The sequence below is a fragment of the Parambassis ranga genome, chromosome 20, assembly GCF_900634625.1.
Source record: "Parambassis ranga chromosome 20, fParRan2.1, whole genome shotgun sequence".
NCBI classification, from domain to species: Eukaryota; Metazoa; Chordata; class Actinopteri; family Ambassidae; genus Parambassis; species Parambassis ranga.
The window spans coordinates 15,209-159,054 of NC_041040.1; the positions used below are offsets into that span (position 1 = coordinate 15,209).

The 143,846-nt window shown below is 42.9% G+C and overlaps 7 protein-coding genes across 21 annotated transcripts; 2 read left to right on the forward strand and 5 right to left on the reverse strand.

The window, feature by feature from the left end:
* Positions 1–20,428: 20,428 nt before the first annotated feature.
* bco1 (beta-carotene oxygenase 1) lies at positions 20,429–25,501 on the reverse strand. The gene is made up of 11 exons (XM_028433093.1): positions 25,364–25,501; positions 25,161–25,289; positions 24,954–25,083; positions 24,524–24,671; positions 24,295–24,445; positions 23,139–23,359; positions 22,790–23,047; positions 22,594–22,699; positions 22,415–22,509; positions 21,041–21,152; positions 20,429–20,925 (listed from the first exon to the last, which is right to left on the reverse strand). Exons 1-11 carry the CDS (start codon positions 25,425–25,427, stop codon positions 20,771–20,773), a joined length of 1,569 nt encoding a protein of 522 aa, XP_028288894.1. The 5' UTR covers positions 25,428–25,501; the 3' UTR covers positions 20,429–20,770.
* A 1,755-nt stretch (positions 25,502–27,256) lies between these two features.
* Positions 27,257–41,570, reverse strand: LOC114452982 (transmembrane protein 56-B-like). 3 transcript variants are annotated; one of them, XM_028432565.1, is made up of 7 exons: positions 41,213–41,570; positions 38,090–38,259; positions 36,486–36,575; positions 35,699–35,757; positions 35,495–35,589; positions 31,373–31,446; positions 27,257–30,494 (listed from the first exon to the last, which is right to left on the reverse strand). In XM_028432565.1, the coding sequence occupies exons 2-7, from the start codon at positions 38,242–38,244 to the stop codon at positions 30,176–30,178; spliced, it is 792 nt and encodes a 263-aa protein (XP_028288366.1). In that variant the 5' UTR covers positions 38,245–38,259; positions 41,213–41,570; the 3' UTR covers positions 27,257–30,175. The 3 variants fall into 3 exon arrangements, with proteins under 3 accessions (XP_028288366.1, XP_028288365.1, XP_028288367.1); XM_028432564.1 differs by lacking the exon at positions 41,213–41,570 and adding an exon at positions 40,768–41,065; XM_028432566.1 differs by lacking the exon at positions 41,213–41,570 and adding an exon at positions 40,120–40,751.
* Positions 41,571–44,205: 2,635 nt separating this feature from the next.
* Positions 44,206–75,781, reverse strand: LOC114453055 (pleckstrin homology-like domain family B member 2). Its single transcript, XM_028432699.1, is given in 25 exon segments — positions 44,206–45,680; positions 45,777–45,807; positions 45,809–45,860; positions 45,957–46,176; positions 46,497–46,643; positions 46,755–46,845; positions 48,864–49,014; positions 50,043–50,142; positions 50,285–50,428; positions 51,008–51,160; positions 51,637–51,711; positions 51,799–51,909; positions 52,101–52,256; positions 53,107–53,235; positions 54,290–54,427; positions 54,550–54,711; positions 55,337–55,714; positions 57,913–59,136; positions 59,423–59,607; positions 61,463–61,582; positions 67,417–67,500; positions 67,584–67,682; positions 68,712–68,835; positions 69,896–69,952; positions 75,472–75,781. Coding segments are annotated over 25 exon segments (4,305 nt in total). The 5' UTR covers positions 75,505–75,781; the 3' UTR covers positions 44,206–45,539.
* A 5,229-nt stretch (positions 75,782–81,010) lies between these two features.
* Positions 81,011–85,018, reverse strand: plcxd2 (phosphatidylinositol-specific phospholipase C, X domain containing 2). Its single transcript, XM_028432700.1, has 8 exons — positions 84,916–85,018; positions 84,691–84,827; positions 84,466–84,585; positions 84,127–84,180; positions 83,887–84,042; positions 82,658–82,768; positions 82,291–82,421; positions 81,011–81,170 (listed from the first exon to the last, which is right to left on the reverse strand). The coding sequence occupies exons 1-8, from the start codon at positions 85,016–85,018 to the stop codon at positions 81,011–81,013; spliced, it is 972 nt and encodes a 323-aa protein (XP_028288501.1).
* A 161-nt stretch (positions 85,019–85,179) lies between these two features.
* Positions 85,180–96,861, forward strand: mak (male germ cell-associated kinase). 6 transcript variants are annotated; one of them, XM_028433459.1, is made up of 16 exons: positions 85,180–85,298; positions 87,815–88,154; positions 89,135–89,189; positions 89,351–89,472; positions 89,981–90,060; positions 91,271–91,403; positions 91,507–91,678; positions 91,965–92,132; positions 92,746–92,994; positions 93,092–93,300; positions 93,394–93,533; positions 93,666–93,812; positions 94,867–94,953; positions 95,541–95,660; positions 95,845–95,946; positions 96,145–96,861. In XM_028433459.1, the coding sequence occupies exons 2-16, from the start codon at positions 88,051–88,053 to the stop codon at positions 96,303–96,305; spliced, it is 2,049 nt and encodes a 682-aa protein (XP_028289260.1). In that variant the 5' UTR covers positions 85,180–85,298; positions 87,815–88,050; the 3' UTR covers positions 96,306–96,861. The 6 variants fall into 6 exon arrangements, with proteins under 6 accessions (XP_028289260.1, XP_028289259.1, XP_028289261.1 ...); XM_028433458.1 differs by lacking the exon at positions 85,180–85,298 and adding an exon at positions 86,261–86,394; XM_028433460.1 differs by lacking the exon at positions 85,180–85,298 and adding an exon at positions 86,261–86,394 and having other exon boundaries at positions 95,884–95,946.
* A 47-nt stretch (positions 96,862–96,908) lies between these two features.
* tmem14ca (transmembrane protein 14Ca) lies at positions 96,909–98,790 on the reverse strand. Of its 5 annotated transcripts, none has more exons than XM_028433468.1 (5): positions 98,728–98,790; positions 98,162–98,246; positions 97,889–97,990; positions 97,612–97,699; positions 96,909–97,071 (listed from the first exon to the last, which is right to left on the reverse strand). In XM_028433468.1, the coding sequence occupies exons 2-5, from the start codon at positions 98,235–98,237 to the stop codon at positions 97,014–97,016; spliced, it is 324 nt and encodes a 107-aa protein (XP_028289269.1). In that variant the 5' UTR covers positions 98,238–98,246; positions 98,728–98,790; the 3' UTR covers positions 96,909–97,013. The 5 variants fall into 5 exon arrangements, with proteins under 5 accessions (XP_028289269.1, XP_028289267.1, XP_028289268.1 ...); XM_028433466.1 differs by having other exon boundaries at positions 98,723–98,788; XM_028433467.1 differs by having other exon boundaries at positions 98,720–98,785.
* Positions 98,791–102,952: 4,162 nt separating this feature from the next.
* tfap2a (transcription factor AP-2 alpha) lies at positions 102,953–114,449 on the forward strand. Of its 4 annotated transcripts, XM_028433395.1 has the most exons (8): positions 104,223–104,299; positions 104,717–105,157; positions 105,637–106,056; positions 107,100–107,151; positions 108,644–108,869; positions 109,610–109,728; positions 111,565–111,706; positions 112,748–114,449. In XM_028433395.1, the coding sequence occupies exons 2-8, from the start codon at positions 105,131–105,133 to the stop codon at positions 113,034–113,036; spliced, it is 1,275 nt and encodes a 424-aa protein (XP_028289196.1). In that variant the 5' UTR covers positions 104,223–104,299; positions 104,717–105,130; the 3' UTR covers positions 113,037–114,449. The 4 variants fall into 4 exon arrangements, with proteins under 4 accessions (XP_028289194.1, XP_028289193.1, XP_028289196.1 ...); XM_028433393.1 differs by lacking the exons at positions 104,223–104,299; positions 104,717–105,157 and adding an exon at positions 102,953–103,128; XM_028433392.1 differs by lacking the exon at positions 104,717–105,157 and having other exon boundaries at positions 103,799–104,299.
* Positions 114,450–143,846: the final 29,397 nt, after the last annotated feature.

Consider the following 143,846-nt stretch of genomic DNA (forward strand, 5'->3'; position numbering starts at 1 on the left):
AGTTTCCTCTTACTTGCACGTGCTTGTCTGCGCGGTAACTCATCCTCATCACTGGAAGATTCTGGTTGGACATCCACAGACATGTTAGGAAGGAACTTCCTGCTCCTTTTACGAGCCGTTTCTGAATCCTCAGAGGGAAGTGTTGGTGAACTGTATCCCTCACTTTCCAAGACAGGCTCATTGAAATGCACTTTTTGCTCTGAAATTACGCCGGCTTTCACGACAGCTCGGACAACAATCGCTGCAGAAACATGAGCCCACGCGTCCAAAGTCCATTCACATAACTGGCGTAACTCACCTGCGCTGCCTCCCGGTAAAGCTGTGCTCGCTCTCTGACATCCATCTCTGCCACGCCGCTCGCAGCTTGGCTTTAAACGCCCCGTTTACTCCGATATCCAGCGGTTGAAGCTCTTTGGTTAACCCTCCCGGGATGACAGGGAGCTCCGAGTTCGTCTGCTTCACCTGTTGTTTTTACTCCAGCGGTGAGATGGTCGCGCATGCAATCACAGATCAGCAGCGAGGGTGAAAGGTGGAAAAAAACCACCCGGTCTCTTCACGTAAACATCCCTGAGCCGCTCGTCCTCCTCCTCCAGCCAGCCCTGATGTGCGATCGGACCCTGGCATCTCAGCTTTAAGACAGACTGTTACCCAGGAAACTGCTCCGCGTCCTCCGCAAGCCGCTCACGTCTCTATCAGCAGCGATTCAGCAAAAACCGGCTGGATATCAGTGAGGAGAGCCGGTGCAGCCTCTCTCTCTCTCTCTCTCTCTCCACGGTGGCAGCGACAGAGAAACAGCGCGTGTGCGTTTCTATGGGCAGAGCGGTGGCTGCTGCTGAATGCCTGTTGTGATTCCAGCTTCCTCTGTACACTTTATTATTATTATTTTTTTAAATGACTTTTTTTTATTATTTTATTGCATTTCAATACTAACCATGACTTCAAAGATGAAATAACTCTCTGTAAAGAATTACACATTTAGACAAATAATGCTCACCAAACTCTTTATTAACCACTTGAACATTAGCCAATTTATGAATAAAAAAAAAAATCTTTCAAATCTTTTTCAAGGCCCCAAAATTTTATACAAATAAAAAAAATCCTAAAAAGGACTACTTTGAAAACAAATCTGCTGAAAAAAAACAAAAAAATCTTCATGGAAATAATTTTAGCTTTGGTATAAAAATAAATATTCCTTTTCTTTTCAAGGCCCCAAAATTTTATACAAATAAAAAAAATCCTTTACTAAAAAGGACTACTTTAAAAATAAATCTGCTGAAAAAGTTTCTGAAAACAATAAAATCTTAATAAAAATAATTTCAGCTTTCGTATAAAAATAAATATTCCTTTTCTTTTCAAGGCCCACAACGGTTTATACAAATAAAAAAAAATCCTTTACCAAAGGACTACTTTGAAAATAAATCTGCTGAAAAGGTTTCTGAAAAAAATACAATATTCATAAAAATACATTTCAGCTTTGGTATAAAAATAAATATTCCTTTTCTTTTCAAGGCCCGCAACGGTTTATACAAATAAAAAAAAATCCTTTACCAAAGGACTACTTTGAACATAAATCGGCTGAAAAAAAACATAAAATCTTCATGAAAATAATTTTAGCTTTGGTAGAAAAATAAATATTCCTTTTCTTTTCAAGGCCCGCAACGGTTTATACAAATAAAAAAAAATCCTTTACTAAAAAGGACTACTTTGAAAACAAATCTGCTGAAAAAGTTTCTGAAAAAAAAAATAAAATCTTCAGAGCAGAACATTGACAGAGCGCCGGTTCCGCCGCGGCTGGACTCGGGCCGCCGAGACCTTTCCGTAGGCGCCTCCGGCGAGGCTCTACGCCCGGAGACGGGCGAGCCGCTCAGCCAGGGCCCAGGGTGTCGGTCTCTATGCCTCCACGTGCCTTCGGCCCCTCTTCTCGGGGGCCGCGACCCGGAGGACGGCTCTGCGGGTCCGGGCCCGACGTATGTCGCGGAGCTCTCCGAGAGCTTTCCGACGCAGCCGGCCCCGTCCCCCTGGCCCGTTGCGTTCCCGAGCTATGGCCGTGCAAACTCCAAAGGTCAGGAGGTCACCATTGAAAATGAGCGGAAGGTTACGGACCTGGGTTTCGGCGGCCTGCTCGGCCGCACGACGCGCTAGAGACCTGGGACCGCTCCCTGCCGAAAGCGGGCGTCCCCGCGACGGACCGAGCCGATTTTCGGGCTCGCGGCCCCTCGGGAAGGGCCCCGAAAAGGGCCCGGGATTCTCTGCGGTAGGCTGAATGGAAGTAGATGTGAAAGTGTAATATACTGGCAAGGGTTCGCACTCCGCAGCTATTCAATGATAATTTTCCCAGACTTTGAACGCAGATTTCTCCGGGACGGTGCGGCGCAGGCGGACCGTTCCGGGACGGCCCCGCTCGGCGCGGCGCCGCGCGCCGGACGGCCCGCCCCGCTCGTCCGTAGCGCCTTCCCCTGCGGAGTTCGGCCCAGGAGAGAGCCACGTGTCTGGGGCCGACGCGTCGCGACAGGCCCCTCCGAGCCCTTTCCGTACGCGTCCGCGCCACGCGTCTGCGACCTTCCTTTGCCGAGATACGGCGCTTAACGAGGTGAAGGTTTTCGGACTTCGGCGGCCCGTGCCTCCGGAAGGCGAGGGCCCAGAGCGCCGGTTCCGCCGCGGCTGGACTCGGGCCGCCGAGACCTTTCCGTAGGCGCCTCCGGCGAGGCTCTACGCCCGGAGACGGGCGAGCCGCTCAGCCAGGGCCCAGGGTGTCGGTCTCTATGCCTCCACGTGCCTTCGGCCCCTCTTCTCGGGGGCCGCGACCCGGAGGACGGCTCTGCGGGTCCGGGCCCGACGTATGTCGCGGAGCTCTCCGAGAGCTTTCCGACGCAGCCGGCCCCGTCCCCCTGGCCCGTTGCGTTCCCGAGCTATGGCCGTGCAAACTCCAAAGGTCAGGAGGTCACCATTGAAAATGAGCGGAAGGTTACGGACCTGGGTTTCGGCGGCCTGCTCGGCCGCACGACGCGCTAGAGACCTGGGACCGCTCCCTGCCGAAAGCGGGCGTCCCCGCGACGGACCGAGCCGATTTTCGGGCTCGCGGCCCCTCGGGAAGGGCCCCGAAAAGGGCCCGGGATTCTCTGCGGTAGGCTGAATGGAAGTAGATGTGAAAGTGTAATATACTGGCAAGGGTTCGCACTCCGCAGCTATTCAATGATAATTTTCCCAGACTTTGAACGCAGATTTCTCCGGGACGGTGCGGCGCAGGCGGACCGTTCCGGGACGGCCCCGCTCGGCGCGGCGCCGCGCGCCGGACGGCCCGCCCCGCTCGTCCGTAGCGCCTTCCCCTGCGGAGTTCGGCCCAGGAGAGAGCCACGTGTCTGGGGCCGACGCGTCGCGACAGGCCCCTCCGAGCCCTTTCCGTACGCGTCCGCGCCACGCGTCTGCGACCTTCCTTTGCCGAGATACGGCGCTTAACGAGGTGAAGGTTTTCGGACTTCGGCGGCCCGTGCCTCCGGAAGGCGAGGGCCCAGAGCGCCGGTTCCGCCGCGGCTGGACTCGGGCCGCCGAGACCTTTCCGTAGGCGCCTCCGGCGAGGCTCTACGCCCGGAGACGGGCGAGCCGCTCAGCCAGGGCCCAGGGTGTCGGTCTCTATGCCTCCACGTGCCTTCGGCCCCTCTTCTCGGGGGCCGCGACCCGGAGGACGGCTCTGCGGGTCCGGGCCCGACGTATGTCGCGGAGCTCTCCGAGAGCTTTCCGACGCAGCCGGCCCCGTCCCCCTGGCCCGTTGCGTTCCCGAGCTATGGCCGTGCAAACTCCAAAGGTCAGGAGGTCACCATTGAAAATGAGCGGAAGGTTACGGACCTGGGTTTCGGCGGCCTGCTCGGCCGCACGACGCGCTAGAGACCTGGGACCGCTCCCTGCCGAAAGCGGGCGTCCCCGCGACGGACCGAGCCGATTTTCGGGCTCGCGGCCCCTCGGGAAGGGCCCCGAAAAGGGCCCGGGATTCTCTGCGGTAGGCTGAATGGAAGTAGATGTGAAAGTGTAATATACTGGCAAGGGTTCGCACTCCGCAGCTATTCAATGATAATTTTCCCAGACTTTGAACGCAGATTTCTCCGGGACGGTGCGGCGCAGGCGGACCGTTCCGGGACGGCCCCGCTCGGCGCGGCGCCGCGCGCCGGACGGCCCGCCCCGCTCGTCCGTAGCGCCTTCCCCTGCGGAGTTCGGCCCAGGAGAGAGCCACGTGTCTGGGGCCGACGCGTCGCGACAGGCCCCTCCGAGCCCTTTCCGTACGCGTCCGCGCCACGCGTCTGCGACCTTCCTTTGCCGAGATACGGCGCTTAACGAGGTGAAGGTTTTCGGACTTCGGCGGCCGTGTCCTCCGGAAGGCGAGGGCCCAGAGCGCCGGTTCCGCCGCGGCTGGACTCGGGCCGCCGAGACCTTTCCGTAGGCGCCTCCGGCGAGGCTCTACGCCCGGGGACGGGCGAGCCGCTCAGCCAGGGCCCAGGGTGTCGGTCTCTATGCCTCCACGTGCCTTCGGCCCCTCTTCTCGGGGGCCGCGACCCGGAGGACGGCTCTGCGGGTCCGGGCCCGACGTATGTCGCGGAGCTCTCCGAGAGCTTTCCGACGCAGCCGGCCCCGTCCCCCTGGCCCGTTGCGTTCCCGAGCTATGGCCGTGCAAACTCCAAAGGTCAGGAGGTCACCATTGAAAATGAGCGGAAGGTACGGACCTGGGTTTCGGCGGCCTGCTCGGCCGCACGACGCGCTAGAGACCTGGGACCGCTCCCTGCCGAAAGCGGGCGTCCCCGCGACGGACCGAGCCGATTTTCGGGCTCGCGGCCCCCTCGTGAAGGGCCCCGAAAAGGGCCCGGGATTCTCTGCGGTAGGCTGAAATGGAAGTAGATGTGAAAGTGTAATATACTGGCAAGGGTTCGCACTCCGCAGCTATTCAATGATAATTTTCCCAGACTTTGAACGCAGATTTCTCCGGGACGGTGCGGCGCAGGCGGACCGTTCCGGGACGGCCCCGCTCGGCGCGGCGCCGCGCGCCGGACGGCCCGCCCCGCTCGTCCGTAGCGCCTTCCCCTGCGGAGTTCGGCCCAGGAGAGAGCCACGTGTCTGGGGCAGCCCGAGGACGGCTCTGCGGGTCGGGACCCTTTTTCTTTTTAAGACTGCACTGAAGGAGTGTGTGTTACCACCCACAGACACACTCACAGACACACACACTGATTGTTTTTTCAAACCCCAGACCACAAACCCTATGGTAACCCCAAACACCAACCACTCATGTTTAATGATGTTTGTCACGCTGTGTATTTTTCTTTTTAAGACTGCACTGAAGGAGTGTGTGTTACCACCCGCGGACACACTCACAAAGACACACACTGATTGTTTTTTTTCTTCCATGTTGTGTGTTGTTACACTTTTAAATGACAACTTCCTGTATATATCTCCGGAACGCAAAGTCGCACAGACTTGAGACCCACGCCGAATGAAAGCCCGTCCTGACAAACGGGGGGGCAGGTCTTGATCCCGAGGCTCTAGCTCGTACGGTTCGGGAGATCCGAGCGGTCAAAGGATTTGCATAGCGCAAAATGGAGGTGTCCGATTTAAGACGCTTTACTCCATAGCTCGCCAACCGTACGTCCTAAAGCAACGGAGATGCGACCCACCCTCCATAAATCGGCCACGGGCTTTCCATCGGCGCCATCCGCAAGTCTGTGCGACCTTCCGTTCCGGAGATACCGAATAAAAATTGTAATAATAATGACACATTATAAAGTCTATATCTCCGGGACGAAAAGTCGCACGAACTCGCCGATGGCAGCGTTGGAAAGCCCGACCACGAATTGTGGGGGGTAGGTCGCGAGATATCCAAGTTTAAGTACCTTATTTTTCTTTATTATTATTATTATTACGATTGTTAACATTTTCAATTCAGCTCTTCCGGTTTTATTTTGAAACACTTCCGGCGGCACCGGAAGTACTGCGCAACGGTGTTGCTGCGAGTTTTAGCGGCTGAAAGCTGCTAAACCCGGCATTTTGTAGCAGCTTTCAACCGCCACGCGCCCCCTGGCGGCTTCACGCTAGTAATGCAGTCAACTGAAAATGCAGTAAACTGAAAATAAATGCATAAATAGGTTTTTCTGTGTCTTGTTTGGACAGAAAGCCCTTGATCCTAGCCATGTTTTTTCAGGTGGTAATAGGCAGACTTAGTAATGGCAGCAGACTGCGCTTCCTGAGGAAGCTGAGCTCCAACCATTGCACTACTACAGGCATATTTGCATGATATTTGGGGCGTATGGACTCACTCTCAGGAAGATTTTACAGTGTTTCTGGAGACCCTCAGTGCGGCCGGCCTTTTTCGCCCCCGGTGACCCCGGCGGCGCCTTGGGGTGGTTCCCCGGGGCGCGGCTAAAACACCTCGCAGCAGACACTTGTGGGCTTGGGGAGGCTCCCCTGTCGATGCTGGCGGTTTTTCGGCCAAAATCGCACTCGGTTTGGCTTTAAAACGACTTTGTACGCTTACTTGCAACGTTTGAATGAAAATAGACCTATACTTGCAACTACTTACCAAAAACCCTAACTCTATTACTGAGTAACTTGGAAGAGTACTGAGTAACTTAAAATATGACCTTTGACCTGGCCGCATTATATGGGAATAGATCTGAAAGCCGAACTTTACTAACTAACCCTAACTCTATTACTGAGTAACTTGGAAGATTACACTGAGTTCTAGGATTACTTCTGCATTCAGTTTGGTGGAGCTTGACTCCCCCAAGTGGCCATTTTGAGTTAGGGCACTTCAAGATTGAATCTGGAATTTGATGACGTCACATCCAGGTTCGTGGTCGGTTTCTACATCTATTTACATTGGGCACAATCTTGAATTATGAAGTTTGATGGTCCACATAGACAATGAATGGGTTTCCCATAACCCTAACCCTAACCCTAACCCTAACCCTAACCCTAACCCTAACCCTAACCCTACCTAACCCTAACCCTAACCCTAACCCTAACCCTAACCCTAACCCCTAACCCTAACCCTAACCCTAACCCTAACCCTAACCCTAACCCTAACCCTAACCCTAACCCTAACCTGTAGTAACTATATTTATAAAGGGATGTGATTAGTGGGTTGTTATAACACAAATAGCTTGTAAGAATGGACAAAATTCATATTTAGGGGTTAGAAACTGAAAAGACGATTGACATTTAAAATAGACGATTGACATTGTTAAAAGACGAACGGGTAGTATAAAAGGGGCAAAACACAGAAGGGAGCTCATTTTGAGCTTGGCTCTTGTAGGAGACGCATCTCTGCAGCTATTATCCAGCCATAGCTAGTTATTTAGTGTGCCTAGACCTGATGAACACCTGTTGAGGTCGAAACGTTGTCTTTTTTTCCTGGCACACCTTCCTTAGTTATTTATTTGATTAAACACAAATAATTTGTTAACTATAAAAAACATTTTTTCCTTTCCTCTTTTTTGGAAAGTGCTTTTTGTTCGTTTCTTTATTATAAAATAAAAAAATATATATTTTCTTTGGACGATAAACTAAAAAAGGCCCCACGCCATGGATGGCTGGGCCACTGTGCGGTATGGCCGGAGGCGCCAACGCACACAAAATTATTTCACTGGGGATGGGTACAGGGGCCCAGGGGCATGGATGGACCAAGCACGTCCCTTTTCCTCCAGGAGAAGGTTTCAGTTCCCTCCCCCTAACCCTAACAATGCAGTGATTCCATCCATTCCCAGGGAGTTTGCACATACTCACAGTAAGAACAAAGGGTTGTCAACCAGTCCCCCTCCGGCAGTTTCATAGTCGTTAGCCAGTCGTTAGACACACCTGGCCCAGTCAGCCAGAACATCACAGGTAAGTATGGAAACATTTAGTGCTATTGTTTTTTCAGTTTTTATGTTTTTACCCAGACCCACCCACATAGGTCTGTAACCACATATAAACCATGTTTCCCCACCAAACAGTTAGAACTGATGAAGCTGCTTGGATGAGCAGCGAAACGTCTTCTAGAAAACTCTACAAGTCCAGACGCCTTGCTTCAATCTTCTCTACGTATGATGACCTAGATGACTGAGAATCTCCATCAACATATATAAATAAATAAATAATTTTTTTGTTTTTTTTTCTTTTTTTCTAAAAAAGACAGTTTTTGTCAAATATGGATGGAGAGTGGACCACAGTCTCCTACCGCAGGAGGCGTGGCCGCCCTCAACCACCACGGTGGGACCTGGGGGGACGGACTCGTCCAAGGATGGACAATGCATGTCCTCCCTTTGAGGGTCGACGAACCTGTTTCCCCAAACCTAACCCTAACTGAAAACTGCACACTTCTTCAAAATCTTTATGACTCATCACATGAGCTTCTAAGACCTTTGGACATTTATTAAACAACTACCTAACCTCACAAACTATTTGTGAATGGGAAATATTTAGCAACACAACACACTGACACTGACAAACCATGACCTGAGGGTCAGCTGCTGTGTCCTGACACTGGCTGTCGAGCTTCTGTTATCATCACACACAGGGCCTGTGGCATAAACACAACAACGACACATTAACTGTGGGACTTCAGGACGACATTTCTACTCAGTTACACAACATACTCAAACCGCACATACCTGCATCACTGCTGATTCACTCTACACTTCATTCAGCTGGATCATCTTCTGCTCCAGGACCTACACAAAAAACACATTCAACTCATTTCCACTATTTTAATATTGCTATTTAAATACTGCTAACAGTGTCAGCTACCTCAAAGCACGTCTAACAGCAACAGTAACATTACAGCAGCTCAGCTATGCTAAAACATGTCCTGTGCTGAGGCCACGTCAGCCTCTACACACTATGTTTAAGGCTGCCTGAAGCTGTACTGCTGCTTTGGTCCGGTCTGTCTGAGGCAGACCATCACACTGATTCAACTATCTAAGTAACTATCTAAGTAACTAACTAACAAGAAGACATTTATACTCAGTTCAAAGGGAAGCAGGCAGAATTAGACCAGCAGGGGGCAGTATGAGAGAAGAAAGATGCATTAAAAGACTCAGACTTGGACACACTGGGTTAAACAAACACTGAAACGAACAGGTAAACATACATCAGGGCTCTGGAGGATTGTACTGAAGAAGAAACAGTCCCTCATGTGTTCTGCATATGTCCAGCACACACAACAGAAAGAAACAAGTTCCAGAGGGAGGAAGCTAAGGAAAGCAGCATGAATGAATTCAGATACCATCTATTCTAAAAGGGAAACCTTGGAGATATTTGCTAAGTTATCTAAACAGGCTTAGTTTTTAGGATTTAGCTGTTTTGTTTCGCTCTCTCCACTCAGGCCCACACTGCAGTATAGTATGGGTGGTAATGCACCGGGGTAGGATGCCACTTGCCAATAAACTAGAAGAAGAAGAAGAAGACAACAACATAAACGGCGAGCAAACTGGGTAGAAGTCCGGCCGCAGCTCAGGTCAAGATAAATACCTAATTTGCAAGTTAGCACCGTAATGTAATGGCGGATAGTTTATAATGACTGAAGTGTTGTCACTCGGCTAGTTAGCTGTGCAGAGAGTTAGCTTCTGTGTTTGGTGACTTGTATCGCGGGACACCGGGGACAACAATCTGGCCTGCTTGGACTGCACAGTACATATTGAGGAGGACAGGAGCCTCAATGTGGAAGTGTACAGGAAACCCACACACACGGACCAGTACCTGTTGTTTGATTCACACCACCCACTGGAACACAAACTGGGAGTCATCAGGACCCTGCAGCACAGAGCACAAACTGTACCCACCAGCTCAGAGGGGAAGAAGAAGGAGCAACACCACATCAGGAAGGCCCTGCAGACCTGTGGCTACCCCAAGTGGGCACTCATCAAAGCCACAAAAACAAGACCCCCCAACAACAAGAAGAAGGACGACACCAGGCGGAGGAAGAACATCTCCATTCCATATGTGTCAGGAGTATCAGAGAAACTCCGCAGGATCTTCAACAACCATCACATCCCGGTCCATTTCAAACCTATGACAACACTGAGACAGAGACTGGTTCACCTGAAGGATCAGACTCCCAGGGAGAAACACAGCAATGTGATATATGCAGTCCAGTGCAGTGAGGAATGCTCTGATCTGTACATTGGAGAAACTAAACAACCACTCCACAGAAGAATGGCTCAGCACAAGACTCAGCTGTTCACCTCCACCTCAAAGACAAAGGACACTCCTTTGAGGACAACAATGTCCACATTTTAGACAGGGAGGAAAGGTGGTTTGAAAGAGGAGTCAGGAAGCATCTATGTGAAGCTGGAAGAACCTTCCCTTAACAGAGGCAGTGGCTTCAGACATCATCTTTCTACCACATACAATGCAGTGATTCCATCCATTCCCAGGAAGTTTGCACAGACACACAGCAAGTGTTTGTTTATTTAAATTTTACCCAGACCCACCCACTGAGGTCTGCAACCACATATAAACCATGTTTCCCACCACCAGTCAGAACTGATGAAGCTGCTTGGATGAGCAGAGAAACGTCTTCAAGAAAACTCTACTCTGCTCTACGTATGATGACCTGGATGACTGAGAATCTTCATCAACATGATTATAATATGAAAATTAAAAACTACATATGTTCAACCTTTAAGGATCTACACCCCATCACAGGACACCAGCATGGTCATCACATGAGCAGACGACACAACAGTGGTGGGGTTGATTAGGAATGGTGACGAGTCTGCACACAGAGAGGAGCTGCAGGCGCTCACAGACAGGAGCAGCGAGAACAACCTCACTCTAAACATAAGAAAAAATCTGATAGGAGCTGTGTCACTGACATGCAGTGAGTGCATCTTCACAGACTCATGTAATAATGCAACAATAGCTTGATGTGTTGAAATGAAACATTTACAAAGCTGATTATTATGCATGTGATTATTAACCCATTGGTTGTATAGAATTATACAGTCATCAGCAGTGTTCAGTTTCAATTGAAAAGCTGGAAGCTTTGGACCTGAGGCTCCACAAAGAATGATATTCCATATGCTTCTTAGTTGTTTGTGTTTTACGGATAAAGGCTGAGCCAAAAGTCCAGATGCATCATTTTATATTCAAAACATTTGAGTTCCCTACCTGTTACCCCAGAAACCATCGCATCATTTCAAACTGGGGTTCCAGTTTAAAAATGTGACTTGGGGCATCTAATTATTATTATTATGATTACCATTATTATAGGACAGAAGGGGGTCTGGGGGTGGTCCCCCAGAAGGTTTTTCATTTACTAGAAGCCATTTCCTGCATACTGGTGGATTTTAACAGGTTGTTAAACACCTGTGTTACATACAGAAGTAAACGCTTATTTTCCCATTCTGGAATCAGATCTACTAATTCCAGCCTGTAACCCTTCTCCTCATGTCCATCGCAGATATGGCAAACAACAGATCATCAGCCAAATAAAACCATCTACTGTACCTTTAAGTAGACAACTGCTTCCTCCCAGCGTTTTCTTTAAGTTGAGTCTAACCATCAATGTACCGTCACAGAGAGCTCCACCGTCTCTACAGTCCCTGGGTTTACACTTCATCTGGTCTCTGTATCACAAAGTCATTGCACTGCCTCCCGATTCATTTTCACATTGATTTTAAAATTCTCTTATTTGTTTTTAAATCCCTTCATGCCTGACATGCTCCAGCTCTACTGCCCTGCTCGCTGTCTCAGGTCAGCTGACCAGTCTCTCTTGGTCGTCCCAAAAACCCAGAGAAAACTCAGGGGGAACCGTTCCTTCTCTGTCGCGGCTCCTAAACTGTGGAACGAATTGCCTTTGCACCGTAGACAGATGGATTCTTTTATGGCTTTTAAGTCATCACTTAAAACACATCTTTTTACTCTGGCTTTTAACTCTGAGTTGTTGACTTTTATTTGTTTTATTGCTCTTACACCTGACTGGTGTTTTTATTGTACTGTTGTATATTCCTGTGCTTTATCAAATTTAGACTTTATATTATTTCATTTTATTTTATTAGTAATTTATTCTACACTTGATAGGCTGTGTACAGCTCTTTGGCTGACCTTTGTTGTTTTTAAAAGTGCTCTATAAATAAAGATGGATTGGATCACGCAGAGTGGAGTTCGCCCCAATACACACACACACACACACACACACACACACACACACACACACACACACGGCATGCTCGTAAATGTGCACGACTCTCTCTCTCCCTCTGTTGGTACTCACCACGAATCTGACTTCATGAAGAACTCTGTTGCTAAGATGTTAGCCTCCTCTGCAGCTGTGTTTTTGTTCTTCCTCTCTGATGACAATATAACAATATATCAAAAATAAATACGAACGATGAAACATAAACATAAAGTCATATCTGCCCGCATCCTTTGCATAGACAGCCTGCTAGCAGACCCACCGACAGCTCGCCAGTAACATGCTAGCGGCCGCACCCCACTCCAGCTGCCACCAATAAAACAAACATTACTGGCATCACGTACTATTCAGACCCGCCAGATACCAAACTACGTACTTAACAAAAATACAACAGAGTAAAGGCGGTTTTAGCAGGCTTCATAAACCAACGAAAATCACTGGAGCACACAACCCAGCTTACCTTCAAGGTAGAACAGCGACACTGAACGTGAGCAGGCGCTTGTTCAGGAGGGTTGCGCCCAAACTACGGTGTCCCGGGGGGCTCACTAAGTCTGGGTAAACTGTTACACGGCTGCCACCTAGTGGCCAAAATAAATACCTGTCTTACATATATATGTAGAGTATATATAGTGTGTGTGTGTATGAGAGGAAACTGTTAAATAGCTGCATTTCTTTTCTTTTATCTTGTTAATGAGGAGCTTCTGCAGCTTCTGATGAAAGCAGAGCTGATGAAGCTGCTTGGAGCAGAGCAGCAAAACCTCTTCAAGGAGCTCCAACAAGTCCAGCTGCCCTGCTCCAAAAATGACCTGGATGAAGCTCCATCAACGTGGAGCTGCATGGCTGCAAAGAGAAGGGAACAGGTGCAGAGCTCCACCAGCTTTGGTGTTATATTGCCACCTAGTGGAGTAGATATGAATAATTAACTACTCTGTTATTGGTACATGAATAAATATAATATAGAAGCCTGCACACATGCACCAGAAGTGATTGATGTAACATCTTAATGAGCAAAAATTAACATGAATTAATACATGTGTAAATCTCATTTTGTTATCAATTAAAATTAGAGGTTACAGTTGAGAACCTGCATGTAAAGCAACATTAATGATTAATTAACAGTAAAACTAACCATTTTTTATCCCTGATTAACATAATCAATCAAATCAAATGATCAAAGCCAAGCAAATCATTTATTTCAAGCAATACATTTGTCTGTTTATGTTCAATAAATCCAACTCTATTCAGTTTACCATAAAATACCCCACAGATTTGAGACTCTGACACTGACATGTAAATGTTATCCATCCATTAATCAGTGTATCTACTACTTGGGAATGTACTTGGACCACAAACTGGACTTGGACACTGTTAGATAAAATAAGGTCAAGTAAACAAGGTCAAGTCAAGTTTTTTAATTTTATTTATAAAGCACATTTGAAAAAACAACTTTCATTGAACAAAGTGCTGTAGACAGGAGTCAGTCATGTATTAAAAAATTAAATTTATTAAAAGTAAAATAATAAAAGTACAGTAAACAAGATAAAACATGCATAAAAGTGGTAAAAGCCAAGGTGAACAATGTAAACTAAATGTGAGGCTATAAACTGACATGACAGACACACAATGACCAGAACAGAACATGAGTGGTGGTTGTTGGGGAAAAAAAACAGGTTAAATTCAGAGACTTAGGTCTACTTCAGTATCTTCTGTGTGTCTTCTTTTTCTTCTTTCGTCCTGTCTGTCTTTCGCCTGTCTCCTTTCCACAATTATCCCCAATCTTCGGGTTGCCCAGGCTGTATTGGTCCTGGTGGTCTACACTCTCGTTGTAGTCCCAGCTGTGCTGGTAGTCTGCGTATTCCTGGTCGCTTAGGTTGTCCGGGTCTAGGGTGCCCTGCTCGTGTATGCGGAACAGCCAGTCCAATCTCTTATCTGGTGTCTCTGCAACACGTTCTCTTTTTGGAGGTTCCTGTAATTTTACCCATTTTGGCAGAAAGATGTCTACCAGCTGTTCGGGGTCCAACGGTCTGTACTTGTCCCTGCTCTTGGACAGCTGGTTGCAGGGATCCTTGCTCTCAGCAATCAGGTCGCTGCCATGTTGCTTGAGCTCCTCTGGTTCTTTTGCTTCCTGCTCACATTTCAGCTGATCTTGTAAGGAGGACCTGTCCTCTGACAGTTGGCTGATCTTACTGTCCTTCTCCTGGACGGTCTTGTTGGCCTTCTGTAGGTCACTCCTCAGAGTGCAGACCTCGTTGGCCAGCTCCTCACACTTGGAAGAACACTGGGCATGTTCTTCGGCAGCCTTTCTGAGGTTTTCATTTTCTTTTCTGAGCTGGTCACACTTTACCCTTAACTCTAGAGCCTCTTTTTGCTGAAGAGTCAGAGACTGCTGTAAACTTTTCTGCGTTTGCTCAAATTCCAGCTCTCCCTCCTCCAACTGTCTGAACTTGGCCTTGCTCTTGGCCAGTTCGTTGCAGACATGATTGTTTTCAGCAAACAGGTCAGTGATGACATTCTCCTTACTAACCAGCTCTGATTGAATTTCACTGTTACGTTTCTCGAGCTCATCAAGGTGTTTCTCAGTGCTTTCTCTTGATTCCTGCTCACGTTTCAGCTGATCTTGTAAGGAGGACCTGTCCTCTGACAGTTGGCTGATCTTACTGTCCTTCTCCTGGATGGTCTTTTTGGCCTTCTCTAGGTCACTTCTCAGAGTGCAGAGCTCGTTGGCCAGCTCCTCACACTTGAAAGAACACAGGACATGTTCTTCGGCAGCCTTTCTGAGATTTTCATTTTCGTTTGTGAGGACGGTCCCGTTGGCCTTTTCCAGTCCAGTGATCAAGCCGTCTGATTTCACAATAAACTGCTTCACCGTTTGTCCTTTCTTCTCGCGCTTCTCACGTTCTTTGCGCTCTTTCTTCTCGTGCTTCTCATGTTCTTGGCGCTCTTTCTTCTCGCGCTTCTCTCGTTCTTTGCGCTCTTTCTTCTCGTGCTTCTCTCGTTCTTGGCGCTCTTTCTTCTCGTGCTTCTCTCGTTCTTGGCGCTCTTTCTTCTCGCGCTTCTCTTCTTGTTTTCTGCCTGAAGGCATCAGTTTGGACATCCATCCATCCATCTTCTGTTAACCCGCTTGTCCTGCAGTGGAGGGTCACGGGGGGCTGGAGCCTAGCCTAGCTAGCTTTGGGTGAGAGGCGGGGTATACCCTGTGAGGACACGACACACCCTGGATGGGAAACATTGGAGATGCATTAGGAAGGGGACAGAGACAGTTGAATGGCTGAAATCGGTCAATGTATGCTGAAGATACGCTGCGCCAAAAAACTACACACCAAGCAGTTGTTCAGAGGGTGCAACCCCCATTAAAATACATGGGATCTGCCCTGAGAGGAGTAACAGGAGGCTGACACACCCCTCTCTCCAACATTAATTAGGCTTAATTAGGCAGGCAGAGCGGTTACCATGGTGACAAGCTGACACACAGAGGCATACAAAGCTCTGAATTGCTATGATTCTCCAGCAAAGCAAAGCAAGCATGTTTCAGCTGCAGCAATCAAACTTGCATTTTCTTCAGGAAATGCACTCTTCTAGTTTTTTGAAAAAAACTTGAGGTTGACCCGGAATGTCCTCTGTGAGATGAACATTTTGATAGCTGAATGGCTGAAATCGGTCAATGTATGCTGAAGATACGCTGCTGTAAAAGGCTCCTGAAGGAAATGCAAGTTTGATTGCAGAAGCTGAAGCATTGCTTTGAAAGCTTATCTGAATGATTGCTTTGAACTCTAAAAGTATGAAAAAACACATCTAAATGCATATGAATAGAAGCTGGATGGCAGAACAAGGGCTGAATTCCTCTGAACACAAGCTGAAGCAGTCATAAAAGCAGCCGAATTAACCTGAACAGCAGCTGGATAATTGCTTTGAACAGCAGGTGAATTGTCTGATCTTGGAATAATAGCTGAGGCTTAGGGAGACTAAACGATTTTGATGTGGGCATGTAGCAAACAGCTCCATAGCGATGAATATGGCAGATATCATGTGTAATGATTGATAAAGAAGTAGCCGTAATACTAGTGATACTATACAGCTGAAGGATGATCAATATGACACATATAATGCTTAAAGTCTGATAAAGACTACAAATATGGCTGCTTTGTATGCTTCTTGACAGCCTGTCACCATGGTAACCGCTCTGCCTGCCTAATTAGGCAGCGAGTTAGAAAATAGGTTTGCTCTGGTCCAGTCACTTCACCATGAATGAGCAAAAAGACCGGCACTCTCCCCGAACAGCTGGCTCTACAGGCAAAACAGTTTGGTTTAACGTCACCAGGAGCTCTACCGTCTCTACAGTCCCTGGGTTTACACTTCTCTGGTCTCTCTATCACGCGGAATGGAGTTCGCCCTTACACACTTACACACACACACGGCATGTGCATAAATGCGCACAACTCTCTCTTTAAATAAACATGGAGAAGTTGCACTTATCACTCACTACTGTTGGTACTCACCACGAATCTGACTGTATGAAGAAATGTGTAAAAGATGTTAGCCTCCTCTGCAGCTGTGTTTCGTTCTTCCTCTCTGATCCTTCTCTTCTCCGAGTTTAGTCCAGTAATCAGTTTGATTATTTTCCTTTGCACTTTAGGCAGGTTCGTTTCCACGAACTCTCCAAAATCTCCTGCTGTGTCTCTCCTTGAAACTGTCCACCAACACCTTTATTGCACAAAGGTGTACCTTTATATAACTTTGGTATGCCTTTGATCTCTGAGTCATCAAAGGTACCCCTGTCAGCCTGTCACCACGGTAACAGCCCTGCCTGCCTGTATCCATGGCAACCTGAATGTTTCTCAACCGCCCCTAACTGCAGCTCTCTCTGTCCCCCTCCTAATGCATTTCTGATGTAAAAACACCCTCTAAACAACTGCTGCTTTTGTCCAAACCGAAGCCTTCAGACAAAAAGTATGGACACAGCCAGAATCACAAGATGTTGCTCTACAACACAGTATATGCGATGTGGACATGTAGCAAACAGCTCCATAGCAATGAATATGGCAGATATCATGCGTAACGATTGATAAAGAAGCAGCCAAATACTATACAGCTGAAGGATGATCAATATGACAGATATAATGCTTAAAGTCTGATAAAGACTACAAATATGGCTGCCAAATGCAGCCAAATGCCATATGGTTGCCAAATATGGTAACAGCTCTGCCTGCCTCATTAAGCTAAATTAATGTTATTTTTTTCAAAAGACTATAGTTTTTCAAATATTAAGCAGTTTCTGTGTCATTTTTAACACGGGAGTCTATGAGAGAGCCCTTCAACCAGGGTCATCTGCCAAATTTATCTCCTCCTACAAATTTCAAGCTTCACACGTATAGACTTAGCCTGCCTGTGTACGTCATCTCCCCAGTTGTGTTGTTTTAGTATTGGTTGTGTAGTGTTAGCTGTGTTTTTGCCATCGTTCGTTGTTTTCCACACAGGTGTTGGTGTGTTTATAGATGTCTTACTATAGACGTATATGTGATGTCACTCCGATGATCTCATCCATGATATGTTACTGTGAAATATGATTGTGCCTGTGCCTGCTCTAAGATGTGTGTGTGTATTCTGAGAAGCTGTGTCTGTTGGATAACAGAGGGTAAAAGACCGCAGGCTGGTTGGAGGCTCATGTTTCCAGAACCAGAACCTGAGCCTATAATGTTTGTAGCAGGTTAGTAGCTCTGCACTTGGTCCACATACACCTGGCCGTGGTCATCGTGGTGATAAGGCAGGTGATGGGGGTCTATGTAAGCTCCAACCTGGTCATTGTAGGCGTAGTTCAGCTCCCCCAGGTCATCGGTGGGGGCGTGGTCTCTGCCAGCCAGCAGATCGGTCCGTTTCAGAGCGCGGCCTTCTCCAAATGCACGGTACAGATACACCGCCATGACGAACAGCGCCACCTGCAGAGAGGCGGAAACACTCAGTGTGATGGAGCTAGAGTAACATAAGGTTACCATCCAGACTCACTGTATGAGACAGCGTCTAGTGGACACTGGAGGAAATGCAGTTTGTGCTGCTTGGTCTCAGTACCTACCTCAGTACCTCATCTACTAACAGATACAGAGCTGCGCTGATCTTCCTTCTTCTTCACCCTTAATAAATATTTATGTCATATAACCACAAACAGGCAGCCATGTTGATTCAAAACCATCCAATCAGAAGCAGACAGGAAGTGCTGACACGTCAAAGTGATCTGCTGGTGACTCAGTGAAGACACATAAAAACCCTCAGACTGTGACAAAGGTGTGTTTGCACCCTCTGCAGGCAGTGCAGTGTTACTACCTGCAGTAACTGCAGGGCGACGTCCATGGCGATGATGGTCAGGGAGTTCTCCTGCAGCCAATCACTGAACGTCTGACTGCAGCCCTGAAAACCACAAACCCAGCAGCATCATGGGTAAAACATCACATCACACCAGCGATATGAAACACAGCAGGTTTAGAGCCGCCGGCGCCCCCTCAGGAGCGAGCTCGTGCCGCTCCCTTGGCCAATCAGAGTGAGGTTCAGCAGCTCGGAGCACCAGGAAGAGTTGACGCTGCGCTGAAACGAGTGAAAGCAGGAACACGGAAGCACGTCTGGACTCGTCAGGTTCAGGCTCTGGATGTAGGTGTTGCTCAGCCAATCAGCAGCACCGGTTCTGCCACAGCAGCCGCCCTGTGAGTCAGTCACAGTGTCGGTGTGTGTTTTAGTGTGTGTCAGTGTGTGTGTGTGTCTGTGTGTGTGTCTGTGTGTGTGTGTGTCTGCGTGTGTCTGTGTGTGTGTGTGTCTGTGTGTGTGTGTGTGTGTCTGTGTGTGTCTGCGTGTGTCTGTGTCAGTGTGTGTGTATATGTGTGTCAGTGTGTGTGTGTCTGTGTGTCAGTGTGCCAGTGTCTGTGTAATAATAGCACAGGGTACCAGCAGGGGGCAGCACTAAGAAACAAAACTGGATTTTATTTCTCACAGTGTTCTTTCAAGAAACCCACCACACATCAGCCGAGGGACACAGGTAAAAAACAGCTGACTGAGCCCTGGATGTGGTCGCAGCATTTTCCCACGTGACCTGAATGCAGCATCAGACGTTACGCTGACTCACCGTCAGCAGTAGGAACCTGATCTCACAGGTCGCTGCCACGCTGACCGCCAACACCACCGATCACCAGCAGGCCCACGGACACCACCTGCAGCTCCTCTGCACACACAGAGACACAGAGACAGAGACACACACACAGAGACAGACAGACACACACACACAGTGTCATTGAGCTATGCTAACAGTTCCCCCTTGTTTACAGTCTTTGTGCTAAGCTAGGCTAAAGCAGCGTCCTCTTTGTAAATGTTGGGCTGATCCTTTAAAGCTGCAGAGGATGCAGTACATCCTCTGCTGGGCCTCTGCTGGGCCTTTTTGATGAGGGAGCTGATGGTGAGCTCCCACTTGAGGTCCTGGGTGATGGTGGTACCCAGGAAGCGGAAAGAGTCCACTGTGGAGATGGGGGTGTCTGTCAGGGTGAGGGGGGGTGATGGAGCTGGCACTTTCCGAAAGTCTACCGTCATCTCCACTGTCCTCTGGGCATTCAGCTCCAGGTTGTTGTCAGCACACCAGGACACCAGACGGTCCACCTCCATCCTGTAGGCAGACTCATCCCCGTCTGAGATGAGTCCAATGAGGGTGGTGTCGTCAGCAAACTTAATCAGCTTGACAGACTGGTGGCTGGAGGTGCAGCAGTTGGTGTACAGGGAGAAGAGCAGAGGGGAAAGTACACAGCCTTGGGGGGTACCGGTGCTGATGGTCCTTGTTTCCGAGACATTCGTCCCCAGCCTCACATGCTGTCTCCTGTCTGTCAGGAAGTCAGTGATCCACCGGCAGATGGAGTCTGGAACATGCAGCAGGGACAGCTTGTCTTGGAGGAAAGTACAGAAACAAAGAATCAAAGAAGAAGAGAAACAAAGAGCAAACCAAGTAAGAAAACAGTTCAAGAAAGAACACAGAAGACAAACAAGTAAAAGGACAGAAGGGCAAGAGAAAAGGTTCATTTGAAAGCAAGCAAGCTAAGAGACAAGACAGGTGGTGACAAAGGGACGAACCAAATTACTGGGATGGGGGGAGGGCTGGCCTGGGATGGTAGAGGAGAGTGCACTCCCCCGGGGGGGTCACCTGGTGGTCCCCCCTGGGTTTTCTTTTCTAACCCTAACTAAAATTGATTCACAATCAGTGTTGATCCTAACTGGACAGGATGATTTTACAGAAGAGTGAGTGACTCGGAGTTACATTGTGTTGTGTTCTCTTTATTTTTTGAGCAGTGCATTTTACACATAAAACAAAGCTTTCAATATGACTACTCACTCCTGTATTTTGTAGGAATTTAGAGTCTTAATTCTAGATTAATACATTAAATGTAAGAGTGAGAATACATTTCAGAATATTTTTTTTTAAAAAAAGGGTGAGTTACAAGCACAAGGAGCTACATTAAACAAATATATATATTTGTGGCTATATCTATAAGATTAGGTTTTACAGAGGTCTAGAACTGTGTGTTTTCTAATGATCCAACAGATCCACAGATTTTTGTGGAGGACAGAGCTGATTATTTACATATACACAACTGTTTACTGTCCCTCTGGGATAAAGAATCCATGCATGTCTTTGTAGATTTCACCATTCACGTGTGCTCGAGCGACTTCTTTGAACGTTCTGCCGTCGAGGATCAGGATGAAACCGGACTGGCCCGGGTTGGAGTTAATGACAGATATTAGCAGCAAACCTACAGATGGACAGAAAAATGATGACACATCTTAAAATATAACACACTGTACAGCACAGTCTAACAAATACAGATTAAACATGTGAGCCGTTATGTTTGTCCACCGTATTCTTACCGTCATCCTCCGACTCTCCCTTGGGTCGGGGGACAAACACCGGCTCCAGTGGCCAGCACTTTTCTTCACCCCAGTAAAGCATCTTCTTGGTTTCTGTGTCAAACTTTGCAACCTACAATAAATTAAAGGGATTCGTACAAATGACTTCATCATGCATATTACTAATCAGATAAACACTCATCATCACAATCAGCAGTTATTTACAGACATTCTAAATATACAACCAAGCATGAATAGCTTATCAGCGCCTGTGCAGTACTTTGTTCTGACAGCACAGAGATTATTACATTTCATTGCTGCACTTTTCCTGGTATTAGATTCACTGACTTTAATCAGAGCAACATTCAGTTATCATTACATAATCAATGTTCTTGGAGCTACATGTGCAGATGCCAATAGCTACTGGATTTAAAATAAAAATAACCTGGTTTTCATGCTATTGTTCAATAAATTACACACATTACATAAATTACGTGTTACAAACACGTGATTTGTAAAATATAATCAAGACTTAAAACATATTTTCTTCTCCTTTTATTCAAGTGAATGCTGCACATTTGAGTTCCTCACTGTTGCAATAAAAAAAAGGAAATGCGATAATTGACCATCCAGTAAGGTTTGCTTGCACTGCAAACTTCACCTCATGTAAATGTATGATTTTCTTCAGCTGCAGGGCCCATCTTCCTCAAAGGAAGCCCTCACAAAAACATAATCTGGACCTGTGACCTGCTGGCTCAGATTATTTTCATGATGTGGAAACTCTGGGCAAATGTTTCTGGGCCCTTACACACCACATTGGTCATAAACCCTTGAAGTAAAGCATAAAGTCTGGACTTCTGGACATTTGTGGTGGTGGTGGTGTACAAAAAAAAATTACAACAGCAGAACCTTTTTGTTGATACAAAGCAACATACTCCTGCTTTTACTGGAATTTTACCAGAGGGATTAATAAACACATCTAATTGTCCAAACTGAGATGTTTCCCTTTACTACTCTTTGTTTTTGTATCCTGCCTGGCCTTCATAACTCACTTCCTTTAAGGGTTTGTCTCCATTTTTCCTGGCTTCTTATGTTGTATAATTGTACCTAATGGAGTCATTGAGGAGCTCAGGGTTTTTTGATCCTAACTTCAGGTCCTCTAAAGGGTAATTATCATCATGACAAGCAACGCTGCCAGGAACATGATGTTTCCCCAAAAGCAGAGCATCTGAAGTGTTTGTTCAACATTCTGGTCTGCTTGGAGAACATGTTCTTTACTTGCAACTGCACAGTTATTATTATTACACCGTTGTGTTCTGCAAACCTTCCCTGGGATGTCTTAAAATCTTGTCACACACACGCATCTCATGTGCTGCTTGATAGAAACCTCCTCACCTGTTTTGACACTGCTGATTCCTCCACAATGTTCCCATAGACAAACTGGTGCCTCCTTCCATTCACGTCATAATTAATTCTGGGTAGTTCAAAACCTGATTGAGGAAAAACAAATCACAGTTTTTTTTTAAAAATGAGCAATTAATTCCAAAGATTTGCTGCAGTGGCATCAGTGTTACCTTCACAGAGCACCTCTGCCTGGCACATGAGTTTGCCTTCTTTCTCCTTCACAGCACTGGCGGTTGTGAACTTGAGTTTCACCAGGTCGTCTCCGATGGCAGCCCCCTGCAAAACCCAGAAAGAAAGTAAATTTACTTTATTTAATTTTTTTAATTTAAGGATGAAATGGGTTTTTTTCTTTTAAACTGCCCCCACCTTGTCTGGATGGACGGGGAGCACGTATCGTCTGTAACCCGGTTTGGAGTAGCGTTTGTCGTGTGACGCGGGCTCTTCCTTCAGCTTGTCTATGTAGAACATATCATACAGGCTGCTGTCGTTGTAGGCGATGACGTCGAAGATCACATGACCGTCGACCTCAAAGGCATTCACGTGATGGTACACCACTAATGATCCGGTGTAGTACTTTGTGTCAACCACTTTGCCTGTTTTTCTGTCTATCAGGTGGATCAGAGTCTATAAAACACACACACACACACACACACACACACTGTCTATTACACTGTACAAGCATGAAGAAAGACACACAACACACACGTTTCCTTACATTCTCCTCAGGGCAGAACTTCAGGCAGCTTGCCCAGTTCACCCCCCTCATGTAGGCGGTGGCCATCCTGAGGATGTCCAGCTTGAAAGGTTGCTCGACGAAGATGAAGTAGTTGTCCGTCATGCCGAAGCTGTGGTAGTAGCTTGGGGAAAGGAGGGAGCGGCAGGGAACTGCGCAGATCACATCAGCATTCTTCAGCGCAGGGACGTTCTTTCCTTTATCTGGAAAGTTTCAAAGAAATAAATGAATGCATAAATAAATAAATAAATAAATACATATAGGTAACATCCCTCTACTACATTATACATGGACTCATACATCACCCCACATTTGAACACAAAAAATGAGCTTTGGTGCACTTTATCATAGCACCATGATTGATGCAGGGAGGGACAAGGAGGAGTCAATGGCCCCTGAGCCCACACAGGAACAGATTTATCGATATCAGGGCTTAGTAACAAAACATGTGTCAGATGATCGAGGGCCCTATTAAGACCAATCACATATCATAACCTATGTGATTGGAGCGCCCCGGCCAGACATCAACAGCAGATAAAATGGGGCTATTGCAGAATTACCAGGGTTATCTGGCTGAGTGGCGCCATTCAGGTGTCAGAGGTCAGTACCAAGGTACCATGACCAAGGTCCTATTAAGACATATGACATAAGGTACCCCTAATTAAGGGGCCCTATAAGACACATAGTAATTACATACCACATGATATTAAATTGAGGGGCCCTATGAAGGTATATCACGTAACATAACCAGTGTTACTTGGCTTCAGGGCCCCATTAACATACCGCGATGGATGACATAGTGGGAATAGTAGCAAAGATATCGCCTTGGAAAACATAGCCATGCACAGGCTTGGGCATCAGGGGCCCCCTGAGCGCTTGGGCCTCTGGATATACAATGCCTCTTTATTCCGTGTCATAAAGATGCACTTACATAACACTGCCACGTAATACTGTGCAGCTCGAGACCATAGCAGCGAATGTGATAATTACTGACAATAATTACAGAAAAGATGAACAACAAGATTCTAGCTGAAGGTTAGAATTTGAACAAGGTGGCACGTTTCTCCGTTCTGTCCTCACATTTTCATAATATGTGAACATGTTAGCACAGAGGTGTCAGGACAAAGTTTATATGCACCTTTCTCTGAAGCAGCCGGGACTTTGAACAACGTGTATTTAGTCTTGCCCTTATCTGCTATTGAAGTTCCGATGTTGTATGCGTTGCCCTCCTTGTCGTAGTGTGGATGGGACGTAGCCAGGTTTATAGGCAGGAACTTCAGGTAGTCCACCTGTGTGCAGACAGTTCAACAAGGCATGAAACTCTGAAACATCACGTGTGTTAAAAAAAATGTGTGAGATGGAGTTACCTTGTCCTGAGTTTCCAGGGTCACAGGATCAATCTTGCGGATGTAGTTGGTTTCAGAAGTGGCAAAGTAGTCGTTACCGTATTTGATGAAATTGCTGGCACCGTTGTCTGTGAAGTCAGGCACAGTGTGGTTGAGGAAGGTGATGGCCCTGAAAGGTTTAAGAGGGGTTAGAAAGAGGCTGAGGATGGTGCATGGATGTGTGTGTGTGTGTGTGTGTGCTGGTTATTCTCATGATAAAAGTCCCATTCATCTGTTCTTTTTCTTCACTTTAAATCAAATATTAAATTAAAGTCCCATTCATCCCAGCAATTACAGTAATTGTGTATGGCAGATGATACAAAAAAATGAGAAAAGGGAAATTGTTGGATGAAATAAAAACAGGACCTTTCCACTGATCTGATTTGTTTTGAATAAAATGAAGAGTCCTCACTTGACGATGAAGTTCTTGCTCGGGTCTGGATAAGCCATGGTCCCCATTTCAGACACAACAATCCTGTCTGCAGCCATGTTTGCTTTGTAGGTGTCACTTCTGAGGAATCTGCTCCTGTGGGTCATTTCTCCTGTAAGAAAAGAAAAAACATTCTAGTTGTACTTTTACATTAAAAGGGTTTTAAAGGTAAAGAAGTGCAGGACGGACCGTCTTTAAAGGTGAAGCTGTTCATGATGGACATCCCGTCAAACCAGTGGTTGTAGCTGGTGTCCCCCACCGAGAAGATGCCAGGGCCATTACGCAGAAGAGTGCCTTGCAGCCAGCTGGGGATATTTCCTAATATAAAAAGAAAGAAAGAAACATTATTAAACTATGACCATTTAAAAAAAACACCTCACATTTAGACCTACCTTTGACTTCTGCCTTCACAGGCTCCGGCCTCTCCGTTGCATTCTTGCAGTATTGTGCGGACATGTTTGCTGACTGAGCAGAGGACAACACAAGGACCTGTCCATGTAAACTCTGCTGTGCAAACCACTTCCTTTAAAGCTCTGCTCTTACTTGTGGGAAGGTGGGAGGGGGGTGTTGGCAAAGTGCACATTATCTTATCTGACTGTGAGACTATCTCCGACCTGTTGGAGGATTTCAGAGAAATCTGAGTAGAAATAAAAACAGAGAGGACTTACCTGTTGAGTGTCACTTCAAATGATCCTGCTGTTACATAATATATTAAATAAATATATAAAATAATTTATAAAAAATAAAATAAATTACATAAGCCAGTTTATCTTTATTGCTTCCCTTCACATGGATTTTCTTTTTTAATTTATTACTAATAATTCAGTTTATTGAGTTCAGAGTGGTCATTCTCAGCCTAGATATTATTATAATACAGCACAGATCTAATCCTCTTTCTGATTGAACCTTCTCTTATCTTTGCTGTGCTTGGTTGTAACTTTGGATTATGGCCTTATGTCATTGAGACGCTGCTTTTCCTAGAATGCTGTATACGTTCAGGCTGAATGTTTTTTTCTTAATCATTTGGCAGCTAGAGGTGGGTGCAAAGTTCTTAAAAATGACTCGAGTTGTGTTTTCTTTTTCTTGTCATTGCTCTGTTACAGTCCTTGGGTGTTAAAGCATATGATACAGCATATGCAAGAAAAATCACCAAATAAAGCTGTTTGTTATGTTCACTGAGGAGAGAATTTAAAAAAATACACAGAAAGGATTATTTATAGCCTGTGTAGCATCATAGCAGTTTAAAGGGGAGCTAAACCAGTTATGCAATATCTAAAATACAAAATACTTGGTATTCAGGTGTGGTCAGTGTGTGTGTGTGTGTGTGTGTGTGTGTGTGTGTGTTAAATTGTCAACACATAGATAAGCAAGTGCGACTTCTTTAACACAGAAACCCTGTCAGGCAGTGTAGGCAGCTGTCCTGATAGGGATCTTGCACTTTGCCCACTGTGCCAGGAAGGCAAGGACAAGAACTACCCTTCAGAACTGACCCGATAAAAGTCCCCTAATACACAGAACAGAACTTTGAATAAGCAGCATTTAACTTTACATTAAATGTACACAAAAAAAGAAAAAAAAACCTGAAGCAGAAGGAGCTGTACTCAGCCAGCTCCAGAATTTATTGATTGTCTGTCCCTCTGAGACCTTTATATGTCCACCTTTGAATTTCCCCTTGGGGGATCAATAAAGTATGTATCTATCTATCCACCGCGTTCAGCAGCATCGTCTTCCCTGAAGGAGGATTTACAGTATTTACTTATGGTTGTCCTTCCATTACTGGTTAAGGATTTAAATAAAGTCACTTATACAGTTTCAAAGTAAATCTACAGATTAAAATGTGACACAGACCACACATGGAAAAGAAAGTAAAATATAATAAAATAGTAAAAGTAGAGAGTAGGAAAACTGGTACAAAAACAAAGTACTTGTATCAGAGTTAGTTTCACTAATGAGCCTCAAGACATCCCTTCACTTCAGTGGGGTCACATGACACTGACGGTGTGCAGTGTTGGGAAATGATAAACATAAGCTGAATGTGAAAACTGTGATAAAAGCCCGCAATAAGTTCGAAAATTCAAGCAAACGCCAATAAAAAGGCACAACGCTGACCTCTAGTGGCTCAAAATGTAAAACAAAACAATACAAAAACACGTCGTACTGCTTTTCCTTGCACAGATAATAAACTGGCATTTCACACGTTTAGGGTGTTTTTAAAATAAATATACACTTTTGAAAATTGACTTATTGACAGTAATAATTCCCACTAAATAAATAAGACACTCCACAGCAGTTAATTTGGTATTTATTGTCAAGAATAAATGGAAATGCAAATGACAAATATTTCCTCATGTCAGTACATTCATAGAATGTTACTAAACACTCCGCCTACTCATGTGTCTCCTCCTAACAACATTAAGAACAGAACCACCAGTTCAAGCACCAGGCTCTCCGTTACCATGGCACCAGCTTCTCCTGGATTAATAAATTAAAGACAATGGGTACACATAAGAATGTAAGATGTTCATAGGATTAATGTTTATTTGCACTGCCCAGATTCATGTTCAGATTTAATGTTCAAGTATTCTCTTACTGATTATTTCTGTGCTGGACATTATACTAAATATCTGCTGTGTGATGTTACCATCACTTCCCTATCATCATCATCATCATCATCATCGTCTGTGGATTACATGATGTGGCACAGTACAAGAATAACGTTTTAAGTAAACATTATGTACATGTACTAAGAAAACAAAGAACATAATTCGTCTTGCAGATGTAAGTATATGCTATTTTTTTTTGTTTACAGTGCAATCCTCATGCAATACCACATGCAGTTATAGAGAGTGCATGAAGAACACCATATCGACCATGCATGAGCTTGCACACAGAGCCTACCCTGATTCTACCAGAAAGTGTCCTGAAACCAACGCCTGCAAGTTCCATTTCCAGGACCAGGTTGTAGGATTTAGTGCCATCTAGTGGTGAGGTTGCAGACTGCAGCACACTGACTCTCACAAATCACTTTCTAAAAAATGTGTAGGAGGTTGTCACTCCATGTTTGGTCAGTCCATTCTGGGTTAACAGTAGAAAACAAAGCAGCACATTATGACGAAGGTGGAGTCACACTTTATCTGGATAGGATGGACTTATTCAAAATAATTTCATTATGTATCACATTCCTCTAAATCCTACAGCCTGGTCCTTTAATTCCACAACGCATCCTGTCTCTTTGTTTTGTTTTCTTTTTAAAAAAACAAAAAAAAACAAAAAACAAAATGTGACAGTGATATTGACCAGTGGGATGGATGACATCCACTAATCAATAATAATCAGTTGATTCAAACACTTGTAATGAGTCTTTTCATCCTGTGGCGAGTCACAGCAGTCAGAGATGGTAACATGAATAGAATCAATCTGAATCTGGTTGGCACGGCTACATTAAAAAAAAAAAAAGAAACTGATAACATTTAAAAAAAACAAACAAACAGGAAACAGCATTAACCCCTGGTAAACTGCACATATTAACCATGGAGTAGTAATTGCCTAAGCACTGGCACAAAACACAATTTTTAAAAAGCAAAACAAATGCACCAAAAGCAGCCAATTACCAAGCCATGTTACAAAAAAAAGAGAGAAGAAGAAGAAATCACATTAGACAGGCATCAATCATGGAAAACACACACACACACAAAACACTTTTTCAGTGACGTGAGGAGTCAGGTTTAACAAAAATATTCACTGTGCAATCATACGTTGTATTTAAAAAAAAGGCAACAAAATCAAATGCTGAGCATAGCAAGGCATAAACAATCCCTGTTTCAGTGTCACAAAAAACCTTCGACAGAAGCTTTTAAAAGATGCATCTACGACGAGTATTCAAGTACGTGGCTAAACCTGTTGGTGAGTTTTAATCCTTTAATGTTTGAGTGTTCATGCTGTGCGATGATTAAGGTGAAAACTTACGCCATGTTCTGTATATTCAAAAGGGAGAAACAACCCCTGTATCAATCGCATGAATAAATATGACCGAACAAAATGTTAAAAAACTATACAGCCGTTGCCATGTAAAACACTGATTATTGGCTTTCACAACAAAAATCTGCAGACACATCCCACTTTAACCATGTGTTGCTGTTCCTTACTACACACAGCAGCATGTACCTTCTACCAAAACATCACAAGTTTGTGCCAATTCAATAAATAGAACATGAAAAAAAACATAACCTGCATTCACATTAATGTTGGATTCATGTATGAATCAGGCTCCATGTCAGCACTCACCCCCCCCCCCCCCCCCCCACCGCACACGTTAAAACAAATAAATACAATGCAGACAAAACATTGTAAAAACAACATCCCTTTTCTTTACATTGCGTTATGCTTTTCACCCACTTTGTGTGCACAATTTAAATTTAAAATGTATATTTAATGTGACACAAGACATTCAGTTTCCCTTTAACCAACCCTACAAGGTTCTCCGTACTCCAATAAAAACTGTTAAAAGATTCTGTCTCTTTAAAACGTCTTTGCCTCAATTCCAGCAAGACAAAAAAAAGAAATGAAGCACATACAGGTGCACTGATGCCTGTTCAAACATAAATCATGCAAATGCAAACAAGACCCATGTGTAAAAGCTGGCTTTGTAAATAAAGGTCTTAAAGGTTGAGTGATAAAATTCATATTGACGTATCATCTGATTGTATCTCGGTCAAACTTAACAGGCATCTGACAATGATTCTATGGCACTGACCGTCAACGTGGAATCACTAAATGTTTCAGAGGTTTCCTCAAACCCTCGTTTCACCGTCATCATGTTTTACTCAGTGACTCATTAATACAAAAAAAAGAAAAGTCTTGTGTTGAGAACCTGTTAAGAACGGTAAACTTCTTTGACACTTTGTGGCTGGGCGGACGGTCCGTTCGTCCCGGGACGACCTCTTTTTTAGTGGTGAATTGTTCAAGAGAAACACAATTGGCCATGCACACAGAGTATTGCTAAGAGGTCGTTTCATGGCTTAGGGATGGCCAGACACATGGTCCATCGGTACATCTCAGTGCTGAAAATAATCTCCTGTATTACATTCGGTCCTGCTGCACTGCCAAGATCCAAACTGCTGCTGCTGCTCACCAGGACACCGACAAGAGTGTTTTGTCTCCGTCCGCGGCATCTCCTCTCGCCACAGACGCTGCTCTGGTTCCCTTTAATCCGTCTTTCCGTTCTCCTGAGGTGTGGCGGCTTTGCTGCGGCGTGCCGAGCGCAGCACCCTGTAGCAGCCGCGGGCGATCTTATGCATCCACATAACGTTCATGATGTCCAAGCAAATACTGGAGCAGATCCAGGCTACGCGGCCGCCCCACGGCACCAGGTAGAAGGCCTCGGTGCCATAGACCGCATACATGCGACTGTAGTAGACCGGCATGACCGCGATGCGGACCATGAAAAAGACTACTGCCATGGCAACGCCATTTGCCATGTTGGGCCGGGAGGACTTGGGATAACCTAGTACCTCAAAGAACCAGCTGAAACGAAAGACATTTTTCAGAAAGCTGTGTCGACCGGGACAAAGATACACTTTAGAAATGTTCACATATTGTCTAAGAACTGACAGGAAAGGACACCAGCAGCGGATCTTCAGGTGATTAAAGCCTCTGACATACAGTCCAGACCTTAAGTATTTCAACACATGGTCCAAAGCAAAGGTCGATTTAACTACATTACTATTTATCACGTTAGACATTTTTATTATGTTACAAATAACATAACAAAATGCTCCACACTATGACACTGATTCATTTTTTATTAGACACACGCTTTTTTATGCTTCACAGGCGCTTTACCTTTAAAGTCAGCTGGATTTAGAGATCACATGACCTTCGTTATTAGTAAGACTTAAAGCTATACATAGAATCTGCATCCAGCCAAAAGGCATGTTATCAGTTAGCGCACTTTCAGACTGTTTTTGAAAGTTTAAACAGTTTTCAAGGACGACTTCCCAGATGTTTCTGTGAATTGAGCCATCTGGTGACTCAGGGTTGGCTCAGAGCTGACTAAGAGCTGCCGTTTAGACTGTCATTTAATGCAAAAAAAAAAATTTCAGGTAGGTGGTTTGCCAAGAATAACACCAAAAGTGATCAGAATTTAGGGGCAATGTCCATGATCTCATCTGAATTTCACAAACAATTTAAAGTAAAGATAAGATTTGTCATTTTATGACCATTCTGCATCCCCTTACTACAACTGGAGAGCTTCAAGAACAAAAACATGTGCCAAAAAAAAAGCCAAAAGTGTCCAAATACATACGGTCTGGACTGTACAATCCTCCTCATAACCTGGGATCCAACCCTGGATTAAAAAAAAAAAGCCCTGAGAACGTGGCCATTAGTAAACAGGTACGTACCGCTGGTTGACACATGGTGTAGAAAACTCAGCAAGCAGACGGAAGTTAGCAAAATAAGGCAACATTCCTTGGCCCTGGATGAACGAGGTAAGAACAGGAAGACAACAAAACATGAAAGGGACAAAGACATGGAAATCATTGGGATCAGCGGGCATGAGGTGGATGCACCACCTGCTCCACACTGCATACACCACATGTTGTTAGGCAGTTCAAAGTCATTTACCACCGCCAACGTCAGGCCTAAAATTATTCAACACCCTCCCCAGATTTAGACCTATCAAACAGATCTAACAAAGAGGCCGCTCTCCTTCAGAGGACACCATCACTTCTTCAGAGGGAATTAGCCTGCCGGCTCTAATTCTCATTTATAAATCATTCTCTTCATTTACTGTGAAGAGAAAGTCGTTCTCTCTGTGAGACGATCATAAAAACCTGCTGAGGACAGACGAACTACTTTGATTATACGAACAGAGGTGGAATGAAGCCATTTGTTTAGAACAAGAAAAAAAAAGGGTCACATCGGTCGATAAAACCTTTTAAAGCATCATCCTCTGGAGTATCAGTCCAATTAGTCTTTAGATTTTTTTTGAGTTTGAGGTCTTGGGGAACTAAAATGTCAACTGAAGAGAAATAACAATGAATCATCCTCTGTGATGTAGAAATATCAGCATCAATCTGCCCGACGACTCGAAGCAAAAGCAGTGAAAAAAAAACAAAAAACACTTCGCTTCCAGTGAGGCAATTTACGCTTCTAAATACCACAGTTAATTTGTAACAACATCTGGTTCCTCTACCCAGAAACAGCATGCAGAAAATGACCACACAAATTAAGACATGAATAATTCATTAGTCACTATTTCATCCTGACAGCAGACTACTGTGATTTTCATTCACACACAAATAAATATAAGTATACACACACAAAGCAATTCATTGGAGTAACTTCTCAACAGCACATGACACATAAAACATACTGTACAACCATACAGACATTCAGCCAGCCAGTATTCTGAAGGAGCAGTCCAAAGCCATGCAGAGTAAAGAGCTGTTTAACTGCCAAACATGTCATCGTTTTACAAGATCAGGTCCTGAATTCCACTTCGTCTGCTCAAAAAATCTTAAAAGATACGTTCAGGAAAACCGAATCTTGTTGACTTAAACTAACCCTAACACTGCACCATTAGCCAAACAAATTTGAATTATGAGAGCATCAGTCAGAATGAGAGCTGTGAAATTATCATATATATATATATATATATATATAGATATGTAAATGCATTAGTCCAAGAATGCATAATTCAAAGTTATTTGGCTTGTTTTACAACATTAAAAAAATAAAATAAAATAAGAAGGACTTACCGTCAGAGCTGAAAAACTGAAACATACTTACAACATGATACAAACACAGTACGTCTGCATTGCAGTTTATCTACCATTTAGCATGAGCATGCTAATACCTCTAGGAACTGGTAAGTCCATACTGTGACTGGGCATCATATCTGCTCAGCACAACACAACAGCAATAACAGCAGACAAGACAGGAATATTAAAGTCCCCATCTAGATCAAGACCTGCTCTGGCTTTTATTAAAAAAAAAAAAAAGACACACAACCACTTTTTGGTAGTTTTTGCATGATGACACAACCCAACTTGATCTTGGTAGTTTTTGCATGTAGGGTTTGAAAAGGGGGGTTTTTTATGTTAAAAGTCAGCAAAAGACACACAGAGACAGACAGACAGATATATATATATTAGAAGGAAATTAAAAACTAAAGATGCTACGACGACTGGAAGCAAATATGAAGCAACACTTACAACACTGAGAAGAACGCATGCATTTAAAACTTTATTAAACTATATCCAACAGACACAAACGACAAGATTATGAGGCTATTATAAAAAAATAATAATAAAGAAATAAAATAAACACTGTTTTAACCATGGTGTTTGTGACTGATTGATCAGAATTTGGGCTGTATTTACCTAATTAAATTCTGGCTGTGTGCCTCTAATCTTATGTGCAGGTGGAGTTTATTCAACATGAACACTTCCACATAAACACACTTAAGACGTTGAAACTAATAAGACATCACATATGACATATCTGACTTGGTACAAAACTAAATAACATGACAATGACACCAGGGGGAAGCCAATTCCTTCTTTTTTTTATGTCCCTGTCACATCAACTGTAATACAGCCTTTCAGTTTTTCTACCACTAATGTGGAGCAGTCCACATGTGTTTCACATCTAGTCTGAGGAAACAGTCATGAGTGTCCAGTAACAGTATGGCCTACTTCACCTCGTTGACCTTTGACCTGACTGTTTTACATACAGGTGCTTGCTCTGTTTCTAATGACTGGGCTGGATTTACAGGCTGACTGTAAATCCAGCCCTGTCACTAAAATTAAAGGGGTAAGATGCAGGATTTACCCATACACTTTGAGCCTCTGAGTCTTAAACCTGCATTCTCTCTAGTGTCCAGCAGGGGGGCGACTTCATTAATTTAACGAAAAAAAAACACGGATAATATATAAAGATGGACAAAACCTCTGTGACGTTTCTTTAAGAAAAGTCTGTGGCAGCCATCTTGGCCCGATTCACTTATGGTTGAAAAAATGCAAAGAGGCAAAGAGGTGGAGCATGAGCGGTGGAGCTGAGGCTAGCAACGTCTTACGCCGCCCACTCAAACATGACATACATAACTTTAACTCAATACAGTAAAGACCAAAAATATTCATTGCACAAGGATGTAAACATGTCACATTTATTGTAGAGTTTGACACTTTAACATGCTGGTCTGTGGGGGTGGACTCACTTTCGGAAAAGCCCTCAAGTGGCCAATTAAGGAACTGCAGTTTTTTTTAAGTTTTCAGGTCAGATGAGATCACATAGAGGTGTATCAGGTGTTTATGGTCTCTCATCATCTCCTAATTTAGAGTAAAAGAATAAATGTCACTTAATCAGCCGCTCCCCTTCAGCTCCTCCCCATCGTCCAAATATGGTCACACAAAACTATGCTATGTCCATCTTTCAGATGACTATGTTTGCCGAAAGGTGTCAGAACAAAGCACACTGTATGTGTGGCTGTGGCTGAAGTGTTTTTAACTTAAATTGGTATAAAGGAAAATACCGACTTTTAAGAGCATTAACAACGGTATTTCTTTGGTGGTTTCAAACCTGACGAGTGCAGTCAACATGGCACTTGGAACAAAAAGCCCTGGCTATCCTTTTGACAGACTCCACTTAGAAAGGAGTGTATAGGAAAGAGAAGGCAGAACTAGGCTCTGGCACAAGCAAAACAGAGAGGCTTAAGGTACTGGAGATAGGCAGGCGAGTAAATAAGAAAGTTAATTGCTGTTTGTTGGCATGGCATGCTCGGTAACAAGAAAAAGAGCCCTGTCTGTGAAGGACGCTTCACAAGCTACCAGCATGCACACAGTGGTTAACAGTTCAGCATTCGGCTGTGCTAAGCTCAGAAGAAGTTTCAGCTTTACGTCACAACAACATTGAAGGGAGGGGCGGGTCAGTAAAACAAAAAGAAAAAGCACGAAAAAGTTTGTAACGGCAAAGGTGAGGAGGAAGGGGAGGGAAGGGGGGAGTCATCAGCCAGTACGATCACTGAGCATTCCATGCAAAAAATACCATAGTCATTCATTTTCTGTATTTATGCGACAGATCCTGGCGACCTAGAGGGTTCCAGATTGAACCAAGAGTGAACAGCGCGGTCCATAAATGCTGGATATGCTCAACTATCAACATCTATGTACAAGCTATATGCTAGCAATGCAGCAACACACAGTACATCCCCTCAAACACCTGCTTTTAGCTAAGCTAAGCTAACTACCACAGATAAAGCAGCACACGCCATTATTTACGCAATTGTCCAGCAAACATAGCAACAAATGCAGCAATAAAGAGCTGAAATGTACCATTAAAGAATCTGATGGCACTGATCCTTCCTGCTGTATATTCTAACTAACCTATAAGAGATCCATGGCTGCATGGCTGATGTCTACAGGAGTGAAAACACCCAGCTTAACAGGACATAGCTGTTCACCCTTGGTTGTCTCCTTCCCATCTTGCCTGCACGTTCTGCTATTGGACAATAGGGCACTCACCAGTACATAGTAGTAAGCATACAACGCTGCCAGATGGTGAACTACAAAAAACTTGTCGCCTATCGCCTTCCAATAGTAAAATATTAGCAGCAGATCTGAAAAAAAAAAACAGAGAGAGCACAGAGAGACAGAGAGAACATGCCATGAGCATCTTCATTCTTCAAATCTTAGGAATGTTCTACATGGGTAAATTGTTTCTCTTACCAGATATGAGGTAGCCTGTTGTGATGGCAACATTAGTCTTCACCAGTGTAGGGTCTCCCCTATTAAAAAACACACACTTGCTTTGAATTGGTGTTTTAAAGAAGGCTGGAAAGATGTAGTAGGTGCTGAAGCTTCACGACCTAACAGGGAGAATTAGTGAGGTCTCACCTGTGTTCCCACCACTGGTTTATCTCAGACATACCAATGCCTATGTTACAGTATGTAGGGGCGGCTGTGGGTGCCGGTTCGATCCCCAACCATTGCTGCACGCCAATGGGTCTCTGGGCAAGACACTTATTTTTACATTGGCCCGAGTGGTTGCATCAATGGTGTGTGTGTGTGTGTGTGAAAAGGTAAATGTTAAGGAGTGTAAAGTGTGTTGAGTACCTTTGAGTAGGTAGAAAAGTGCTGTATGAATACAGAGCATTTACCATGTTATTAACCAATGTGTGACTCCATTCACTCCACCACTAGTCAAGCTCTGTTTTATCATTTGCAGTAAAAAAAATAAGGGAAACATTTCACACTTAAAATCTTTGGAAGATAATTAAATGTTGCATGTAGCAAGCACCTTCATTCCTGCCAAAAATACATGCATGTCAGCCAAACGGAAAAAAAAAATCGCAGCAAGCAGATATTAGCAGGTCATCTGCCACAGAAACCCACCATGTTGGGCTGTCTGGGTTCTGCATGGACAATTTAAAGTCTGGCTTTAAACAGTCTGGCCATTCTGCTTCTCACTCTATAGGTTATAACAATAAAACAGAAGCTGCAGTATAACTCTTACCAGACTGGGTCTTCGTTGACGGCATCATCGAAGAACAAGATGTAGAGACAGAATATTCCCACCAACAGTGCGTGAAATGTCGACACTGTCCTGAAGTTAAAAACAAAAACAAAGCAGAGGTGATGATCTTTTACTCTCTGACCATGATGGAGACTAATACACGTCAGAGGTTTTTCCAACAAGGGCAGCATATATTTATCTTCATGAGAAGAGCGTGCTGTGAGGGGCTCGGTGGAGAGGAGAATTATTAGTACTCGACTGATAAGCCTGTCAGGGCTGCACACAGATTCAGACCAATTAGACTAAGAGATTAAACACTGCTGAAGGGTCAGGCACAGTGGCACACACATTCCCAGTCAGTCCTTCAAACAGCGAGACAGTCCAACAGTTCTCAGCAATCAGTCAGTAAGACAGGCTGACAGCAGCAGCAGCACTGACTGACTGCAGAATCTGTAGTCCTGGACCTCTCAGCGGGGATCCCTGCAGCCAGGATCCATCTCCACTAATCATTGATTTTCATTTGCTCATAAACCATGTGACTATTTCAATTTCAAAAGTGCTCTCATGAGTAATGAACTGAGTATGAGGGGAAAATGAAAATGAGAGCTGGATGAGGCCGGATCATTCCGAGCGACACTCCCCCCCTCCTCTTCCTCCCCCTCCTCCTCCTCCTCCTCCTCCTCACCCCTGCCGGACAGCCAGTGGCCTTTAAACTGCAGCTTTTCACACAGCAAGACATAAACAAGATAATTTCAATAACGCTGATCGTTCCAGGCAGTGACTGTGATGTTCCCATAACACGTTAGCAAATAAAATAGCAGCAACATTTGGTACAGTTAGATATGACAACTAACTCATATTGATTTTCTTGCTTTGTTTACTTATGAAGTCATTGCTTCAGCGGTCCCAACAGGGACCGCGTCTGCAGCGGGTTTTGTTTCGTCCTCAGAACGACCTCAAGTCCTACTGGGAGTGCCTCCAAGTGCCGTCTGTCCAGCTGGATTTGTGACATTACAACTTTACCCGGAGGTTTTAAAGTGGCCTGTGAATCAAACTGTGCTTTTCCTCGTACACATGAGTGGTTTGGTGGACCACATGCAGTAACTATAGTGACCACAATTAACCACAACGGCCCAGTCGCAGACAGACTGGAGCGACCGGGGCGACGCACTGCTGTGAGTTTGATGCAGAATCTGTGGAGAAGTTTAGCAAATACAATGAAATCCAGTGAGAGATTTAAGAGATTATTACACCTTTTATTCCTTAATAATGTCAGCAATGAAGCTGCTGCTATATCCAGCAGACTCCATTGTCAGTCACAGGTACTTGCTAAACTTTAAAATGCTGTTGTAACATTAGCAAACAGCAAAGATGAGCAAAACCAATCTGGTGTGTTTCTACCTCGGAGCAGTGACATGTAGAGCAAACACTGCAAACCGCACAGCACATCCCACGTGTGAGTCACACACTAGTGTCACAGGAAGTATGTGGGTTGAATGTCAGTGCATATCTGGGTCCCGGCAGTGTGACCAGCATCTAACGCCTGTTATGTGAAGTATGTAAATATTCAGACGTATCATGATCGTGAGTTGATGTCATGTCACCTTGAGTTCCATTCAACCTTCTGCTTATCAGTGAGGCCAAGGAAGCCTGGGCTGATGCGTATGGACATCCAGGGGCTGACTTTGTGGAAGAGCCACTGGAAGGTGAGGAAGCTGGTCACCGAGATGGTGAGGATAAGCTGGCTGAATGGGTCCATGTCCACCCAACCCAACTGAAACACACAGAGGAAAGAGGAGCTTAATGTTAGAAAAGGGAAATGTGTTTAATCACAGCAGTCATGAAACACAACTGATCTTTTTTTTTGGCTGTTTGATCGTTACCTTGACGACAACCACCGCATGTTAAAAAAAAAACACACACCTGGCAGAGCAGACCAGGTCAATCAATGACCACTCATCAAATCTGCTCCAAATCTGGTTTAACAGCAACACTATAAATGGTAAGTGTGGTGTGTACTCATATAGTGCTTCTCTACCTCCTCAAAAGGCGCTCATAGTGCTTCACACTACTTCACATTCTCTTCACATCAACTTGTAGCCGAGGCGGGGGATCGAACCGCCAACCTCATGGTTACCCCAGCTGTCTCCATACATTACTCATGATAACAGAACATATTAAGACAAGTGGTTTGTCACACACTGTGGTTTGACGTTCAACCTCTGGGACTGAGTCATGAAGTCCCATGTGGACGTGTCCCACAGCCTCTAGAGGAGCCAAGTTATTCCTCATAGACCTTCATGTTTCCAGCAGAAATAAACATGTTTACAGCCTGGTACAAATACTATTGATCTCCATATTGATATACGTTCTATTTTTTTAGGATTAGGACAACTGTAAAGTTTACATAACTCGCTCCTTTTAATTACATTGAGACTTAAAATATTGCATAGCTATGGGCTTTACGGCTTTGACTGACAGGCGGGTGATGATTCACATTGTGAGCTTCATGTTTCCACGACTGTCCACCCCCGCAACTCCATTCCTTTGCCTTCATTGGCGGACAAACATGGCGACCATCGGAGCCTCAGACAGGGGCTCAAAATGGTGATTTCATAAATGTATGGGTGACATCACAGTCAGCTTGTATCTACTGTATTCAGTCTTAACTTCAAACTTCATCAAAAACAATGGCCAAAGATTTCCCAACTTCTGAGCCGCTTGGATTTACAAATTATTTCAAATTCTCTCTCTCTCTCTCTCTCTCTCTCTCTCTCTCTCTCTCTCTCTCTCTCTCTCTATATATATATATATATATATATATATATATATATATATATATATATATATTTCTTTCTTTCATGCCTCTGTATGAAATCCAAGCTACAGATGGCCCCTGCAATGTGTGTGCATTCACACTTGGCCTGTACACAACAACACCTAAGCCAAATGTTCTGATAACTTCAGTTGGATCTTCTCTTTCCTGAATATATCCTCTTTCACTGTCAGGGCCTGTGAATGTCACTGAGTCACTGTCCGACACTCACAATCACCTCCACACACGCTGGGAAAGCAGGACATGTCTGGAGGCAAAATGCTGGTCTGCATGTAGGTCTCAAAAGTGCTGTGAAATAACAGGCTGCACAGACAATATGCACACAAACCACACAGCAGCTTTAAGGGTGATTTTCACCATGTGTCACAGCACTATGACAAATGACAAAGAAGCATTAACTGAGCTGACAACCAGCCGGATGGTCCCTCTCCTCTTTAAAATCCTTTTTCATATTTGTGCAATAATCCAGGTCAGAATCATGGGCCTGTATTTACATGGAACAGAGTCCTGCACTATGGCCTAAAGCCACCAGCACAAACCCAAAATCTATTTGTCTCGTCAATATTTGTGAGCATTCAGCCTAACACAGAACACACAGTGGGACTAGATCAACAGAACTTGTGTGCATGAGCGCAGATCTGACCATATCAATGTTTGGTAAGAAGAAGCCCAGTCAGTTAACTCTGGAGACATATTTACAGCTCCTGAGCAACAGACTCTGTCTCTCCCAGCAGGGTCAGGCACACAAAAGACACATTTCTCCATCCCTGGAGCTCCGGCCTTGGTGATTTTATATACCTTTGCCTTTGTTCCTGCGTTACACCAAAGAAACACTCAAGGACAAACTTCACCGTAGCCAAGAAAAAGTCACCGGGGGAATGAAAAGGCGATAGTTCCAGAGTCCTTCCCTTTATCCTGCTGTAATGCATTAACAGGCAACTGTACTTTCACATGGTAAGGTGGGAGACTTTTGAGACTTGTGGTTCCAGGGAGACATCTTCTGTCAATCCTACAAAGAGCAGAGGAGGAAGTGGAGGAGGGAGATTGTTTTACATGCACACATGCATGTTTGTGTCCTTGCAGGGGCCCGGTCGCCAAGGGCAAAATGGTTACAAAGGTCGGCACAAGATGACAGAAAGAAAACAGCTGAAGCCCTGCTGTTCTGCTGAACCTTTTACTTCTGGCTCACCTACTTCCTAAAGACACATGTCAACATGTGACTGGAGCCACCTCCCACTGACTGCACTGGGTTCAAGATATTCCTGAAAAAGGTGCTGGGAACTCTAATGGCCTATAATTTAGTGGCACCACGTGTTCACATGCCACAGAAGAATGTACAGGTAGGATCCACATTGACAGCGGTGTGAATGTGAACGTTAGACCCGCCTTAAAGATGGGCCTGGTCTAAATGTTCTGTGAAATGAAACGGATCTGTATTTCCCCCACCATGTGCCGGAGCATTCAGGCTTCTTCCTGGAAAGCTGGTTTGGCTGCTTTATATGTCTCTGAACGCGGATGGCTGGAGCTCCTTTTTTTTAAGAAACGAAAGCCTCCTCCACGAAAATAACTCAGGAATGTGCTTCCTGATGCTGAGCTGAATCAATCGCGACCGACACGAACAACCAAGATCCAGATCATGGATGCATTCCCGGGGAGAGGAACCATGATGGCCCCCGCAGACCTGTGTGGTACACACACTGGGGCTGGTTCACGCCGCATTGCCCGGACAGCTGCTGGCTGTGATGTGTGTACAAGGGAAATAACACAGTGGCCTGGTCGTGTCTCTGCGCACCAGCCAAACACACACACACACACACACACACACACACACACACACACACACACACACACACACACACACGGAACAAATGTATGAAATAAACCCTCTTACCGTATGACTTTCATTAAGATGACGGGCTCCTCGCTCTCTCAGCTGCTTATAGTTTCCAGGGTCACTGGCAGAACCGTGTGCTTTGAGGCGAAGCTGCAGCCATGTCGAGTCATTTTTGATAAACAAGACAGCCCGCCTCCTCCTCCTCCTCTTCCTCCTGCTGCTGCTTCTGCTGCTGCTTCTCCACACACGAGACCAACCTGTGGGGAACAAGGAGAAGAAGATGGAGCTCTGCTTCTGCTGTGTTTACCGAGAATCCCGGCCGACGACGCGAAACGTGCATAATTGCAGAGAGGCGCAGATCATGCAGCTCGACGCTCGATTACAGAAATGATGGGGGTGCGCTCTCGCTCTCTCTCTCTCTCTCTCTCTCTCTCTCCTATAGGGTTCGAATTACAGCTGAATTCTTAAAGATACACACACACACACACACACACATACATGCGTGCACATGTGCACTGTGGGTCTGCCTGTGAGTCTATTTATAGCCAGGGTTTGTGGAACTCATCCACATACTGCAGCCATGGCCCATCACTCTCAGTATACTGGATAAAGGTTTTAACCGAGACCACATAACTGAATAAATACTGATCCCAACAGCCAAGGTTACAGTCCAGCCATGCACACAAAGGACAGAAGGCAGATTAAATAACCTGTGGGAGCAGTATAGGCTATATTTACCCCCCCCCCCCCCCCCAAAAAAAAGAGTGATTTGTAGCTGTGCATTCTCATGGTTTCAGGTGTCATTGTTACATGCATGGTTCAACCAGGCTGGACCCTTTTGCTTCTGTCTCAGATTACCCAGATATCCTTGTTATTATGTCCCAACTGGAGAGCTGTTACTCTGACATCTGATTTTTTTTTTGCATACACCCACTAGGAAAAAAAAATTCTCATTCAAATATTGGCCTTAAAATGAAACATCGGTCAACAAGATGGAGTTTAAATGTTCACCGTTCCCCAGATGATGCATTAAAATGCATTAAAAAGGCACCAGCATGTTTGCATTAATGTCAATAATCAAAAGGAATCTTTTAGGATTATTCAGTGAATTCATTATAGGAAAAATATTTACTACAATAATATCACACTCTAGGCAAAAAGAATGTCAATGTGCTCACACTACCTGATGGGGCTGCAATTGAGCCTTTTTATGTTGCCTGTGAACGTAATTAAAATATGAAATATAATCTATGGCATGTTTAAATTTCAAAATAAAAGTGTAACACTGAAAAGTATGTTAAAAGTGGAGCTAGTACCGCAATTTTTAACAAGTCATATTAAGCCATGAAGGCTTAAAAGTAAAATTAATTTTTAAAAGGCTAGTCAAGGCCGACAGTGAGAGAGTAGGGAGAAACAGGAGAACTGTAACTGACTGTAGCATTCGTTTGAAATCCCACTGCCATCGGACCAACCAACACCCACTGCCATGATCAGGAGTATTTATAGACCTCTAACATTACATCGGTTTACATACTGGTGCACAAAATTTTCTTTGTTTTTTAAAGTTTACTTTCAGACTTCAGTCCGCTTTGCGCGTACCCACTGTAAAGATAATATGGCACAAAACTCACACGGTTAACATTTTTTTACAGACTTTTCTGTCTTTGGTGTTGCCTTCGCAATGCATCATGGGTAAGTGAAGCAAAGCAACTGTGACGCTCTGCGATGACGCAAGCGGGAGTTGAGAAATGAGGCCAATGCGGAAGTGCTTCAACACCGACGCTGACCGGCAGGGGGCTAGTTCTGAGTCCCATTCAAAAATCACCAATACCGCTCACGAAATACTCGGTGGACAAAATATATATCAAGCAATAATAATATTATCAGAAAGACATGAACATCTGTACATTTTTGACTAAAAAGGGGATCAATTATCAACACGGACAGTTAAGTTTACACCGATTCGCTGTGGTATCCGTTACACCGATGTCTGCGGTAAGAAACTGACGGGAAAGCTTGATTATGTTGGGAGCAGCTAAACTCTATAAACCAAGTCAGGTCACCAAACAGCAGCTGGTCTCTGTCACTAGGTGGCACCATAAGGTCTTTATTAATAGGCTTGTTTACTCACCAGTGTGTGCCCTCCGTCCAAATCTGATTCTGATGCTTGAGCTCACACACAGCTCACTGTGTGGATTGGAACATCTTTATCGATGTAAACACACTGTTGAGTTAATGAATCACTGTGTGTGGCAGATACATGAATCATCAGAATTGCCGGCTGTTGCTGTTCTTTGTTATTACAAACATCAGGCATCATTTACTGTCTGTAAACACTGTATGATCTGCCTGTTTAATGAAGCCACTTCACTGTCTAAACAAAGTGTTGAAACATTCCTGCTCACTTATTTCTCATGTCAGATGGACGGCAGCACACCTCCACCCCACCTGTTTGCAGTGTGTATACTCCATCACTCCAATATGTTAGATACCATATTAACAGTCACTTCACTTTTTAGCACCTCTTCTAAGCTCATTAGATCCTGGTGGCTTCTGTGTGGCTCCCACGACGCTGCCTAAGAAGCCTATGAAAGGTTTTTATATATTTAATGGGCACTGGTTAAAGCATTTTAGTGAAACATTAGAAAACGAGTCTATTTGCTATACAAACATAACTCTTTACCACAGTAGCCTTTTAGATAAGAGTACACAAACATACTATGAGAGAGCTATGTTGCAGTTTGTCTTGGTGAAATCAAGAGATAAACCAAAAATCAACATAAGATTAAACAGATACAAAGGTAAAGGACCAAGCGAATAGCACAGCAGCACATCTGAGTTCTTCTACTCTATATTACTTTATTTGTGGGTGTGAGTGTGTGTGTTTCACCTACTGGTTGGCTCCTCCGGCATATTGTAGCAGATGATCAACTCGTTCTTAAAAGATAAACTGACTACATATTATTAAAATAAGTGAGGCATGATGTGTCCACAAAGCACGGCCCAATCTCCATGTTACTATTCATGGATTAAGACTAAAATAAAATATATAAAATAAAATAATATCATTTTTATTATTTATATAGAAATTAAGAAATAGGATACATGCATTGGTAATGGCATAAATACAGTAGGATCAACTTGAAAAATAATTATATAAAAAAGCATGGAGATATAAACTCATGAACGCTTCGTCGTTGGTAAAAACACCCGTGTGCTGGGTGAGTCCTGTTCAAACAGACAACGTATCTATTATACTTCTGATGAAAAAAAGAAAAAGTCAAAGCAAGAACACCACATATACATTATTTCACATAAACATGTACTTTGGTCAAAAAAACGATGCAATGTTCTGTGTTATGAAGGAAAAAAGAAGCAGCTTTAGTGATCAATGAAACTATTAAACCTTAAATTAGTGGTGATAAATGCAAGCTAAAGTAGCACGTTAAGAAGTCACTTCTGATGACTGGTTTATACATGTACCAAACAAAAAGTTAAACTTTCCCCACACACAACCTCATTTCCACATGTGTGTGTTTTCTTACCACAGACATTTAGTGTACAGATACATGAAGGTCTCCAAAATAGATAATATGCATGATATGCACAATTCAGATTCTTCAGTTGATAATAGATAATAAATGTTTAACTTTTTAAAAACAAGCTACAACAAAGAAACACAATGTACAAAATATCACAATTTGTGCCTCATTAAAGGTAATTATTATTCACGCTTTATGTAGCTCCTTCCTAAAAATAAGTCACTTGATATTATGTTGGAATAGCCGAGTCTCCACTTTAAATTTTCCATTCATCATTCATCAATAACAGCTGAATATACAGGCTTGGGAGTATTGTGTATTCAACCTGTAAGAACAGCACCTTAGAGCTACATTAGAAGTCAACAGTAAATACATTTGAACAAACAGGCAGTTCACACATGATCATATGATGGATGTACACATTTAAGACCTGAGAATGCCACATAAAAAAACCTAACCAGGCATCATGTATTCCCAAACCTAATAAACTTTTTAATTAAACACTATAAATGTTTAGACTTTTTTGTAGGATTCACTTGGACATAATATAAAGATGAAGTTAGCTCACCATTGATTCTATTTACAAAAAATAATTTGCATAAACTGTGTCTAAAAAGAGCACTTCGATAAAGAAAGTTCTAAAAAGCTTGTAGAAAATTTGAGTTTCAAACAAAACAAGGCATCATAGCGTCTTTATAGATAGATCTCCTCTATCACTTCTCTTGGATTGAATCAGATTGAATAACGTTGCCAATCTGCAATATTAAAAAAATATATATTTTCTCTACCAAAGCCACAAAGAACTGCAGCATGTTGGCACTGGCAGGCCCAAACCCCCCCGACTACACCATGAACTGGGTGTATCCCTCTGCACCTGTGACGATCACATCCATCCAGATCCTCATGGCCTCAGGAGATGGAGCAACCATGTAATAGACCCTATCATGAGTCTTTACGCTGAAGGTCAGGGAGGGGTTTGGGCTCTAAGGAAGACAAGTGATGATCAAGGGTGGAAAAGTAATAAAGAATTTGTGCAGGGAAAAAGAAAAGTAGAAATAAAAAAGTATAGTATTTCATACCTTATGTGCATTCTTCAAGTGGTCGTAATACTTCTTCAATAGCTTGGAAGTAAATAACTCCCTTCATTTTGGCTTCATGCTTGTCTGCGGATGCAGACACATAATAATAAAATAAATAAACAAATAAATAGTACAAAATATTCATAAACACATGAACTGTTATTCCCCCCATTGTCTCACCTGCATAGTAGGAAAGCGTGCGCCTGTTGCGGTCAAACACAAACCAGCGTTTCTTCCAGGTTTTGATCTTGCCTCCCATCTTGATCAGGTAGCCCCGGCAGGTCTTTTCAGAGATGGACAAGTGGAAACACGTGTCTACGCTGTGGCCCGCTGACTCAATGTGAGCCCGCAGGTCAAAGTCATCCTTCCTCACAGGCAGGTACCGAGTAAGAGGACGGGACTTGACGGAACAGAGGAGAAAGGGTTCATTTGAAAAAGTGAAGAAATTGTAATGCAATGATATATTTATTATGCCAGTCGTGTTTATATAGTTCATGCACAAATCATGCAGATGTGTATCATATGTTATGAAACATTAAAGCGTATGATTCTTTCATCTGCAGCCAGCAGTTGATGGTCCATGGAAAAGAGCTAAAAATGACAGATGGAGCATATAATGAGGGCTGTCAGCTGGGGCATGATTGGAACCACAGAAAGAAGTGGAGTAAAATGTCTTTTTCTGTTGCCTGGAAGTCTTTTGCTGTTGTTTTTCTGTCTTACCTGTGCCCTCTGTTTTTCTCGTAGTTTCACCTCTCTGTCGATCAGTTTCTGCCGTCTGCTCGTCTCCTCCTGCAGCCTCTTCTCCAGCTCCTCCCTCCTTTTCTTCTCCTCTTCCAACGCTTGCTTTCGCATTTCCACCTCTCGCTCCTGAGAAACAATCATCACACACATATAAGAACAACTTAGATGCATATTTAGCTGTCTGCGTCATAAATAAAAAGTAAAAAATATCTATAATATGCATTTATCTCTAATGACCTTGTGTTCGAGGAGGCGGTTCTTCTCGGCCTGTGCCTCTCTCAGCAGGCGTTCCATCTCCTCCAGTTTGGCCACATTTGATGTGCTGGCACTGAGGACATACAACACACATCATAAAAAAAGAGGAAATACCCATTTATCTGTACACTGATCACACATCAAGCAGCATAATAACAGTATAAATATGAATTAAGTTTAATAAACTGGGTAAACCAGCAGCAAGCATCACATATTTGTGCCTTAAAAACAGAACTGTGTTTAGCAATCCAACCCAAAGGCTACACTCTCCTGAGAATACACTGTCTATGCATGTGTGTGTGTCTGTGTTCAAATCAAAAGAGGAAATCCATTAGGCAAAGAAGGCAGGATGTCAAGGCAATCTGAAGGACTGGACCATCTCTCTGTCTCTCTGTGGCTCTTTCATGCCTGGTCTGGTCTAGCTGAAAGTCTCCCAGACTGCAGATGGTCTACACATGACATGCATTCTTGACCGACATCAAGGGGAAGGGGTTTGTGTATACATCTGTCTGTGTGAAGGTTTGTCAAATTAAACACTTTTTTTCTTTCTTCAATATTTTTAAACTCATTTATTTCCAGCACATACTAGTTTAATCAAGATTGAATTTAAGGTTTTATGTTATGGGTCCACCACTAACAGAGGTGAGTCCCCACACATTTAATAACAGATTCATGTTACCACAACATAAGTAATACTAGAACACACACACACTTCCAAGTTTTGTCTTATCTGGAGCCAGAAGGAAATGGATACAACGTTGTTAAGAAGAATGGTACACATTAGACTCAAGTGTAAACAAATCAGGAATGGAGGCAGGGGGAGAATAGTAGAGCACCCCAAATAACAGAAGAGGGCAAAAAAGGATCAAAAGGGAGGGTTTGAAATGATGGAGGAGGAAAAAAGAAACAAGAGCAAGCACAGAAATGTCCTGTTCTACAGTTTTTGAACAGTCAGTTCCAGTTTCAAATCCACAATCCTCACTCCATACTGTGCCAACTAAATACCAGAAAACCTGCAACTGAAGTGTGAATGTGACACTTTAGAATAAGCATTTTGAGCTTTAAACTATCCAGTGCTAAATAAAAAAATAATACATTTGTCTATCCACTTGCCATTTTCTTACCTTAATCTCCGAGGGGCAATTGCACTCATAGTCATTGTAGACCAGTCCAGTTCGACTGTATGTGTTTATGTATCAAGATTTACAGTCCAAAAACACGACATATCACTGGCAAGATGAAAAATAAAAATCCAGGTCTATGTTAAAACGACTTTTTTGCCCAACACGGCTCTACATTCCATCACACGTCTCCCAATCCAATCCAACCTGGTACAACCTAATCCAGCTGGAGTCATACTGAGGATCACATATGCAGCCTGTTCCAGAAAACTTACAATGCAAAGAGGCCAATCTGCAAAAGGTTTCAAATCTGCTGAAATGAGACCATACCATTCAGAGAAACAAGAGCAGGGGAGACAAGAGATAGATGCAACCACTGTAAAAAAAAAGGGGGGAGAGGGAAAACCAGCACACATGGTTTTAGTCCAGACAGGGGGGCTGAACCCCCCAAATGTACCTCCACAGTCCCAGGCTGCGCTCCGCTCAGTCAGTCTAAACCTGAGGGGGTTGACTGTGAGTACACACACACACACACACACACACACACACACACACACACACACACACCTTCGTGTTTTCTGACTTTTGTAACCTGACCTCTAGAACACTAATCAAGAGTCCCCCTTAACTCAAATAACAAGCGCGGTTCTACACATCCTATTCTCCACAGAGAGATCATAAAAGGCGGGAAACCTCTCCACACACTTTTTACATTAACTCACTTTCTACTCTCTCTTTGTTACGAAACCCGCCTCCCAAAGGGAAAGTCAATGTTTCACATTAGGAACACAGGGACATTTTTGTGTTTTCCATTATTCTGCCTCTTGTGTGAGTGTTGAACATTTCTGACATTTTTCTCCTTTCTTTTCTCCATTCTAGTGATGCTCATTAAAAAAAAGTTAGTTTGCTCTTAAGAATCTCTCTAGCTTATTTTGCATACACATAAACAGCCCAAGCCAGCCACACTTACCTGGAGACATTGTCAGGTGAACAGGCAGAAATGCTGGTTTCAATGGAGTCGCTGCTGTCCACACTCATTGTGTCAAAGGCCTGGCTGTCACAGTACCCAAAAGTATCCAGATAGACGTTGGTCTGTGAAGCTGCTCTGGAGCTTGTCTGACCTAGATGTACAAACAAACACACAGAAAGAGAAAAAGAGCACAGGCCTTAGTGACAACAACAGTGACATCTTTGTATGCATGCACCCATATGTTGTACCTGTCTGTGTCACCTCATCTGGGACAGATGGCCCAGATGACTTCAAGTTTTGATCACAAAGCCCCGCCACTGTGATACGTGCCAGGAAAAATATATCCCAACTTTAATGGAGATTTCTGTGTACTTGTGCCCGAATAGTAGGACACACAAGCACACAAACAAAAACTTGTCTAAAAACAAATACCACTAATACGATGCAGACGAGTCCTGAAAGTGGTTAAAGTAGTCCAAAGATGTTGGGACAAAATCAGAAGAAGATGGAAAAGGGATGACAAACTGCTGTGCAGATACTTTGAAGAGAGACTAGCTCTGCCTCTGGGTACAGGAAGAAACACACACACACACAAAAAACTGATACCATCTGCCCCATGCAGCAGACCCACCCATCTGATGAGCCAGATTGAGGGACTTAAGGGACCGAGGGATCGTACAATTAGTGTTTAAGACATAGAAGATATAAGAAAAAAACACTACTTAGTCATTTGGATATACGTCTTGGAGGAGGGGAGTAAAAACTGGCCCATTAAACACATTAGACACATTAAACCTGCCATGCTCGAGGTGTCTGAATGTAGCAAACAATGATTCAGTGGTGTATAGCAGATTATCATAATGATTGGAGAATGGTTTGTTAAGAAGGAAGTGGACAGAGGAGAACACGGACATATCAAACACCCGACACTTGATGGAGCAGCCTTCCTCACTGACATTCCTCCACTATCTCCACAAACAGATAAACACATGAAAACCAGTGCAATTGGTCAAACCGCTAGGTGCACACCCACAAACAAAACTTGTAACAAGGAGACTGTATGTGTGTATTTTAAAGTAGTGTGTGTGTGTGTATGTGTGTGTAAGTGTTTGACTGTGAGACATAACAGAAAAAAAGTTTGTAAGTTATGCATTGTGCATCGTTTGTTTCTGTGTGTACCTTTATGCAGACGTCGAGAGTCAGTTTCCTTGTTGGATAAGGAGAGAATTCTTGGAAGAATGCTGCCACAGCTTGTACTCTGTACCAAGGGCTGATGGGACTATGAACGACCCAGAAAACACAGAAGCCGATTTTAACATATACGATAGCATATAATAAACAACACTGAATGTCAGAGCTAAGAACAAAATAAATAAAAAATTTTTATGACCAGTGTTAATTTGTCATCATTATGCATGTACCTTAGTAGGGAAACTGCGGCCAAGTGTTGCACTTGTAAACTGAGGGCTGATGGTGTGTGTGGTTTTCTTCCTGGGCAACGTATCACTGAGATGTGAACCACCGTCTCTCTCGAACCGCTTTCTCTCCTCTAGCATACGGAAATGCTATTTGAACACACACAAAGAGGTAAACAGTTATTCGCTCATTATTTAACGTAAACTTAATCACAACAAATAATGTATTTAATTTTAACTTTAAGCCTCTTGTATAGGAGTTTCTTTGGTGCCATCTGGTGGCACTTCACTTTTTTTATGCCGTACTACTGTGTATTTTCAACACATCAACAATTTAACCAAATGTGGATCTGCTTTCTAAATAGTGTGCTGTTATATATATCCATACACACACACACATTACCTGCCTGTGTCGCTGATGATGCTTTTTGACAGGAAGGGGAGGAGGAGGGGAGTCAGGGAGGGGGGAAGGGTCACGATATGTCACCATATTCTCTGGCCAATGCACAGAGGGTGTTTTAGGAAGAGGGCGGGAATTTAGATGAGAAGAGGAAGAAGCAGCAGAGGAATGACAGTTGGTAGCTGAGGAAGAATGACAGAGCTTTGAAAAAAAAGAAAAGAACAATGTCAGGATCTGACAGGGTGCAAAAGAGGGAGCAAAAGGGGGAAAATGTCTCACACAGCCACACATTTTGCACCATCCTACATCCTTTACTCCACTAAACACACCTCTTCTTCCGTTGGGTTAGGAGAGTCTTCATCAGGGGAGGGTTTTGCCTCGGACTCAGGGGAGGCTTTGATCAGAGTGGCAGCAGGGGCAGGTTTAGGGTACTGCCCAAGCTGTGAGTAAAGCTCATTGATTTCACTGACTGTGACATAGCCCTAGAAGGTATTGTGGAGAAATGGGGGAGAGAGAAGGGGTGAGGCAGAGCTTGAAGTGAGTCAGCCATATTAATATGTAAAAAAAAATAGTAAAATGATGCAGAATTTACTTACAAACTGTAGTGTCACACAAAAGACAATAGACATTCTTACAAGATCATGCCAGTATTAATATACAGTATGTGAGTACAAGCAGTGCAAAAAAAAACTTGTTTGCTTCCTGTATTTTGTCAACGAGAAGTCAAACAGGACAAAAAAGTGCAAGAAGGGTGGACGTAGGAGTAAAACAGAAAAGACAGAAGTACCTCAACGTTCTTGAGAAAAATAGAGGAAAGGAAGGACTGACACACATCAGCCAAAGAGGCTGAACCCTAGCAAGCACAGAAAGAAACCCCAACGATTATAATCATGAGGATTCTGCCCACTTTAGGGGTCTTGCTGCCGTTTACTTTCCAGCCACCTTTCAATCAACCTACCTCCCGTAGAGTAAAACTCCTGCCGCCCGTGAGGTCTGCATATTTTCTTTCCAATAAGGTAAGGCTTTCTTTCTCCTGGCAGACAGAATAGACGTTAACATAATTTTAAAAACCTTGTTGGAAACATTGTCAATCAAACATGGACAGCACATATTGTCGTACTCTTTGCAGCATTGATTCGAGGTTGTTCTTCTCCTTTAAGAAGCTCTCCTTTTCTCGCTGAGCCTGCTGGGTAATCTGTGCCGCCTGCTTCTTCAGAGTTAAAAGTCGCTCCTGAAGGAAGAGAAATAAAATAAAACATATTACAGGTCTTTTAAACAGAAATGTGATGCTGTACATAGGAAATGTCTTTTTAGGTAGAATAACAGCACAATGTATGACTCTGCTCTATCCACTTTTGCCCATTTTCGATGCAAAACCAACACGGATAAAAAAAAAAAAAAAAAAAAAAAAAAAACGGCTACCTTGCGAGTGACAGTGCTGCGCTGATAGTCGGCAATCTCCCGGAGAAGCTGCTGCATATGGGCCTCCTTCTCCTCATCCTGCCTACTCTCTCTCTCTAGCTGCTGGAACTCCAGGTCTTCAAAACGCTTAGTCTCCACTTCAAGCACCTCACAGTCCTGATACACAAAGGGGAGAAGGTAATGCACAGGTAAAAACAGGTGGGCAAACAAGAAACTCTTTTATCTGACAATTGCCCTTTGTGATTACACTTTCTTACTCAATATTTCCAAATGTTTTTGGTCCCTCTATAGTAAACTAAGACCAAAAGCGTGTGTAGAATTTAGTACCATCAAAGTTTGCGGGTTTCAGGCATGTAGCAGAACCTATGGTGGTCAAAATATATTGGTGTAATTTATCTTTACTCAGAGAGATGAAATAGTTTTGAAACAAACAGAAACAGGTGAGTATTTAAATAAATAAATAAAACACAACATCCCACAACAGACAAGCAAACCAGACCGAGAAATCAACAGTCATGCAGACACCAATGCATAACATGCCAAATTCCCAGACAATTCAAAAGTGCTGTCTCTTAAAGAAGTCAAATACCATTTTTGGTGTGAATCCTGAGATGCTATGCTCAAATGTCAGCCTAATTTCAAACAGGTCCTAAACTCTAAGCCTTAAAACATTTTATACACCTCTAAAAGCCCAAGATCTGTGATGACAAAAGGGGTGTGTGAACAAACCCGAAGGGTTAGATATTCAGGAAAGAGAACAGGAACCAGGTGAAGATCAAGGGTGGCCATAAGGGGGAAGTGTTAGCTCAGAAAATGGGTCAGTGTTCACATGCAACTCTACAAACATCATGTGTCTCCTTTTTATGAGTCAGCAGCAATGTCCACACCTGTGCACATATACTTTATGTTTAGAGTGTGAATACACATGTGTGTCTGAAAATACAAGCTTGTGTTTGGCCTGCATGGGTTTATAGGTTTGTGTGTGAGTGTGTGTGTGTTTACTGACCCTGGCTAGCTGCTCCTGGAGGGGCTCCTTGGTGGCTTCAGGGCAGCTGTCCAGCTGGGAGCGCTGCTCACACACAATCTGAGCCAACCTCTCTACTCTGCCCCTTTCTGCCTGCAGCAACTCACACGCCTGGCACACACATATGTGCATACACACATTTCCACACAAGGACATGTATGCCATGTACACATTTGTTTATGTGTACATATAAATACACACAGACACACACAGGACAGAGAGAGGATGGCAGCGTTAGTGGGGACTGAGGCAGCCACAGTTAGTTACTACGGCAACCTGGTCAGTAATGGTAGCCTGGAGGAAGGGGAGGAGGGGAAAACTGTGGGGAAGCACAGCAAAGGAGAACTGATTACAAGAATTGGGTAGAAATGAATACATGGAGGTGGTATATAAAATGTCATGTGCGTTTTTTTTTCTCCTGCCTTTTTTTTCTGTTTGAATGGAAATGAATGAGGTGAGTGTGTGAGAAGAATGTATGAAAGTGTTAACATTAATGATCTTTTTTATAATCACCACAACATACACAGGCAACCACAACGTACAGTCTGTTTTCAACACCCCTGTATTCAATCTCTCTTTCCCTGTCTCTGTCAATATCATGATGATATCATCAACACTGTCTAACAGCATGGAAATTTTAGAGTAAGGCCAGGACCCAGTCCAACAGAGGATAATATCACTGTGCCAAACTGAACCATGCACACACACACACAAATTCCATCCGTTTATCCACTTACATTTCCTAACCCGTCATTGATACTCTATGGGGGTATAAACGTAGAAAGACACACACACACAAGCAACCTGGAGAAGTGTGTGTAAGATGGGATCACTTGGTGACCGCCACACCCGAGGCAGCATTAGCAGATATATATTTGGACCAGAGACAGCATGAGAAGGATTAACACCTACCAGTTGGTCACATGACTCTTAAATGTATGAGAGTCTTGGAGTTGCCCATGTGTTTCCAATACACAAGAAGGGAAACGCCTGATGTTGGTAAAATTCTAGTGTATATGTTTGAAGATGGCTTTTAAAAATTTAAGACATCTTTCATTAGGTGGGTTGTTTCTCCCCTTTGACCATGACTACTAATATCACTTACCAGCTCCAAAAAAAGGAGACATTTAACCAATTTGCATACGTTGCATCATCAGGCACATACCTTATCCTTTTCCTGCTGGGATTTGGTCTCAAGTTCAGCCATCTTGTTGTGCAGTGCTTCCAAAGCATCTTTTTCCTGCTGGAGAGCAGCGACCTCTGACTCCTGCTCAGCATCAACCAGAGCCCGCTCTACCTCCACCTTTAAGAAATGGGCATTTTTTTAAGTTATTCTATACAAAATTCCATTGTTGCTTTGATCTTACATTTATCACATGAAATTAGCCGTTTAGCCAATTTATCTGTCCTGTCCTTTCTCCATACCTCTCGGGCAGATTCCTCTATCTGGTTGTCCAGCTCTTTGATCTTCTGCTCTACTTCCTCTATGTTATTCAGCACCTGGATCCTCTCTTCCTCCACACGCCGTACTTCCTCTTCTGAAGACATCATGTCAGGTCTACAGCGGCAAGCTGCATCATCTAGACTCTGTTAACATCATAATAATATGGTCACAAATAAGACTACTGTTCAGATGCAATGGCAACATGTGACCAATATTGGGAGGTTTATTGTAATAATATTATCACTGTAGTTTGTGAAAGGTTTCCTGCTAAATAATATTTGCCTGTGTAGTCCAAACAAAAGTGAGCAGCCACAGGCACGTATACACATACAAACACCAGCTGTCAATTCAAAATGGTAGCCTGCTCTAATCTAATCAATGGGCTGTAAATATCTACCATCTGTGTTGGATGTTTATGTCAATGCTATCCAAGTATTAGGAGGAGCAATCCTTGTCGCCCTTATGTTTTCTAGACGGAAAAGGACACATAAACACTTCCTACATTAATCCTAAATAATAATTTGAGATCTGACCAAAGTCAAAGGTGCTGCTTGAGCAGAGGTGAATATTCATCTATCACTGTAGTTGTTAGAGTTCACAGTGTGAATAACAGACAAGACTAGAGTAATAGTGTATTTCATACAGCCTTAAGTCAGAAGAAAACCTATTAGAGGTTATGACAGGGTTAACAATTGAAAGATGTGATTGCAACATGTGTATAGTTCTGTACTCTCTAATAAACATCTATATGTGTCTTTTGTCATGTACCTCATTTGTCCTCTGTGCTCGTGGAGATGGTGAGGGGGCGAAGCTTCGCACACTGACAGCAGGTGATTCTGCCCTGTTGTCTCGGTGACCACTGCTGCGCCTCCGTCGTACCTGTAGATCATCATCATAGTAACCGTTTTCCGATCCAGGGGAGGTTGTGTGACCATTCCCCACTGTTCCATTAATTGCCGAAGAGTCTGAAAAAACTGATGGCGTGTCATCATCATCGTCATTGAGCTGCAGCTTCTCAAGCTCCTGGTTGATCTTTCGAAGATCTGCAACAGCTGAAATGGGACTCATTGCTGCACCACCTCCATCCCTTTCCCCCCGGTCCAGCTCAGAACACAGTGACAAGATTGTCTCTAGCCGCTGACGCTCCTAGAAATGACCACACACAAACATGGTTATGAGTTACAATAGATGCACATGCAGCAGTGTCAAATCATTGTTATTGTCTTATTAATTCTGTGTGTAGCTGCTCAGAATAGTTATAAACACACAGTTCACTACTACAAAAGAGTCACAGCAGCTGAGGTACAGTGTCTTTCCATCATGAAGTCAAGCTTTCATTGCTTACATTACCTGAGGAAGCATCGTAGAAGTCAGGCCCTTAAGCTAAAATCTCCTCGTTTAATCCAAAACACTGAGCAATAAATAGATTTTCCAACATGTGATTTACATAATAATAAAAATATCATTTGCATATGTTAGAAAGCATACTGACTGACAATCCCATCTGTGGGAATCCCCTTCCCACAGATGTCCCTGCCAGAACACAGCTATGTGTGGGGAGCTACAGAGGCTGCAGAGGGTCAAAATGGCCCCTTTAGCCTCAGCAGTACCTTCTCTGGAAAGCGACACTTATAAGCCATACAGCAAGCTTGTATAAGTAATATTAGATACAGAGGGACCGAGGTGTGTGAGGAGGGAGTGAGCTAACGAAAGCGTGGACAGCTGTCAACTATGATCGGAAGAGAGCATGAGAAGGAGCCATGACACCAAAGACAGGAATGCGTCTGTGTGTAGAGCCACTACAGAAACAAGACACTTTCCAGGGAATTGTGCTCTAGGAAGGAATCTGAACAAGACTTAGTTATCTGGATGAAAGGCTTAAGAGAGAAATCCTACTTAGGAAAAACACAAAGCAGCACACACAATACAAAAACTGATAAATGTTGGAGCGTTTTATATATGTGTGTGTGGGTGCACACAAAAAAACATACACACTTTATAATATGTAAATAAACCAGGAGCAAAAACAAAACACGCCTGTGTCACTTTGTCACCTTGTTCTATTCTAATGGACACAAGCCTCTGCGGAGCCCTTTTAATAAACAGCTGTTGGCGACAGAGAGACAGACAGAAAGTGAGTAAGAGAGAAACACATTGAAAAAAACAGAAGACACAAGAGAGTAAAAAAGAAAAACAAGAGAGAAAAATTGACACGTAGTGGAAAGACAAACAGCAGAATTAAAATTATGCTTTGTTTGCATGTCCAGTGCTTTTTACTAACTGCATAGTAACTGGAATGTAAAACACATACACACACCCTAAGAAAACCCTGGCACACACACATACAACTACCAGCAGAGGGCATACAAAGTTAAGATAAACAGAGACGTGTTCCTGAGCTTGGGTCTTACACTGAAAAGTCTGCATACAATTCAACAAATATGATCATTTTAGCATCTGTTAATGCTAAAATGCATGAATATATTCATTCACTATATATTCAGAAATAAATAATTTTAAAATATTATTTTCAGAAATGAAGTCACTGTTTGAATAAGCTCAGCATAAAAAACTACAGAGTTCAATGTTCCGTTTCAGAGGTGTAAACTGGCTCTAATGGTAACATGAGTAGCAAGTCTATCTGAACTCAATTGAAGATATCTAGTAAATACCACTGTCAAGCTTATGGAAGCCAGCTTTATTTATACAGCATTCAGAAAACTATTTCTCACAGATAAACAGACACTTAGTATGGCTGTGTGAAAAGAGAGGCCTATAAAGACATAAGGATAGAGGGGTAATGACTCCGGTTGTCATTATATGCTGAGCATTTGTGTGTTTATCCACCTGCTGCACCATAACTCTATAATCTTCTTGGTTTCTCTAACCCATTTCTGACTGATGTGTTCTGTGGCTCCTCTGCAGCAGAAACCACACTGGGCGGACCTCTACATGACTGACATAAACATGCACCCACACACACAATCCAAGGATAGAGTTAAGAATAGTCCTGTTAGTATGGGCTAACTGCCATAAGCATCTGTAGAGTGGTAGACCTCATTCTGTGTGTGTGTTAACCTCCCTGGGAGAGTATGTGTGGAAGACCAAAGATTAGGTTACTACTCTGAAGCGAAGCATTCCTGCTCTTAGTCAATTTCTCGTGTGTTTGTGTTTATGTGCATGTCACATTCCTCAATAATTTGTAATCGATTAGATATGATTTACATCTGATTACACCAAAGGGTCATTTAATTTGACCACAAAGAATCTACCTTCAATAAAATATTGTCAGGAGAAAATACAGATGAACGCAGTGAAACAACATCCAAACAAAACAAACTCACCAGTCTTTCCACTTCCTGCTCTCGAAGTCTCTCTTCTTTTTGGCGTTGGTGGTAGTCTGTCAGTTCTTCCTTCCCACTCAGTGAGCTGATACTCCCCTTTCTTTCCCTGAAACCACCCGGTGGGGTCATCCCTGCCTTTCCAAAGGACTGTCTCCTCTCCCCAAAACCAATTCCAGGTTCCAGCCCTGCCTTCCCAAAAGAAGACCTCCTCTGTCCATGCCCAAGTCCTGTGGTACTGGTTAGTTCTAGGCCTACCCTTTGCCTGTCCCTCTCTCCCAACTCTATTCCAGGGGAGACTACATGACCAGACAACCTCTCTGGTTCTGCAGGGCTGGAGCTTGTGGAGTTGACAGAGCTCACGGAGCTACTGGAGGTCAGGCTGAGTTTTTTGGCAACACGAGGAGATGAGGAGCCCCCTGTCCGAGATGGGATTGTCACATCTGGTGGGGCAGTAGTAGGAGGGTCAGAGTTGGTGGTGGAGGGTGAGCTCTTAGGGCAGGAGAGGGAGATAGATACAACACCCTCACCCTGAGCTAAGGCCTGGCCTTGATTCCTGTTCACAACTTGCTGGTTAGAGTTACTTGCATTGTGGTTGAAGTCGGTGCTGGCATTCTGACCGTCATTGTAAAGGTCTTTGCTATATTTGTAACCCCCTGCAATATCAGACCGTCGTGGAGGAAGAGTTGACAAGGTCAGTCCGTTGCTATTGTCACGGGGTGATGGGCAGAGTCGTGGCAATGAGCGACTGTGCCCTCCTGCCACCATCCCACTCAGTGAGCCTGCTGAGTATTTCCTGGTTCGACTGCTGGATGACGTCTCTTGGTTCCCATAGCTACGGCGGCCGAGACGTGGGCTTGAGGGCATACTGACAGCACCCCCTGTCGTGGAGGTGCGAGTTGAGGAGGAGGAGGAGGGAGGAGGAGAGAGGAGGAAGCTATCACTACCAGCAACAGAATTGGAAGAGCCTCCACCATTCCACGTGGACAGTAGCGGGGAGGAGCCTTGGTTGTGCAGTCGCCTGCTATCGCTAAAATTGTCCTGGTGGCGGCCAGCAGAGGTACGGGAGGCCAGAGAGGAAGAGGGATCAGATCGTCGTCCGGGGGAAAGAGGTGGAGCAGATTTCAAAGACATAGGTGGACGATCTGAGCCATAGAAACGTCTGGCTTGTTCCTGATAGGCTGATGAAGATGTGGCAGGACTTGACACAGGTGTGGTGGGGGGAGACTAAGAGAAAAAAGTGAAAAAAATGTGTTTAGCTGTAGCAAATAATGTCACAAAAATGAAATATATATTTATAGTGAAGCTTTAGTAAACGAGTTATAAATTGTGTAGCCAATGAAAAAAGCAGTAGAGCCTTGGTTAATGATTAACCACGAATCATTAGCTATTGTGGGTAATAAGTAAACGTTGGTTAGCCCTGTTTAGCCTGAAACGCCCATGGAGCACAAGTCCTGTTAAAGTTGCTGTGGATACATAATAAAGCCTGAAGTGGAGCTGAATGAAGGCTGACCTGGGTCATGCTGAAGTAGGAGGGGTTAGCATTCCCATTGGCTCTCAGACTGTTTTCCAGGGCGATTTTCTTCCGTTGTAGGGTGTCCATCAAGTCCCGAAGCTCAGAGGCTGATCGCATGCCCCTAGCACTACTGGTGCCACCCACCACTGCATGGCTATAGTCACTGCTAAACTTCAGGTAATCTGAAGGTCAAAAAAAATGACATTAAAAAAAAACACATGTTAGAAAATTTTAACTGTTGTGGAAGCAGTGTAGATGTAAAGAGGATGATAAATCTTAACTTTTTTACTGTTTATTTAGTAAAAAAAAAAACACGAACAAAAGATCAGAAACAGGGAGAGAAGAATAAAAAGAGGGAGGGGCAATGATCATAAATAGAAAAAGAAGAAAGAGGGAGGTTGCATGTGTACCTGAAGCTGCAGCTATTCATAAATGAGGCTTTTGGCAGAACAAACCCAACCCAAACAATCCACAACTGGCATAGAATCCCCCCTACACACACACAGACACTGCATGCAAACACACACTCACACAAAACCCCTCCATTAGGTCCAAGATAAACAGTTCAACTTAAGTTCCGTTCCTCAGTATAGGATTTGGTAAATGAAAAAGACCACAAAATATTCTGGAATACCCTCAAGGGGCCCACCGCCCTTTCCAAAGCCTTTTATTTTGAGCAGCATCAGCAGTAAGGGGGTCTTTTTCCAAACCTCAACTGATTTTTCCCCCTATTTCCTTCTTGCTAAAACTAACTTAAAAATATCATCCAAAAACTGTGACTTACTTAAACCCTAATCCTTGCATCAGCAAAACTGATAGTGCTAGTTCTACTTGTGCAGAATTCCTAAAAGCTAGCAGTAAATATCCAGTCATGACACAAACAGGTGAAAATACTTAGGGTAGAGCAATATGTGAGAATCCTGCCCATTTTTCATCTCATCTGTGCTTTATGTGGAAAAGGAGCTATTACAATGTTCAAGCGTAGACCACCCAGTGTTTAACTGCCACACACACATACACTCGCTTTCCTCCAACAGACAACTGTGGCTCCACCTAAGAGAAATACAAATCTGTAGTTTCCATGGGTAGATATGCCAAGAGTGTGCAGACGTGTTTATGAATATTTCAATTCACTTCAGCTCAGTTAACTGATTTACAAAACACAAAACAAAAGCACCTTCAAATTCATACCATAAACCTGAATTTAAGCCTGTGTGAGAAAATGTCAAACCTTACATGAGGGGAGAAATGGGGCAGAAAATTAAAGACATCATAAGAACCCAAAAGGCGCACGAACACACACACACATGGTGTTTGTGTCCTTACATGGGCAGATTTATACTTGAGGGCTGGTGTGCATCAGCTTGCTTTTATCATGATCATCTGTTCAATCCCAAGCTATTCTTGCTCCATTAGGTGTAGCTGTTAGAGTGTAAGTCTTGGAACTCTGGAGGTTAACAGTAAAGATTATGGCTGCCTATACAGCAGGCAAATAGCAACTTTGTGTGGGGGTGTGTGAATGTGGGGCAGAAAGATGTTTTTAAATTTCAGTGAAGCTGAGCTGGGAGAGAGGAGAACATTCCTCCTGTCTAGGGGTTTAAAGAGCAAGAATTCCACTGAACGGGGAATACACACACACACATGCACCATGCGCACAGCCAGATCAATCACTAAGGAGACAGCAGAGTCCAGCTGCATCACCATGGCAAAGGAGAGGCACCAGATGAAAAAAAAAAAACATACCAATATGCTTTGGATTTTGAGTTCTAGCATGTGTGTGTGTGACAGTGAGTTGGTATGTTTAGGAAAGATATATGAGAGGGCTGAAAGACAGCCGTGCCCCCACCCTAACATTGTCGGAACACAGATGTGCATTTGATGCCCAAATAAAGGTAGCAGAGCAAAGACATAAATGGATGAGGAGATGGTGACGTGGCAACACAATGGGGAGAAAGAGAGGGGAAAAAAGCACAAGAATCAAGTATAGTTTAGGGTGAGGGCAGGGGTTTACACTTTCACTACAACCCATGTGTGTACCTGTGTTGTAGGCTAAAGCGGACACAGGGCTCTTTTGGGGAAGCATGCTTTTCATTCTGGTGGCCTCTTCAGGATGGTTGAATCGGAATAAATAGGATTTACCCAGACACAGGGAATAACCTGGAAAGACAACACAAAAAGACATAGTAAAAATGTGCTACGTATGACCAACAGAGGATGACATTTAATGACAATGAACAGGTCAAAACTACAATTTCACATAGTAGTCGAAACCTCATTTTAACACCCTGAAAACAACATATTGCAGTACAGAAATATACATACAGTGTATGGAGAGATCGTCAAAAGTACAACTTAGTATGAGCCTGTAATATTTATTCACAGTCAGACGCACACTCACACATGCTTGCACGCAGACCACAGTGTTTGCTCTGGCCATCAATTAGGCTAAGAGGGCCAGGTATTAAACAAGATGTCAGGGTCACAACCTCTGTAATACACACAGTCAGCCACAGCTGTCCAAATACTTCAGACGGCAACACAGAGAGACAGCAGTGCTGACACACATAGAGGAGGTCTTACCCAAATAATGGAAAAAAAGACAAAAAAAAACAACACACAAATGTGTATTTTAGTGAGATACAAAAAGGAAATGAGAGGTTTCATAAAATATGTTTTTTAAACCGTCATTAATGCAGAAACTTCGGTCGAGTCTTACAGCCTAACCCCCACAACGTTAGCATGTGTAAAAGACTAAAAAAGCACCTCATAATAGCTCTATTACAGTTACATCAGATTCCTTGGACCTGAAGTCAGACGCAGCCACTGAGGCAAAGAGGGGGATAACGAGAGGGCAAATGGAAAAAGACTGAATGGAAAAAAGTCAAAATAGTTTTTCTTGCTTTTTTCCTTTCTCTCATTCTCTTTTTTGCCTTTTTCTTTCCCAGCCTTACAGTATGTCCAATATCACATCAAGCTAAAAGCTGCACTATTAGCCTAATGTAAGATTATTGTTGACACATAAGAAGTCACATCTGTCTAGACGTTGCCTTAGAGTGCCTCAGGAGCAGATTTTTTTTTGCCTTCAAAGCTGTAATTCTCCGCACAGGGGGAACCTCATTGCAGTGGTGAGGTGGAGCGAACACACACACACACACACACACACACACACACAGCCATGAAAACAGTGTAAGAAATGTTTAGTCTACACAGCTGGACTGTGAACCTCTCAAATCCATACTTATGTAAACACAATCTTGCAGGTTTGGGCACAAACTGTAAGGAAGTGGCATCATGACAGAAAGATCAAAAGACTGGGAAAATAGGAGAGAAGCACACACACACACACACACACCACCATGTCAGCGAGTGTGCGTAAGATCTAATAATACGTATTGCCAGACATGACTAATTAAAGTGTATGTCTTCAAAATGTTGTGCATGCTCTTTGTATCTGGCATGTGTGGAAACATGTCTTGTAACAGTGTCTGTCTAATGAATCACAGCACCTTCCAGTATTTAGCACACACAAACACACACACACACTTAGCCAGCAGTCAACTCTTGTAAAAATCTAATTTCCTACCCTCAATGGCCTCACCATGTGCCACTTTTCAAGTGGAGAGTTAAGTGTGACAGCCTGATTTGTTCACAGCCCCCAACCTTCCACTCTTTCTAATTTCCTCTCAGCTCCTCAGCTAACAAATATCTACTAGCTAATCCTCTTCTGCTGCAACACACGCGAATGTGTGTCTATGTGACAAAGACAAATAATCGAAGATGAAGAAATTCTGAATGAGTTCTAAACATGCCCACCCACCTCTCCACACACAGACACTATCCACAACAAACACATTTAATCTCATTCACATGGGCACTTGTTTACCAGCAAATTATGTTTGCCTCCCATGTCAAAGCATGCACTCTCCAACACACACACACACACACACCCTAACCAACAACAACAAAACTTGAAATTAGTCTGTATATACATTTATAGGATAATTTAAAGTTTGCAATCTACAAAGTCCGACCTCAGAGTCTTTGAGGACACAGATGTAGGAGCTGTATCAAGTCTGGAGCCAATTTCTGTCCCTGTGTAGATCTACTCTCACCGCAGTGTTATGGGAGGGGAAACTTAATACTGTTTCTCTATTTAGTTAACATAAGTGGAGGAATCGCCAAATTGAGACCATTAGGCTAGAACGAAAAATAAACCAATTACAACATTCCATGTCAAACACACGACCAGATGAAGCTCAGTGACCTGACACTACCTGACATGCAAAGAAATCACACTAAAAATATTTCAATGTGTCATCACAAGCAATGCACCTCCAGTTGTAGCCAAAATGTTGTAGCTTACTTGAAAAAAAAGCGCTGTATTAATCCCTGACATCAATATAAACTAAAGTTATTCACTCATGAAATGATGCATGCACAGGTCCCAGTGGGAGTGTAAATTGACCACAAAACCACACATTAACCCTCTCTGTGGTGCATGGTTCCACAGGCTGGCCTTTCTCAAGGGAGTTGAGTTGTAGATTAGGTCAATCACACCGTTTCTCACACACTCACCACTCATACCAACTCAGTAGAGATCTTCTCTCTGCTTTATCTGAAATCTTTCTCACAAAGCATCAACACACCCAGCTTCCCTCGACAGAAGGATACAAGCCTGGGTTTAACCTTTTAAAAAAACCTCTAATCTGGCTTTAATCACAAATAAAAAGGTAAATACAAACATCAAGCTCATCAAAAAGACAGATGTCTTTTCATCTAGTGTAAAAAAAAGAAAAGGCCCACATGTGCCAGGGGGGCAGGCAGAAGAAAGCCTTGTGAAGACAATGAAGATCCGGGACAATGAAGCAGGTTTTGTTCTCAGGTGTCAGGTATCCTGAGTCTGCCTTCATGCAGAGTATGGGCTGCTTGTCTTTGTCATGTGCACTCACAGCAGTCTGCAAACTTACCTTCTGATTCAAAGCCCAAAGGCATGCCACACAAAGGGTGCAGGCAACACGCTACAACCAACAGGTTGTGATGGAAAGCTGACAGATGTGGCTGCACATAAGAAATGTAGCTTTCACTTTGAATTGACCTGAGCGGCAGCAGTGATTCATATACAATCCTCCTGTAACATGAGCAGCTTGACTGCGATTTACCATTTTAACTACTCATAATAAAAAAGAGAAATATGACTTTAGCCTGTTTTTACATTGCAGCCAATCAGAAAGTAGCCTATCCTGCATATTTAAGAGTTAAGCAAGACAATAAACAATATTGATTCCTGATAACACACAACTTTAGGACTGTGGACATTGATGGGTTTGGTTCAAAGAGTATGTGAAAGTAGAAAAAGACCTGAGTCTGGTTTGAAGGTCAGTCAGGAATCAGCCTATGCATCAGTGAACAAACCTATCAGACACACACACACACACACACACAGATGGAGCTGCACATACACACACACACACAGACGGAGCTGCACATACACACACACACACAGATGGAGCTGCATACACACACACACACACAGATCGAGCTGCACACACACACACACAGATCGAGCTGCACATACACACACACACACACACACACACACACAGATGGAGCTGCACACACACACACACACACAGATGGAGCTGCACATACACACACACACACAGATGGAGCTGCACACACGCACACACACAGATGGAGCTGCACATACACACACACACACACACACACACAGATGGAGCTGCACACACACACACACAGAGATGGAGCTGCACATACACACTCTCCAGGAAGCAGAGGACTTGATTGACAAGCCATTTGTTGTTCGTACTACAATATCTAAAAAAGTAATGATATAGTGTTAATGTTAGTGTAATTTCAAAGTTGTAGTATAAATGGGTGAAGTTCGGTAAAGAAGAAAAGAACAAAACAGATTTCTATGACTAAACATAGTGTTATTTTTTCAACAAAAAAAGAAGAAGAAATAAAACCGTTACAGACCTTTACAGTCCCATTCAGTGAGCACGAATCACGACAGCTAGTATCTTTCTTTAAACGTATGATAAATTATCATGACCCTTAAATGCACATATTCCTAAAAGAGTAAACTATAAACTGCTTATATAACTAACTACAGTGCTGTCGGGCTCTGTTGTTGTTTGCGTCCCTCCTGAGATGAATCCTCAGCCGTCTCCTCTCCGTGTGGAAGAAAGTTCACTGATTTACCGTCCATGAGCCGGAGTCTGGGACTGTACCATATTAGCGGTAAATAGGGGTGTTTGGTGCGCAGGAATAACAAGAGGAAACTATTTTAAAACAATCTATACCAGTAGAAATGTCATTATATTGAAAAATAAGACGATTAAATTATAAAAGAGAATACACACGTGTAAGTAATTTTAAAAAACACATGCGAATAAACCGCCTAACACGCCGGCACCCTTATTTGAAGTTGGTCGGTTCTAAAGTGAGGTATTTGGCGGACGCCCCCCTTTCTTTGTCTACTCACCTATTTTCTTCTCTTTCCCTTGAATTAAGTCGCGCTAGCTGAACTAAACGAGCTAACCCGGTGCTAAGACTTGTTTTTATAACAACAAACTATTTATTTAATGTGACTTTCGAGATAAAACAACACTAGAATGGTTAGAGTGCGAACAGGGCTGGAGACAAACTGGAAGATTCAGAGTGGGGGAGATAACAGGGGGTGAGGGGACATCTTCAAAGGGAGGACCTTGGCCTCCACGTCTATAATTCAAGCCTGAGCCCATTCGTGTTTCTGCAGTGTGTTTGTGTATGATGGACAGGACTGTGATTACTAGGCCATGACAACATATTACTATTCTACAAGTGTCTTCCAGCTGTTCCAGTGATGCTGATGTGATTCCAGGTCAAACTCTGAATTCCCAAATACAGAACAGATCATTTCCTAAACATAGCTAACCATCTCCAGACTGCTTCATGGTGTGTGTGTGTGTGTGGTTAGACTAAGTGAACCCAGAGCAGCAGATATTCCTGAGGATGTTCTCCCTTTCCTCCTCTCCATAATTTTCCTAACCATGCCCTTTTGACTTTTTAAATACTTGTTTTATTCAGTCCCCTTTTCTCCACCCCTGCTTCTTTACACTACCCCTGGTCTCGTGTGGTGCACACACACTCTGACGTGATGTCAATATTTGAGCCAGGCACGGCGGGGAAGATAAATAAGGCTGTCAATATTTAACTTTAAAGTGGCCGGGCCACACAGGACACAGTGGAAAAGTGTTAAGTAGAAGTCAGTGTGCAGCACCGTTCTGTGAAACAGGAGAAGGAAATGAAGAGGAAGGAAAACGCAGAGGAAAGTGTCACAGAAGGAACAAACTAGTGAAACAGGGAGAGCACAGCAACTGAGAGCATCCAGGGAGAAGTGAAAGAGATAAAGAGACCCAAGACAAACACAGGGAGGTGGGCAAGAAGATAAGAAAAGATATAAACACCAGAATCTGAGAAGTTTTCTGCAGTCTACTGAACCTGCAGTGTTGTGTATGTTCTGCAGTTGCTGGAAGCTGTGACTCATTCTAGCAGCCTAGCTGTTCCAAGCCACAAGTTAAACCAAGCCAGAGGTACCCACACACACACACACACACACACGCACACCATTCAAAATACCAACATGTGGGAATGCACACACACACATGGGAATATATGTTCAAGAGAATTACACATATACAAACATACTGTACACCCTGCCGTTTCCATGCAGAACGTCAGCAGAACATTAAATGTGCTCTTATGACTCATGCACACATGGACAGGAATGCAAGTTAACCAAACCACAAGCTATAACCACCCTCTCTCCCTTTCACACACACACAAGTTATGAAATACTGAAAGTATGTACTCTGAGCAATAAAGTCAAGTTAATGCTGCTATCAGCCAGTAGGTGGCAGTATATCAAAGCATGTACTAGAAAAAACATCTGATGTGTGTGTGTGTGTGTGTGTTTGACAAGTTCTCACCCTGTGTGAGAGGAGTAGGCACAGTGACCTGGACTCCATCCAGGCTGCAGAGATGACCACAGGGATCCAGGGTCACCACCCCTCCTGTTGTGTTGATAAGGAGGAGGAGGGGGGTCAGACTTTTTGAAAGATGACTCATTGATCACATGAAGTGCACAGACACCAACCGTCATTGATGATGAGGCAGTGCTCTGCTTCAACGCCGGGCCCCTGGATTGTAATATCTTGAGGTATTGGAGCATCTTCTCTGCCTATACGGGTCACCCCTGGAGATCAGACAATTATAAGCAAGGTTCTGTTAGTTGTTGAGTGGGTCGACATGTTCATGTCCTTTTTTCAGATAGCATCTTTAAAAAAATCATATTTTGAAGCATTGTGGAGAAAATAGAGACTCTCAGTCTTCCGAGTTCACATTGTTGGAATTCCTCACTGACGTGAAAGGGGCACACCAAGCTGGGAGAGTGTGTGGCGAGGCAATAAACAATGATAAAGTGCTGTTTAAAATGTCACAGTGCTGGCTCTGGCTTTCTAATCACAGCCTTTGTACTGTACATTTTAGGTTTTGCTCCTACTGTTATATGTATGATGGCTAAAATTACACATTATAATGTACACATTTATTTATTTCTGCATCAGTGTGGAAATGTGACATAATATTTTGTCATCTGGAGCTAAGTGCTATTTTAAAAATGTATGAATGCATCTACATAAATTATAGCCATGACATAAATTTTCACTGTACATTGCGAAGAAGAGGCCAAACAAGCAGAGTCTGTGTTTCTCTGTTGTACATAATAAGAGCTTTGTGATTCATAATGCTTCAAGTGTGTGGCAGTCACCACTGTTATCCTACTAAGAACACATATTCACTGGCTTCCACAGCTTAAAAATCAGTTTGTGTGGTATTCGATGTGTTTATCTGCAGGCTACTGAATAATAATCAGCCATATAAGCGTGTCTCTCATTTTATCATGCTGTAGATCTCCCTGTTTGGCTAGCTAACAAGAATAGCAATGAGGCTCTGGCACCTGTGGCTTAGTGAGCTGATAGGTGTATATATTTATAATGATATAAATTATGTAGGAAACTCCATCCTGTGTGTACGTCATGTCTTCCAAAAACAGCAGGACACATAAAAATGAGTAGTAGAAAGCAGAAATCAGGCTAGTTTCCCATTCAAGTCACCAATCTACATGACTGGTGAGAAATGACATTTGAAGACTGAATAGTCTCCATGGTGAAGGTGTTGGACCTGACCTGGTAATCCAACCCTGTGTGATGTATGTGTGTATTACCTTCTTTCAGTGGAAGCACGGTGATAGCGACACTCAGCCTCCCACTGCCCAGGCTGACCAGATGAGGTGCAGCTGTCTGGACCTTGAGCCCCTTCCCTGTGTCGATCAGGTCCAGAGGTGGAGACTGCAAGCATCAGTCATGATGAAAGGGTCAGTCTATCAAACTTACATGAATTCAATTTTAACCATAAAATCATGTTGCAAGGTGATGAACCATGTAATCTTTTTCAACCCTTCTGCACTGTTCGGGACATTTGTGTCCTCTGAGAGTAATTTTTCAATTTATTTTGGCCATAACTTTGTCTATATGTGAGCAAATTGAATCATTTTACTTACATTTTCATAGGTATATAACATACTGTGGGCAAATTTGACCCCTTTTGACAACAACTTAATGACCCTATTAATAGGGGGTTGTTAACTGTAAAAATCACAAATTTTACCTCCTACCAACAGGATATGCATGATTATGTAGTGCCATGGCTGTGCAGTCAAAAAATGTGGTTATAATGGAAGTCTATGGGACAAAAACGTCCACGAACAACACGTAAGGGACAGAAAATGAAAATCCAGTGCTGTGCAAAAACTAATAATTAAAGTCCATGTTGTTACTAATGTTTGACATGACAAGACATGACATGACAAGACAAGGTTAAAAAAATCCAGTCCACATTCTCCTTTTCTATTTTTTTTGGGGACAACAGTGGCGCAGTGGTATAGCAGGGTTGTCTAGTAACCGGAAGGTTGGTGGTTCAATCCCAACTCCTCCCTAGTCACTGTTGTGTGTTCTTGGGCAAGACACTTCACCCTAGCCTGTGGCGTGCCTTGCTAGTCATTGTATGACACTGCTTGGCAGCAGCCGTAAAGAATTTCCCTCTGGGATTAATACAGTATCTAAAATAAAAAAACCACCACCCCTTATGAAATTGGTGATTAAAGGGTTAAAATCCCATGGGGAAATTATTGTTTTACTACTTTTGATCAGAACTGAAGTTAATTAAAAGGTCTATGCAAACAAAATATCAAAAACATTTTTATCTGATATATTTTTAAAACTGTTAAAGTCAGAGGACGAATTTTTGTCCCAAACAACACAAAAGGGTAGTGTTTGCAAACATTGCACAAGGGTTAATTTGCAGACAGAATACATGAAAAAGGAATAATTGTGTGATCTGTGGTTGTACCTTGAGTTCTACTGGAGACATCTGATCTGACTCTGGTTGGAACATCCTCTCAGAGTCCTGTAGACACGCAAATATTCTATGAACACAACTGAAAACAGCAGGGGGTACACAAGTATACTGTCACACAGCAGAATAAAAAAAGATGCTCGAAGCACAACCAGCTGCCACATGAGAGGAACTCTCCCTCTGAAAGTGTTCCAAAGAGTAAATGTCACTTGAGAGGAAAAAAACACACACAAACCTTTTTTTTCATTTTGCAGTGAGAACAACTGGTAGAAACATCCCATTAAAGCTGCCGGCACCTCGGGCAGCTTTATAAGAAAGGCCAGTTAACATGTGATGTCCATGAAATGTACACTTTGGACACCCAATTAGCTTTTGTGCCTATGCCACAGGTCAAATGTCAAGGTTTGTCACAACCAAGGAATGTCCTAATCTATTAAACAGATTATGCTCCACAAGAGATTATGCTTTGATTTTGAAGGGGTTTATCACACAAGAGGACATGATGGCGGCAACACCTAGGAGGGGGGTCCCCCTGTGCTACGGCAAGAAGAAGTGAGACACCATCACAGGGGTGTATTATGCTGACCTCAGGAGGAAAATCAGGAAGATCCAGTGTGGGAAACTGATAAAAGAGTTGTGTTTCCACCGGGACAATGCTCCAGTCCACAGAGACAATGGCTGCCCTCCAGGAATGTAGCTATAAACCCATTCAACACCCACAATATTCACCTGTTATGGAGCCCTCAGTGGTCACCATTTTGACAGTGATTGTGACGTAATTGCATGTTTTCTATAAATAATCCTGATTAAGAGGAAACAGAGCCAAATGAAAGGAAACGAAATCTAAAAAGTAAGCGTGCTTGTTTGAGTAAACACACTCAGATCCTGTGCCAAGGACAACTCCCGCAGCACCCTGCAACCCTACATAGCTAAAACACTCTCGCTACTCTTTGTGTGTCCACACACAATCACAGACATAAACATATGCACACACACACACACACACAGATGGATGAGTGAAATGCCTCTCACCAAAGCAGAGATGATTACAGCATATGGGAAACCGCTGCAACCACCTCCTGTCATTTCCTTCCTTTCTTCCTCTCCTCTCTCCTTGTCATTTTCCCTTTCTGTCACATAATCCTATAATAATCCTTTAATAATCTAAGCTGTCACAGTTGGAATCTTTGTTTGTTTAAAGTTTTTCCTTCCATCAAGGGAGTGTTTGATATTTCTTTTTCCATTTCACAAACTCTACAGCGGCCTTCGTCTTTTTTTTGCACGTGTCCTTCCCATGTCCTGAAATCCTGCCTTTTTAATCTCACTCTCCGCTCTTTTCCTTTCTTTCCTCCAATCACCAGCAAGGGGAAACACAAATCAAACTCAGCTCTGTACCACTTCCTCTAATTCAGCACCAGTTTCCTTTCTGAGGTCACTTCCACCTTTGCTGCTTTGACACCCTCACTGCCTCCCTTATAACCCCTATGCACACACAACCTTCTACAAATAGAGCCACACATTGGGTCTTTATGCTGTCGCACATATGATATGGGCTCTGCATTCCACTGTGTACTTGTGTAGACAAAGCAAACGTACAGCGTATAAAGGCAGCATCATCTGGATGTTACAGAGCCCTGCTGAAAATGGGGGTTAATCAAGTTTCACAGGACTGTCTTGAGTCTACTGACGAGACTTGTCTCTATCCTGCTGCCTCTGCTGTCTGGTACTTCCCAGCCTCTTTCTTCTGTCTTTCTCTCACAAACAGCTTCTCTCTCTTTACTCAGTCTTATCCCTCCTTTCAATGTGTCTCTGTTAGTTATTTACTTTCTGTGTCCCCCTTCACCTCCTTTTACCACAGGAGCCCAAGTCTAGGCAGGTCAAGACAAGTCTGTGGCCTTGTTTGCTCTGGTTAAAGCAGAGCAGTGATGTGTGTCAGCCCCTATCTGGATATCCAGATTGCAGCTTTTCATCTTTAGGTTCATCACAATTTTAGATTCAAACACCAAACCTGGTGATACGCTGATCAGGATATCTAGACTAGAAAGATGTATGAGATCACCAGAAGGACTTCTGTAGTCTTAGAAAGGCTAGCCTCTTGTTGATGTGGCAATACAATTTTGAGCACTGACCTATCACATGTTCAGCAGCTTAGCACAGTTAAACATTAAGCAACTGAAGAAGCAGATATTGTCCTTTGCAAATATAAGACTAAGAGCAACTCTGGACAGAAACTAGACTGTAGCTGAGTGCTTCTGTGGCTTTATGTCTGCTGAATATTTGCATCACATGTCCCTACGAAACATGTGGACAATATGTCAGTTATGACACATGGTGACATTTATGCTAATGGAACAAATGGATGTATAGCCTGGAATTATGTTATGTTTACCTAAATGGAACATGCAGTATGAAGGATCGCTAAACATCATGGGACCAATACAGACGCAAAAGTCCATGCAAAGCTGTGGGTTGGAAACAGTGGGGGTACATGTGATCAGGAGTCTGAGGTTTGAGTCCCCCTGACACCACATGCTGTTTTGTTTTGTAAGGAGTTAGGCAAAGATCACCTTAAAACACACAAATCTTTAACATTCAACAAATTTTAAGTTGATAACTGCTCTATTCACACTGTCACCATTTTCACCTGCCATCAGGACAAGTCCAGCGCATATGTTCTGTGTTCAGGGACTGAAATATTTAACCTCTTGTTAAATTTTCCTGGTGAGGACGGGCGGGCTTCTGATTTTCTTTCAGGCTTTAATTCATGCAGCAAGGGCTTGTTTCATGTTCTCTGATAATGTATCACTCTAAGACAAACAGACACAGAAGTGTACAGTAAGTAGACCAAGATGAAGTGGAGCCACCAGACATGTTGTGCATGGAAGAGATACAACTTCTAACTTAATAGAAAACATTTGCACACTTGTGCCTGAATCAGGAAATAAAGAAATAATCTGGCTGACTATAAAGACAGTAAACATCACAATTTGGCATAAAGTCGCTGCTGGATTTAAATGACTAACTTAAATACACCTGAAGTATGAAGACTGGCTGAAACCTTTTATTTAATATACAATTAAAATCACAAGAACACACAGCACATTACACACACTCTCTTTGATCCCATCTGTAGAACAGCTGAGTCTCCCCAAAATGCTTCATTTGCCCTGCATCTGGAGAGATGGAGATAGAAGGAGAGAGAGAGAGAGGGAAATGTGGGGTGATGGAAAAGAGGGAGTGATGGAAGATAGAGACCTCATAAAACCAGAAGCAAAGAGCTGGCACTCTCAGACTGTTTTTCTTCTTTCATCCCTCCTCCTGTTTTTGTGTTCCGTTTACATCTGTTTTGTCTTTCTGTCTGTTTAAATCGCCTTCTGCATCGTTTTCTCTGCATTCTGAAAACCACCATCCATCTCGGGACAAATCTAATTGCTGATCTTCTTAATTTGGAGCAGATTGTTTCAGCTGGAGTAGTTCAGTTCCTTACATGGGTGAGTAAGTCTGTTTGTATTCATCTAACAACAGTAAACTGTACTGTTAGCTCCCAGGCTACATTGTTTTTATTGAGTTAATGTGTGTGAGTGTATCTTTACTAGCGTGATTTTGTTTGCAATGTCAGCAAGAAAATGCTGCAATATGCAACAGACAAAGCTTCGGGGTTGTTCTTTTTTTTTTACTTTTGAGACATATATTTGATGTTTGCCATCTGCTTCCTCTGTTCGTGTGGCTGCTTTATTGAGGTATAGCCTCAGGCTTGGAGGGAGTTCAGTCCAGATGATGTCTGCAGGCTGTTGTTCTGAACGTAACCAACAAGTGAAGATGAGTTTGGGGTTTGATGAGCTGTCAGTCTTATCTCTCTGTCCTCGCATGCTATGCCATGGCTGGATTTCTTCCGTCTGTCTTTATCGTTCCTTTTCTCCATCCCTCTTGTCTCTCACTAACATCCCCTCCCCTTACATTCCAGTGTTACCCTCTCCTCCTCCCACCTGACAAAGCCAGCATTGTATCACAGATGCTGTTTAATATGGAGTCCCTCTCTCGGTGTCCCTCATATAGAGCAACCCATAGGCCTAAGAAGGGATGACTCCCTCCCTTCTCCTCATTACACAGTGTGTGTTTGTGCAATAATGTCTGCATGCATGCTACCTTTAAAGAACTCCATGTATGTACGTGTGCATGCATGTGGGTTTGGTTGTGTGTGTTTTGGTAAAAACTCTGAAAGCTGATTAACACAACTTAACCTTGAACCTCTGCTAAAACACACAACAAATATCACCCACATTCAAACTCTAACCCTCCCTAACAGGCTTTTTTTTTGAACCCTTCAGTAGGATCCACACAGGAAAGGAAGCCTATTGTTGTTGCAGCTGACTCAAAGGTGGAGGAAATCTAACTTCTATTGGGTGTATGTGGAAAAGACCAGATTACTTCAGCTGCCATATGCAGTGGATCAACTGATGTTTGGTTTCCAGACGGAGGCAGGATATGACAGAGAGACAGTGGAGGGAGGGACAGTGATATGGAGAAGGACACGTTATTAGAAAAAGCTCATGCGGTAAACTGAACTGTGACTGCTGGAAAGAAAAGATAACAAAAGCAACTGACTGTGTGAGATCAGGAGGTAAAAATGTGGGAAATGAATAGAGAAAAAAACCTGAAGAATCCAGATATGAAGGAAAAAAGATGAATGCGAACTGAACGAAGTCTCCCAGGTTGCACCACTGGCCTCCAAACATAACATGATCTTATACTGACTGCACTAATGACAATCCAAGCAGTAACTGTCATACACCAACATTACACATGGCGTCCAAATATCTGTTTGGATCCCTCAGATTATAACTGCACCCTTATGCTGTATGAATCTAGCTGATTTCATGACATGAGGGTCTGGTTTCCACATCATGGGATGGCAAGAGCCAGCTTGACATAAACATAATGTTTTAACCATTAGTTGATAGCTGTAAACCTGATATGAACCCACACAGAGCAGGTTTGTGTTTGGACCATGATTTCGAGCCAATAGGCCTTTGTGCTTTTAGTGGTTAGTTTTTATAGGAACTTTTTAACACACATGTTTCCAGTCCACACACACACACACACACACACATTATCAATGCTCTTCAGTTGTTGAAAAGTTCTGTGGTGGCATTCAGGTGCTTTTCCATGGTCTCATATAAATGTCTTTAATTCAAATCAAGCACCAGGATGTTTTCCCTGATTGGATAATTAGATTTTCTCATTAACCAAGTGCCACTGAATGATTTTCAAGTGGCTATATATTGTTTTTCAGGTGAGACAAATAGTACAGTCACTAGGCTTAAAGCACAGAAAATAAAATAAAATAATAATTTTAGAGTTAAAAAAGCTCGATGATCTAATCCAATGTAGATATTTTCCTTTAACAGGTTGATCCATATCGGTTTTAACTATTTCTAATCTGTAGACCAGAGACATTAGACAAGACGCAAAGACCTCTTTGAACTGTGGGTCATTATTGGTCACAATAAAAGCATTTAATACAATTCGACCGTAATCTTTTACAACATTCACACACTCGGGGTACTCACCATCATCGAAGCGGGACTGGCCACTTCTGTCATCGTGCTGCTCCAAGATCGAGAATGAGCCTATATTGCGCGTTAGAAAGGAAATAAATCCACCCAGAGTACTGCGTGCGCTCCTTCTGTCTACAGCCTGGGATACATTCCCCGTGCAGCATGAGCAACCTGTGGTTGTCTGGGGCAGACTTTTAATCCCGTGTCACATTCACACACACACACACACACACACCAGGAACGACATACATACACTCAAAACCTACACAGACGTAAAAAAGCCGGCGGCCTCAGCCAATCGCGACGTGTAGAGGAATGCAGCAACAGCTGGAAGGAGAGAGAGAGAGAGAGAGAGAGAGAGAGAACAAGGGGAGGGAATCTCTCTCACCCTGCTCCCTCCCCCTTTCACACACACACACACACACACACACACACACACACACACAGAGGGAATAATGCGCAGGTGTTAACAGACCTACACTTGACCCTTCATCATAAATGGTCCAAAGAGAGAGGTCTTTAGACTGACAAGGAGAGGGAGACAAGGGGACACAAGGAGAGACAGAGTCCCTCAGTATGTGCATTCTTTAAGACCTACAATGGCAGCTGATAACAAGGCACAACGATAAGAAGCGTGTTTAACTAATGCTATTACAACAGTGGTGCAGTCAAGGCTCCATTCACAGGACACAGTCCAGTCCTACACTGTATCAGTACAAAGAACGGTCCAGACTCGGGAGCAAACAAACTCAAATCATGCAGCAGGCTTTGGAATGTTAAAAGGTTCATAGAATTAATGTTTTTTTTCCCCTCGCAACACAAGACAATAGTTCTATTTAGAAGAATAACAAGGCCTGTTAGAAGAGACGTCCCTGAAGGGGAATTTTAAATGCACTATTTGTAAAAACTGCTGGTGCCAAAGTTTGTTTTTTATTTGCTGAGAATGTTTATTTATTTTTTATTAATTACACTACAGGTTCAAATGCTGCAAATAAAATCTCATTTCTGATTTGCAGACTTCAATAAGAGCTAAATAAGAGTTGTGATTATTGAATTTACTGTATGAGAAATAGAGTTTAATGCGAGTAAATTTGAAGGGCACATATTCTTCAGTCAAGTGAGACATGTCGCCCACATGAGGGGCAAGTTTTTTGTGAAACCCCTAACATACCTCAGGGGCACAGGTGCAAGACAGGCCTAAAGTGAACACCTCTGATGGCGGGAACACTAAAACTATAGCCAGAGAGAATCTGTAATAAATGAAGTTAAGTCTTTTGTCTTCATACACTTAGTGTGTGATTATTGATTCATCCTTGAATATTTGGTCTATGACATGCTACACACAGGGAGCTGTGGGTGAGCTATGGAAGGCTGCATAAGCTATGCACACTATCTGAAAAATCTCAGCAACACGTCCAGTCACGCACCAGTCTGAGGACAGCATGAGGCACGTGTATTCCATCAGTTCTGTGTCAGAAGTAGGTAATGTTCTCTGCATTCTTCACTGTATAATGCCAGTTGCATAAAGTAATAACATTCTTTATGCAGGACCATGATATGAACCTGCGGAATCCTGTTTAGGCATCTCACATGAACTGGACCACAGAGTAATGCATGAGGGGTTCTTCTGTAAAAGCAGTCTTCAAACTGGTCTTTTTGGTGTGGGACTGAGGTCAAGACGCATTTATCTTCCACACACCAAAGTGCACACATACATGCACATCCAGGGAAGCAGGATTATCTTATCTCTCAGGCCCCGAGCGGATCCCTGTGTGGATAAACAGGAAGAGAACTCGTGCACCCGGCCCTGCTCCACTTTCTCCAGCGCTCCTTTGCACCTGGTATTTTGACTGGACAAAGAAACATCTACAGATGAACCCGAAGAACCAAAGATCCCCCCCATTCCCCCAGCAGACTTGGGTCCACTTTTACCGAGACATCCAGCTAAATGTTATCACCATAACACAGCCTGAAAATTGTCTTGTGGTTCCTTTCAACTTTCTTTCTTGTCAAGTGTTTCCAGAAGTTATTAGATTATGTCTCCATGGCTGCTTGCTGGAAATGCGATGTGCTAAGCCTTCCCGATGACATCATCCCACAACCCTGCCAAAATGTGTGACAGGATTCCCACATGAATTTCAAAATTCCCATGTGACCCCAAGAGGCTGGGCACAAACTCTGGAACTTTCCAGAAAAAGCTTAATGTGCCAACATTCCCTTTGTTTTAAACACAGGTACAAAAACACCAGAGCAACATTATCTAATAGCCCACCACTACTACTGTGGATTAAAAATCACACATAATTGTTTTTTATTATTACCTGAGAGCACATGTAATTACAGTGGGATCTCCCATATCATCACTGAGGATGCTTTTAATAACACCTTAATGACAGATAATGGCCTCCTTCATTGTCTGTGGCCTATGGCGGTGCTGCAGCACCTCCACACATGTTCAGTCACGGCCTTTCTCTGAGTCAGAGGTATGAAAAATGCAGAGTCACTTGTTTTCACAGCTGCCTCAATACTCATCCTGGTCTGAAAAAGAACACTAACAAATCTGAGTGCAATGGGTGTTATTGACCTCGTAAATGACATCACCTCACAAAAAAACCTGGATTTCTCATCTGCTCGGTGCTAATTTAACACAAATACACAGCAGACATGTGGCTTGATGCTACTACATACATTCTATTTGAAAGCTGTAATCATGCACAATGAATATGCAGGATAGAAGCTGTAAACTGTAAAAGTTGACGTTATTTTTGCACCTAAAATGCCAACATTTGTTATTATTAACAATAATTGGTCTTATTGCGCTTTTCTGCTCTGTTGGGCAGGCACTCAAAGCGCTTACATTGAGATGCATTATTCTTTCACACCACATTCACACAGTGGCAGTGGTGAGCTACCAGTGGTAGCCACAGCTCCCCAGGGGGAGACTGACGGAGACGTGGCTGCCAAGGTGCGCCTACGGCCTCTCCGACCACCGCCAATCCATTCATACGCATTCATACACCAGTGAGTGCACTGGAGGCAATGCGGGTAAAGTGCCTTGCCCAAGGACACACAACAACGACTAGGGAGGAGCGCCAACCTTCCGGTTATTGGACAACCCTGCTCACCACTGAGCCACTGCTGCCCTATGGAAACAACTGGAAACTGCACCATGTTTTTCCAATGATGACATCTGATTTATGAGGCAAATATTTCCCACTGAACTGCTATAAGATAAGAGATAAGATAAGATAAGATAAAACTTTATTAATCCCGAAGGAAATTCTTGTGCCAGAGGTATTAAGTTACATTAAATGCAGTTAAGTACAGAGTATAAGTGTCACTATAATCCAAAAAGAGTACAGTACGCGGTATGAGCACAATATATGATACATGGATACAATATGGAGATGTAAGGTGCTAAGTAAACATAATATAGGAATGACAGTGATGCCTGACATGATTATCTAGCGCTTCTCCCTACAGAAAGGGGAGGAGTTATACAGTCTGATGGCCACTGGCAGGAAGGACCTCCTGTGGCGTTCTGTGCTGTAACTTGTGGCTGCAGACGGGGAGTGGACTGAAGTGTTGAATTTGGTAAGCAAGAGTTGACACATTGACTTATAATGGGTTTAAATGCCAGTGTCTGCTGTTGTGTAGTTGCAGATTTATAGACTGAAGTGGAGAGAATGTCTGCAAAACAACTGAAACAAGAGCACATTTATCACCACACTTAGTTTGTCATCCTCACTCCTTTGCAACCTGGGAAGCCAAGTGGGATACAGTGAAGTGAAAGACACTGAGAATGAGAGAGAGGGGGAGGACCAAACCCAACAACAGAGGAATGCTCTCAGTCCGAGCTGCTGCTCTCTGCTCTCCCACTTGCCTGCCATGGTATGTGTAATTACTCCACAATTAAAGTGCCTGTGCTTGTGTCTCTTTGTGCATGTGTGTGTGGACCTCATGGTGCTTAGTGACCACACTCAACCTTGTCAACAACGTGGCCTGGACAGAACAAGCGAGTCGAGATAGGGGGGAGAAAAAAACGGACAAGGCTGATATGAAAAGAAACGTTTTTTATTTCCCTTTCAGATGCTGCCGCTGCTGAAGGAGGTCGCAGATGTTCGTCAACTATTCAGCTGCCTTGGACTTTTTCTTCAGCCCTATATCCTGGCTGCACTCTCCCTTTTTTCCCCTCTGCCTTCTTTCAGCTCTGTAATCTTTCCTCATTTTTCTTCAAAGTTTTGTTTTTCACTTCTGTAAATCACTCTTCCTCTCCTGTCACACCTCTTTTTCCTATCCTCACCACAAAAATGCAGGACTGTCACTGCACTACTGTCTATGTCATGCAGGGTAATCACACACACACACACAGAATCACACATACTACTACGACACAAACACACACAAAAAAACATTTCAGACCATGGAGACTTTCCACGCTGTACATAGCCATATATTTTCTATGTATGTCGCTTTTAGTTAAACACTAGAAACATGTATAGCTGTGCATGAGTACAGTGTTTTATGGGAATTGTGGCACAAGTTCCACACATATTTGGCTTTTCTTACCCTGCTAAAGGTGCCGCTGTCTGCATGAAACATTGAGACAGCTTTGGCACAACGGGCTCCTCTTTCACAACACATGACTTTGCTTAAAATACCCAGAAAAACTACAGTCTGGACTTTTCCCTCAAGCTCCTTTCATTATTGGAAAACCCCTATGTGCACAGTAAAAAAAACAAAAAAACAACAACTTTGGAATGCTGGCATAGGGTTAACAATTATGAGTGTGTTTTAAATGTAATGTAAACAGCAAAATGCATATCAGTCCTTCCACTAGTTCCCATGATGCCTAAAATTATACATACAGCATTTTAACATGATGAGCAGATTTGAATACGTTGAAAATAAAGTCTTAAACCACCATTAAAAACTTGTCTGAGTTGTATAATTATTCAGTGTCAGGTACAGTAGCTGTGAGACCCATTTCGTGTGATCTGTTTTTGCCCCAAAAGGAAATGTAGGAAAAGGAAATGCAGCCAGAGCTCTGGTATGACAGGATTTGGTGCCTTATGAAGATGGTAAAATATGCTGCCGGGCATGCCTGTTATTTTCAGATCCGAGCAGCCAGCTTCTTTTCCTCTTTTGGACTTTGTTCATAACGTTAGAGCTGAGAGAGTTGGGCACAACCAGAACTGTGACCGGAGGTTAGGCGATGAGTTCCATGAGGGTTTTAAAGGCTTCATGTCAGAGGATCCTGGATCATACAGTATCCACATGTATCAGTGCTGAGTGTCTAGAAGAGGTCTGTCAGTACATCTTAGTCATTAAAGGTACAGTTTTTTGAGATGTCAGAGAGGACAGTCAATTCAAATCAATTATGATGTTAAAGAACAGATTTCTTTGGAGCATCTGTCAAACGTGAAGAGCTAGATGTTTTTCCTCCATATTTGTTTCCAAATTGTACCTTTAATGTAAGATAATGCAAAGTGTTTCTATCACATCATCATAGGTCCACATACCTTTGTCTTTTATTTAAAAAAAACCTGCGTCATCTCTTTTTGCAGTCCTGATCAGACAGCAGCAGGTTATTGAGTTTGATGACAACGTTGGCAAAGTCTGTGAGTTCCACAAAGTCAGAGGTGATGATGTTGACTCCATCCACGCCTGGCCTCTGAGCTTCAACCCAGGACATGATGGTCGGCAGGTTTCTAGAACCACCACAAAGGACAGTGAACTGTTTCTGAACATCCTGCTATTTTTAGTTTAAACCGACTTTTAGACCTTGCAAAAGTATCGAGTGCCAAGATTCTGTCTCTGTAGGCGTTATTAGTTATGGCTAAAACACTGCCAAAGTCTAATCAGCTGTTCCCTGTCTGAATGTTTGTCTCTCCATCCACTAAATGTTATTAAAAGATGGTGACAGTGTTTTGAAATACATCTCAATGTGGGAGAAAAAAAGAAAATGTGATGAAAAAAAAAGGAAAAGAGCGAGATGTTTGTGTCTGTCTGTCTGTCTGTCTGTCTGTCTGTCAGTGAGAACCTTTGCCACTATTGTCTCAGAATGGCTGCTTTGCATTTAGCCATTTCTGTTTTGGTCCACACACACACCAGCAGACCGTAGCGTATCACTTCTAACACCCTCAAATTCTCCACTATGTTTCAGCCACCAGCAGAACAAAACCAGGAAGCCAGAATGTTTATCCAGCGGTGATAAACAATCCCATTTCCTCGGAAGCGCAAAATTAGGCCACCTCCCGTCTCGCCACAGCGGCGGTTCAGGAGTTTTATACCCTGGCACCGGTGGCTGGTTCTCTCAGATCTGAAGGCATGCAGAGTGTGCACTCTAAGTCAGGATTTCCACTGTCATTTCCACTTAAATCCTGCAGGCTCAGGGAGCTAGTTAGAGAAAGTCATTCCGCTCTTTTTTTGCTCAGGAAAATTAAGATCTGTTATCTGAGTGACTAAATGTGTTTCTCTCTGATATTCTGATGTTTTCATCCATAATGAAATAATCCACTGAAGTGACAGGATGTTGTGAAAGACAGACTAGACAGTTTTTTAAGTAGCCAGCACTGATCCTGGTGTTTTGCCGCTCAGCATCGTTTTTAAAGCCTGAAAAACATTGGTGGTGCTATAATTGCAGCATTTCACACCCTGTGGCATTAGATGTCATCATGACTTTCTCATATTCTGGTTGTTTAGGGACAGACTGTTGTCTTCTTTGTTCCATGGATTATACTGTATTGGCAGCATGTACTCTACTGCCCTCCACTGGACACAAACTAGTGCAAATAAAGGAAGCTACCCTAAAAAAAAACAGTCACTGACCTCTCCACCAGGTAGTTGCGTAGCCCCCACAGAAGGCCTTTGGCCACAGTGTTGACGGTGGGTGTAAGGATAGCCTGAGACACATGAAAGGATCCTTGCTTAGCCCTTTTGTTTAGTGTAGTTTCCAGGAACTAGAGAGGAGAGTGTGGAACAAAGGAAATCTTATGTAAAGTGTAAAAAAATGTTTTTAAATCAAATAAACCACAAAGTTTTTAAAATTTGACCTGAACCATTCAAACAAATATGAAGGGTGCCTGATTTCTGATGCATTGCCTGAATCTCTGTGAAGGGGTCCTGGGATTAATCTTGCTCCTTCTATGTATGGAATTTTGATGTGGGCACTTGAACACAGGCAGAATATTCTAACCTGTATTAGCTTGTTGGGTTCAGTTGTGTTTGCCCAGGGTGCAGGGATTTTGTTGCCAGGCCACATGAGTGGGTTGCCCTGGGCTGAAGGATGATGGTAGAACACAATCACCTGAGGAGAGAATACAGTATGAAAGACTATATACACTTTAGTATAGTCACTGCATAATGATGACTATCTGCACTGTTTACTTCCATCTTGCACTACTTGCACTAGTACCACCTCACCGATCTATGTGGTACCTATTACACTATTACACTGTTACACTCTTTCATATCAGGGTCTATGTTTGCCATTACAACCACCACTCATGTTCTGTTATGTCATGTCTGTTATGTCATGTCAATTTATAGCCTTGTTTACCTGTTTACTTGACCTTATTTTATCTTATTTACCTTATTTTTATCTTAGTTTGATCTTATTTCATGTTAATTATTATACATTTTATGTATGCACCAATCACTAAGGCAAATTAGTAATAAACTAGTAATGTGAATCCTCTTCACTTACATGGCAATAAACACGATTCTGATTCTGATTGTTATCATATTGATCTCATATTTTCATCAAACTAAATCTATTATCTAAATACACCCTCTATCCACAGTGACTGAGGAGGCAAGGGTGAAGACAGTGAGGACAATGGTGCCCTCTGCAGCTGCTAACTGTGCACGTTCGCTTCCACTCTCTCTCGCTCTCTCTCTCTCTCTCTCTCTCTCGTTCTCCTTTGCCAACTAAGCCAGTCAGAGATTAGGGTCATGGGAACAGGAACGATAGTATCTGAATGAGGTGCAGACATGCACATACTGCAGTAATGTAAAGCAGACATAACAGTGAAGCAGGATGCTGACACACATTGCACATGCAGGCACAGACATGTGTAAGCGTGCATGGGTGTCTGCTTATAGCTGTGTATACAGAAAGAGAGACAAAAGACAGAAATCTGGAGAGTGTTAGATAACAGGCAATATAAAGCATGGCAGAAGGGACGGCTACAAGGCAAAGAGAAACGAAGAGGCTAAAAGCTAAATGCACAGAAATGAGACAGGTATGTTGGATGGTGGAAAAAAAAAGTGTTAATGGGATGATGTTCACCACTAATTCCTGCCCAGGAGAGTCACAGGTGGCTGGGATTAACTGAGCACAGAGATTACATGAACCATCAACAACACTCACACGCTCTCTTACTCTTAACACACAGTAATAATAAGCGTTTCACTGCCGCTCACCTGATGTTTCTTCTCCCATAGATAGTCCAGAGTGATGCTCTCCACAGCGCCGTGGGTGCACAGCTTGCTCCCAAACACTTCCTGGAGCATGCCGATGAGATACACGTGGTGCTCGGCATCCATCGCATAGTAATGGTTGAAATCCAGAAAGACAACCTAACAATCAAACATAACACCTGATCAGATGGTTGTTTAAATCAAACTCATTTTATCCTGTTATACTGTCAGTGTGCGTCTCACCTCTTTCCTGTGTCTGACTAGGAAGGAGTTGATTTCTATCAGGCCGTCTCTCACCTTTGTGGGAAAGCAGAGGTACAACTTAATAAAGATCACAAAGATCAGGGTTAATGGAGTCAAAACATTGATTATGGAGTCAAATGTTCAAACTCCATAACTCCTTAACTCAGCCCTTTTTCAGCCATCTCATGACCTGCTGCAAAAAAACAAAACAATGTTTACCTCTGATCTATGTTTCAAGTGTTTCTTATCACACTCATAACAACAAAAACAGGTCAAAACAAAGGGCAAACGTGATTTTCATTGAGAAATGACACAAAATAGGATAAGTCCTGCACTCACCTTGTGTCCAAACAGGCCATGAATGAAGTAGATCTCATTTCCAGGCTCGCCGGGCTTGGAGGACACCCTCAGGTCAAAGTAACGAATCCCTGCATCCAGCTGCTCCTTAAAAGTCAAGTTCTAAGAAGACAAAAGGTGTCACATTTTACACAGCTGGCTGTAAAAACCCAACACATCTGTAAAGTGTGCTCATCTGAGCAGAATGAGTAGCTGGGTTAGGGTTACCTGTGTCATGGACCACTTCACCATTACTTTCTTGGCTATGACACTGAACATGGTGGCCAGGTATTTGACAAAAGCCTTCTGATCTGGCCCCACAGGAGCGTACACATCCACCCAGAACGTGAAAGAATCATGAGACCCTGGGAGAGAGAGCAAGAGGTGAAGATGCCGTTGCTCCCTGTAAGGTCACCAGAGGAACCAAACCTCTTTACGCGCGGGCTGGCTCACCTGGCACGGCGAGGTGTTTGAGGGGCATGGCACTGAGCTTGGAGGGGAGACAACCCATCCAATCAGCGTTGACATTGCCGATCCCCGCAGGTCTCGTCTTCATGTCAAGAACTCCCTTTCAACAACCCCGTTCAAGAAACCGCCCTCTGGTGCTGGTGCACGCCCGGCGACGGATTCACGTGGACTCCCAACAGGTAAACACTACCGTGCGTCATCATGGAGTAGAATCCCTAATTTAGAGAATGCAAAACTAAACTCCATAGACACTCTCCGAACGGCGTCAGTCAAACTGTGTGACCCGCTGCCTTTGCCCGGACCCGGTAGCGTCGCCGTTCCTTGTCCCAACATCCGCTGAGAAGGCCAGCGAGGAGCTAACGACCGCGGTAATCCTCTTAGATTTTACTTACTTCTCCTGCTTAACCTGGTCTCTCTGTATATATGTCTGTGTGTGTGTGTGTGTGTAAAGACCACCCCCTGAACACACGAACACACGGACGCACACACACACAAGAGTGAACTCGTGCAGAGGGGCCAGAGTTTGCAGATCATGACCTGTAGATAAGAAGGGTTTTGAGCCAATAACGCACAGCGCACACAGCGGATCAATGATCAATCAGGTGTCAAGTTGTGATGGCATCTTTTGCTGAAAAATAACAAAACATTCATTGAACAACATGTTCAATATATAGCAACAAGATTTTTAAAGTACATATTTAACCAAACATATCTAGGCCTAAACAACATTATGAACTGGATCAGACTGCTTTGACACTCAGAGCATAAATAATTTGCATATCTGAGTGCTGAGCTGTGTAAATATATTAACATCTGATATTATATTGCTGGGCAACCAAACTAATAATAAACAAATAGTTAAAGAGTCCATTCATTTTGAAACCACTCGTGAACCGTTTGCGCACATCCAACGATCATGCAGCGCCATCTGCTGGTGAAACATGTGAACTACACAACATTAAATGATATAAAACCAGCCTTGTTTCTAACGCCTTTAGCAACTTTCCATAAAAAATAATCATACAAATAGAAAAGCTCTCAAATCAACTCAAGGAAGTGTGTGTTATTTGTCGTACTAGTAAAACCCAGCATTGTTTGGACTTTGGAAATAACAAAATAAATACTAAAATCCATAAAAACATAGTATAAAATAAACATGTGTGAGTTATTTATTTCTTAATTTAGTATAACAACCATTTAGTAATTGGAGTACTTCCGCAGTATCGTCACCAAAGAACAACAAGCCCCACAAAGCATTGCGGCGGGACGCTCCACTTGTCACCTGGCAGCTGAACCAGCGTCGCGTTTGTGTGTACGTTTCCATGGGGAGAGAAGTCACACACACACACACACTCTCTCACACACCTTATCGGAATCAAAGAGCTGCGTTTGGACGTGAATTTTTATCTGGAGCTGTCAGCGGGCTCAGACAACGGCCGAGGGAAGGAACGGCAGCGCTGCGTGGTGAGTGTTTTTAAGCTGGAAGAAGAAGAAGAAGAAGTAGAAGAAGACGGAGAGACAGAGGATTAGGGCCGCAGCTACACAATGGCAGAACAGACTACCTGTCAAAGCTGGCATGTCAACAGCAAATGTATTTCTTCCTGGTAGCAACGCTGCTTTGCTGCCTTTACTCAAACCAAAACTGCCAACATTAGGCCAGTGTGTGTGTATATATTTAGATTAATTTATATTAATTATAAACAAAGCCTACATAAATATGAAGTCTGATATAGAAAAATTGATTTGATTATTTGATTCTTTACCACTGTCAGGTGTGTGTCCACCTGTGTGTTATATTATAGGACTCACATGGACACCTTATAATAGCCTATAGGTGACCTTGAATAGCTTCTTAATGTCATGCAGCCTGGATGTACGTCTTAATTCCCTTTAAATCCCTCCACAGCAGATTGCCATATGTGAAAGCTGAGTGCGGGCCTGCAGTCCGCTGGCTGGCCTCTCTGCTCGTCTTATTGCCTGAATGAGACTTGGTTACAAATCCGGGATTTGTTTAGAGAAAGCAGAGAAAGGGTCAATGTAAATATACAAAAAAAAATAACATTAAACATTTACAGATATTGTAAATTCCACTGGTGATTCATTCATTAAAGGATTTACAGGAGTCCTAAAGGGTAAACCTGGTTTGGGCAGACTTTTTTGGATTTGTTCCTGTGGCCCCAGTGAAATAAAGACTAATCTCATTTTGTTTAGCTGCCATTTCCTTCAACCTAAATACAGCATGTTAATGCTCAGGCCGACGATTTGATCACCAAGTTTCATGAATATAGCTTGCAGGTGGAATTCAAACCTTTGCTCCCTATCGCTCAGTAGTAACAGACTTATGTTGCCTAAACCGTTTGACCAACCAGTCTGAAATTTTCAGCCTTTTTGTTGCACACATGGTGAATATTTGATCAGTGCTTTATATCTGACATTTGAGGGTGATCTCCAAACACATTTAGATTTCATTTCTCAAGAAGAACACACACCATGTCGGTGTTTTGTTTGTGTATGTGTGTGTGTGTGTGCCAAAGTCCTTAGAGAGCTTTATTTGGCAACATCCAGTACCAGTCTGATCACTATGGCGTCAATCAGATCCTCTTGCCAGGCAGGGTGCTCGGGGGAAGGTGATAGATGCCGGTAAGCACGATGGTGATGTAACATCCTATTTACATCCCCACAGGCCTAATCTGCCTAGGACTGGCTATGTCATCACCCTTGGGTGGTCATGTTGGAGCCTCCTTCAGTACTCATCACTAAGATGAAACACCAGCAGTGGTCCTTCTGTTTGTTCATGCTCAGACCTCCTAAAATCCTGTTACAGGTGTGCAGATCTGACGTGTGATGGTTTGTAATGATTTTTTTTTATTTCCTTATTTTCTAGCTGTTGCTTTAACAACCAGATTCAACCTTGCTAACAATGGATGAGTGGACATTCTCTGGCTGACTGAAGTTCAATCTTTCCTGGAAATAAAAAAAAAAACTGAACTCTTCTGGAGAAGAGGCTGCTGAAGAACAAAGCTGAAGAGAACGGGAAATACATTTGACCTATGAATCAGCACCGCATCTCAACGACTCATCCCACAGAAAGTTAAGCAGCTCATGAGCCCGTCTTGAGAGATGATGAATCGCTACACCACCCTGAAGCAGCTGGGTGACGGCACCTACGGCAGCGTGCTGATGGGGAGAAGCATCGAATCTGGAGAGCTTGTAGCCATCAAGAGGTGAGGAGAGTGTTTAAACAGTGCCTCTCCTTTGCAATATAGTGAGACAATGCCAATAACATAGTGTGATAAGTGCAATCTTGTGATGTCAAGCAGCCATAATTTATATTAAATGTGTGCACAGGGTAGGTTATGGTTCTTATCTTGGCCACTTGAAGTATTGCTTTCTTTACATTGACTGTGAATCAGCTTATTATGATGTAGAGATGAAGGGTTTGCACCATGTCTCCTTTTAGTTCCAAGGGTTAAGGAACTAAAATTATATCAATGACTCCCCATGCTCTGCTGCACGCCCATAATTACCATAAAACACACAGGGCTGTCTGGATAATTTGTGTAATTCTTGTTTCCTGCCGTCACCAGGGCAAACAAACTCGCTTGTGTTGCTTTGTTTCAGCAGCGTGGCAGCAGGGTTCAATAATAGATGAGAAACCGGGGAGATGCGTCCACCGGTCGATCATTTGGTTACCATGAAAGACAATACATGTGGTGACGGTGAAAGGGAGTGAAAGTAGAGTGTTTGGGGGGGGGGGCGGGGGGGGGGGGTCAGGTTGCTGACATTGTGGAAAAGACGGCTGAAACTGGCAGCAGCTCAGAGAGGTGAAAAAGATATCAGCACCGCCTGTAAGTCTTATGTAATTCCAGAGGGAGGTATAGAGGTAATATTGTTAAGAGAGGAGAAACATTTTTTTTGTCTTAATTTACACAGCAACATAAACTGGGATAAATCTGACACATCATCTGAGCCATTGGTGTGTTTTTATATATATAATCCAATCAGAGATAAATCAATATTAAAGCATTTAGAATATGAGTTTATATCACTTTGCAGGTGCAGCTTCCCTCGTGCAGCGATATGATCTGAAACTGGAGACATGTCAAAAGAGCTAAATTATTCATAAAGTCTCACAAAGGAATATCGTGCCACCTTGATGCAATCTTTCTCTTTCTTAATTGTTTTCTGTCAATGTTTGTATTAGGATGAAGAGGAAGTTTTATTCATGGGAAGAATGTATGAACCTGCGAGAAGTGAAGGTAAGGATAGTGACGGAGGCTTAAAACACACACACTTACACACAGAAAATGAACTAAGGAGCTGTGTTTATGCTATCTGGAAGTTAGATATTTGACTATATTCTCATTCAGCTTTGTGCCGTAAAGCATGTCAGCACATTTGTTGTCTCATATCTGTCCAGTCTCTGAAGAAGCTGAACCATGCCAATGTGGTGAAACTAAAAGAGGTCATCAGGGAAAATGACCACCTTTACTTTGTCTTTGAGTACATGAAGGAGAACCTGTACCAGCTTATGAAGGACAGGTAAGCACAGAAACACCATGTTTCAGCATTTAAATGTTCGCACAAGTTGTTTATTCCATCATGTCATATTTAGCATCAGGTCAGGAGCTTCCCAGCTTAATCACAAGCCTGACAACAAAAGTTCTGATCATGTGTTTGTTGTCTAAATTTACAATAATCTAATGGGATCCGGTGGTTTCCGGGGGACTATTTTGTGTGTCTGTCACGGCACCATCCCGCCTTTAGAGTCTATTTTAAAAACAGCTTCCAATAGACTCCAATAGCACCTTTTCTGGGGGGGGGGGGGTGTTTTTGTTAGATTGGAAGGTGTGTGTACATGTGCAGCACACACACGGGATTTATTGTCAAACCCAAAATACAAACACATCCATGAGTTTACATACTGTATATAAGTATACTTTGTAATGCATGCACTGGTTTATTTGATTATATGTATGCTGTTTATGTTTATGTTTATGAGGCTGTCATTAGTCAGCTGATGAGGGTTTTATTGATTTTATGTTTACAGAAAAAAATTGTTCCCCGAATCAGTGATAAGAAACATAAGCTTTCAGATTTTACAAGGCCTGTCGTATATTCACAAAAATGGTAGGTGTACTGTGTTTAACTTGCAATGTTCTGAGAGTGGTTTCATGCTGCAAGATTCAGAAATCCACACCATAAAGCCCATGACACATGGAGCATTTCCATAACAAATCAGAAATTATAAAGAAATTAGAAAGCCATGAAATTCTTGTAGCATGTGAACCCTCTTTTAACTCTTATTTTAACACTCGCCTTAACTCTTCAGTCTGTGTGCTATAACATGAGTGGGTGTGTGGACATGAAGTTTGCATGTAAAAAAAGAAGAAGCTTGCTCATACAGTCTTTGTTTGTGCATGCTCCTTTCTGGACTCTCTGGACACCTTTCTCTAACTCTGCCTTCATCCTTTCTGTTTTTCTTCCTTCTCTTTGTTGTGCTGTTAGAGAGAATAAGATGTTCTCAGAGAATGAAATTAGGAACATCATGTTTCAAGTGCTATCTGGGTTGGCTTTTGTACATAAGCATGGTAAGAGGCTTACTGTTTTCTTCTTCAGAACGTAGCACAGCTGTTAGCATCTGTGGGTTTGGGTTGTGTTGTTTGTTGTAGAATGTGTTTTATTTGACCTCTGCTTTTGTTCTACTCAAGGCTCAGATTGCTGTAAATTACAAACATAATATGGCATACATCAGCCGAGAATAATCCAGCCTGTTACAGTTTCGGCCAAAACAATTTAACATCCATTCAGTCATGTTCAAAATTTAGTGTCCAGAGAAATATACAAAAAAACCTCAACCTCAGATTTTGGGCTTGTTTTACAGCGACAAGATCTGGGCAGAGGTTTTTTTAGAGGCAAATGTGAGGCCACCTGTCCAACAGTTAAAGCCTGGTTGCATTAGAACCATGATCCATAGCACAGCAGCAAATCTACATCAGAATGCTTTAAAAAAATGGAACGGCCTTGTCAAAATCCAGACCTCAGCCCAAATGAATTGCTGGGCAGGACCTTAGGTGGGCTCTGCATAAGTGAATGCACCAAAAAAAAACCCAATGAACCGACGCATTGTTGTGGAGAAGAATGGGCCACAATTCCTCAATAGTGATGTGAGAGACTGATGCAGTCATACAGGGGAAAAAAAATTCTGTTTGGCTTCAAAGAGCGGGTTCAAACCTTTGAACAAGACTGTACGCAGCCTTTGTAATGAATGTGTAAAACTACTGTGAAGCAGCTGTGTCCATTAAAAGGTGGTTAAATGTTGATGTAAACTGTTGTTCAGGTTTTTTCCATCGAGACATGAAGCCAGAGAATCTCCTGTGTATGGGACCAGAACTGGTCAAAATAGCAGATTTTGGACTGGCCAGAGAGATTCGGTCCAAGCCTCCTTACACAGACTATGTATCAACCAGATGGTGAGAGAATTTTCTGAATTTATCCTCATTTGTAATAGAAAAAAAAGTATCTATGGACCCATGACAGCGTGTTAAACCAGTGCACTTTGTGTTGTGTATGAAGGTACCGAGCTCCGGAGGTGCTGCTCAGATCGTCTACTTACAGCGCTGCTATTGACCTGTGGGCTGTGGGCTGCATCATGGCGGAACTCTACACACTCAGACCGCTTTTCCCCGGCAACAGTGAGGTGGACGAGATCTTTAAAATCTGCCAAGTCCTGGGTACTGTCAAAAAGGTGAGAAGGAAACAGAATACAGTTAAGTGTAAGATTAAGAAACCCTTAGATTCATTATTATTCTTCCCACATATTTAAACATTTAAATAAGCTAGTATAACCAATTATTGTTTATTTTGATTTTTCACACAATGGGAGTCATCATAGGAGAGAAATTCCACAGAGATGCCCAGTAATAGCTCATATTAAACAACTTTTTTTTAACACTAGCTGGCATATTCTTCTTACTTGCTTTTACTTAAAAGTCTGATTATAAATATAATCCATGGATTTTCTTCTCCATCAGATGGATTGGCCTGAGGGCTACCAGCTTGCATCTGCTATGAACTTTCGCTTCCCTCAGTGTGTGCCCACCCACCTAAAGACCCTCATCCCAAATGCCAGCAACGAGGCCATTACACTGATGAAGGACCTCCTGCAATGGGACCCGAAAAAGAGGCCGACAGCTGTACAGGTAGAGAGTGCAACGTTAACCACTACACCCACACAAGTGAGCTTGAGTTCTAATCCCAGTCATTTTCAGTAGCCCTATGCCCCTGCAAATGCTATACTTCTTCATGCGTGGTCCATGTCACGTATACATCCCATGCACAATATGTTGTCGTTATATTATTAGATATAATTTATGCTCTGGTGAGACAGTTGAATTACTCTGGGGGCCTCGAGTAGGAAACACCTTTCCAGGGGGAGTGATGATACTTTTCCATTTTCTGCCTTCAAGACTCCCAGGTGATTTGGTTGTGGATGGGTGCACATTCTCAGAACCTTCTGAATCTGACAGCAAACAACTCTAACTGTTGAAGAGAAAAAAAGTCGAAGCTTCATGTTTTCTGACAACTCTGGAGCAGATATTTGCCGATAAATTAATCAGGACATCCTGTGCATTAAACCCATCCCTTCAGGTCTGAGAGAAGCAGGTCACACCTCGGCTTGTTTACATGCACATGTTGCATAAAAGTTCTTGTCTCTAGTGTAATGTGGCACATGGTGTTGAAGTACCAGAAAACAATACTTACATCATGAAATAGCTTAATAACAATCTGTAATCATCCCTTATTCCTGTCCAGGCCCTGCGTTACCCTTACTTCCAGGTAGGCCAGGTCTTGGGGCCTCGTCCTCAGAGCCAGGAGGTCAAGAAGGTGCAGAACAGGCCACTGGTCCATAAACAGGCCTCCGAGTCCAAGGCTGACCCCCATCAGTCTTCCTCTGAGTCCAAAGCCTCCACATCTTCCTGCAGAAGCCATCAGCAGCATCAGCCTCTTCAGCAGATCCCCCTGCCCCAAGCTGAGACTAAACCTGGAGGCATAAGCCATGCAGTGAGTAACCTTATGAAATCAGAATGGGAAAAGTAGTCCTTCTAGATGAACTTATGACTTATGACTTGTAAGAGTAAGAGTTGGTCTTCTTCTGCAGAAGGGTGCGTCGCTGGGCACTGAGAACAGCAGCGGTGCCGGCGGGATGGGGGTGCTGAAGAGTGGTCGTCGTCGCTGGGGCCAGATGGTGACGAGGACCTCAGACAGCTGGGAAGAATCTGACCCGTCAGAGACTGCCGCCTCCCACTCCAAGAAACCGAGCCTGGGGAATGCAGAGGAGGAGAGAAGCACTAAGGAGCACTGTCCACAGTAAGAGCATCAGTGTTTTAGAAATGAATGAACTCTGTGAAAGTACCACTCAGAATCACGATTTAATGTGATGGTTGTTTAATGTATTTTCAGGCCAAAGGAGCAGAAACCTCTGTATTCCTTCAGCACAGTTACTAAGCTACCTAACAATGTTAAGATTAGCCAAAATGACTCTAATCTCCCAGGATCTGCGGCACGCCAGCACTATCTCAGCCAGTCACGGTATTTACCAGGTAAGTCAAATAGGTCACCACAAGCTGTCCCTTAACTCTTCTATTATTATCTAATAAGATGAACGTATGCCATGTGTCCAGCTGATGCTGATGCGGTCAGCTCTTCACTCAGACTGTTTCTGTTGCTTTAAGGCTTGATAGGCAAGAATCAGACTTCCTCAGGGGATAAGGAGCTGAGTGGCATGACGCTGCGGGACCTGTGGGAGAACTCCTCAAACACTGTAAATAAACCTCTTGCTCCAATTGGAGGAGGATTATCTGTCACCAGAGCCAATGCAGGTAAGGACCGCTGATGTCTAATGCAGATATATTAAGAGGTTTGGAGGACGGGACTCAGGTTTTCCAGATTTTTACCTGCGAGAAATGTTGTCTAATGTAGAGAGATACTACACTCTGTGGTTTGGAGGATATTTATAAGAAACACCAAGTGATTATGGAGAATTATGCAAATGTATAACATGCTCAACCCCCTCTATCCATTACCTTAAGATAGTGCTACTCAGTGGTGATTCCACAGTCTGTTGTAGCCCTAAGCAACAATTCACTGGGGGCCCCCTCCAGCATTCTTCATCATTTTGTCATCAATAAACTGTAGAGGAAAAAATTTCAAACATTTAATATTTGTATAAATATATGGAGGTCCCATACTGTTATTGCTGCAGCCAGCCACTGCTGTAGATACAGGGAGGCCCCAGACTGGCCTCCTTGACTGCAGGCACTCGTTTATACACGTCTTTTAGCTTGTGCATCATTTTAGGCACGTATTTAACTTTGTTAATGTAACAGTTAAACCTTTTGTTCCTTTTGTTACTACACCTCGACGTGCCTCATTTCGCCCATGCAATGGAAAGCTGGCGGCTGTCAGTGCCGCCCGGTGTTACATAACACGCCGCTGCCCTCTCTGTGTTACAAAGGCTCTAAATGCTAACGATGCAGCTAATGTCTCCTGATCAGTAGTTACGGCTGTTAGCCTAAGTGTCTGCGACTTTAGAGATGGCTCTAAATCATTTGTCATGTAGATGGACATACAATATGGTCCCCATGCTTCCCTCCTTCTCTCGTCTCTCTCTTACCCCCTTGTCTCTCCCTCTCCCATTGTTTATTCATGAGATTGTCGGTGTAAGATCAAGTGTTGCTTTAAAGGGCCTTCTACTGCCCCCCCTTGCTTCTTCATTTGTCCGACTGCCCCCCCTCAGCACTTGGCTGTGTTTGTTTTGATACCACTCAATCAGTGATATCGAGTACTCAAGTTATTGATATGTGTGTCACCTGTTATTTAATCTTTCCCTTTCTCTTCTTACTCCTTTCTGACTGCATGCCTGTCACACATTAGAAGAGAATGCCACTAAATCTGTGGATAGCACACCAGAGAAAGCTGTTGTAAAAGAAAGAATACTGGAGAAAATAGATCTCTCTAAAGGTATATGACCTCACATACAGCCAGCTCCCTCCTTAGTCGTTTGACATGCTATAGCTGCTTTTTGTACAAACTTTGCAGTATATATGTGATGAGCTTGAGGGTAAAACTAACAACCAGCATGGCGGCCGATGCCACGGCGCTTCAGGTATTCAAGCAGCAACTTTACATGTGAAAGGAAGCAGCTGGTAAAAGCTCTGCAGGAGACAAAAGATGCAAATACACAGTTCAACCGGAGAACTAAGAAGCCCGGTCGCTAAATAAAAGGTAAATTACACTACAAGCACAACAGTCCTCATAATAGGACAATGGAGCTTTAGACTTAATTGGACTGATAACATCTGCCCCCTGCTGGTTGACAAGTTGAATGACACATGGTTTGATTGATCCGTTTGGCTCTGTAGATGTTTGCATAATGCAGTAGCCCCATCACGCATGCTTACACCAGTAAGTAGTGCCAGTGAAGTAATGTGTGAAAACAAAGCTTGCTATAAGTTTCTTCATTTGTGTTTTTGTGTTTGTAAAATAACCATATTGCTTTTGACATTAATAATGACGATCTATCAACCCTGTCTTTCTTCTCTTAAAAGGGAACTTTGTGAGCACAAAGTATAACCTCTCCAGCGGCTACATCCCATCGTTCCAAAAGAAAGAGGTCGGCTCAGTGGGACAGAGAATTCAGCTCGCTCCTTTAGCCGGCCAGCATGCAAGTAAGGCATTATTATTTTATCTGCTGCATACAACAAATAAAAAAAACATCTCTCTGCTCTTTAAATCTTCAGGTGAATATAGTTTCTGTAGGATCACCCCTTTCCTCCTCCGTTTCCACTCACAATATTTCCAAACTGTCACTTAACTGGGACTTGCATTTCTTCTCTTTCTTCACTCTTTCAGTCAATCTGTCTTCTTCTTCTTCTCCTGAAAATAAAAAAGACAAAGCAAAATCTACAAAGCTCAAGCCCATATCCAACTCATCAGTGAGTGAAACTAGTGAAGGTATTGTCATTCAATAATGATCTGCTTATCACTTCACAAACACACAATTTTTTTATCACCTTAAACTTTCTAATCTCTTGCACAGACATGCATACATGTCTTTTATTTATTACACCAGAATCGCATCGATAACTCCTTGTGCACACAGAGGACAGACTGCTGTGTGAAATGAACAAACTCTGGGATGTTTAATTTCAGATTACGATGGCTGGAGGAGGAGGACAGACAGGACCCAGCTGAAGGGAAGCAGTTACTCAGCACTGGGAAAAACCTCCGGAAATATTCTGAGCAGAGCTCCCGCTGTGCAGCCCGTCCACGGCAGGGTGGACTGGACGTCCAAGTATGGTGGAAATCGGTAGTTCAGGGAAGAAGAAGCAGCAGCTGCTAATCGGACAGGGTGGCGGTACACAATGAGTCTCTGGCAGATATTTCCAAATTGTGCGAAAGAGATTGTATGACACATCCAGGAGAGTTTTTTTTTTGTTTTTTGTTTCCATGGTCATACATTTTGGATCAATCATATGTGCATGGAGATGATTTGTAGATGATTGGTTGCCATGGTGATGAACTAAAACTGATTGCACGACAATCCCACTGTATTCCTAAAGGATGCAGCGTGAGCCAATTCTACTGATAGCAACTGGATATTTTTAAAAAATGTAACAAAGCTGTAGCTTCTTTTTTTTTAAACTGTAGTTTTTATTGTCAAGTATTGTTTTACTACCTGTAACAAGATGTGTTTTTTTATTAATGGTTCCTACATTACTTATATTCACCAGACTGTAGACCACACATGGAAACAATCTTCAGTGCAATGGCTGTAAGAATGATGAATGTACATTGGAAAGCAAATGCATACCTGTTTGTATTATGCAAGGATAAAACATTTTGTAACTATTTTATATGAATAAATACATGAGCGTGCGCTGTGCACGTTCATTCACAAATGACAGGACAGCTCGTCTTCTATAAACAAGATACTATATTTTCTTTATCAGTTATACAAAATGACATGTTCCACAGTTTATGTTATTAGCACTTCTTCATGTTTCAACATCCTCACTTCATCAGGACTCCACAGGTTTCTGAAGCAACGTCAAGCCGAGCTTCCCCAACATCAGAAGACTGGAACAAGACGACAGGCACACGTTCACCGGTAAATAAATGTCACCACAGCCACCTGATTAAAGACTTTAAGAGCCATAATACAAAAGGACCATATACATTCTTAAAGGTAGGGTAGGAGATTTTGAAAACTCAGTGAGAGTCGGCCAGATTTGGAAAGTAAACACACGCCCCTTTCTCTCGGAGCTCACCCCGAAGCCACGCCTCCCAATCACATGGATGCGCATTACCTGAGGACGAGCTGCGGTCTGTGACTTCGGCCATCATGCACGTACCTCTCTGGTGCACAGAGCAGGGAGAGAGTGACAACCAGCCAATACTCCTACAGGGTCCACCCGGAGGATTGGCTGATGTTTTTATGTTTTATAGCTTCAGATGATTCATATTCTTCGCTTTAATGGGAAACTGCTGACCTAATCGGTTGCCATCGGATTGTAAAGAGAAGTTACACTAATTTAACAAAAAGTGCATCAGCATGAAATCTCCTACCCTAGCTTTAATCCAGCTGATCCTATTAGGTGATCGAAATGGATACTGCACCTTGCTCCAGCCATCAAACCAGCTGGCATGAACTTCCTGGATCCGTAGAACCTCTTTCCCATGATGCCGGTCATAGCTCCAGATGTAGCTGTAGATGAATGTGTAATGAAAACTTTAAAGAAGAATTTTAAGAGTTTCTGCTAAAACAACCGTATATAATGATGTGACTAAAGCAAGCATTCATCTATAACTCAAAGATGTCGCACATATCTATCCTGGAACGGTCATCCGGTGGACATACTGTGCATCATATAAGTCATCAGATAAGTGTACCAACCTAAAGACACCCAAATATTTTGAGGGTCATTGGAGGTCTGGTAGGCACCAAAACCTGCGAGACCACCAAAGAGAAGACCAGCAGCCAAGGAGGGGACACTGCCTGGAAATATAAAGGAGGTCAACACCTGCATCTGACATCCACAGGGCTGAAGAGCATGTGAAGTGGGCATGAGCTACTTTTAGTAAGCATGATAAGACAATTTAGCATAAAAACAAACAATATGAAGAAAGCTGACTGGGTGTTATTGTATATACAGCACACACAGACTACCTGCTTTCACGTAGCCAACGACTCCACCGCTTGCAATAAGGGTTGCGTACCCATATCCAACCCAGTCCACAGACATGTTGGACACCTACCAGGATCACAGTGAGACTTTAGAGATATGCAACAGCAAACATTCAATCCAAAAGACTTCCTCCTACAATGACTCTAACATTACTTACTGATGCAAAAATATTAAAAGGGCTCCCTGAGTCCTGCAGCACAGAGCTGTTACAGAAAACTAGCTGAACAAACAAAATGTGTGAAAACATGGTGCCCCTTCAGAAAGGTTCCCGCTCTGTGTTATGGACAGATATCTCTCAGAGGGGACGTGTTTATCTCTTTTAGTAGATAAGACCAACTGCTGCAGTCAGAGCTTTAGCATGAGCATCAAACTAGCATGAGTGTTACGACACAAACGCAGCTTAGAACTCACCGAATATGATGAACACACTCTCAGAAACACTTTATAAACATTCACCGTATTTTTATTCTGAACTACAGCTTTTAAAGTCGACGACTGTCAAATGTGAAACTACAAAGAAAGAAAAGATATCAACATACAACCTTACTCTTCCAGTTTGTCCTCTAGCAGCGGCTGCTTGTTCTCCACCGAGCACAAATTAGTGATGCACCTTGCTTTGTGAGTGGCTCATGGGAAATGTAGGCTTTACATAACTGTGCGAATTGTTGCCTTCACAAGGCCAAGAAGGCTAAAACTCTTCTATAAAATATCAGAATTAATTTCACAAATGTATGACTGTCCATTAACCTTTAATTTAATTTAATTTAATTTAATTTAATTTAATTTAATTTAATTTAATTTAATTTAATTTAATTTAATATTTTAACAACTGATTTTGTTGTTTAAATAAATAGTAAATAATCATTTAAGAATGGAAATTTAATGGATACACGAGTCAACATATTGACCACCACACGATGGCGCCACAGGATTAGAATGTGTTTCAACTAAAAAAAAACACTCTTCATCCTGAAGCATTAAGAAGTTATACGTTTTCAAATCATACATTTTGATATTTTGAAATAAAATGTCGACAGACGTGCAGGATAAAAACTCATCGCCTTGGAATGTGTGTTTTCAGTATCAGGACCCTCTTGGATGATCACCATGAAAAATGGGCAGGTTTAATCTTGGAGGTTTGATTAAAGTTTATGAAGAAGGACAGGTGGATAAAGTAAACAAACGTGTTTATTCAAGTGTGATGAATTGCTGAAATCTTCGGTCCAGAGATAAACATTTCAGATCATTCTGTGCCAAGATTTTATTTCACTTAAACTACACATGTTCCTTGTGGCCACCTGCTTTTTTTTCTTCTCTTTGACTGGCATCGGTTTGGCAGTTATACTTACTGGAATGCTCCCTGCGCACACAGACTCATTTGGTTTCAATTACCTACAATATTGTCTTCAATCTACAGCACTTGCTGTGCATGCGTCCTTATTTTTTTTCCTTCTTCTTCCTCAGCAAGATGGCGCTGGAACACAATTTATCCTCCATGGAGAGCAGCGTTTCATACAAAGGGCCTGAAACCTTTTCACTCAACAATAACCAATTTTATGAATATCGCAAAGCTGCACGGGGCTTTTGAACCTTGAAAGCTGGTAATAGATGTTGCAAAAGGAATATTTTGTTCAAGACTGACCAACTTCTGTAAAAAGGAACTGTGTCTATGACGCGTAAATTACGCACAAACCTGTAAATAATAATAATAATAATAATAATAATAATAATAATAAAAATGATGATGATTGGTTGTACAAATTGCCTGAGGTGCAGCCGTTGCTGTCGCCTTTTAGTGACAGCCCGCGGTTTCAGATCGTTGCCTGAGGCCCGGTGCATTGGTGGAAGTGGTTGAAACCAAGCCCTATAGACAAACAGGCCAGATATTCAAAAGGGACCCCGCTCCAGTCTGGTAGTAACCCACTCTCTCTCAGATAGCTTCTGAAACTTACTCCTCCCTTGCGCAGAGCCCCAAACAATATTTCTGATCCCCCCACCTCCACCTCCCGCTCCTTTGTCCAGGCCTGGTAAGGTCTATATAGCTGCAGGTATTGTGTGCGCAGTTAAAACGTGTTGGCCTTTGAAGTCAAACATGAAGGCTTGTTCACAATATTAACACCACAAAAAAAATCTATAGACCCCGTGTGGAATTATGCAGCTGCAACAAATACATTGATCCATAGATATGAATGGAGCAAAAATGGGGTGCAAATGTGCGTCAAAAAAGTTTGACAGTGCGCACAGTCAATGGTGTCTGATGTAGTAACACATGCGTCAATGATATGTGCCGTCGACGTGTCCCGTTTGCAGCCAGTTGCAAGCTGCATGTGCGTGTCAGAAACCTGCAAGAGGGGGAAAAGGGTTTTTTTTTTTGGACTTAATATTTGACCATTATCACATATGTGAGCGCACGTGTTGCTCTGCTATCTGTGTGTGTGTGGAGAAAGCTCATTCTCTCTTGGCCTGAGGGGTCTACATAAGTATGTATTAGAAATAAACAGTGGATAAATAAATAATGACCCTCACAATAGCGGGGTAGCGTTCTGTGTGTAGAAGTAATGATGTTGGCAGTTAACCTTCAAGTTTTTAACTTGACACAGTTTCATTTTCTCTGAGAATTCATGTTTTTTCTACCAAGACAAATCAGAAGAACAAACAGACATGGAAAGGTTAACTGACTCCATGAACTCACAGATTATAGTTTTATAATATTATGAAATATTTACTAATAAATCATATTTATTATTTAGGTTTTGCCAATAATAATGTAGCAAGCGGCACAGGCGCACTGTCAAAATACACAGAATTAATGTTTTGGTTTTTTTTGGAAGATTTGATATTAACACTCCAACAAATCCCAAATTCATATTTTCTTAAATAAAGTTTTTTCTTATAAACAAATATCAATAGTTTTAGTTACATTTGTTTTAAAAAAAAGTTTATACGAGACTATTTCACTTTTTTTTCTAGGTTAGTCTATGTTATGCATTCTCGTCCACACCCGGTGTAGTGCGCATGCGTCACCAGGTGGCCCCCCCTCACCGTTTTATGGCCAGGTGAGGCGATCCGGTCCAGGTAAAAAAGTTAAGGTTTACTTTGGGACCGGAGGCTTTAATCAGATAGAAGCGGCAGCGACAAAAAAAAAAAACAAAAACAAACCACCAAAGGCAGCAGAAGACAAAGAATGTCAGTTATGGGCAAAATGGGGGAATGGCAGGTATGTGCTGTTTACTTTAAGACAAAGAGTCTGCTGCGAAAATCCATGAAAACTGTCAAAGTGTCGACTTGTTGTGAGATGAGACTGCATACATGGGCTCTGTCGAGTGTTTTGTAAGGGGAAGTTTAAGTGTCATAAACTGGAGGCTTGTAGGTTTGATCCGGCAGCAGATCGTGTACAGATATTTGATTTATTTTGGAACCTTTTTACCGGTTCGGAGCCTCACACGTCAAATCCTTACGCTTATTTCTTTTTGCTATAAACACCTGAATCAGATCACATGCTGTATGAAACTATAGGTGCGTATTTTATATATATTAGAGATGAGCATAAACACATTATTTTGTGTTGTGCACCGAGGACGCGCAGCTTTCATTGTACATATAGTTCTTTGAAGTCAAAAGTGAACTTTTCATAAATATACTTCACACGCTGTTCTAAATTCAGGTTGCATGACTTACAAAGCATCCCATAATTGACTTTCTATAGTGTTATTCTACAGATTGCCTGGGCTTCACTTAAAATCTGCCCTTGTTTTTGGGAGGATTTAAGGGACGACCTGAGCTCTCTGCTGAAACACAATACTTCAGTTTCACTCGTTCGGACAGCCTAGGAGGACCCTCGCGTCGTCAGCTACTTTCATTGCGTCAGATTCATTAATAACAACTGCTGGGTTAAAAAGACAGAGAGAGAGAGAGAGAGAGAGAGAGAGAGAGAGAAAGGTGCTCCACCAGAAATGGTAATCCAGGTTTTAAACAAGAGGGGCCAACGCCTTAAAGAGCAGGCGACCTGTCTGCTGACCCACGACCTGCTGAGGTGAAGGCTCGACCGGCGTCAGCGCAGAGCCGGGCTCCCCCCTAGCCACTCATTCAAATGAAACAAGGCCATGTTGTTGTGTTAATTATTTACATCACCCACCACCCCAAACCCCGCGCCCAAAGCAGGTAGTCAATGGACCTGTAGAGTCGCTTCGTATAGCTCACCTTTTTAACATAACATTTAAAGAATAGCCTCTCAAGGTCTCCACTCTCAATGGGATTAAAATAACAGTCAAGGCTGGCAACAAAGTGACTGACAGGGCAGTATTTGCATAGACATGCTGTTTTCACATAAAAAAAATATTTCATCAATAAGACACTGGCACTGAGAGCAGTTAAGGCCAAAGAAGTTTTTTTTTTCTTCTGCTTGATTCTGTATAAAACTTAAAAAAAATACAATTTCTGCATTATGATTTTCTCCAGTTTCCAAAAAGACAAGAAACAGTCCCAGGTGCATGCAAGTCCCCATGCATGACTGTATACCCTCCCCTCCCTTCCACAAACTAAACAAAAAAAAAACCACACACACCTCACTGAACAGTAGAAATAATAATAAGCATGTGTAGCGTCTTCTGCTTTAGTTTTTACCTGTGCGCTGTCCATTGCTGCTGTTGTGTGTGTGAGCAGATGGGGGGGGGGGGAATCAAACGGCTGTTGATATGCTAATGAGGCCCTATGCCAGTGTTATTACAGAGCTGCTCCAGCCCTTCACTTCCACCATTAGAGGGAGACCTCAGAGCGCAAGACAGACAGCAACCCACAGCTTCAATAAAAGTAGTTTTTCTGAGCGGGGAGCACAATTCACTGAGTGAAAACAAGACTATAAGGCGATACCTACACTCAATATCCAGCCCAACAACCCATGAAAATGCTTTGGAAATTAACTGATAACATTAAATATGAAGACTGCGAGGTAAGAGGCTGATTTTTTTTTTTTTTAATTTTTGTAATTTATTATGATATTTTATTTGATTATTGGATCATTATTTTAGGGATATGCTGTATTGTTGTGGTGCACATTCTCCTGACAGCAGGTAGTGAACACAGTTTAACTGCTGGATTTAACTGTCTAGCCTATATGTTTTTATAATAATAATAATAATAATAATAATAATAATAATAATAATAATAATAATAATAATAATAATAATAATACAATTATTGTACAGTCAGTAAAAAGTAAAATTTATCTACATAAATAAATCCATAAAATCTATATTTAAATGTGTGAAAATATTAAATATTACACGAAAACATTAAAATAAGAATTTGCACTTACCATGAATTTAATTCTAAATATTTCTTTTTTTTTTTAAACCAAGCGCAAACACACAACCTGCTCTGTTTTTGTGCTTATAATTTGGACACGCACGGTTCAGCTCTGATATCTCTGCCGTTAACTTTTGCCTGCGTGCATGTGTATGTGTGGAGTGCATACACTGACTGATTGTTGTTATGGGCATAGACAAAGTTTGGCAGTAATAATATCGGAGGCTTGTTTAGGAGTGGAGAAGCCAGTCGGACGTGTTTTTTTTTCTCACCCGCGTCCTGTGTGAGGATAGGGACGGAGTGGAGGAAGGAAAAACGAAAACTGCATGGGCACCTCCGCGTTCGTGTTGTGTCGCTTCTTTTTTTTTTTAATTTATAGGCAAATATTTCCCGCTCGCACCGATGCAAGTTGATCAAATTTGCAATCGAAATCCAGTGAAGGCCCGGTGTTTCGTCATATTTTGTTTTTAAAAAAAATGATTTTACAGGAAGGGGAGTGGAGCTGTTCGAGTCGCGCGTAAAAGTTAGTTAGATAGAGAGCGCTCGGATCCAGCGCGGCCCTATCTTTAGAGAAGTGTGAGGGATTTATTTTTCTCCGTCTTTCCGGGTTAAAGTTAAGTTAGATCGGTGTGGCTGTGGGGTTTGGAGGCGAGGAAGAACCGGTGGTTTTAATTCGGCGGAGACAAGGAGGAGAGAGAGAGAGAGAGAGACCCATGGAGGACAGCTCGCTGTCGGAGTCTGAGGTGGAAAACAAAGGGACAAGCGGTAGAAATGAGCCCATAGCGTCGTCTGCTGGATTTTCACCCAGTTCAGAGGTGCACATTGTTTCCTTCCCTGGCTTCTTCTTCTTCATCTCCTGTCTGTGGTCCACCTCCCTTCATTCCTATGTCTTTCTTTCACTTTTTGCGCTTTGGCCCTGGGACTCTTTTAAAATGCCCCCCCTCCTCCTCCTCCCCTCCTCCTCCTCCCCTCCTCCCTCTACCTCTCTCTGATTCGCCAGACGAGAGTGAATGTCCCTCTTTTTGTCTCTCTCTCTCTCTGCACTCTCTCACTCCCTCTCTCTCTCCCCATCTCTGATTAGATATACTGATTCCTCCTTTCAATGGACGTCATTTAAGCGCAGACTCCTGCCTTGAGTTGCGTCCTCCGCTTCATGCCAGATTTCCCGACTTATTCTTTCCTTATTATTAAGTCTTGCTGTAATATTAATAGTCATGACTGCGTTCTATTAGGAGTCCAAGAGGGAAGACGAAGAAGCGGCTCTTTTGCTAATATGAGCTCAAGCGAGAGGACGGTAGCACTGTGATAGAAGCCCTGAGAATCAGGGAGAAAGAGGGTTTTTTTTTTACCAAGAGAAACTTTTCAACCCTAATCCGCCGGCACCGCCGAATATCTGCATTTTTTTTAGACCCAAATGAAGGGCAGCTGGGATCTAATTTCTGATGGATTATCGTCCTGCTGTTGAGGCACATATCTGATCGCCAGGGCCATCGTGATCTTTGCAGGAGAGAAGAATCTTTTCGGGGGGCCTGTGTGTTTTTTTATGTTTTGCTGGTTAAGTCCCTTTTTCTCGGCCCCCAAACACTCACAGTGCTTTTTGAACTGATTGTGATTCTCTTAAAGTCAGACCAAAAAAAACCGTACAGATGTTAGTGCACAGTTTTTCCGCGATGGTAAGTTGCTGGAGCCTCACTGTGTGTCAGATACTTTTGCATTGCCTGTTTGTATTTGACTGAAATCGAATTTTTTTTACGGAGCTTGCATGTTTAAAATCAGTGGGGCATCCTGCAAAAAAAAGATCATATAATGGAAAGTCTCGGTTGCGCATTTTATGGCATTTATGGAATTTCTTTTTATTATTGGCTTTTTGTAATTTATTATCACGTCATCTTATTTCCAAAAACTGTGGACGTGTGCTCTGTGCGCCAAAACCGTGTGATTATTGTTTAAAAATCGCTTCTTTAGAATTAACTGTATTGATTTAACACAGACTCCACACTTGCTCTAATTCCTGTCATCCACTCAGGCCATATTTGTCTCACAGTCCGCAGAGCATCCAGTAGAATCAGTGGTGTTTTTTTATTTTTTTTTTATTAATGTATGATTTTGTCATTTAACATGTGCTAAAATATGGTTTTCTGTCCTCTGCCAGGATCGTCACGACGGGACCAGCAATGGGACAGCCAGGCTACCTCAGCTGGGCGGCGTGGGCCAGAGTCCCTACACAAGCGCCCCACCGCTCTCCCACACACCGAACTCGGACTTCCAACCCCCGTACTTCCCCCCACCTTACCAGCCCATCTACCCGCAGTCTCAGGACCCTTACTCGCACGTCAACGACCCGTACTCCCTCAACTCTCTGCACGCTCAACCGCAGCCGCAGCCCCCGGGCTGGCCGGGCCAGAGGCAGAGCCAGGAGAGCGGCCTGCTGCACCAGCACCGCAGCCTGCCCCACCAGTTGTGCCGGGAGTATCGCAGGGAAATGCTCCTACCGTCCGGCCACGGCATCGATACGGGACTGTCGGACTCTATCCCTATCCATGGACTATCTCACTCTTTAGAAGACGTTCAGGTGAGGCAGCGTTTACCTGCACGCTTCTCTTTGTGTGGAACTGCTCGGTTTAAAAAATGAAAGGAAAATGTTGCTGTCAGTGCTGCTGAGTACTTCTAATATTTTTACATTTATATATTAATTATAAAACAAATAGGGCGGCGTTATTTTATAAATAACTCTTATTAGTATTTGTAAATTAAAAAAGGTATTTCACACGTAATATTGCATTATTTTACTGTTTAAATTAGGTGCGGTTAGCTCATTGTAGCTCTTATATTTTCTACTTATTAAATCGATAGCATTAAAAAAAGGCTTCATGTACTCTAAAGATGATTTAAGACCAGCAGCATTATTTCTTTTATTAAATATTTTAAACTCAAATGTCTAAACGCCGTTATCATGACTTCAGTGAATTAAATTAAATAGATAAATCTGCATGTTTGTATTTCCACAAGCTTTTCTTTAAGAATTTTGACTCTTATTTCATTTATTATCTGAGAAAAAAAAACAATAAGATTATGGCACACTGCATGTACATTAACAAGAGAATTGAGTTTGCTGTATTGAGTTTTGGTAGCTGCGATTATTATACTGAAGATGTGTGATGATGATTATGATGTATGAGCTCGAAAATTTTCAATAGCCCTCATTCTTATTGAGAGGATTCTTCCCAGTTTTTAATCAGAAACAAACACCAATAATCCTCTAATTAGTTCATAGGCCTTTAATAGGCTGCGCTGCCGTAATTACTATCCAATCTAGATTAGAAGTTTCCTTGTGAGTAGAGCCAATCTGAGGGCGAAATTAGGTCAGGATTATGGGGCGACACAGCTTCGTTATTTAAGTCTGAGTTTGTGATCTAATGTAACGCGTCCATCTGTGTAAACCCGCTGAAAACACACGCACACACACATTGACAATAAGAACAGGTATGGGTCTCCATGTTGGGTGATTGTGGCTGCTAATTGTGTCAGGCTTTGTTCCTGCACAGCACCCATTTACTTAAATGGTGCTGATATTTTTATACTAAAAAATTTTTTTTTTACGCATTTCTGTCACAGCCTGTTGAGGATCAAGGAATTCACATCCCCGACCAGACTGTAATTAAAAAAGGTAAGCAATTTCCTCCGAGATATCATGCATGCTTCTCCACACACGCACACATGCACACACACCATTCACCATTCTGCTCGAGAGAACTCGATGCAATGCGGTAATGCCTGACTGATCCTAATACGCAGTAGCCCTATATTTTTCATTACATGCTTTCCAAGTGCATCAAACTGGCTGCACCTTTTTTCTCGCTGATGGAATTTACTGTCAGCGTTTCAGCGCAGCGGGGAGATGAGGAGAGCTGGTGTGTGCTTTGTAGGCCCGAGCTATTGATGGTCAAAGATACAGAACAGGCCCCATTGACGATCCTGCCACTTCAGTGGTGGAAACCCATATAGCTCCAATCACGCAGCGTGGTCAAATCTAAAATGGAAGTTGGAAGTTGGAAGTAGCGCTGGATGGAGCGCAGGCCCCGGTGTGTGCAGGATGATAATGTGTCATTTAAGACAGCGAATCAAAACTAGACCTGGCTGCTTTTAAATGGCTCGAAATCTAGTTTTCATATTTTCACGGTACTTTGGTCAAGGTTCTTGAAATTTTTTTATGTATTTGCTGTCAAAAAAATCGGTGATTTTTTTGTTGTTGACGATAGAACATGAGGAACCGTTTTGTCAGGTCAAATTAGATAAGATGTGGAGTGAGTTTTGCGTTATTGTTTCCCCGTCTTCGTCTTTTTTTTAACATTTTTTTCTTTTTTTGAGTCTATCTGCACATCAACATGATAATTGGCTTCTTATATTAGTAATCTCAAGAGTTCGTTTAACTCCTATTGTCTCTATTAGGCTCCCTTGAGCCATTAATGTCACAAGTGATCTATCCAAAGGCGCACAGTCCCCTTTGTCTCCGGTTACTGCACACCAAAACGGTGTAAAGCCCAGCAGTGCTGAGACACCCACCACCAACCCCCTCCCTCCCTCCCTCCATCCATCCATCCATCCATCCCCACCCAACCCAAACTCCCGGTGTGAAATCACACACGGGCGGGTGTTTTGCTGGATACCGAGGATATGTCAAAATAGGTAGACTTTACCAAATCTCTCGGTCGCTGTGTGTAGGTGCTTTTTTGTGTGCCGCAGTCATACACAGTTTGAGCGCTCAAACCCTGTTGGTTCTCATTGTCTGATACAAAGATATGTAGCCTCCTGACCAGTGCTATCTGACCAACAGATGGACAGAAATATTCTGGTTCTAGCCGAACGAGAATTACGCGTAAAACGAGATGTATTTATTATTATTATTATTATTATTATTATTATTAGTGCCATTTATAGGCCTTTATTTGCCATTTCCCTGCATGTCCTTCTCTCTGAACGTGTACACATGTGGTGCTAAACTCTAAATCCGGGGCCTAAATCCCCCCTTCTCATTTAGTTAAGGCTCTGCATTGCATGAAATTCACTGAGCACGCTCTCTCTCTCTCTCTCTCTCACCCCTCAACTCAATCCCCTCCCTCCTTCTCTCCATCCTTCTCTCTCTCTCTCCCTGGGTATAGGTCCAGTGTCTTTATCCAAGAACAACAACGTCTCCGCCATCCCCGTAAATAAGGACGGTCTTTTCGGAGGGGTGGTTAACCCCAACGAGGTGTTCTGCTCAGTTCCGGGTCGCCTGTCCCTCCTCAGCTCCACATCAAAGTACAAGGTCACGGTGGCGGAGGTGCAGAGACGCCTCTCGCCGCCCGAGTGCCTCAACGCCTCTCTGCTGGGCGGGGTGCTGAGGAGGTGAGTTTGACTGGAAGGCTGCAAAAAAATCTCTCGCTCTCTCTACCTGTGTGTGTGTGTGTGTGTGTGTGTGTGTCTCTCTTTTGCGCGTGCGTATCACCCAACTCCAATCATTTTTCTCTGTGAGTGTGCATCTCTCTCTCTTTTGCTCTCCCACTCTCTCTCTCTCTCTCCTCTGTACCAAGAATAATTAAAATCGACCAACCATGACACCTAGCTCCTGCATTTAAAGCAGGAGGGGTCTGTTAAATTCCATATTAACTTCCCTAGCGCACTGGAGCGCTCTCTCTCTCTTACTCTCTCTCAAATTAATGTAGGCCTAGTCTGTTTCAACCTCAGCTCTATAGGCCCAGTGAAGGCATTACACATGAAAACATTGGTCTCCAGTGAACTGTCTGCTGAAGTGCTGCAGACACAGCCCGTAATAGCACACTGCCTATTAAGTAGGACTTTATTTATTCAGTTTGTACAGTATTTGTCTGCTGGTTGAAATTCTGGAGCTGTTATTTATTGTTTGTATAGTGGAAGTTTAAACGAATCTTCAGTCCACTCACATTTGTATCATCATTATTAAAAGTACTCTGCATCACATTCTTTATACGTTTAAAGATATTTGAACTGCCATATTTGCAGCATCTCTCAGAGAACCCCCCCCCCCTTCAACCCCACCCACACAACTTTGGAAATGTCTCCACATGAGCAACACTACATTGCATTTCTGCTTTCTCTCACTGTCACAGGGCCAAATCTAAGAACGGAGGAAGATCCTTAAGGGAGAAATTGGATAAGATCGGCTTGAATCTACCTGCAGGCAGACGCAAGGCAGCCAACGTCACCTTGCTGACGTCACTAGTCGAAGGTAAGTCGAGTGCAGTAAATCACGTTCTCGCTCTTGTTGATCACGCGATATCAGGTGCTCGCAAACTGGATTTTTTTCCTCTCTCTCTCTCTCTCTCTCTCTCTCTCTCACTCACTCTCTCTGTGTTGGAAATCAGCATATGCGCTCAGCCGTGTAATGTGGACCGACTTTGCCTCGCAAGTAATAAAGCATGAAGGATGTGTGTGTGTCTGTGAGCGTGTGTGTGTGTGTGTATCTTCACACACACACACGCTCACAGACACACACATAGATAGAGAGAGAAAGAGAATGTTGCTGGTAATTCTAGTGGCTTTGCAGCGCTGGCCTTCGCTTTCAGGAGCACACTTGCAGGTCCACGGCTGGCCTAGTTTATACACCGGATTAATTTGTGCTGAAGTCCAGTTAATTATTGAGTGCTGCTTGTTTATTGGGCGCTGCTGAGCTGTTTCACCTCATGGATGAGAAGTCGATTGATTTATTAACCCTGCGTTTTTTCAAACGTGAATATAGTCTGCATACAGCAAGCATAGGCCTGATATTTAATTCTTTTGTTAATAGCTTCCCATGCTTTGGGTTTCACTGGAGATTTTTACTGCATGCAAAATGGCGTGGCGCTGACCTATTGGGAGCTATATGTTTTGGGCCTATTAAGGAATAAATTAGTCCATTATTACGCGCAGGAAAGATGCCTTTTTTTACGCGACTGGATAAATCCATTTTGCTTGCAGAGTTGAACCTTATTATTCAGTGCAGTGGTATTTGGTGTGCTGCTGGTTTCCAAAGGTGAAAGCCTGCGATGGTTCATTGGTCCCCGTTAATCATTATTGCAGACGAGGAGCCAATGCAATATTCATTGTGTTTCGTAGAAATTTGGTCCTGTATTGTAATGAGCCCGGAGAAATGTTTGATTGTGGGTAATAAGGGGGTGGTGGCACGTGGTGGTGGTGGTGGGGGGGATGACAGACGAGAGAGAGAGAGAGAGAGAGAGAGAGGGGTGTGCGGAGGCAGCCCGTTCTTTGGTGAGGAGACACTGCGTTTTCTGTGCTGTCATTGTTTATGATCCGCTCCATTTTTATGGAAAATAGTTTACTGGACTCAAGCTTTGATGCTAATTGGCGCATGCGTTCTTCCGGAGCAGCAAGAGGCTTATGGGCAGGAAGCCCCGCAGTAAAAACTCAACTGCTTCAGGAAATTAAAACCAAAGACATGGGAGAAAGGGGGGGGGGGAATTCAACCAACAAGAGAGAGAGAGAGAGAGAGAGAGAGAGAGAGACTCGGACGGAATGAAACCTGTAATTCTCATAGCTGAAGTATGTAAAGGCAAAGTGAGATTTAGTTATAGCCCTTTAAAATTGCTTCCCCATGCCTCTCTGATCTGCTGGACTTTCAATAATGTGCAGGCATTGGTAATCAATGACATGGTGTTAAGCATGACGCCCCGTCTATATTTCATATCCACTTATAGTTTTTCCTCCATGTTTAACCGTTCTCACGGTATGAAGGAAAGCACTGCTGCACTGACAGCTCGCAGCATGGCCCTGTTATTATTATTACCATTATGAATAATAATAATAATTTAATATAATATTATTATTGCTATTTCCAGGCTTTTATTGTTGTTGTTTTTATCCTTATTGTTGATGGGAATACACAGGTGCCACAGCCCTGCTGTCTGAGCGCAGTAAACAGAGCGGACCCATGCGCTCACATCAGATTAATCAGCCCAAGCAGGGAGAGAGTGTGAACTCCTCAGTATTTGATGTAACCATATTTAATCAGCAAACATATTCAACCTCATTTTTTTTTCTTCCCTTCTTGTTTTTTTCCCTCTCCCAGGCGAAGCGGTGCATCTTGCCAGGGATTTTGGTTATGTATGCGAGACCGAGTTTCCAGCCAAGGCAGTAGCTGAATATGTAAACCGTCAGCATTCCGACCCAAACGAACAAGTCCAAAGAAAAAACATGCTATTGGCTACCAAGTAAGTGCTATTATCACATTTCACTGTGCCACAACAAATGCATCCCCAGTCTGTGCCAACATGTCTCTCTGTGTGTGTGTGTGTGTTTATTTGAGACTTTGCATGCACGTGCACACACTCCATTAAAACACAAAAAATGGTCAGAAAATGATTAAGAAATAAATAAACAAACATATATTTTAAGCTCACACTTCTCATCCATGTTAATTATGGACGCTTATATTTAACCTACGATATTATGATTATTATAATTATAAGAAGGTGCAGCATGCGGTGCTGTGTTGACTGGGCCTCCACTGGCACAGCAGCATTGTGTTTACCGTGTGATTCCAGTGACACATATAGCTGGTGTTCATTTGGTGTTTACTATATGCATTAAAGCAAAGCATGGGATTTCCTCACAAGGCATAGAGAGAGAGAGAGAGAGAGAGAGATGGGGGCAGAGGGCCAGCATTTAATATTGATGATGGGCTGCTATAATCAAACAGCTGTCAGCCATAACCGCTTATTACAGGCTGTTTTTTTATTTTTTTCCCTGAATGCTGTGAGGATACCAGAACCATGAAATGAAGAGTACAAACCCTGCGTTAACTCACCTGCTTTTAAACGCTGGAATGCATTTATTTCCACGTTTTATATACACTGAATTAATTTTATACTTCATAGTTAGATCAAAGATAAAAGAATAGAAGCATGGATTGGATTTTTTTTCATATCAGCAAAGTTTTTTTTTCTTTTTTGGAAAAAAAGAATTGAAAGATTATTGCCCCACTGAGCTGAGATTCCACCTGTTTGTAGCTTCAGGACATTTTCAGGTGTTGATGAATGAACTGAAGTTCAACACGTATATTGTCATGTTTAAAATATATTGAACTAAGTTTATTTGTAAAGGGAAACTGATCTCATCTTAGTGGCTTGAATTCTCAAACTGTCACTCCCACAGGGCTGCCTGTTTTTTTTGCAGTGTGTCCACTTGGATTTATTTTTTTTTATCTCGGTCATTAACACCCCCGTTCTTTCTCTCCCTCTTTCTGTTTTTAGGCAAATTTGCAAAGAGTTCACAGACCTGCTGTCCCAGGACCGCTCGCCGCTGGGAAACTCACGGCCACAGCCCATTCTTGAACCGGGAATCCAGAGCTGTTTGACCCACTTCAGTCTAATCTCGCACGGTTTCGGGACCCCGGCACTGTGCGCGGCCGTCACGGCCCTGCAGAACTATCTGACCGAGGCAATCAAAGCCATGGACAAAATGTACCTCAACAACAACCCCAACAGTCACTCAGATAACGGCACTAAAGGCGGAGACAAAGACGAGAAGCACAGAAAGTGATGTTTCCATCCCACCTTCACCGAGGGCCAAACCCCGGGGCCTTTTCTTCTGCACCGACCCACACCCCTGCGCCTCGCCCCCGGCCCCGGCCCCTATACCCATCCAATATAAATATTATAAATACCTTATAAATATTATTGATAAAGTTAAACGTGCCACTTCCTGATCTTGCGCGCGTTTTTTTTGGCATATTTTGTTTTTACATCCCACTTTGGATGCAAGGGGAAAACGACGCAAGAACCTTCTTCTTCTTCTCCTTCTTCTCCTTCTTGTTCTTCTTCTTCCAACACCTGAACCATATGACACGTTATTTAAAAAAAGAAAAGAAAAGAAAAGATAAAAGCTGCAGAGGAACAGCAGCTCCAGGGCGAGGAAAAGGTGTATCGCCTCACCCAGAGGACTTTTTATGTACTCCCCCTTATTTGTTATGAGCTGCAACGAATGGACTGAAATCCAGCGACCCTTCTATATCTCAATTTTACGATTGTGACAAAAAAAACCGAAGCTAAAAGAGGATGAATTCTTATCAGTATTGTGAATAATAAACTTGAAAAACAACGAGAAATTCCACAGCTCTCCATGTCATGACTTCAGTTGTAGACTCTCTCTCTCTCTCTCACACAGACCCTCTCTCTCTCTCTCTCTCTCTCCAAGCGACCAACTTGAACTTTTTGAATTTCAACACGATTCACGGTTATATAAGGGAATCAGTGTTCATGTATGTATATATTTATTTATGTGTAATTTAATGGGAATTGTAAATATGGTGCGTCTGTTGAAACTTCTTTTTTTTATTTATCTGGTGCCTCCTGTTTTAGTGGGTTTGAATATTCGGTTAGTTCTTCATGTGATTTTATGGTTCTTAGAAAACAAGAAGTTTTGGGGTATTTTTTATTTCTCTGGGATATTTCAATTCAGCCCTCTTGTAGCATGTTGAGGCGACATTGAAGCAAGTGAACAAATTTAATAGAAATAAACTTCCATTTCTCTCTCTCTCTCTATATATATATATCATCCTTTTTTCAGTTTATTTTTTTTTTAAATTTGAGACAGAGCATAAGTGAGACCCCGAGGAGATGGAGATTTCTTTTTTTGTGTTTCTATTTTCGTTTTTATACAAGCTTTTATGTGTTGTGCCAATCAGAATACGTTTGACCTCCTGTTCTCTCCTTGAAGCACCATAAAAGCAATAAATGGAATACTGTCTTTTTTATTTTTTTTCCTCTCAATGTTCGAAGACATTCAGAAACATTTTTTTTGGGGACCACCTGATATCTTGTTATGTCCGATAATGTCCAAAATTGGAGGCGGTTTTAGCTGTATTGTATAGACATGTGCTGGCAATAGTTCCTATGCCTGTCAATGTATTATAGTCCTTTGTTGCCCAGAAAAAAATAAATATTTGATACGCTTCATCTCGATTTTTATTCATATCTTTTAATTTTTTATTCACTGCTTGATACACCCGGGTGTGTGTGTATTTTTTTTCCCATTCTGAACGGCTACAGTAATTGAGTTTAAGTCTCCCCTGACGATTGCTCCTTGCAATAAGCAGCTGAACTCATTGTTTCCCTCAAGTATAATAAAAAAAAAATCTTACTTTAAACTCCCTACTTCAGAGCACAGGATCTCATGCAGGCCAAATGGCTCACAACAATGGATATATTCGCGTTTGAAGTGTGCAGCGCCACCCCTCCAGCTAAAAGCCTCTGAGATGTATATAGGCCTGGTGTGCAATGTTTGGTTGTTATAGGCTATATTTGGCTCTCTCTCTCTCTCTCTCTCTCTCCTGGTTTATTCTGTGCTGGAGCCTTATTCAAAGACATGCATCAAATATTTGCTATGTTGTTTGCCTCTGAGTGTAATCAATGAACAATCAGCGCTCAGTGTGCTGTGGGTGTTTTTTTTTTCTCATGTATATTTCGTGATATCATCATAATTATCACTTTCATAACGAACTTCCTCCTCTAGCCTGGTGTTTTTTTTTGTGGTGTTTGGCTGAGTGAGTGTATAAATGTGGCAGTATAGGCAAATCTGATGCTGGCCTTTGCTTTAGAGAGGGAGAGAGGGAGAGCAGGTCGTTGCATAACATTTGAGTTTGATTGTATATTGATGGTGTGGCACCTATAGCTCAGAATCAATCTCGTCTGGAGCATGAATCAGTCTGGTGATATATGCATCTTGATATTGTTTCTTGCTTTTCCCTATTTCACTGTCTGGTAACCATGCAGTTTAAAATATTGTAACTGGGGAGATATAGCACAGGGCACCCCCCCTCTTCTTCCTCCTCCTTCCTCCTCCTCCTCCTCTCCAATCTCCTCAGCAGCCGTATTTATTATCTACATGATTTTCGGGCCTTGCTTTAATTCTGAGGCAGTTGTTTTTTTTTGTATGTGTGTGTGTGTGTGTTTTTTTTTGCAAGAGGGTGAATGAAGCCTAACTGTACATGTCCTTGGCATAATTGCGATGCACAGTGCTGGAGCAGGTGAAGCGAGGCATTGTCTGTCAGGCCCTGTTTTTGTTGGCTCAGTCCTCAGATTGTGTGTGGGATCCTGTCCTCGGGCACAATAGCTCACTCATAAAGGGGGAGAGAATACCCGGCTGCTCCTGCTATGGTTGGATGTGTGTGTGTGAGAGAGAGGGGGGGGCAGAGAATAGCATAAATAGTCACTTTAAGGGAAAACAATCGTATTAAAATAGTATTCATTGGTATTAGTGGAAAAGGAAGCCCCTCGCGTGTGTCATTAATGCTAATGTTATTTAATAAATTTATCGAGGCTCCCTTGAATGAAAACATGTTTTTAAAGGGTGAAACAAACGCATTAGAAATAGTTGTATCTGTAACAATGGTGGATATTTGTGGCTGCATTATTAGTATAAGATGAGGAGGATCCTATAATTATGTGTGTGTTCCTGTGTAATGGAATTGGAAGTGTTAAAGAAACTCCAAATCCCATTGTTTGCCCGTTTGTTTACACTGATACCACCCTACAATTTGCATACCTTTTTAATACAACATTGCATTTGTTTCCCCCTAATGTGATCTTAAACAGGTAGAACTAGTTTTTTTTAATGCCTCAAAGCAAAAGTCATTTGCAAAAAAAAAGCTGAAATTTGAAGAGCCAGTCAGCAATACCCAGCTGAATTTGGATAATTCAATCCATAACTGCTGCTTGTCTCAACTAAAGCAATTACAGCTGATTCCCGCGTAGTAATTAATAAGTGTGAGGCCTGTTGTTATCAAATATTCTGAAAGAATATGTGAAAGAAAATATATGTGTGATAAATCTGTGCGATAAAGCGTCTCTCTCTCTCTCTCTCTCTGCAGGCAGATGGTGATGCTCAGGGAAGAAAATGTGCTTCACATCTATTTATTTCTCACAGTATATTTGTCTTAGTGGTGAAGACAGGTTCAGCGGGCTGGCGCTCTGTTGATATTTATAGTTTGTAGCAGAGTATGTAATGAAGGACAAACAGAGTCAGTTGAAGCACCTCTGTGCGTAAAAGTGTTGCGCGCAATTTAGCCACAAGAGCACCAAATTTAAATAAATGATGCATATATGGAGGATTCATTTAGAGGGGGAAATGAATGCGTGTGTGATGATAGTCCAAACATATTTATTCTTCATGCTAGTCGCCTTCTATTGATCACTGTCTGTCGGACATGCAACCAGCTGCACATCGTTGCTGCGCTCATCAGTCCTGCGCAAAAGCGCCTCATCCACTTTACGCGCTATAGGAGCCATTTTTTTTAATGTGGTCAGAAAGTATTTAGTTGATACTTGCTGAGATCATTGCTTGGTGAAGGGACTGTCTGCATGGCCTAATTACCCTGTAGCAAGCATCACTACAACAGTCTGCACTGTATAACGCTCCGAGGCAATGCTGTGGTGCTGCTTGCCTACATGGAGGAGATGTAGGGCAACAGTCTATAAGGCCCAGATTTGTTCACTGCACTGACAGAAATGTTATATCGGTATGACTGGAATTTGATTCAGGCCCAGCTGTCTTCCTGACATTTAAACAGAGGGATCTGAGTCTGATGGAGATTGAAGGGATTGTTGAAAGATTTTTATTGCGTAGTACTTTAGAGGGAAGGAAAAAAAAGGATTAGAGTCCACACAGAGCTGGAAAGTTTTTCCCTTATTGATGGAACAGAGATGTTTTGATAGAGGACTAAACATGGTGGTGTTGTAGGCACAAAGTGTTAAATAATATCAAACAGATGGTCATTTTATCGATACAATTCCTGCTGTGGAGTAGAGCTACTTGTGTCATATCTTCACTATCCAAACTGCCGGCTTAATAATAAGTGGCTTGGATAAGACGCAATGGTTTTCCCTTAAATGACATTTGATACGGTTATTGGTGCAATCGAATTATGTGACTTTAAAGTTTGCAATGAAGCGCAAAATGGCTAATTGTCCTCAACTCTGACATCAGCCCTCGCCTGGCGCTGTGACCCCCCCCCCCCCACACACACACACACCCACCCTTTGGGCCCCTTGCCCACTCTGCGAGCCAGAGCTCAGAAGCCAAGAGAGGTCAATGACTTCACCAAATCGCCCCTGATTACTAGAGACATTAGGTAATCGATTAGAAAACATTAAGTGACTTTGAATAAACAAAGGAGATCCAAAGCTCAATAATTCCAGCGCAATAAGCCCATTCACAAAAAAACACAACATGCAGCCTTCATGTTGTGCACAGCGCGGCTTTATGAGCAGTATATACAATGTTTTGTGTGCTGTGACAGCGCTGATCAGGAATCATTGTTATCCTCCAGTCACCTATCAAGCACTGAGGTCTGAGGAAAATGTGCTTGTGTTTCCACAAATATATGAAAAATGAGCGGATTAAAATTGTGTTAATGTTTCCCCGCTCGGTTTAATGCAGTTTATATTCTAGTTTTAGTCATTCTGTCTCTCTCCCTCTCCCTCTCTCTGTCTCTCTCCCTGCATCCTCTGCAGTCAGCCAGGGGGGGGAGTGTCGCCCCGGGCCAAACATATGCTTCTTTCCATTGCACTAATCCAAATGCAGCGTGGAGGAATAATTGCTCGAGTGGCCGTGGCTTCGCAGGGGCTTTGTCCCTCACTGGCTCCCGTCAGCCAGGCACACGCCATTTCAATCAGCCCTCTCTGACTCTCCTCTCTGTATCAACCTCCAGACCTTTTATCAAACCAGACCCTTAACGGTTCTTAAGCACAGAGCCACATCTTTTTAAAAAAAAGCGTTGTCGTTGTTGCTGTCAGGTCACAATCTTCATTAATATTGACAGTGCAGCACGTTGGCAGGCTTTACTGGCAAAACGGTCGCATGAGCAATGACTACAAATGATTAAGACTTTTCGGTGACTTTTGTTATCGGCCCCAGACTATTTTAGGCTTTTTCCCACATTATTCAGTCATTTGGAAAAAAAACTACTTAACCAGAAAGTTGATTAGCAGCTAATATAATATTCTGAGGAGCAATTATATATATATAATATATATGATGTCATATAATAATAATAATAATAATAATAATAATAATAATAATAATAATAATAATAATAACAACATATTCGATGTGGACACAAAGTGTTTTTTCCTTGTGATGAATTTCCAAACATACATCATTTTTTTCTGTAAATGGAGAAAGTAAATCAAAGTGCGACCTCGTTGTGTCCTCTATACACACACACACACACACATACACACATACAGAGGCTTAAACACCCCATGTCATCCTTTGCCTTATTTTCTGTGAATCAACGATGAGAAATCACTCTAGTAAAATGGAGCATTTGCTAGGAAATCACATATTTCCACGGATAAGGAATGAAATAAGACAGAGAGAGAGAGAGAGAAAGAGAGAGAGGTGGAGTGGGGGGTAGCAACGGAGAGCTGTGGATGTCTGACTGAATTAATAGACATGATAATTTCACACTATTTCATAGTGAGCTATCTGTTCCATCACAGCAAAATAAAAGGGTCACTGCGCAGCTGTGGCAAACCCCAAGCGTTATTATGAAGTTAGATGACAGACCCCCCTTCTTTCTGTTTTTTTCTCCCTCTCCCTCTCTCCCTCTCCTTTTTCCTTCTCCCTGGTACTTTGCTTCAGGCCAGCAATAGCTCGGGGCCACGCCGGTGCCTCCCCATGATAAAGGACTTATACTCTGTCTGTGCGCAAAGAAAGCCGCAGCAGCTTCTCTCTCTCCCGAACCTAATCAACTCACTGGCTCGGCCCTTTAACGATTGGAATACACCCCCCCCTCTCTCTCTCCATCCCTCACTTTTCTCTTCTTTCTTCTGTTACTGCTCATTTTGTTGACATGTATTACGGACTATTTTTCAATAATAATAATAATAATAATAATAATAATAATAATAATAATAATAATAATAATAATACCAATAACAATAATAATAATAATAATAATAATAATTCGTTTATGTCGCTTATTTGGTTGGATATATAGTTTTATTTCTGTTGTCCAGTTTTTCATTCATTCTTATAAAGTATAACTATCTCATGTTGATTTAGAATTTAAAGATCCAGGACCTGTTCTGTCCATGTGCTCAGCCAGTTCTCACTTCACCTAGGAGTTAAAAAGAAAAAAAACTTTTGCTTTTGACCATTTCTTTGTTAAAAGACATTTATTTGGAATGTTTTGCTGTTGGTCTTTGGGTCAGTATCTACTTTTTGTATATTAAATATATATATATATTATGGAGAACAAAGTGAATCCAGCTCCATTGGAGACTTTTGGTAATTGCAGAGTTCTTATGGAATGTGTGCATCATCAGTGTCGTTGAGTATTTTTGATCCCAGGTGAAGCGAGGAATAAAAGAAGCATCTGTGACATGTGACAAAGGTCATGAGCTCAGATTCAAGCCAAGTCCTCCTGACAGCACATGATGGACCTTTGAAGCTCACAGGAGGCTGCTTGAAGCATTTGTATGACAAAGACAAAACGATTTTTTGAAGATGTATGAATGAGTACAGACTGTAAGGAGAGAAGTAGGCCTAACCACATTATTGCCTATATAATAAAATAAACATGCACCATCTGTTTTGGCTGAAATACTTCACATTTAAATAAAATAGAAAGTTACAAAGGTCACTTTAAAGATTTCCAAACCCTGCATTGCTGAGCTGCTTATCCAGCTTCTTTTCAGCATCATTTCATTAGGCTTAAAGAATTATAAGGTTTCACTGTTTAGTGTTGAATTTCACACAAGAGTAAGTAAAGTCTAAAAGTAAAAGTCTAAACTAATCTTATTTCTTATACTTTATTTAGCAGCTTAAGGGAGAATGACCCGTAGTGCAAACACTCAGTAGAAACCTGTTATTATCAATACAAAGATTAGCAAAATGTGATAATTGTAGGTGGTACTACTACTGTAAATCTGTGCATATTTTAATTCACAATAAAAAAAGACAAATCTGACTGTACCAGCTTCTTGCCTTTGGCTTCAAAAACAACATCCTTTTATCCAGACTCATCTTATGGACACACTCATCTACTAAAAACCATCCATGACAGGGCAGATTACATTTGTTTCTGTCGTTTTCAGCAGATACTGTGAGCAGCTGATAATAACGTCATAATTTTACGATAAACAGCCACGTTATTAGCTTAAAGGAGAGTCTGGAATGGTTGAGCGAGAGTTTAGAGAGCTTGGTCTGGCCTCTCGGAGCCTGTGAAGAAATGGTTTTGATCTTACCACAGGCTAAACACTGCCAACAGGACTTGACATTGCAGAACAATTTCCCAATTACCTTTTGACATGCATATTGACACAAACGCACAAAACTGTAATTTTCTCTCTGAATTTGTTAGCTTGAGGGGCTCACTTTCATGCCAGTGGACTGTCAGATGTGCTGCTCTCTCTCTCTCTTTCCCTTTCACTCACAGTCTCTCTCTCCCTCTCTTTCTTCCATTATCCTTATATATAAGTGTCCAGAAAAAAGGATTCCCTCTCCAAAACGTGTAAAGACCATTTTCAAAATGGAGGAAAAAATCTGCACTTGCACAAGGCTTCATTCAAGAATGGATGAACTTTTATATAAATCAAGTTGAACTTTGTATTCAAGTTGTCTTGTGCACTTACATTTTGTGGAAAATATTTAAGAAAGGAATACAGTATGTTCCTGTTTTTGGCTTATGTTTGGTGGATATAAATGTGATCTGATAGCCCGCTCCCACAAAACAACTTCCAACTAATACTGTTGAACATTTGTGTGCCAAAAACCTCAACCTTTCCCAATAAACTTTGCAAAGCTCACAAACATGTTGTCTCTCCATTGTCAATCTCAAGGTTCTGACCAAACTCAACATGCCAGTTGACACTGAAATGCCATAATCACTGGGATGTTTTCTTGCTTTTGAGATGTCCAGGCAGCAAAGAGAGGAGAGTGGACGATGGCCGTGTCATCACGAGCTTGTCATCGTGGCCGGCTTGATTGGCACATGCTAGGCCAGATTACAGGAGCTGGTGTTGATGGAGGGTTACCCTGAGACTCCTGGCTGCCTACTATCAGGAAACTTCCCCCCCCGAAAACTGGGTCAGACTTGGGCTTGGGCTCTGCCTTGAGCCCCCTTTTTTTTTTTTTTTTTTTACCCACTACTGGTCCCAGTGCAGGGATCAAGCCTCAGGCCTCAGTGCCCATCACGACACTCATCTTCCAAATCAGAATCATTTGCTGCACAATACCCTCTTAACTCAAACAGAAATCACATCATTTCGGTTCAAAGTAGTATTTTTTCCCCATTTATTGGTTGTAATTTAAAAACATTATGAAAAAACAAACTACAACTAAGGATTTGAACTCTAACTACAGCAGGACAGAAAACACATTGAGCCCCCCATGAGAGCCAGTTTATAGATTGCACATAAAGAAGACGAGGAAAACATATTTTACCACCGAGGGTTAAATGACTGGGTCATATGCAGAATGGAGAGAGAGAGAGTTTGTTTAACCATCAAATCTGGTGACATATCATAAAGTTTGCACTGGTCTTACTGGGAAACCACATTACTGACTGTGGTGACAGCTGGTGGAGTTTGACATTAGAGTGACAGTCAACCACAAGTCATTTAAAACAGCATGACTCCAGTTCTGTGGCTTAAGGCTTTAAAATGTGGAAGGAGGCAATAATTTATAGTTTTCATAGGTTTTTTTTTGATTGACCTCTCAAGATGCAACCTGTGTCATTTTCCTTCAAAAGGAGGGGTCGACAGGATACAAACAGCGTCCTGTGTGAACTCATGTGTATCCTCTGTATCTCCTTGGCTCTGGTGTATACACACACTTTCAACTCAAATGAGCTCTGTCTTCTTTCAGTAGTCACCTAAATTAAAGCAGCCACAACTAAGGGCTGGGGCTGAACGCCAAAGCTTTGCAGTGGCAGCACCATGTTTAACACAAGTTCCATTAAAAAGAGCCCATTACTACTACTGAAGGAAACGATGCCCGGGGCCTCTCTAAAGTGTTGCGAAAACCTCATTGATAATTAAATGTTGGTTACCCCCGGTATGCATCGCTCCCGCACTTTGCTTACCAATCAAACCTCCGCCCACCACTGCTGCCAGTGCAGCACTCTCTCTCTCTCTCTCTCTCTCTCTCTCCTCAGTGTTTATCAAGAAATCATACAGCCCTCTAATAGGTGCCAATTAGAACCAATGGGGGCTCTGGGGTTAATTATTCCAAACACATTATTTGATTGAGCGTATTTAGAGCTGTACAGTGGTGGGGATGAACAGCGACAGGGGGAGTGGGAGATAACGCCTCAGTCTTTGTTGATGTATACAGACAGAAGGTGTGACAGACACATGCCCACAGGTCCACACACACACACACACACACACAAGCTGTGTCTCATTTCAGAAGATGTGTCATTTAAACGCTACATTTGAGGACTGAACTGCGTCTCAGTACACGCCAGACCTTCTGAAGGCTCCTCTACAAAATGAGGCCTTCTTTCTGAAAAGACTCCATAAATGGCACTTTGGCAGCTGAGTGTTAAATGTAGCTATCGTCTCCAGTTGAGGTGATTGCGACATCCTTCCTCGGCCAGATCATCTCATTGATCAACATTAAGTCATAGAAAGGCCACTCTTTCATATAGGTCTGGTGGATGAGCTATGCAATTTTGGCTCGCTGGTGGTACCGGCCTCCAGCCATTGGTATCTTCATCACCATCTTTGTCCCGGTTATCAACATTAAGGAGAGTTACAGACTGTATAAAGGAAAAATAGTGCCGATGTTGACTCAACAGTCCACATTGTGGTAGAAAGAGGCACTAAATAATGGTACATTCTGGCACTAGCTTGTTAGCATGCTAGACGTTGACATGACATCATAGCCATTGTAAATTTTTAAACCAGCAGCTGAGAGAATTTCCATGTTATCCCAAACCTTCATTTGGATACAGTGTCTAATTTTACCCTTTTACTCTTGCTGTAAAAGCCCTGCTGGCTGATTTGATTAGGATTCTCACATCATGGCATTCAAAGCCGTCGCTTTGCATGCTCACTCGTAACGGCTAGCGCTGATCTCTAAAGGTATAGTGTGAGAATACACACTGTGCAAAAAAAAAGGCAACGTGTTTAATAATTTGTAGTGTTGAATAATCTTACTCAAATGCCCCAAATGTATTAGATGAAGAGAGAGAGAAACAAAAAAACTCTGCCGAAGCAAACAAACAAAAACAACTAGTGAAAAATCGTTATCTTTTTTTTGCAGGTCCTTTCAAGTGCAACATAGAGTGTATATCGCCATCAATAATACAATAATATGCAAAGAATGAGGAACGAATGTGGATTCAAGCAGCTCTCCTTGAACAGTAAACACTGGCAGGAGAAGAAAGTAAAGAACTAGCAAGACAAAAAAAAACAACAACATATACACAATGAGCAGCAGGTATCTGATTTATGCTGGGCAAATAGATAATAATCATTATGCCCAAATAGTGCCTCTCTCCTCAGTCACACTGCAAAGAGGCAAAGACATAAAAGTAAGTTGAGAATGAAGCTTTTGACAGGTTGCTAATGGATTGCTTTAGGCCCATCTGTTTCACTGCAAATAGAGAAATGGTGGGGTTTTGATTTCGGTGTTGAAACTGTTACCACTGTCACTGTAAACAATAATTGTCAAACATATTTACCCCGCAATCGCTTTAGCAGATGTTCCGCTTTTTGTTTCAAGCAGCTTTTTTGTGTGTTGTATCTCCCCTCTGCAGACACACCACATGCCCCACCACCACCACCATCACCACCACCACCACTACTGCTGCTGCTGCTGCTGCTGCTGCTGCACCCCCAACTAGAATATTGAGCAGGTATTTGCAAAAGGTGCTCCAGGGCACAGAGTGCAAGGGATTGGGTGGGGTGGCTGGGGAGAGAGGAGGAGGGAAAGGGAGAGAGAGAGAGGGAGAGAGAAAGAGAGAGGGAGAGAGAAGGAGGGAGGGAGAGATTATCTGGGCCCTTCATCAGTGGTTGAGCCTCCCTCCACCTCCACCTCCTCCTTCTCCTGCTTCTGCCCATCATGGAGCCCTGAGGGCCCGGGGAGGCGGCCCCGTGCCTTGCAGCCATGCAACCTCTTTATCACTCTAATCTGTTAATTGTAGGCGCTCAATTGGCACATGGTGGCTTTTTATTAGAGCCTCCCAACATTAACTACACCCAGAATGTAGAAAAGCTGGTGTGGCCCTTATCTTTTTTTGCTTTTATTCCTTATGTGAAAGCAGAGCAGTCTATACTTTAAATTCCCAATTCAGCAGCAGCACTTCTCCTTACATGCTCAACATCTCTCAGACATTCGAAAACTAATTTATAGCTAAAAGCATTAAAAAAAATAACACCTAAGTACACAAAGTAGCTACCCCTTGCTTTTTCTCAACCCCTTGATGTTCTCCCTTCACAATAGAGGCCTGACTCTTGAAAGGGAGCATGAATGAATGCAGGGATGACCCTTCACTGCAGGCAAATGATCAGCAGATCTGATCTCAGGTGCTTAGCTCTCTCCTCCTGCTGTCTTTGTGCAGGTTGTTACAGTGAACTGATCCCTTACTCCTAAGAAGACTGATAGAAGGCCAGAGATCACACCCCCCCTACCCCCCACGCCCCTCCTGTCCCGTCCAGACTTGTCTGCTGCAACTGCTCTTTTTTTTGTGTGTCTCCCCCTCTCATCTCCTCCCAATTTCTCTGCCTCCTCTCTTTGTTTGTCAGATTTGTGGTTTGTATCAATGAGACGGCGGAGACGTCCACAGGTCTGTTTTTTTACAAATAAAAAGGGACGGGGTGGGGGGGGGGTGGGGGGGGGGATTCACAGGCTGTCCAGGTGACACATACACAGGCATGAATGGACTTTTCACACACCTTCAGTGCTTTTCTTTGGCGCCCCAAACAGCTTGTGTTTGTTGTCAAAAGACTGATTAGGAAAAAGACCCCTCTCTCAGCTGGCTCACACACCGAGCCCACACAAAAGGTCAACAGCAGTTAAGTTCTGATAAATTAAGTGTTTTAATCTCAATATCAGCATTTCACCAAAAAGCGCCTGTTAAAGGGCTGTGACTAATTTACAGTATGGAGTGCCATAAAAGAAGACAGCGATTTTATTTAATTCAAATAAGAGAGCTGAAATACATGCAAAGACGTGACGTTTGCACGCCAGGTGACATCATGTTTTTCACAGGGTCACACGGAGAGCCTGGTGACTTGATGCCTTGATGCGGTGGCGAAGGGAACGGGTAAGACGGTGTTATACTTTCAGCAAAGTTTTACCTCATGAATCCCACAGAGAAATGCGGGCCTGCAACTTGGTGACAGAACAATGGAGTGAGCGATTTATGGCCGGCTATTAACAACTCCTGCTTTCAGGCCCCATACTGCAAACAGGTGTTTTACGAGCCCGCCCCCATGCTGACACAAGCCCTGCTGTTTATTTCAGCAAAACTTTCCAAGTTTCCATTTCTACTCCTGGCTAAGGGTTAAAAAAATTAAACAGCTCAGCAGATGACAGCTTCAAATCACACAGTTTATAATTTATTTTCCTGTTTGGTCTCATATTTCGCCTCAGTGACAGAAAAAGAAAAGTCCCGAGAAGAAACACTGGCCCCCTTTTTGCAGTTAAATGATGAATATTTGTCATGTGGTGACTGATTGCTTTTCAGTTGTTCTTTACCACATGCAGGTCATGAACCAGCGAGAACATTTAAACTGAAATGAAGCACATAAAAGCTGTGGTACTGCTTCAACTGCAAAAGTACAAATTGATTTAAGTAAAAACATGTCAAGCTCACAATTATCAGCACACCAGTTATGCCACCAACAAAGCAACCCAATGTCTTCAGTTTACTTCTTATTCATGTGAGATTTACAGATTCACTTGTGGCAAGAAACAAGAAATAAAAGCATGCTAACAAATTGAATTTGGACAGACAGAGATTGAATTTTTCACAAGCAGGAGAGACTTTTGGCTGCTGGTTCAATGGAGTCTTTGTATGTGGAAGGACATTTAGGGAGATTTGATTTGTAGATAAACATAGATTTTTTTTTCTTCTATGTGCGCACTTAAATATTATTTTGATTTGTAGATTTCAGTGTATGAATTCATCAAAGTGAATTTTTTTTCTTGGTGTTTGAGCCGTTGTGAGTTTTTATCTTGATTCTGCGGCCTGGTCACAAGGAGTCCATGTGGTAGACAGCGCTGGGTATGATACGCAACTAAACAGGCCATGAATCTGTCTATTTTGGGTCAATGGCTACAGAGTGCAGCTGGCTGAAGAATCTTCAGACTCAATCACATCTGCACAGTTAAAACTATTGTCGTTAATGGGTGGGATTCACTTCAGAACTCTGCCAAAACTTAGGTAGGTATGTAGAAGTATGCACGAGTGCCACCAAATGAAGCAAAGGATGAAGACCTGTAAGAAACATTCCTGTGTCCAAAAACCTGTTCATATATATATATATATATATATATATATATATATATATATATATATATATATATATATGCTTTGAAGGAGAACTCTGTGGGAAAGCAGGGGGAGGATGTGAAGTGTTTCCTGAATGGATACGTTTTCAGGTTACGGCAGAAGACAGGCAGTAACTCTGCCATCTTGCATGGAGTGAAGCTAATCTAATTCACTTTGAGGAATGTACGTGGGCCAATGCATACAAGGTGTGAGGCGATGGCCTGTAAACAAAACTCCTGAAGGGTTTAATTAGAAACTGACACACAAACAATATACCTTCTGAGAAGCTAAATATAACCGAAAATTACTACCTTTGTGATTTTAGCAAATTGCTGTGGTTTCATTGTAATGTCTGTGAAAAAGTCTGAAAACAAGAGTTAAAAACACCAAATATGCTAAAAACCTTTTAAATGATCGACCGAGGCCCCCAAAAAATGTCTGTACTCACTCTTTATATGTTATTGATCTGTAGAAGAAGAAGTAAAACTAGGTTGAAAGTAGCATACAGATGTGCTCAAGTTATAAACAGTGATTTTCTTGTGGGATTTTCTTGTTTATATCTTTGAGGATTGCGAAAGTGCAAAGTGGAACTTAACCAGAGTCTATGTGTGTGATTTGAACTGTGGCTCAGGCTAATTGTCTGTGTAGTGAAGCATTAGCTGTTTCCTGTTCTGCTGACAGCTTTGTCATTGGCGGTCAAACTCTGCCACACTGCACTCCAGTTAAATAGCTTTTATTGGGTGACTTTTTTTTCCCGGGCTAAATAGGGATACATTTGATTCGTATGGCGTTTGGGGAGAGCCCGAGGTGTGTACGGACCAACATAAGTGGAAAGGCTTTGCAACTTAAAGAAAGCCCTTTCCTTGCGGCACTTTTTTATTACAACTACTGTTTACATCTCCCAATACATCCTAAGTATTTCCATTATTAAGTTTGGACAAATCATTTGCCTGGGGTTCAAGGTAGTATGCCATTGAAACATGATCCTACTGTTGATCTTATTACTGCCAAACCAAACAAGCAGAAATCAATTTCAGCAGGAAAGGTAAAGGAAGAAAGAAAAAAAAAGAGGAAATTAGATCAAAACGATTGGGGGGTGGTGGTGGTTGCAGCTGTGGGTGCAGCAGAGAGGTGGGGCTCAGAGGTATATGCCACGAGTGTTTGTTCACTGCCCAAACAAGTCGACAAACAGTGAGCGGTAATGTTTTTTAACGCATTAAAATATGGTTCCCTTCTACAGAGCCACCTCCACCTCCTGCCCTGGAGGTGAAATCAGACACCTTGGATTACAGCTTTTTTTTTTTCTTTTTCATATTCGTCACATACTGTGCTTGGATTTAAAGACTCACTCCACACTGTGAGAAAGTATGTTCCAGCTGCTTTGGTACCAACAAGGCCTCAAGTCTGATTATTTGACAGTTTAAAGGTTTTTATACATCGGTTTTTCATTTCATAGATCAGCTTAATAGAGTGTTACTGAAACTACAGATGCTGTTGCTCTAGACTGAATGTCCTGTATTTATTATTTGCTGCTGGAAAGAACTTTCATGCAAAGTTAATTAAACATAAAATTAGTGTCCTATGAGCAAATATCGGTGATTAAACTGTGGAATAGAGGTGATATTGAAGTTTAAAGGGAACATTTGCAGTTGTTTATGTTGTTGTGCCGTCAGTGGTAATTGTAGTCAACTGAGGCACTAAATTCCTTCATGTGTGCTCATGTATCCAGGGCTGAGTTTGTTCCCTTGCACAGCTGCCGCTGCTGAGCTGGAGCTACCAGGAACAGAAACTAAATATTACAGTCTGTAGCTTTGTTAGCAACATATAATGGTCCATGCCATTTATTTTCTTGGACCTGCTGGTCATGGGTGTGTTGGTAAAGGTCTGCTGTGCACCAGTCAAGCCAAAACATCCTACTCTAAATTTCCTGGCAACAGAAAAGTGTTGTTTTGGTTTGGGAAAAGGTAAAACCGGGTGCTGTTTACTTTCAGCAGCTTAGTTTGTAGATGGTCTCCATTGGCCTTATCCTCAAGTGCATCTGCAGGCTCTGCCTCTTTCTCCTGCATCATTTCCACTGTATACTCTGATCAAATAAGGTTGAAATCTGGTGAATTGGTTCATCTCCCTGAAAGGTGAAGACTGAGCTGACTGTGGTCTGCACCAGTGCATCCAGGACCGGCCTACCCCATGAGAACTTGCACCCTTGAAGGAAGAATGAATGAGAGAAGGATGTGATGTGAATTAGTCCTGGGAGGAAAGGCAAAGCAGAGGTTCTGGCAGGAGGCCATTTGGAACTCCTATTAAAACAGCAACATCCATAGGCTCCCTGCTATACTTCCCCCCTATTTGGGTGGCACTGATGAGGGGAGAGAAAAGCAAGGCAGTGTGTTTAATACTGTTAATGCCAGATGAGTGATGTCATGGAAAAGTTACCAAGCTTGGCAGCTTTTACCACCACCTTTGCCGCCACCATCTCACCCACTTCCTTACATGCTCCAACTCTTTGTTTGTCCACATAACAGTTGACAAATACTCCCACTAATTGCTCACACTGTATACAGTATATTTGTGTGCAAATATGCACATAAACTAATGTAAACAAACATGTTTATGTACTTGTCTGTGCTCAATGCACATGCAGTCAAGCACATATTCACATAAAAACTAAAGATTGCAGTCCTGAGATGTAAAAACAAACCTGGCGGCGGATATGATTTGCGTATGATGAACATAAATGAGGAGTCTTCATGAGGATTCAACTGCAATCTTATTATACTAAATATTACAAAACAAACGGGGTCATATACTTTTTTTCCACATGGTTAAACCCATGCTGCATAGCCTGCCAGGAACATATGGCATATTCCTTAAAGATCATACATATTTCAGATATGTTAATATGGCCGGGAAAATATGCAGTGCAAGGTAACAAAACGTACATTAGAGAGGCATGAATTAATCTCATGAAAAATGCAAACCTGTCTAATTATTCGCCGGAATGATCATCAATTGCAAAACAGCTTCTTGCATTCGAATAGATAGTCTAGTGGGAAATGTTTGCTCCCATCCTCCATTAACGTTTTTTTTTTTTTTTTGGAGTTTCCTGCACCGGTCAGTTATGCAGGCTGGTTGAAACCGACCAAAATTCCCAGGGACTTTCGCCCTCTTACATCATGAAGCAGAGACAGTAATGAGTGAAGACGCTCTTTTACTCTCTGTGTGCAAATCCTCGGGAATGTGCAGGGGCCCTTCATGTTAACACACAGTTGATTTTCCAGCTTTGCTGTGTTAAAATAGCTTTGTGAGTGCAGCGGGGATCACTTGCATGCTATGCTGAACATGCACAATCGTGGGGCCTGCGCAAAACACAAAAAAAGTTACGTATGGCATGCAGTCGCTGTGTTTCTTTCTGTCTGATTTGCATAAAATGTCAACTGAATATATTTGGAAGGAATAAAACGGAGGTGACACAGAGAGTAAAAAACAAGATACGTTCAATAACCTCAAACAGGACATTGAAATATATGGTGTCAATCAAAAAAAGGGACTCTTTGGCTGAAGCAAGACTAATTGCTTGTTATCTTGGTAGAAAGCTAAAGTCTGGCTTTGATTACCGTACATACTTACTTACATGCAATATGTGATCTACTATGTAGTTGTCATGGCAGTCAACCTGTCTGTTTGAATCTGTCAGTAAAGATAATGGCATGTACGCTGCCATTTCAACATAAGCACTACCAGAAAAACAACTTGTCTTGTATTCACACACCAGACATATCACCATAAACAAAGCAGGAAGCTACCTTTAATTTTCTGACAACACACAACTTTCAGGCATGAAGGCAGCAAAAGCTAAATAAAACATAGCAACTTGTCAAGCTAATATATCTCTCTACTCTTCAAGTCAAAACATATTTATCTTAAAACTTTAAAGAACAGCTGCATCTCATCAAACAGGAGCTTGGCCTTAAATCAGCACTCTCACCACTCTGTTACGACTCACAAATCTAAGACAAGACAGCGATTCTTTGATGCTAGACAACCTAAACGACAAACATAATACTGACTGCAAAGTGTGGATATTTGTATCTTTTTTTTTCTTCTTCTACTCTTTTTTTTTCTCCCCAGCCTGCCCTGCTGTCTGCCTGTGTTGTTTTGAAGCGGTGAATAGATTTAAAAGATGCAGGATGACAAGACAAAGAGATGGGGAATAGCCCCTGGGCACTTGTGCTTTAAGTCATGCCATTTCCTTGCATGGCAGGCAGCCCCTAAATAAGTTACTTATAAGCATTTATTGATGCACAAGTGTGGCATCTGTTCCTAGGCTGCGGTTCTAGATGTAATTAGCTCAGAACCTTGCGCACTTCAATCAAGCGACACATTTAGAGATACACCCCCATGCCTCCCCATGCCCCCCCACCCTCTCTCTCCTTTAACATTATACTTCCACTTTTTTTTTTATTTCTCTTGCTTGGGTGTTTTACTCATTCACACTGCGTGGAATCCTCCATGCACAGTAATTACTCTGTGATAACCTTCATCATTATCGTTATCCTCTCCAGCATTCAGCCAGCACAGTGCACAATGCTAGTCCAGCATAGGGGGCCTTATTTTGATGACATCACCATCGATAAACGGACACCAAACAATCAAACGGGCACATGAAATCAGTGGCTGGTTTCAGGCGTGAGCTATTTCACAGAGCCAGATTCGAGACGACCCCTTGAAATTCTTTTAATAGGGTTTGTTTCACTGTGTGCACATCGCATTGTTGCCTTGTGTGCACACACACACAGACAAGCTGTGATGTGTGTTTGTCTCTGTGTGTCCGTGTGCATGTACTTAGGCACGGCGCAAAGAGGAATTAAATTTGATTAATTTCAGACGGATTTTGAAAATATAAACTATTCATTTTGTTACGTAGAACACAAGAGAAGGTTTAAACCTAGCCCAGGGGTAGAGTCTTTGTGTTGAGTCTCCTTTGATATTACTGAGGGCTTTTTATTGAGCGCTTGACATGATAGATAAACCATACAGTGGATTGAATGGCCTTCTTCTGCAGCACCCAGTAAATGCCATTTGCCATTAACAATGCTGCAGTGGGGTACATAAACCATTAATATAACCTTTATGACCATGCAGTCTAACTGAGCATGTCTCCTATACACAGCTCTACTTCTGATGGACGTGTTAGCTGAGGCCTCCTTGCAATACCTCTAAAACAGAGAAGAATTTAATTGCACCAAACAGATGAGATGACAGACATTAGCTTTTTAAAGGCTGTTGTAAAAACGGAGACAGGATGAAAAAAAACATAAGAAGCAGTACTCCTATCTCCTGCAATCTCAGGAGCCAATAAAAACTATACCTCACTGTGGAAGTGGGGGGAAAAATGCAGCTTACTGCTTCTGTGGGGTCTGACAAAGCCAGCAACCAGTAGCAAGGAGTCTGTGACCTGCTGTGTGGGTTTAATTGAGGTGACAAGATGAGTGCCTCTTCCAGGCCAGGGGTGTGGAGAGGGTGGAGAGTGACAGGCGATCAGTCACAAGATGAGTGGGCCCAGTATTGAGACCTGTGGGGTGCCGCAGACCCACGGCCACTCCAGCAAGGGCCTAGCCATTGATCATCACTAGGGGCCTATCGAGGAAGGATTGTGACTAAAGCAGGCAGGAATGGGACAATGGTCCACAGTTTGGCCGACGTGCTTAAGCAGCTGGGTGTCAGTGCCTTTAATAGAAGGGGTAGACTCCCTCTGTATGGCCCACAAAGCATTGTCTGTTTTGGCCTCCTCAGACAGAAAAGGTGGTTTCTGTGAGGGGCCGGACCCGCTATCATGTGGTGGCTCCCCCACCACCCCAGCCAGCAGCCTCCATCAGTTGAATGGACTTTGTGGCTGACATGGTCTATATGTTTGTGTGTCAGTGGAGGAGGGAAGCTCCAGAGGAAGAAAGCAACCCATTGAGTCACATTGCAAAGGGGGGGGGGGCACACACGGCATATCACAAGGGAGCATCTGGTAGGAAGAATGTGTACATGATGTCAAATGATAGTCCAAAGATAGGCCTCCCTTCACAAAACTAGAGAGGGTGATAAAGGGCAGCCCTGACTGGAAGAGTCAAGAGGAAGAGAATCGTGTTTGTGTTGCCTTGTTGGAGAGTTTTCTTAATGGGGTTCATTCGCAATGAAACACTAAGAGATTGGGGAGGTCCTGCCGTCTCATGACACATGAGTCAGAATGTTTCCGTGGCCAAGTAAACTGTCTGACTCAAAATGTGTGGTTAGATGGAAGAATAGACAACACAGACATTTCCTCCCCTCCCACAGTGACTGGAAAGATTAAGAAAAAAACAAAAAAGCATGCGTGCAAATCCACCTTGATCCGTACACCGTCAGTGTAGGCCTGGGCATGTTCAGACACATGGGTGCTATTAAGAATCCTGCAAACACCTGCTGTAATACTGTGCAGTTTTAGTATGGCTATGGTCAAATCACCACCTGCCCATGCACGGGGATGACAAGCCTTATTTCATTAAGTATGTACTATAAGTGGCAGGATGTCTGTGGAGAGGCCATTGGTCAGATGGAACAGAACAATCAGGTATCATAAAGCACACGGCCTCTACATGCAACGATATTATCGTCATAAAATTTAATGCACAGATGTCCCCAAAAACTCTTTCAACAAATGGCCACCCAGCCACAGAGTTGCATTCAGACTAAGCTGAAACAGGAAATAAAGGTTCAAGCGGCCATTTATCATGCACTTGTCAGATTTTGACCTCCTTACCATCAGCAGGCGAATGTTCCCCAGCATTTCACATTCTGTCTGTGGTTTTGCATTCAGAATAACCCTGAACCACCAGGGATGTACATGCTTAAACATTTGAGGGTCAGTGGGGACAGAGCCCGGATAGGCCCGAGTGAACGGTGGTTGGATGCAAGTCACGGGGCAAGCACTCACCTCAGTCCTGAAAGCCCTCGCTGGTTGACCTATCCGCCTACCTCTGAGTCTCTCTCTCTCTCTCTGCTGCTCTACCTTTCTCTTTATCCCTAAAGGTTTGGTGGTCTGGGATCTCCCCAAGGGGGTTCTCTTTTCAGCCACCTGACTATTACCTGTGGACCGAGCTGTCACAGTTAGCTACCTGCACTGGAGAGATACACCATGCGCAAAAACATTCACAAACACACGCGCGGTGGGTGACACCCCGAGGGAGCATTTTGATGGGTGAGGAGGAGGAGGAGGGGGCTGGAGAATGAGGCTACCAGGGGACCCAGCAGCTCTGGGGAATAAGAGCATGCCATCAGTCAAGAGCTGGCCATGTGCTGGCTGTGACATGAGCAAGATGGCTGTATTGGTAGCAAACAAACAAAGTCTTGAGGTGATACACAGGGGAATACTCACTGCCAGTAATGAGCAACAAATATGAGCCACAGGAGCAGGCGATAAGCAGGAAAATACTCAGGAGCAATTTAAAAAAACAGAATGGATGCCTGTATAAGTATTTATTTATTATTTTGATTTATTATAATTTCTGCACAAATACAATTGTTGTTTGATGTCTCCTGTGTGTAAAAATAAGTATAAGCAATGTTTTTGGTTAGTGAGGCACAATCTGTCCACTCTAACCTCCATCCTATCCATCAGCGTCAAAGCACCACACATCACCGCCTGTCTTCCTTTGTCCAATCCTGACAAGGGCAATGGCACAACTGCCCAGTCGCTAATTTGATAATGTTAAGCATTTGTGCTTCCAGCCTCGCATTTAGACTCTTACTTTGTTAGCACCTCTGCAGCCTCTCACCCCTACCTACTCAACCTCTACCCTAAAAAAGACGGTGCATAACAAGCCCAACCTTGGTTTGATGCCAGCCGGTGCTAACTTGTTAGCTTTGTCAATGATCTGCCCTCCAGACAGAATCTCCTTCTTCTTCAGATATTTACAACTCGGTGTTTCTGTTCTTCATAGTCCTACTAAGCTACACGGGGCCTGGCTAAGTGTCAAAGTGGTAGATGAGGTCTTTTGTCCACACTTGTTACACCACTGATTTGCTGGCTTGTGCTAACCAGGGAAGTCAGGCGTCTTAGCGCCACTGTAACTTTATTAAGCACAATGCCAACCTTATGTATCGCCCAAGACAGGGCAGGAGGGAGGTGAGCTGGACAAAGCAGACCATTGTGAGTGAGGCTGGAGGACGATTGTGGAGAACCACATGTTCCTTTCCCACACTTATCAGTTAGGGGCCAGCATCCGAAAATAACAGCTGATGTCTAATAACAGCAAGAGATGGCAGGAATGAACAGTTATGATAAAGACAGCAGGCCACTGTCCCGCTTGTTTATTACTTAGAAATACACTGTATAGTGTTTTTATTGCCACCAAACTACACTTTCTGGTTGCTGGTAAGCCATTTTTTACATATACTAGAAAAATAATGGCTGAAGCTGTTTAGTAATCGAAGCAGGTAATGGAAACATGTTTTCCAGCTGATGTGATTTTTTTTAATACATTTTACAGTAAAAACTTCTCCTTGTGTGTGCAAGTGAGCAGTGCTTTATCCCTGAACTGAAAGGTTGTACCCTGGTGCAAAGCACTGACCAGCAGGGTCTCTAGACAGCAGAGGAGAGAGAGAGAGACGCAGAAAACAATCTTCTACTTGTTTCTGCTTTACCTCCTCTGACATGGCCTGACCCCTCCATCGATCTCCTCTCCACACAATGGGCTTCCTCCTGAAGAGCAGACCATGTGTGTGTGTGTGTGTGTGTGTGTGTTGTTCGCATATCTATGTGTGTGTCCTCTTTCTTGACATGATATTTAGTTCTAACCAACATGCCCACAACTCTCCAGAAGTCTCTAAGGTGTTTTCCAGAACAGCAGATTCTGATGTTGATAGAATGTGGCTACAGAAAAAAAGTTGTGCTTACATGCTGATGTACTTTTTGCACTTTTAAACTTCATATGCAACTTAAGGATACACATTTCCTGTCATTAAATACAGCTGCGCATTAGTGTCGTCACACCAGGAATAACTTGTTGTCACCTGAGGTGTCTGTGTTACATTTTTTTTTGTGATTTTCAGAAACATACACTCATTCACCAGCACGGAGAGCAGGTTTGTGTTTATGCTTGTCAACACCAATGACACAAACTAAGTTGAATCATGTTACTACACACTCACACAGGGCTCGTATGCACACAAACACTGCCCACTCGTCTTATCTTGCACTGCTTGTTAGAAGTAAATACAGTACAGTGAGTAAAGCAGGACCCCTGCCAAAAACAAGAGAAAAAAAATAAAGCAAAAGAAAACAGAGAGAGAGAGAGAGAGAGAGAAGGGGATGGAGATGGAACTGTTTGGGCCTAGAAAGTGACTTGAGATAAAAATAACTAGTCACACGACACAGAGCAGATCTGGGCGCTGCTTCTCTTGCCCCAGGGCTTGGCCTGCCTAGCCACTACTGTGAGAGAGAGAACTGGGAGGGAGAGGAGGGAGGAGGATGAAGAGGTGAGGGCAAAAAAAAAAAAAATTAGAGAGGGTTTGGGGGATGGATAGATGAAATGAAGTACTGGCTAAAGTGAACAAGGGAAAAGGGGGCAAAAGGGGCAGATATCTGTAAAGCCAGCAGAAGGAGGTAAAAAAAAGAGAAAAATGTACAGGGGTTATTGGAAGGTTAGAATGTGTGTGGACCCAAGGACAAAGATGGACAACACCGAAAAACAATGCAGTGAGTGAAAAACAGGCCAAGACTGGTCAAAGCTCTAATCCAACTGAATAATAAATCCTGTGTTCTTTTTCTACTTCAGTATCACTGAAAAAAGCAGCAAGCTGACCACAAACTGTCAATACTGACCAGCCTCAGCCCCACTACTAGTTATTACAAATCAGTTAGGATCTAAAGCCTCGCCAAGGAACTGTGGCACACTGATGCCACCAGGGATACATGTGAAGAAAGACTCTCTTTAAATAAGAGACATAAAGCTGGACTTTTATAACAGTTGTCTGTTTCTGATGTAAATCTCATGAATCTACCACACCTCCATTACTCATGGGGGGATTTCTTTTAAAGTTTTAAAGTCTGTGGCTAACAAACAGCTGGAAACATCTTCAGTCCCGCCCCTGCAACCGATCCGTCAGAACTTTTATTTTTCCTCTCACTCAATATGCCATTGACTGACAACAGCATGTTCCTGTCCTGCCGCCATATGCCCTCCATGCTGCTTAACAACCTCGTCAGTGGAGTCTGCAAAGGACCATAAAAAATAGGTGATCACGGATAACGCCTGATGGCCATTCTTGGCATCAGGAGGGGGGTCCCCTCCTTCCGAAGCAAGGCTAATTAACCGACAGGCTTATCTAATGATACCCCTTCTCTCCCCTTTCTGTCCGTCTCTCTCTCTCTTTCTCAGCCGGGGACCCCCTAGACACCTCTCCCTGCACGCCGACATTGTTTTCTATTATTATTCAGGCACTGATTCCTTGGTAAGTAGTAAAAAGCCTGTTGACCATTCAGTGGTCAGCCACTGGAGAAGAGCTAGGGATGTGGGTAATTAAAAGTTCCCCAGGTCTCAGGCCCTCAGGGGTTAAAAGGAGGGGAGGAGCTGCAGGACATGAAAGGACTAAAAGGGGAATTCTGAGTATAGTAGTGATCGATAGACCATTATTTTATGTGACTGTGCCACCATCACACAATAAAACTAACAGATCCCAAACAATGCACATGAGGGGTTTGAGTCAGCATTGAGTTTAAAAAGAAGAGATGCACAGTTTCAGCATCAAACATGAGACAATGGGGGAAAAAACTAAAACAAAACAATGGCTAATTGGCAATGGAACAGTCATTTCATTCACCTTATTGTAGTGTGAAAATGGAATAAATCACTCTAAAATCAAACATCAGCTGTGCACTCGATAGAAGGCATCCCCAAAATAAACAGAAAAACAAAGCTAGAAGCTCAGATTATCAGTTCAGCACCTGAACCCCCTGGTTCTTGCAGGCTTTTAACTAATGTGCATATCACTTATCTTTTACAACCTGATATTGTTAATTTGGCACAAAGATGAAAATGAAATATTTTTGTTTGGGATGCCTTTTTTTACCCTCTGCATCTTTGTATTTCTATTATTTCCTACCTAAGAAATTATACTTTAATAGTTTTATTGTCACTTATTTATTCTTTTCACTGTTATTACTACTCAACATCCAACACACATCACAGTGAAGTCCCCATGAAGCCACAAAGGCCCTCTTCTCTGATCGACCAGCTGATTAACCCTCATTACTGATTGGCTCTAAGCTGATTGCATCTCATCGTCAAGAAATCACCCCAAGGCCCCAAGGCTTGTGTGTGTGTTTGTGTGTTTGGTTGGGTATATATGATGGGGGCTGTCACAACTCACTCGATTACTAGGAGGTGAGAAAGGGAATAGAGGGGGGAGGGGGGTTTGACCATCACAACACACACACACGTAGAAATACACACACACCAGGGTCAAAGAGGTGAAAACAGAGGGCCAAAAATCATATTGCTGGAGTGAGATTTTTTTTTCTGCAGTCTCCATTGGCTGACCATTCTTGTTCTATCCTTCCTCCCTCTTTTTTTTTCTTCCCATCTTCTTTCCCCCTCCTTTTTTTTTGGTGGCAGATTTAAGCTGGGTCAAGCAGAAATGCTAGCCCAGTTTCCGCTGCTATGGCCAATAAGGCATTGTACCTTGGCTCAGTAAACAATGGGATGCCATCTGTCCATTAGTGAGAGCACAGCGTGAGGACACAGAGAGAGAAATAAAGAGAGAGAGAGACAGAGAGAGGAGCCATTAGTGAGTCCAATGTGAGGGCAACTCTAAAACACATGAGATACACTCTCCTCAGTGAGGAGTCAAGTAAGTTGGTGTAACATTTGAGTGATGAAGAATGACTAACTTGGCTCATGTGTAATTTATGAAGTGATTTTTCCATTTATGGTTTATACATCTTTGATTTGTCACACTTCCAATATTACAACGGTGAATGCATCCCTGAGGCTTATTCAGCTTAAAGGGGGTGAACACGGAGAAAGGCCCTGAGGGCCATTTGTGTCTGCCTCCAGCAATGACCCCACAAAGGCCCCTGCAAAAATATTCCCGGAGGGTCAATAATATCTGTAAGTAACATGCAAATGGAAGTCAGAGATTCTCTACCACGGTAATACCAGCCACATAAAAATAAGTACCAAAAATTACCATCAGTCATGTGACTCTTTGTCTTTTGTGATGGAGACACTGGTTATATATGGGGGTAGGATCAAAGCACTTGTGGTGTCGGGGGGAGTATTACATCCAGTAAGGGAGCGGTTGCTGTTCCAAAAACATTCCAGGGCTATTAATACAAAACATACGCTGACTGTAAACAGTTAAATGTATGTATTTCTTTTGAAAGGTTGATCTCTTTAACATGAGGTCTGGTGCTTCAACCTTGCTCACTGTCTTCTGGCTTCTTTTTCCTCTTTCTCTGTCTCCCTCCCTCTGTCTGCACCCATCATGTGCCATCCTCCTGGTTTTTTATCCACAGCTCCTTACTGTGTAACTCACTTCTTGCTCTCTCTCACACACACACACACGGTGAGGGAACTCCTAGAAGTGGCACCATCACAGCATCTCATCAGAGTGAAAGAGTAACAGGCACAAATGTCTGCTCCTTAGATGACACTGTGCGGTGCAATCCCGGCACTCTGGGGACACTGCAGAAGTGCTGCAAAAGAAACTGATCTGAGAGCGGCTGTGTGCAAGTGTGAGACCCTGAGAGAGTGTAGCGTGTAGATCTGAGCGTTGCAAGTATATTCATGCATTTGAAAGATGTCTGCAGGTGTGTTGATGTGATTGTATGGACCTCTGTGTGTAGGTGTGTGTGTGTATGTGTACATGCGTTTTTAGTGATGGACTGACTGTGGGGGGGCCCCCCACACACAGATCTCAGTTCCATCCCTAAGGCAAAGAGAGTGTTTTCACTAAACAATCTATTTCTTGCTCAGGTTGTAACTCACCAAAAAAGTGTTGTTTTTTGCTACTAAGATTTGACAGGGTGTAGTACATGCTTGAATCATGGCACACTCTAACAAGTCAGGAGTCCTGAATGAGTGTCAAGCAGCGTGGACAAGCACACATGCTGTTAGACTCACAAAGACCAGATAAACTGGACGAACAATATGATACTTTCTTTACAGCAAAATTAGCAAAAATGTTCTTAAACATGCAAAAAACACAAAAATAAATCGATTTAAGTGGAATGTGTAAATGAAGAAAGAGAAAGAGCTAGACTAAGGATTAAGAGAAAAATGTAGGAAAAAGAATGCAGCCTGTCAGAGACTGGGGGGAGACAGAGACCCTGAGGGAGGATGGGGAAGGAGAGGGAGGTGCAGGGCTACCTGCTGCGAAACTTCAAAGTCCATGCTGTCACTTACATTATTTGACCTTTCACCCCCTGCAAACCCCGTCATCATATTGTTGTCTATGTGTGTTATATGTCTGAGCCACTTATTTCCTTTTTTAAGTTTCTTAAGAAAAAATAAAAACCTGCCAAAAAAAACCTAAAGAACACTCACTCTGCTACATATTTACATTTCTGTATCTCTTTCCACACTTCTTTTCTTTCTTTCAATGTCCCTCTACCTGTCTTTTAGTGATGCTGGTAAAGAGAAGATCCCTTAAAATGATTAGAGTTAAATAAACGGTGGTGTGGCCCCAGGGCCCGGAGGCAGAGCTGATATGAACAGATGCTATCAGCCAGGTGAAGCTAGCCTTACCTGGCTCTGTACCAACAACATGAACTGTCATGCATGTCACTAAATTATTAGAAATTTACATATATATATTTTTTTATAAAACTGGGACAAGAAGTGGCCAGAAAACATGAGGAAAATGAGGAAGGCAGCTTGGAGTCCAGCTCCTCCTTCAGAAACATGCAAACATATGCTGCTGATGTTAGTGTTGTGCACACATACTCTGATTTGGACAAAAAATGACATCCTCAGCTCTGATCTGATCTAAATTTCACCCAGCTTATCAGTGTGAACAATATGCAGGCAGATTGTCATAATCGAAAAAACGATCAATTCACTGTAAAGCTCCTTTTTTTTCCTTAGCTGTTCGGCTGTAGAGATATTCCATGATTGCTGATAAGGGGGTGACAAAAGCCAGCACACAGAATGACAGGCAGCCAGTTTATGCATCGTAGTACATTAAGATACAGCAGCGCTGTGGCCCATATCAACGTGTAGACTGGAATTTTGTACGCACTGTAAACACAGACTGATTTTAAGGGTGGTTCAAAACAAACACACTTAAACCTTAAGATTGTTTTGGTAATGCATCTGTTACAACTTTTGTAAAAAGGTAATCAAGGATGATGTTTGACGTCATGCCTGGGTTGTTGTGTATCTACTGTGTGTGTGTGTCTGAGGTCATGCCTGGATGGCTATCTATCTTTGTGTGTTACAGTGCCTTAGGGGAGCCACTGAAATCTGATAAGCCCAGCAGGAGCATAAATACCTGGCTACTTTAACATCACTGCAAAGAGGACACACCTTATAATGAGTTTAGGTGTGTTTGTGAGTTTTTAGTGTCGGTGTAACTTTTTATTTTTTTTTTGGACCAGGGTGTGTCTGTGCATACATGTTTCAGGCATGTGGCTCTGTGTGTTCATTTATATTTGCCTGTAGGAGGTTTTCATTAACCAGTCGTCAAACGCACACCTGCCACTTCAAGTGTGTGCACAGCATCACTCTGTTATTATGTCAATATCATTTCTTATTACACTCTATTCTTAGTTTAACTAGAAAAGGGCATTTCCTGAAGAAATGCAAGTTTGATTGCTGCAGCTGAAGCATTGCTTTGAATGCTGATGTGAAGGATTGCTCTGAATTGCTGGAGAATCAGAGCAATTCAGAGCTTTGTACACCTCTGTGTTCAGCCTGTCACCATAGTAACAGCAGAGGAGACCTCAAAAACCACTCCAACTTTGAGAGCCTGGCGTGCGGAAACGATTCGGAATTAGAAAATTCTGAATACAAGTTTGATAGAGCAGCATCTAATGAGCGTTTTAAGATGAAAATGGAGTCTGTAGCTTGAAATCTGTAGAAGGAGATACATTTGGCAGGTGACCCTCGTTGAAGGGCTCTCTCATAGACTCCCATGTTAAAAAATGACACAGAACTTGAAGTTGACCTGGAATGTCCTCTGTGAGATGAACATTTTCATAGTTGAATGGCTGAAATCGGTCAATGTATGCTGAAGATACGCTGCACCAAAAAACGTATGGAAGAAGAAAAAGAAGAAGAAAGAGGGTGAAGAACAAGAGTTTGATTGCCTAGCAATGGCAATCAAACTAACAAATATCAGAAGTATAAACATCACTATCAAAAAAGTAGGAAAAACACACGGCATGCCCTTTTTGCTAGCATCAGATGCCAGTGCCGGATATTTTATCAACATCCACCAATTTTCCACAAAATAACATAGTAAGTAAATAATATGGTTTGAAAACCAGTGTATCTCTGGCCTTGGACAACCCAACCTGTGGCAGAGTGCTGCTCGCATGAAAACTCTGCATAGCAGCTGGCTCTGAAATGTTCTTTCTCAGCAGCTTAGTCTGCCTATGTGAAGACTCTTCACCTGTAAACTGCTTCATCAGTGAGCAGGGCATGACTGGTTATACTGGGCAGCTATCTGGTGGGAGTTGGAGTGCAGTTTGTCCAGGGGCTATATATATATATATATATATATTACAGACAACACATAGCAGACTGTGATATCATTGGATTTTACAGACGTGTGTACAGACTGGCTATAAACACACACATTTAGTGTAAGTGAATGTATGTAAGTGTGTATGTGTGCCTGACTGTGTGTCTGGTAAGTAAAATCCAGAGCCTGTTGTTTACTCCTGCTAAGTGTCTAAATCCAGGAGAGCGAGCTGGGGCAGGTTCTTTAGACTGAGCCCTTTTCTTATTCAATCATCATTGGCTGCTTTGATGTGTGACCTCTGCTCCTCTGCCTGGAAGTGGAGAAATTAAAAGCTTGATGAGCTCAGAGAGTTGCACTGTGTGTCACAATAAAACACACACACACAGTCATACATGTACGCACGCATGCATTCACTTGTTGCGTGTATGTACACATATATATATACAAACCCACGTAAACAAATGCAAGTAATCCAACATGTACACACACACACACACAAGGGACACTGTTTAAAGGTAAATCCTGCTTTTATTAAATATCAGAACATGAGCCAAAAAACAGGCCGATCAGTGAAGCCTCGATTGAAAAATTGCTGCACCTGCACCTTTGACTTCTTGTCATTTAGTATCATCTCTAAGCGACTTCTGCTCCTGTCTTAATGGCCCCCTCTGCAATCCAGTTTTACCTGGTTCTCTGACCCTTCTAAGGTCAAAAAGTCAGAAGACCACAGCATGAAAGAAACCAGAATGATCCTCCGGACTCAACGCTTTCTATCCAGCAGCTAAATACTTCTATTCTTCTCTAAGACATAGATGCAGACAGGGTATGGAGACACAGAGCTGGCGCTGAGGAGGAGGATTTACAGAGATGGAGTTTTTCTACCTGACTAAATGCAGGTAGGACCTCAGCCTTACTGCAGCACTTGAGCGTGTGATGATGCTGATCCACTCAGAATGTGAACCCATGACCCCGACCTGCACCTCTTACGCCCAAAAAGCAGCATCTTTCGCCTCTGTTGAGCTTCTTCCATGACTCACTCTCACACCAAAGCCAAGCTGTAATCTACCTTGGCGCTGTTTTAGACAACGGCGATCTGTAGGAGAGTTTAGCGCCTCCTCCATCCGCTGTCA

Coding starts and splice junctions, on each gene's coding strand:
- bco1 (XM_028433093.1), bottom strand. CDS start 25,427: ATGTCCGCACAATACTGCAAGAATGCAACGGAGAGGCCGGAGCCTGTG. Junction 23,360..24,294: donor CCCGGCTGCTTCAGAGAAAG/GTGCATATAAAC, acceptor GAAACTTTCCAG/ATAAAGGAAAGAACGTCCCT. Junction 20,926..21,040: donor GGGAGAGTCGGAGGATGACG/GTAAGAATACGG, acceptor GTCCATCTGTAG/GTTTGCTGCTAATATCTGTC.
- LOC114452982 (XM_028432564.1), bottom strand. Junction 36,576..38,089: donor AAGGTTGAATGGAACTCAAG/GTGACATGACAT, acceptor TTTTAACTTCAG/GACAGTGTCGACATTTCACG. Junction 31,447..35,494: donor ATGCTTACTACTATGTACTG/GTGAGTGCCCTA, acceptor TCGTTCATCCAG/GGCCAAGGAATGTTGCCTTA.
- plcxd2 (XM_028432700.1), bottom strand. CDS start 85,018: ATGAAGACGAGACCTGCGGGGATCGGCAATGTCAACGCTGATTGGATG. Junction 84,181..84,465: donor ATGGCCTGTTTGGACACAAG/GTGAGTGCAGGA, acceptor TTTCCCACAAAG/GTGAGAGACGGCCTGATAGA. Junction 84,043..84,126: donor TAGTCAGACACAGGAAAGAG/GTGAGACGCACA, acceptor TTTGATTGTTAG/GTTGTCTTTCTGGATTTCAA.
- mak (XM_028433459.1), top strand. CDS start 88,051: ATGATGAATCGCTACACCACCCTGAAGCAGCTGGGTGACGGCACCTAC. Junction 91,404..91,506: donor GACTATGTATCAACCAGATG/GTGAGAGAATTT, acceptor TTGTGTATGAAG/GTACCGAGCTCCGGAGGTGC. Junction 92,995..93,091: donor CTGGAGGCATAAGCCATGCA/GTGAGTAACCTT, acceptor CTTCTTCTGCAG/AAGGGTGCGTCGCTGGGCAC.
- tmem14ca (XM_028433464.1), bottom strand. CDS start 98,427: ATGTTTTCACACATTTTGTTTGTTCAGCTAGTTTTCTGTAACAGCTCT. Junction 98,247..98,337: donor CTTTTAATATTTTTGCATCA/GTAAGTAATGTT, acceptor TGATCCTGGTAG/GTGTCCAACATGTCTGTGGA. Junction 97,991..98,161: donor CGTTGGCTACGTGAAAGCAG/GTAGTCTGTGTG, acceptor TTATATTTCCAG/GCAGTGTCCCCTCCTTGGCT.
- tfap2a (XM_028433392.1), top strand. CDS start 104,198: ATGGAGGACAGCTCGCTGTCGGAGTCTGAGGTGGAAAACAAAGGGACA. Junction 104,300..105,636: donor GATTTTCACCCAGTTCAGAG/GTGCACATTGTT, acceptor GTCCTCTGCCAG/GATCGTCACGACGGGACCAG. Junction 108,870..109,609: donor CTGGGCGGGGTGCTGAGGAG/GTGAGTTTGACT, acceptor TCACTGTCACAG/GGCCAAATCTAAGAACGGAG.